The sequence below is a fragment of the Nansenia antarctica genome, assembly GCF_963989245.1.
Source record: "Nansenia antarctica genome assembly, chromosome: 9".
NCBI lineage: Eukaryota > Metazoa > Chordata > Actinopteri > Argentiniformes > Microstomatidae > Nansenia > Nansenia antarctica.
The window spans coordinates 25379469-25523647 of NC_137679.1; the positions used below are offsets into that span (position 1 = coordinate 25379469).

The 144179-nt window shown below is 43.0% G+C and overlaps 5 protein-coding genes across 5 annotated transcripts in view; 3 read left to right on the forward strand and 2 right to left on the reverse strand.

Moving 5' to 3' along the window:
• Positions 1-2536: 2536 nt before the first annotated feature.
• On the reverse strand, positions 2537-3710 carry fancf (FA complementation group F; the record flags this gene model as incomplete). The annotated part of the gene is made up of 1 exon (XM_080539659.1): positions 2537-3710. The coding sequence occupies one exon, from the start codon at positions 3708-3710 to the stop codon at positions 2685-2687; it is 1026 nt and encodes a 341-aa protein (XP_080395785.1). The 3' UTR covers positions 2537-2684.
• Positions 3711-4665: 955 nt separating this feature from the next.
• LOC308165236 (growth arrest-specific protein 2-like) lies at positions 4666-39748 on the forward strand. The gene is made up of 8 exons (XM_080539380.1): positions 4666-4784; positions 9958-10119; positions 16830-16960; positions 21527-21668; positions 23735-23798; positions 24013-24217; positions 24474-24581; positions 39255-39748. The coding sequence occupies exons 2-8, from the start codon at positions 9975-9977 to the stop codon at positions 39462-39464; spliced, it is 1005 nt and encodes a 334-aa protein (XP_080395506.1). The 5' UTR covers positions 4666-4784; positions 9958-9974; the 3' UTR covers positions 39465-39748.
• A 3027-nt stretch (positions 39749-42775) lies between these two features.
• svip (small VCP interacting protein) lies at positions 42776-70326 on the reverse strand. Its single transcript, XM_080539381.1, has 4 exons — positions 69884-70326; positions 69455-69505; positions 68426-68542; positions 42776-43870 (listed from the first exon to the last, which is right to left on the reverse strand). Exons 1-4 carry the CDS (start codon positions 69944-69946, stop codon positions 43856-43858), a joined length of 246 nt encoding a protein of 81 aa, XP_080395507.1. The 5' UTR covers positions 69947-70326; the 3' UTR covers positions 42776-43855.
• Positions 70327-82752: 12426 nt separating this feature from the next.
• ano3 (anoctamin 3) lies at positions 82753-119905 on the forward strand (the record flags this gene model as incomplete). The annotated part of the gene is made up of 25 exons (XM_080539379.1): positions 82753-82807; positions 103150-103371; positions 106391-106524; positions 106794-106940; positions 108208-108308; positions 108437-108481; positions 109165-109299; positions 110415-110521; positions 113078-113133; positions 113278-113399; positions 113633-113767; positions 113932-114028; positions 114198-114258; positions 115739-115821; positions 116036-116176; positions 116686-116850; positions 117003-117039; positions 117149-117260; positions 117583-117640; positions 118203-118300; positions 118430-118578; positions 118752-118904; positions 118986-119133; positions 119253-119451; positions 119723-119905. The coding sequence occupies exons 1-25, from the start codon at positions 82762-82764 to the stop codon at positions 119903-119905; spliced, it is 2934 nt and encodes a 977-aa protein (XP_080395505.1). The 5' UTR covers positions 82753-82761.
• Positions 119906-140381: 20476 nt separating this feature from the next.
• Positions 140382-144179, forward strand: part of terb1 (telomere repeat binding bouquet formation protein 1) — a gene marked incomplete at its 5' end in the record, with an annotated part of 14258 nt that continues 10460 nt past the window's right edge. Inside the window, 2 exons of the mRNA XM_080539660.1 lie at positions 140382-140412; positions 140506-140616. Of these exons, the coding sequence (XP_080395786.1) occupies positions 140382-140412; positions 140506-140616 (142 nt within the window). The remainder of the gene's footprint in view (positions 140413-140505; positions 140617-144179) is intronic.

The window sequence follows — 144179 nt, forward strand, 5'->3', positions numbered from 1 at the left end:
AGTCGTGTGTTCAGGTCTGTGAACACAAGGAAAGCCACCGGTCCTGATGGAATACCTGGGGTAGTGCTGAAAGCCTGTGCAATTCAGCTCGCACCTGTCTTCACAAAGATCTTCAATCTCTCCCTGAGTCAGGCATCCGTTCCACCTTGCCTCAAATCAGCCACAATAATCCCACTCCCCAAAACCCCAACCATAAATAACCTCAATGACTACAGACCTATTGCCCTAACACCAGTGGTCGCAAAGTGCTTCGAGAAACTCATATCTCACCACATCAAAGACCGCCTCCCCCCAGGCTTTGATCCTCACCAATTCGCTTACAGAGCAAACAGGTCTACTGACCATGCCATCTCTACAGCCCTCCACACTGCTCTGAGCCACCTAGAACACCCGGAGTCCTCGGTGAGGATGCTCTTTGTTGATTACAGTGCAGCTTTTAATACCATCATCCCCGATATCCTCGTGGACAAGCTAGCTGCCCTGGACTTCCCCCCCGCCACCTGTGCCTGGATCAAAGACTTCCTTTCCAACCGCCCACAGACAGTCAAGATGGGTCCACACAACTCCTCCACCCTCATGCTCAGCACCGGCTGTCCACAGGGCTGTGTTCTGAGCCCTCTCCTGTACTCCATCTACACCCATGACTGTACCCCCACCCACCCCACCAATGCAATAATTACATTTGCGGATGACACCACCTTGGTGGGGCTCATAACCGGAGGGGATGAGTCAGCCTACAGGGACGAGGTGCAGCGGCTGACAGAGTGGTGTGTCACAAACAACCTGACTCTCAACATCAAGAAGACCAAGGAAGTGGTCATGGACTTCAGAAAGGTAAAGCAGACCCTGCTCCACTCTACATCAACGGAGACATTGTGGAGAGAGTCCCCTCCTTTAAGTTCCTGGGAACCCACATCTCAGAAGACCTCACCTGGTCAGCCAACACCACAGCGGTGGTAAAGAAGGCCCAGCAGCGACTCCATTTCCTGAGAGTTCTCAAAAGAAACAGGGTGGAGGAGAAGCTGCTGGTAACCTTCTACCACTCCATTATTGAGAGTGTGCTGACATTCTCCATCACAGTATGGTACGCTGGCTGCAAAGTAGTGGACAAAAAGAGACTGCAGAGAGTGGTGAAGTCAGCGGAAAAAATAATCGGCTGTCCCCTGCCCTCCCTGGATGACGTGGCACGCTCTCTGTGCCTCTCCAGAGCAGGAAGAATTCTTAAAGACCACCTCCACCCTGGTCACCACCTGTTCAGCCTGATGCGCTCTGGAGTGAGGTACAGGAGCATAAAGGCTAGAACAAACAGGCTGTCCAACAGTTTCTATCCATGGGCCATCAGAACACTGAACAATAGACATAAGACATGTTCATAAATGTTTATCTTCAGGGGAAAAAGTGCAATAGAAATGTGCAATAACTCTATTCTAAGTGCCTATTTATATATATTTTTACAGTATTATAGTATTATATATGACCTCATGTCTTTTAGCTTGATTTATAGTTGTTTTTATTTTCTTAAGATTGTTGTCTTTATTTGCACTTGACACCACGGACCTCATTGTCTCTTAGCTTGTTTTATAGCATTTTCACTTTTTAATTGTCTAGTGTGTAATATTTGTGATATGTTATATGCGTATATGTTTGTGAATATGTGAATATGTTTTCTGTTTTCGCACCTTCAGAAGAACCACTACAATTTCATTGTATAGGCAACTGTACAACGACAATAAAGTCTATTCTATTCTATTCTAAACATACGTAATAAATAAAGGCATATAAAACAAAGACCTGATCACATGTTGAGACAGGTATCTCATCCAGAGCTAGACATTACGAGAAGCTAACAAGACCTATAGCCATAATTTCAGTGTTCCTGATCAAATCCAAAGTCGAAATTCCTGGTCAGAAGACCAAAAGCCAAATATTAAGCAATGAGTCAAGATCTTCTTTCCTCATGAGATGAAGAGATTTCTGCAGATCTCAGGAATCACCAAACACAGGATAACCTTGGAGTGGCTCTTCACCGCAGCTCTCCTGATTTGATAGTGAGATGAAATCTACGATGAGGCACGGGTCCTTGTGTCTCCAGGGACTCATTTGCGAGGTACACAACATTCAGTCTGGCCTTTACTTTAAATTTCATGCATAGAGCAGTCATGGGTTGCCTGGGCAACTTGCTACCATCTGCCAGATTCCTGCTGGCTGATTTGCAACTCCAATCCGATGTGCAGACAATGCGTCCAGAAGGAAACCAACCTTACGTACTTTAATAGTACAATTGTACTATGATATTAAAATGCATACAGAGGTGTACATAAATAAGTAATCTTTATTCTGATAGCTATAAAAAGTAGCAGATAGAAGCATTGTATATCCATTAACAATGGTCCATTAGGGAGTCATGTTACACAGTTAAGGTACACAAGAAATGTGTACCGTATGTATGATGAAGTCATTTCATATCAGGTAATAAAACAGCAAAAATGAAAAAAAAATATTGACAAAGATTTTAAGCATGAACTATGCACCGCTAAATATACGCAGACAAGAGTGATTGTCATAAGACAATAAGAGTAATTAGAGGGATCACAAATCTTCAATGGGGCGTCTGAGAGAACAAAAGGTATTGTGATTAACACTAACGCTGTGCTGAATGACATGTCATAGTGCACAAGAAACATTCACATGAGCTCAGAAAGGATGTCACTCCATATGCTTAGACCTCTGACATCAAAGTCCCCATCAGCAACCTTCAGTCCAGTCAGCTCTTTTTCTGTGTCCTCTTTCAGTGAGGGACATGTCTCAAGTAATGACCTAAAATGGTCGGTCAGTGTCTTGAATGACATCCTGTTGGCACATGCTTGAATCCATTCTCCTTCATTTAAGTCATACTCCATATGTGAAGCCCACTCTTTCAAAACACAACAATATGCCACTCTGAACTTCAAGGATTTCTGCGCAAGGTCTTTCATAAGTCCAGTGGGCAAGGTGGAACACATATGTTGCAGTAAGCAGTAGTTTCTTTCCAACCAGTCCATGAGGAAGTCCAGTGAAACTCCTGAAACACTGCTGTCATGGCAACTCGACATTATAACAGCTGCAATTACCTTGGAGAAGTTGTGCACTCCACCACTGGTTTGTAGGATGCTGTCCAAGAACTGCTCTGCAAGGTCCACCTTGCTGCTTGGCCGGAGCAGTGTGTCCAGTCGACTCATCAACATCATGCCCTGAACGTCAGCCTCAGGAGCACAAGTTGCAGCATTGCGTCTCAGGTTGATGGTACCAAGGACTGTGCATGCTGATTTGTACCCAATAAGCTCGGTGCAAAGGCCGGTGGCTTCCTTATCTCCCGCAGTCGTGCAATGACTGGAACTTTCAAAAAGTGTTTTGATTACAAGGCTCGGAACCGCGGGATTCTTCAATAATCCGGCGAGCAATAAATGTTGACATTGTGACAGGTCCAAGAACGTGATGTCTGTGTATCCTTGGAAAGTTGTTAGTAAGAGTTCATTTGTTGTCTGTAGTTGTTTTTCCAACATTTCACGGATAGCTGGATTTGCGTGAAACCTTGAGTAGAGGTGCTCGCAGTAACGAGCCCACTGAAAGGCTCTGTCAAGAGTTTGTTTATCCCACTGCTTTACCATGTCTGTCTGTGACACGGCGAGCAGATCTGCCATACTCTCCAGGTTTTTCAAAACTGCCTCCATGTGGCGCTCTCTCCTGTCATAAGATCACACAAAATCACACATAAGATCACCAGGTTGTAGTCACATGTTTTGTTTGGAAATATAAAATGTTAGCCTGTAATTACTTCACCTTCCGTTGTGGGTCCAAGAACGGTAATGATAGCTAGCTAGTTATTTACCCCAGTTCTCTCCTCAGACTCCTCTAGTCTCCCCCGAAGTTATTGAAGTCAACATCCGGGTATGGAGATTTTGCAACTTCAAAATAAAAGTCGTTGAACACTTAAACTAAAAAGTTACCTTCATGAGGTGATGAGGTGTATTGCCCCTCAAAAAGACCAATCAAGTTTCATGACAGTTTTGTTGCTCTTTTGGGGACGATGAGCAATCCTAACGTTTTAGGACAGATTTAATCAGGTGTTTCAGGCCCTCTTGGATTCGATATTGAACTATGGGATAAATGGATTTGAGTGGGCTGAAATTGTTGTAGATAATGCAGATGATATGAATAATAATAATAATAATTACAACAACAAAACAATAATACTCGTGATACTAATATTTCTAATAATAATAAATCATACACATATTAATTACATTTCAAATGCACGGATACGAGAACAATTGTTTCCTAGTCTAGTGTTAGAATGGATGCAGAAGCGACAGTAAAACACGTATAACATATGTATTAATTATATTGATCCGTGTCACTTTGTATCAGTTAATTGGCATGGACGATTGCAGTTAAAAACCATCAATAGCTGAGCCAACGCACTTTGACATCTCGACATTCTTGAATTTCTCATTGCCTACTGTTGAAATGTCAAATGCAAAGTGAGACGAGGAACGTAGACCCAACATGATCATTAAACTTCCGTCCCATAAGCGGTGCAGTAGGCTACCCTAGGTCCTTGCGTGTGCACACAGACATACTTTGAAAGACCTGCAATGCCCAAACTACCCTGGGCCACTGTTTTCGGGGACAGACCGTGAAGGTAGGTATAGTGGTGGTGAAAAGCATGAATATAGAAATCCCGGAGCACAGAGGACGCACGGAAAGACGGTCCGACTCCGTATTGAAAACTGGAATTGCAGAGGGTGAGTGGAAGATGCACGGGCTGTTGGGTTGTACGACTGAGTTCTGATGGATGCTCTATCGCTGCAATGTCTTATGTGATTTGTAAATCTACGTTGCCAGGCATAATCAACCAGAACCAAATGATTTGATGTGGAGTTGCTCCACTTACTCCACTTACTATACGTCTATTGTTTCAACTTAAAAAGAAATGTCAGAGTTGGGAAATAACTTGATCTACATAACAGTATAACCTTAGGCAGAGTGTTTCATAGAGTATTTCTTGAGAGATATTCTGTAAGAAAAGTGTGCACAGTGTGCTTACAAAAGAAGTCCATATTCACATGTATTTAAAAGTATACTTTAGAATGTGATTTCTGTCTGTCTTTTTTAAATGTACCTTTTTCTGCCAACAAGCTGCTTAGTCTGTCTACTTGTTTTACAATCACTTATCCAAACTTTAATTGAATGCATATGAACCACTTCAAATGCATTCTTTTATTATATGTTTTTAATTTCATGGGTTTAATGTGGGTGGTCATATGGTTTTCAGTTTTCAAAACATGTCAGACATTTTTCTTTTTAAATTGAATTGAATCCCATTTTCAGAAGGCTGAAGTTGATATTACAGATGTGGCTTCCTTTATTAGTAACACAAATAGAAACTGTAAATGAGGAGACAGCTTTGAAAAGTTATACAGTACACCCTACAGTTGTAAAAATGAAATGCATAATGTCATGAACACATGGACTGGCAAACATAAAAAAAAGTCTTAACCAATTAATTGTTCTTGTCATTACAAAAATAAATGCAATTATGCTAATATACGTTCACAAACCTAGCGACCTTCTACCGTGGACTAAGTTACTGTGGACTAAGTGGGCAAACTGTACTACAGAAAGGCATGGCATTCCATTTGATAGACAAACATCTATTCATTCTTAACTATTGAACACAGAGATACCATATTGGATTTCACATAGTTTAAAATGGTATACTATTGTTCTTAAACAGACAGTATTATTTATATTTTGACTATAATCTTAGACCTCAGCCAGTGACATCTTGTGTGACAACATGTCTAGAAATCAGCACAACCAACAGGCGCTTGAAGCCCCTTAGAAACAACATGGCCATTGACTTCTCAATAAACCTGGGATTGCTTTTCAATGTTATTGGAATATAAACTGTGATCCCTTGAAAGCTATGTCATGATGCAATCTCTCTGCCTCATGTATGGAATGTTTGAAGAGATCTGTCGAGGCCCATACTGGATTAAATGCTCTTGTTATGTTGTCTATCATGACATTTGATAAACAAACAAAAAATATCATTGTATATGCTAAAGATTATTTCACAGTCAACCCTCTATTTCATAAACATAAATAGTCTAAGAGAACCATTGAAATAAGTTGTGCCATACTTCTTCTTATTGAAGGAAACCTGAATATGTTTATGTTTATTGGTCAGTGTTCCTCTAGAACAGAGTGCATGCTGAATGTTGAGCCCAGCTGAAATTGACAGGTTAGCTTGCAGATCACAGATCAGTTTACTTTGGTGGAGGTGAGGGTTCGGGGGACAGAGAGAGTGTTTGTCTAATCATTCCAGATTCACATTGACAACTCTGTCCTGGAATCATCTGCAGCCAAGTGTGGCATGTTATGTCTGCATTATTCAGGGTCACAGCAAGGCCACCAGGGGCCTTATACTGTAGGAAACTTGGAAAACACACACTGTAGGTCTATGTTTGAATTATTTAGCTCAAGAATGTATTAAATTGGTTTCTCAACATGTAAAAGAGGAGAGTTTCATGTGTACTCACGTGCTATTGGTTGGTGGGCCAGCAGGGCATGGTTGTGTACCTTTCCCAGCAGCTGAGAGAGGTTAGGCCACAGCATAGTGATAGGTGCCAGGTGGTTTTGGTCGTGGTTTGTTCCCTAAGGACCATGGCCTGGGAAAGAGAGAGAGAGCTCTATGGGATCACAGTACAAAATGGATCTGAGAGCAGGGTGAAAAAAAAAGGGAAACATTTTCAGAGGGATAATAATGGCATATTATGTTCAGCCCTGGTTGCAGTGACAGACCCTTCTGTTGAGAGAGTTGAGAACGTTGCCCTCTGCCCTGCTCTGTCTGTCAGGCTTCCAACTAAGTGAATGTGGGAATGTAGCACCTGTGTGTCGTGGGTGTGGTCCAGTGTCTATGATGTGTGTATGGCTGTTGTTTTCAGTGAGATAAGATTACTGGTTTGCCATCAAGGTACTGGCTCCCAGTGTCCACCATGGTGTATAGGTTGTGGCATCTTATAAGTGGCATAGGTGTATACCGGTAGTTTGTGGTATATTATATAGGGTCTGGGGTTGAGGGGCAGGGTCATGGTCATGGTCCACAACAAAGGACACCTAACAATATAACTGTATGAGCTCTTTGTGCTCTAATCTCCTTCAACAAGTCTTGTGGTACACTCTTAGGAAAAAAGTGTTCTTCGACTGTCCCTGTTGGAGAACCTTTATGGGTTCTTTCGAAGGGTTCTTCCATATGGACAGCTTAAGAACCCTTTTCAGTTCTAGGTAGAACTTTTATTTTCTAGGAGTGTAGAAATGTTTAGCCTTCTCTGATTAAGGGATCAAGCATATACACGTATAACTACCCTATGTGAGCAATGGGCATGCTATGCTTTTTCAGTCATACCATGTGTGCTACTGTACCACCATATTTCAATAGCATCCTTGTTTGACATACTTGTTTGCTCAAGCCTCTCTTGCACTTTGTTTTGAATCATCCTGCTGCTCCTTACTTACAGGGGAAATGTACTGTACAGTATATCAAGATAAGCAAACAAGAGCCTGAGAGGGATGCCATATCAGGACACATCCAGTAGGAGATTCCCTAGCAGGGATAGTCTTCACAGTGAGCTATGTAAGGGATTGGTTCTTCCTTTTTTCTCTTCTGTCAAGTGAGAAAATACTTGCTGTTTAGTCAGATGGACAGGATAGTTGGGACGGGAAGGTAGAGATTAGAGCTAATACATTACAAGCTAATGCATGTCAGGAGGAGTGAAGCAGTGGAGGCTGGTGGAGGTAGAAATCAGAGGACGGGCTCATTGTAATGCATGGAATGGAATCAGGAATGGTATCAAACACCCAGGGCTGTTGAGAATGTTCCATGACATTAGGTACCCTGTAAACCACACCACAGTAAACTAGTAAACTAGGTGGACAATAGCACTCGGATTATCCTCACTGTTTTCTCCCTTTCAGTACACTCTCCCTTTTTGCTATTGTAGGGCAGAGGGGGACCAGAATACCAGGTAAAAGACATTTCAACAAACTTGCCCAGATTTGTTTATATTTAATATCTGAGAAACTCCCTCCTTAAACTTGATCTATCATCTGACACAAGAGTGCTCTTGGAATGGAATAAGGAATGGTATCAAACACATGTGTTTGATACCATCCCCCATTCTATTTTATGAATTACAATGAGCCTGTCCTCCGATTTCTACCTCCACCAGACTTCCCTGGAGTAAAGTGCTTCTCTTTCAGCATACAGACCTTCACATGTGCATTCCAGAGGCCTCAATGAAATTGTGAGAAACATAAATATTATACCTATTCTCCAATGATCTGTATCATTGGGAAAGTAAAAAAGTCTGCATTTAGGTCATGTGCTGAGAATGTGCTTTCCTATACAGGAATGTTGAAAATTGTTTTATAATATATTTTTGGCTACTGCTACTCTAAAAATAAAGCTGTTTAGAACACCTGCACAAAGGGTCTTCACAGTCATTCTAACCTCTGAGATAATACTACCCAAGGGAACAGTCCTAAGAATCTTTGTGACGTCACTATCTATTTGGGTTGTCTCCTCAGTATCTGTGTAGCGTTATGGTGTTTTGTTTTCACACCCTTACTAGGTCATGGTCACATGCTTCTGGGGAAATATTTCGCTCTGTGAAAATAAACTTTGTATGGAGCTGATGATGTTTTTCTTCTTACAGTCTTACATCTGGCGCCCAGTTGTACTATCTATTTTCTCAGCCTTTCTCAGTGGCAGGTCTCTTCATTTAACAACATTAGAGTGAAATGTTAACAACCCCCACATCAGCGAAGCCCAGGCAATGAATGGTTGGCAAAGAATAATATTGAGAAAGAAATATAGATAATGTTTCATTAAACCAAGGTATTTCCAGAACTGCCAAATATCCTACCGATTATTGGTGCCAAATATGGCTCCTCTGTGATGTGGGTTGACAGGAGTGGGAGGTGGTGGTGGTGGTGGTGGTGGTGGTGGTGGTGGTGGTGGTGAGGAGCAGTGATGGGGTGGACTAGGAAGGTGCTGTTTCAGATTTCACTGTAGATAACACAGTAATCATGCTCAACCCTCCTTTCTTGTCTGTTGGTGTGTTGGATAGAAGCCCTACTGTACTGTGTTGGCTGGTATGAAAAGGATCCTGTTCAGGGTGGGAGATGGGAATAAGAACTAGGCAGTCAGGGTTGCGGAGAATGTTCCTGAATGTCATTAGATGCCCTGTAAACCACACCACAGTAAACTAGAATTTGGCCAGATGGACAATAGCACTCTGATTATCCTCCCTATTCTGTCCTTCTCAGTACTCTCCCCCTTTCTGTTCTTGTAGAGCAGAGGGGGATCAGAACACCAGGTCAAAGACATTTCAACTACCTAGCCCAGAGTTGTTTATAATATAATATATTATTTGATATCTAAGAGATAAAACTTCATCTTTCATCTGACGCAGGAGTGCTCTTTGAAGATCCACATCAAAGGGTGAAATCAAATCTGACACTGAATAACAAGCCAGAGTCTCATGGTTTAGGATTTAACCTTTTCATTTTCGTGAGGATGCTAGGGAGGGATAGAATGAGTCAGGGGTTGAAGTGAAGACAGCCTGTTTCAAAATGAAGGCAGGCTTTTATTTGGATCAATGAGGGTCAAACAGGATGTTGATGAGATTCAGCAGAAGCTGCAGAGGTGAAAAGTATAATGAAAGAGGATGTTATGAGATTTTACTGTTATCATTGCTACCGGCTTAGTCAGGGCTAACAACTGCTTGGTCCTGCAATAGACCAACGTAGGCCTACTACACTATATGTGTGTGCGTGTTTGTGTGTGTGGGCGTGCATGTGTGTGTGTGTTTATTGTGATGCTGTTTGACATGTGCCTCCTTTCTTCCTTAGGCCACTGACAGGGAATCATGTGCAGCTCCCTGAGTCCCAAGCAGCCCATTGGCCCAGGCCTGACAGACATGCAGCAGTACAGCCAATGGCTGGCCAGCCGACATGAGGCCAGCCTACTGCCCATGAAGGAGGACCTAGCCCTATGGCTGACCAACATGTTAGGTAAGGTCGAAATGATTATCATAAAGGACATACAGTATAAGTTATTATGCTTCTTATGAATGCCTGTATTGTGTTAAGGTTAACCTGATTGTTGACCTAGTTCGGAAACTCGGAAAATCCTATGCAGAAAGTGGGTTGTAAACCCGTTTAAAATGAGTGATGCCTCGCAGAACACCAAACCAGTCAAATACCAAGGAGCAAGGAGCATAGCCAGCATAGCCAACATTTCTCTTCAAAATAGTCCTACCTGGTCGGAAAAGATTAACCACGTAACAGCAAGCAACCATTGTATGAGCATGTGTGGGGGGCGGGGGGGTTCTTGGAATGTAACATCCAATGACGTTGCAAGCACATTCTCCCATCGCTCCGTCCAATTCAATCCAAGCCAGATTGGCTAATCTAACCTCCAAAAGAGGTGTGAGAATAATGTGATTTGGAGATATAGCTATGCAAGACTATGGTAAGGTATGCCAAGTACAGTTCTTCAAACATTGTAAACATGTGTCAAAACCAGTCTGTTAGACTGCAGTTCAGTAATGGAAGTGCCTACAGTGGTTATGGAAGCAATAATGTTGCTCATTTGCACAGCCAAAGTAAAGTATATCCTATTAAAATGTTTACAGAGGTGGTGAGTTCAGGGGCCTCATTTATAAAAATGTACTTGAACGTCATCTTTAACTTGCACGTAAGCACATTGGTCGTCTAAATGGACGTAATATAAGAATTATTTATAAAACGGGCTGCGCTTGTTTAAAATTGTGTACGTCTGTCGTTCTATAAATACCAAATATACTTGAAATTGAACGCAGGTGAATGAGCTTTGTATTTATGCCCTGTCATAGCGGGATGCAGACACCAGTGACCACTCGGTGAGCTTGCCGTCTTTGAAAACGAGAATTGCATGCATTCAATTGGATGCAGAACTAGAGCGGGACGGGCGTGTGGGACTGCCATGTACCATGTCGGCCATATCATACCTCCATTTTATAGTGAAAAATATGATGATAAATACATGTGGGACGTATGTGGTCTTGACGAGGTATGATATGGCAGATGTGTGGTATGTGGTCTTGCGCGCCTGTCTCAACTCGTATTATGAGTGCTCACCATCACCAAGTGCGCTCGCCAACTAAAGCACTTGATTACCGTTGATATAAACATACCATACTAGTCCATCAGCACAGTATGGGAGAACTTGGTGATAAGCATAATACCAGTTGACTCAATTAGACATAATATATTATGCGCTCTGCGCTGCGGGCTACAGTGTTTTTTGAAGGATTTTCTGTATGCCCATTCTGTATACCCATTGTGTATGTCAAAATGCTGATATGGACCCATATGATCGTAAATAACCTTATACATATACAGAGGAATCCTGGGGAATCACAATGAATCTCGCCTTTATCACGCCTCAATTTAGAATGATTACACCCTACAATAGCCTAATGGCATATAAAGGAAGACTGAAATACAATCATCAGACAATCACATTAAAATTCACGGATCTGGTCCACCTTCTAACAGCACAAATAATGTATAAAGCAAATAACAACCTACTCCCTAGGAATATTCAAAAATTGTTTTTTGATAGAGATGGGAGTTATAATTTGAGGGGGGAGTTAAATGTAAAACATATTTATGTACGTACAACGTTAAAACGTTTTTGTATTTCTATATGTGGAGTGAAGCTGTGGAACGGATTGAGTGTGGAGCTAAAGCGGTGTCCAAGCATGACCCAGTTCAAAAAGCGGTATAAAAACATGGTTTTCACCAGGTACGAGGAGGAAGAAGGGCTTTGATAGTTGTTGTTTTCACAGATTATTTGTTTATTTACATGATCTGTTTTCTATTGTTGGTCAATATGTAAATATGTAAATAAATTTGATTTAATAAAAAAAAATATATATATATATTTATATTGAAGTCAACTGCTGATTATTAATTATTAATCTCTGTTTATTGGGGAAGGGGTAGGATTAAATAAGCTTATGCTTCTTCCTACTCCTTTTCGGACATAGAGTAAATAGTAAAGTAAGTATATAGCAGTGGAGGCTGGTGACTTCCAGAATTGAGGAGGCCAATTACTTTTCTGCTTGCTCGCTTCACTCGCGATGGAATGTTCCCTGTTCTTCTTATCTGTCTTTGTTAAAAATTATTAATTTGTGTTTGGCGGTACTGAAGGGATTGGGACACTCTCAGGATGGTGGATGAAGCAGCTTTTATTGCCTGCACAATGGGTCATCAAATAAACAAAACAATTGGCATGAATCTCTGGTCCGCCTGCAGCAGCTATTGTCCCTTCTGCTCAGGCTCACAACATTCACCACAACATACTACATACAATCAATGACATGTCAAAAGCACTCAAACACTATGTCAATCAGACACACAATATACAATTCAGAACAATACTTCATCCATTTCTAATATTTATCCTGCAGAACAGCACTCATACACGCGTGTGGCGAAAAAAGGTACTACACGTGGAATGCAACATGACGTTACTGACTAGCCATGCCCTAGCTCGCGAATGCTAGCAACACCACGAGTGGACTCTTACAAAATGCACCAAAACATAGAACTCAAACAACATATGTAATAAGTTACCTGCACAATGGGTCATGGTCCGCCTGCAGCAGCTATTGTCCCTTCTGTTCAGGCTCACAACATTCACCACAACATACTACATACAATTATTAATTATTAATATTAAAAATAAAACTGTTCAATAAATCCTAAATGTTGTCTACCTATTCGATGTATAAATCGCGCCAGAATCTCGCTGACTTCCGAGGTCATTTTAAGCAAAAGTATTTGGCCAAATGAGCTATTACTTTCAGGGATAATAGCCATGGGTGTTCTAGCGTGTCCTGCACTGAAGTGACTGGCGTTCATGTGATTGGACGAACAAAATGTCAATCTTTCAGCCCTGGACTCAATGCATGATGAGGCAAGGCCTCCTGTGCCCACCCATTTTCAGTGATTTGGCCAATCAAATATTGCCATGAGAAAAATTGCATTACATTGACTTCTATGAGAAACCACTTTCCGACAGGAGGCCTGGACTTTCCTCCTTCAATAGAAACGGATAGGGATTCTGGCCTGTAGGTGCTTTACAATTGCAATATTGGGTTTTAGCCATGGAAAAATTCAGATTTATGAACAAAACGGAAATAATATTAATATAATATAATATGTTAAATAAATAAATAAATAAAATAAATATAATTATTGCTTTTTTAAATCTCTCTCTCTTCTCTCAAATTATTGGGGAGGCCAGGCCTCCTCCACCTCTATGGAGGAGCCTCCACTGGTATATAGTGTTTTTTGTTTTGTTTAGTTTTTTCTTGTTTTTGTTTTGTTTTGTTTTTTGTTTTTCTTGTTTTTCTTGTTTTTCTTGTTTTTGTTTTGTCCTTTGTTGTTATAACTATTTCTCTCTACACATGTTCGAAATAAATGCTTTCATTAATTAATTAATTCATTCATTAATTCATTCATCAGTTCCCTTAAATCTTGAATTTAACTCATTTTCTCGGCTGTGTTGTTCGAGTGCGGCTCACATGCCTGTAATAACTCTGCATAACCAGTAGGTAATGTGCGTACGTCAAGTCAATACCTGACGTAGAGCTACGATCGTTTCCATGGTCAAATTGACTCACGTTGACATTTTATAAATCACTACTTTGACGTGGTTTTCAACGTACGCCACGGGTAAGATCAAATTTGATCCAAAGTACTTTCTATAAATGAGGCCCCTGGAGTGAGGTCCAGATGAGGTCTGGGGCCTCATTTATAAAAAAGTACTTGAACGTCATCTTTGACTTTCACGTAAGCACATTTTTCTAAACGGACATAAGCATTATTTATAAAACGGGCTGAGATGGTTTAAAGTTGCGTACGTGCTTCCTTCTATAAATACCAACGCAGGTAAAATGAACGCAGGTGAATGAGGCTTGTATTAACGCCCTGTGATAGCGGCTCAATTATAGCGGCTGAATTAAGACAAGTGCTATAATATAGGGTAGGTGTTCGTCTGGAAGTGGGAGAGGGCAGAGAAGGGTGGCTTCTCTGTAAGTTGCATTTGTAATGTTTGATCATGACAACTAACCAGGCACATGCTTATACTCAGTAGGCTACTCAAGTTGTAAAAGAAAATCAGGGGAGGTGGTGGATTTGATCATAAGAGGAACATTTTAGCATCCCCTCGTCAGTGACTTCAGTGTCAGTAACTTGGTAAAAATGTAATAGCATGTGTGCGTGCCCCCTCGCACCTTGAAATAGCAGTAATACCACGTTCATTGATAAAATGACATAAAGTATGGAAAGAGGGGGGCGATTTTGACTGTTTTTATTTCAGGGGGGATGCCATCCCCCCTCAACTCGAGTGCTGCTTATACTGTAATAATATAATGGTCTTATTCTTATCAGGTGGTCTTATTCTTACCGTATAGGGCTGCTCACTCCCTGACACCAGAGAAACTCCAGTATAATTTAGCGTGTGGCCGGGCAAGGTCCGTTGTGGAACGCACTAGGCATGTTGAAGGGGAGATAGACAGCTACGGAGGGATATAAAGGAAGACTGAAATACAATCATAAACATCAGTTCCTTTTAAATCTTGAATTAAACTCATTTTCTCGGCTGATAACAACATCGTTAATTTTATTACGAGCCACTTGCATGAATTACACTAGGCAGTGCGGCTCACATGCCTGTAATAACTCCGCATAACCAGTAGGTAATGTGCGTAAGCAAGTTGAATACTCGACGTTGAGCTACGATCGTTTCCACGGTCAAATTGACTCACGTTGAAATTGTATAAATCACTATGTTGACGTGGTTTTCTACGTACGACACGGGTAAGATCAAAAGATTAGATTAAAATCCTGATAATGTTTCTCATATCCTCAACTTCAATAGCTGTGTTTTTATTTGTTTTTAATTTTGTTTAATTTATAGGCCTTTAGATCCTCAAGGGACCTGCTTATTGATCTGAAGCACATTACAAACTGTTAATGAGCCTAGAATTGGGAGCATCTCCCCCACTTTAGAAACCAATCCTCTAATTTGAATAATGATTGTTGTTTAGCACCTTTAGTTACAATGCACAGTCAGTAGGACCAATTTCAGCTGTAGAATGGTGTGTTCGGGCAGCTACTGTACAATCAATCTTGGTATAGTGTATTAGGTAGAGGATTCTATTTCCATAAATGCATGGATGTGAGATCAGGGAGCTGCTTTGCATAATTGATTCTAATAATAGATCCTGCCTCTTGATTTTTGCATGAGTCTTATTCCAGGATGTGTTTTCAATTCGCATTTTACCTCTGATCTCACTCCCTATCACCCTATCTCACAATCTGTCCGTATCTGTTTGCACTGGAGAGCCAGCAGGCATGGCCTTGTGGTCTGGCAGGAGGAGGAGGATGAGAGGAGCTGAGGGAAACAGGAGCAACACACAATGTTTATCTAGTCTTGCGCAACCAGTTCATTTGCAAATACTCAGCTACTGATAGTGATATTTTCCGTCATGACTACAATACTGATCATTCATAACCACCAGGCAAATCATTTTACGACACATGAGAGTCCATGTGTAATTTGTATGATTCAATGGATAATTTACATGTCAGATATGTTTGTAAAGCAGCTATTTATTTAATGTATAATGAGTTTAAGGCACTTTGAAGGTTTGTTGTTGTACCATACTGTAGGTTATGTACTGTACTGATGGAGATTAACATGCAGAAGCACAGCTATTTTGGTGTAGGCACATTATGGTTGTAGATGAAGGATATTGTAGATGAAGCACAATGATTGATACTTAAAGTGTACAGTATAAGTATAAGCAGTTTTTTGAGAACCTTTGATTCTCCCTAAAGACTTAGCTATAACCTATACATTTGTGTAAATACTACTTACTCTCGTGTCCAGAGTAGGACTATAATGAAAGGGGGTGAGTGAAGCAGAAGAGAGTATGCATTTTCCTTTTCTGGTGAGAGGGAGGGATTGCATGAAAATAAGGCGGGAACTTAGTGGGTATTTCCGAAGCTCTCAATCTCTCTTCCTCTGGGCTCAATTACCACATTTGGAACTCATTAAACCTCTAACCCCCCCAGCCCTCTCCTCCCATTAGAAAAAGAAAAGAGATGAAAAAAATCTCTCTAGTTTCTTTCCACAGACACCCCCTGCCACCACCTCCTATTCCAGAATGATCTAACTGAGAAAGAATGGTCGTCTGGAAGCCAGTCAACTGGAAAGACCACATGTTGATCACTGTTCTATCTCTTCAAGTGTGTGGGATAATGAAGCATTACTGTGCAAAATCAGGTTGCCCCCGAGTTCTATCTGACTTTGCTCTGTGTTACTCTGCAGCATGCAATCTGGATTCTGTGTTTTCTCATTCACGTGCTGTTTACAAACAGCTGGCTGTTATAATCAAAACTCCCTAAACCAACACTGATATCATAACAATGATTCCAGTTCCATTCCAATTCCAATTGATGTACTTTGCATTTATAGTAGAAAACAGACTTGAGATTTTAGTGTAAGAAAGACTGTATTGTATTATTTGTGGTATGCATACTGTTTTATTACTAGTATGTATATTCATTGTACAATGGGACCTCTCTTCTCTTCTCTTTAATCTCTTTTTTCTCCTCTTCTCTTCTCTTCTCTCCTCTCCTCTCCTCTCCTGCTCACTGCACAGGCATGGAGATCACAGCTGAGAGCTTCATGGATCGTTTGGACAACGGCTTCCTGCTGTGCCAGCTGGCTGAGACACTGCAGGAGAAGTTCAGGCAGAACAATGGCGATCTGCCTGCCCTTGGCAATGGCAAGGTACTTGGAAACCTGCACTGCAAGACAGGCTAGTTTTAGCCCAGTGTCAATCATTATAAAAACAGAGGCAGAATAATGAGTAATACTACTATTAATACTATTTTGTATATTTTAACATTCTTTATTGTTATTATTGTTGTCCTCCATTCAATGCCACCACTGTAGTATATATTATATCTCATGGACTAACCATCATGTGGAATTTGGAATTCACCAGAAATGCCCAAAAAATGCAACACAACCCATGTATTTTGTATTGGTTGTAAAGTGCCTCAAATATCTCCACATCGACGGTCAGGAAATTGCTTTGAATGTGAACCATCCCCAAGGATTGTGTTCATATTTCCTTATCTATGAGGAATTTCACACTCTGACCAAATATTATGACTATATGTGACAGCTATGCAGATGATCTTACCATTCTAATACATGTTTGCCATGTTAAAGTGAGTATGAGTATCCCCCTTCAAAGATAATGTGGTGCAGTCTGTTCTTACAAAGAGATGAAAGGCTATTTGCTGCCCTTCACATGAAGACCAGTAAACATCTGAAAGCCTCTCTGCTGCCCTTCACATGAAGACCAGTAAACATCTGCGGAGCTACGGAGACTGCATGCCGGAGAAGGCGTCTTGTCTGCAACTGTTGGTACAAGCTTTCCCCCTACTGTGGCCCCAGATTTGAGTAGTGGCCACATGCTCCCTAAGGCTAGAGAATGTGAGAAGGTACTGTATAGCCTGTAAAATGCTGACCATGCTGTTTTATATGGACCAGGCTAATGACAGAAAAGGGTTGTTAACTTTGATTCCCAGACGCAATACGTCTAAGTCCGAAGTTTATGTTGTACATTTGAAATGTAGTGCTTGTGTTGGCCTTAGTCCAATCACAAAAGTAACTCTCAGTAACGTACCTGTCACTCAGTGGAGGCTGGTGGAGGTAGAAATCGGAGGACGGGCTCATTGTAATGCATGGAATGGAAGCACGAATGGTATTGCATTAAAATGCATTAAAATGAGCCCGTCCTCTGATTTCTACCTCCTCTAGCCTCCCCTGCTGTCACTATCCCCTCCATCACTGTAAGCAGCACATTCACTCCCTCCTGTTCTTATGAAACACATGTGGGTATGAATAGGATATATATATTATTTGTTTATGATACATGTCTGAAGCATCACAAGCAATTTGGGTGGAATCCTACACCTGCATAAGACAAATCATCACACAAATTTCCCATTGACATGATTGCAAAATGTATTCATTACATGTGCGGATCTCGAGTTAAGATTCCACTCTACATGAGCAGCCATGATTCCTTTCTCTTTTGCAACACTTACATATGTATATCTGCCAACCTCCTATCATGGACAATGTAATATGCCCCTGATAGTAGGTCTCATGTAAGTCTTCCATGAAGACCTAACACAATGGAGCCAAACGCTGATTAAAATAGTTTAGAGCTAACCAAAAACTATTTAGCAGGAAACAAAAGGCCTGCCTTTTATGTGTATGTGGTACTGGGCCATAGCTTGACTGATCAATAATATTCTGATTTACTGGGATTCCACTGTGCCACCTTTGGTTTGCCCTCATGCCTTCAATTTGATTACTGAGTGGGTTTGTCAGCAGTATCAATGACTCTATTTTGTTGGGAGCTCAGCAATTTTAGGGAGCAGGCAACAAATAGGGTGTACAGGCAAGGTCAGAAACTAATTATGGATCTCATCATGTTGTATCTTATAGGGGTATAGCTTGTCAGTGACAAGGCCGTTTCTAACATGAACTGAGTGTTGAGAGGGATATCGTCATTTGTTTTTATTCTGGAGGGCCTAAGGCTGTTACTGGGTTGAAGCAGAAGGGGAGCAATAGGCTCTTTTGTTGGCTCCTTAGCGAGCGTTCTCATCATCTCATTCATGTTTGCACGGAGGCATTAGTGAGCTGCTGATGGTGGGTCCCCTGATCCCAATGTGCGTATAGAAGCACAGATGTGTGGAAATCCATGAGGTCAATGGCCGGGGGGAGGGTTGCCAAAATAGTGGAGCCTATTGATCAATATTCTAGGAGACCATGTGAGAGGGAGAAAAGACATCTTCTCAATGCAGCCTTAAGAAACTCTCTGGGAAAGTTTTATGACATTGTTTTTGTTTATATGAGAAGAGAATAGGCTTCTCTGACATCTAACAAGTGATCAGCTGACCTTCCACTTCCTTTCAGCTCTCATGAAGCAGGTTCATTATGATGATACTGTATGTCATGAAAGATTCAACATGCTCTCAGTGCTTAACCCTTTACCGTCAACTATTGCTGAGGGCTTTTGAAATAACAAACACGCTAGTTTCTAGTCAGAACAGTTTTGAGTTGCTTTGAAGTCACAAGACCATATTTGGAGCAGTATATATACCCCTCAAAAAAAGTTCGGAAACGTTATTTTGGTTGATTATTCCTCCCCTTTAATAATGCCAATTGGTATTGTATTTTATATCGTTGGAAAGCCTGATTAGTCACCTTTACAACGAGGTACAACTTGTAAGGATCATGCATTCGTGGAATGAGCAACACAGCTAAACGTGTGGGTAGCAGCCCAAAAATATTTGCTAAAATCCCCTATATTCTTCTGTTGGTATTCACTCTCGTTTTGAGTTGCTTGGTGGATTGGATGATTGCACTCTCCCACAGTAATAAGGAAAAAACAACACATATTGGCCATTTTTACACTTTATAAATGTTACACTGTCAGGGACCTCAGCAGTGTGTGGAAGATCCATACGCAGTCACAACAGCTTGGTACCTCCTCCTCATGCTGGTCACCAGCCTGGTCACACACTGCTGTGGGACAACATCCCATTCCTCAACTAGGATTTGCCGCAAGTCAGCCAACATGGTTGCGTTGGTCACTCTGGCACATACAGCACGCCCAAGCTGATCCCACAAGTGTTCAATTGGGTTGAGGTCTGGACTCACGGCAGGCCATTCTACCCTCTCCACTCCCAAATTCTGGAGGTGCTCTGTGATGATCCTGGCTCTGTGGGGGCGAGCGTTGTCATCCTGGAGGATGGAGTTATGTCCCAGATTCTGGCCACAGAATATCATTCCTGTCAATTAAGTGCCATTCAGGTGCCAGTCACACACCTGTGAATACCAACAGAAGAATATTCCAGGGGATTTTGGCAAAAAAAAAAATGGCCCACAAAGTGAACATAGCTCATAGATAAACATGGATGACTGTTCTCCATATTATTGCCAAGTCCCTAGTTCAGCCCCTTATATTCTCTACAGTTTCCATTGTATCTTTATTCTTCAGTTTGTATCTCTCTCCTGCTCCTTGTGTCATCACTTAGGTGGTCTCATGCCTGTGTTGTAATGCAATTATGCAATTACTTCAGTAACAACTTCTAACAGTAAATGTAATTTGCATAGTTGTTACATGGTAATTCAGTAATTGCTCTGTAATTACAAAGTAAGTCAATTGAGTGTGTTTTGTAACAAAAGTTCTTAATTTCACTTATGTTATACCAGGAAACATTAAACCCCATGACTGTGATTAAAAACAATTAGAAAACATGTTTTAGTGCTTAATGACACTGTTACTACACCGGTATTAGAGCATAAGTGTTTCATTTGTTTTGATGCTGTTTTTTTTATGTAGCCTACTGTACACCTCAGTTGAGACCGTTTTGGGAGTACACAGGGCTTATTAAGTGCTTGAGTGAAGGATTTATTGAGTGATTGATATACTTTGTGACCATTATAGCTATAGTTCTTCTAGCAAAATGCTTCAAGATGCTTGCTTTTTTTTATAAAGCATTATTGGTTCCCATCCATTTAACTCTATCCTCCATTCCTGCAGTACAGTTCATATTTAGCCAGGTGAGAAGGTGGGTTTTGCAGGTAGCCACAGTGGCTTTGCTAGCACATGCCAATGCTAATGGTCGGCTAATAAGATATGTGGGTATTATTGTTGTCCAAGGAATGCAAGATAATGCTGCAATAGAAAAGACTCCAGAAAAGCCAGGAGAGCCTGGAAAGAAAGGAAAAATCCCCACAAAAGACTGCATTTTTCCAGCATGACCTCATTGCACCTTTCTCTTAGCTCAGACGCACACATCCTGTATAAAACCACAGTAAGGCGCATTAATCTTCCAGAACGGCCCGTGTGGGGGGCTGCTGCGCATAAGAGTGTCATTTGATCCCAAATCATAGCAGGCCTGGTGAAGTAGCTCTCCGTCTCTCCCCCGCCATCTACCATATTGATCTGTGAAAAAGGTCCTTGATCTGAGCTGAAACCAGAGCCTCAACAGATGGAGAAGAAATCCATGCAGATCCAGGGTAGATGGTTATGTGTTCTCATGGAAACGCTGGGGGTTGGGTTGGGGCACCCCAGATTGGTTAACAAGGCTGCCTTTTCTCTGGAATCACAAAGTACATCAGCTTCTGTTGGGCTGGAAGTACGTCATCTAGCTAAGGGGTTACTGATCGTTTTTTTTGCGATTGTGAAATATCCTTGCCAAACTGCTACAGCATTTGTGAAGTGCACACACTGATCTAATGATGATCTCTCCTCATCTCCACCAGGCCATACCCTGCAGGAGGATCCCATGTCGCGCCAGCGCTCCCTCTGGCTCCTTCTTTGCCAGGGACAACACAGCCAACTTCCTTGCTTGGTGTCGCCAGGTTGGAGTTGGAGACACCTGTTTGTTTGAGTCTGAGGGTTTGGGTGAGTGTCCATATGATACATACAGTATAGGCCTATGGTTTGTGCTCTGTGTTTGTTCTTTGTTGATTACTTAAGTTATACACAACAGAGTTAATTAATGAAGACATGGGAAAACTATACTGTATAATGAGAAGGTGATACTCATATCACAATAGTACTGCACCACCATTTAGCAGAGTGAAGGGCTGCTGGAGTGAAAGGAGGACATTTCCCAGATCACAGACAGTCAGGTTTCAGTTTCCTTGCATAAATATGGCCTTGTCTGGGTCTGGCTGCCACCACTACTGCCACGACGGAGGAGAGACCCAGATTGCTGGTGGGTTGCAGAGACACAAAAGCATATCTTTTAGCAGTCTGAATGGCCTGATTATGCTGGTTGGGGACTAGACACCCTGTACCTCACCACCACCACTGCATCTCCTCCACCCCCCTGTCCCAGAGGACTGAATCACTTACAGCTCAGACAGAGGCCAGCTCTCTGCTATCGGTGCTGCATCAGCTCCTGTTCTATTGTCGACACAATGCCCATTTGGACAGGTGCCTGCTCTTCTGGGACCATTGTGACAGCTTTGGTTTACCAGTTGACTCCAATATATGTGCATATTAAATAGTCGTATCGTGCACAAAATGTCCTGAGAAACACGGAGGGACTGTGTGGTGTGAGTAGTGAGAAAGTAGGGCAATGCTATGTAAATGTTTTACTCAGTATGCAGTAGGGATTTTTCGCTCCCTTTTAACATTGACATAGTATTGCAAGTTCTGCACTTTTGTCAGACTTAACATCATGACTCATGATCATATTTGCTTGAAATATGAAAGAAAATACCTACCAGGTATGTGCTATAAAGCTGATTTATATGAAAGTGTCAGCTGCAGAAGTACACAGAATTCTCATGTTTTCTTCTGCTTTCTGGCTTCTCACTGCTTTAAACCCCAGCCAGCTCTTTATGTTCAGCTGAGTTAATGAAGATACTTACTGTAGCTGTAAATAGTGTAAGCCTCATAATATTATATGGGCACTAACATTTTTGAAAATGTAGCCAAACTATGCCACTCAATAAAATAGCTCTTCTAATAAGAAAACGCAGGCTCATAAATCATGGTAAATTCAAATAAAACTTTATAACAGTATTTTGGTTTATTAAGTTATGAGAAGTCAGTGTTTTGAGCAAAGGCTATAGGTTAGAGAACCTTAACTCGTATTGAAATGAGCTGCACCTGGGAGACCCCCTATCAAAAAAAAAAAAGGGTAACTATTTTGTTCCCTATTTTCTCCCTCTCCCCTGTCATCCCTGTAATGGATTGAACTGTTCATCATCAGGTGTAACAACAACAGGTTTGCTGTCATGAGGTGGATATCTTCTCTTTAATGCATGGTGTGCTGTGTCACATGCCCATCCGTTATCCACCTTCACTGTGTAGTTATAGATTTAGTTAACATAGTCAAGTCTTTTGAATGAATGTTTTTTGACTTTCACAATGTTTAGTCACGCTCACGCATTGATTGTTTTGTTTAAAAAAGGTAAAGCGTAAAGAGTTAGATTTAATAGACTTTTAATATTCATATAAATTAAACAGAATTTGTTTTTTAAATTAACTTAAGTCTATTTAGTGAGTACTAAAAGATAACATTGTTCCTTGTTTGGTAAATTGCACATTGCTGTGGAGCAGTTGTCTGCTTAAATGCATGAAGCTGTTAAGAACCCACAATTTGGTTGTTCACCTCACGCCACCACACCAATATCAACACATTACCAAATCATCACACAAAAATAATGTCATTTTCTCTCATATCCATTGGCATGGAGGAAATCTTTATGTATGTTTTATTTTTTATTTTTAAAATAACTGATTACATTCCCTGGCAACTTGTTTAGCTACTGTTTAAAAAAAGAAGAAGATTAATGTCTTTTCACCCCTTAATTGTGGGCTAAATATCGATGTAGAATTTTCGGGAATTCCCTCAACATCAGTTTGATGTAGTTTCACTGTGATAATATTGCCACCCTATAATTGAGATGTACTAGCAGGTATAGATTTCTAGTCCTAAGATGTATCTCTCCTAGTTCTTCACAAAGAGCCGCGAGAAGTGTGCCTCTGTCTACTAGAATTGGGAAGGATAGCGTCTCGGTAAGGTGGAATATTTATGAAATCTATCATCTTATTGAATTTGATGCCTTGAATCTGAAAAGAAAGAATTTAAATCTATATTACAGTCCATATGTCTATTGTATAAGTCTTAAAATCCTTTGATTACATCCTTTGAGAAACCCATAGTGATCCTCCTTTTAGTAATGAAGATTTTCATATTTCCTCTTCTACTTTCCTCTGTCTTCCATGTTAGGTACAAAGTGGAGCCTCCAGGACTGATAAAGCTGGAGAAGGAGATTGAGCAAGAGGAGAGAGCACCTCTACCTCCACCCTCACCTATCTCCCCCTCCCCATCCCTCTCCCCCTCCCCCTCCCCCACCGCCTCTCCCAACCCCTCCCCCTCTCCTACCAAGTGCTCATCTAGCAAGAAGAGCACAGGAAAGCTGCTGGATGACGCTGTAAGTGTGCAGTACTACATCTCACAATATGAGGAGCACAATCCTATAATGACCACTGCAGCAAATACTACTGCCATCTATTTGTGTTACCACCACCAGCACCAGTACTACTACTCCTCTCTCCCTTTCCGAATAGAGCGTATGTACTGGGATCTGATTGCCCTCTGAGCTCCGATTTTTTGTTGTTGATGGTGTGTGTGTATGTGTGTGTGTGTGTGTGTGTGTGTGTATTTGTGTGTGTGTGTGTGTGTTTCAGGTAAAGCATATTGCTGAAGACCCTCCTTGCAAGTGTCCTAATAAGTTCTGTGTGGAGAGGCAGTCCCAAGGTCGATATCGTGTTGGGGAGAAGATGCTCTTCATCCGGGTTGGTCCAATACAACTTTCATGTTCCACATGGTTCCCTCCATCAAATGCCGTGTGTAATGAGGTGGAAATGGTGGAGTGATTTGGATTTTATATTTAAATTTTTGGCATTTAGCAGACGCCTTTATCTAAAGCGACTAAATACATTTGTCTAAAGCAACAAATACATTTGTCTAGTAAGTCAATCATCTATCCATCTCAATCATCTATCCCATCAGTCATCGTAAGAAAAAGTAATCTTTGCTAGGGCTAGGAGCCATTGGCAGTCATAATAAAGATTTTTATTTACAGTAGAGAAACTGTACAGGGGGGTAGACGGGATGAAGAGGTCTTAGGAGGGGTAGTTAAGGTCTAGCCTGAAGAGATGGTTCTTCAGTCTATGGCGGAGGATGGCTCGTTCCACCAGTGGGGCGCCAGGACAGTGAAAAGTTGTGACCGAGTAGTGCGACTGCTGCATCCACGTAGGGGCGGCGGTGCCAGTCAGCCAGCCGAGGTGGAAGAGTGGAGTGATTGGGCAGGTGTTTGGGGGCTGACCATTGCTTGCAAGTAGGGAGGGGCTGTTCCCTTTTCCGCTCTGTAGGTGAGCACCAGGGTCTTGAATCTGATGCGAGCTGCTACTGGGAGCCAGTGAAGGGTGTGAAGGAGGGGGCTGACATGAGAGAATTTGGGTAGATTGAGCACCAGACGGGCGGCAGCATTCTTGATGAGCTACAAAGGTCTGATCGCGGAGGCAGGGAGCCCGGCCAGAAATAATAATAATAATAATAATAACTTTAATCTATATATATTTATATATACCTTTCAGGGGACCCACGGTCGCTTAAAAAAGAAGTTGTGCGTTATAGTAGTCAAGGTGGGAGATCACAAGTGTCTAGACCAAGAGTTGTGCTGTTTCTCTGGTGAGGAATGGACGTATCCTTCTGATGTTGTAGAGGAAGAATCTACATGAGCGTGCTGTTTCTGTGATGTTTGCTGCACAGGATAAGTAGTTGTGAAGGATCACCCCAAGGTTCTTGGTTGTCTGGGAGGAGGTCACCGTATAATTATTTACTGTGATGGAGAAGTCTTGGAGAGGGCAGGCTTTCCCAGGGAGGAAGAGCAGCTCAGTCTTGTTAAGATTGAATTTGATGTGGTGGGCTGACATCCAAACAGAAATGTCTGCAAGACATGCAAAGACATGTGTTTCCACCTGTGAGTCAGAGGGAGGGGGGAAGAGAGGAAGAGTTGAGTGTCATCCACGCAGTGGTAGTAGAAACCATGTGAGGAAATTACCAAGCCAAGAGATTTGGTATAGAGGGAAAACAGTAAGGGCTCTAGGACGAAGGAATCGTAGAGAGTACATCGACCCTCTCCACGTCACCTGGCAAGAGCGATCAGCCAGGTAGAATGCAAACCAGGAGGGTGACGAGCCAGAGATGCCCAGTTCTGAGAGGATAGAGAAGGATGCTTTACTGTGCTGAATGGTCCAGAAGGATGAAAACAGAGGAGCGGGAGGAAGCTTTAATTACACTGCCTATGATGCCAACAAAGCAAACCCTCTGTGTCCTTGTTCAGGGATTTGATGTGTCAGGATTTTTGGCTGACCCACTTTTACCCACAGAGTTGTTTATTGACTTCTTCAGGTTGGGAGTTTTTTGAGGATTTCACCAACAATAAGGTTTCTCATCTCAGTGCTAACTGATATTCACACAGACCCAGTTACACTGCATAATGCAATCTTCTTATATATGGACTGCTGTGGGATGAAAGTCTTCCATTGTCTCTGGCGAGAGCTCCATTGCTGTGAGGTTTCATTTACTGGTAATGGTATTCCAGCAATGTCTGTCTCGCTGGCCAAGAGGCCAGTCCTGATGTGGCTCACCCACAACAATGGGATAACAGTTCTCAGGATTCCAATATGGCTTGATGACAAAATTATTTATGACTGTGATGGTTAACTGTATAGTCCCATGTTAATAGTGTAATAAAACGCACAATATCATATATCATATCATTACGAGCTGCACATATGCTCCCTCTAGGTTTCTTAAGCCTAGGTTTCTTAAGTACACTAAGGATTTGATCAGTCACCACCCAAAATGAATTTTCTTAATTAATAAGGTACCTTAAAATGGAGCAGGGGAGACTGGTGGTGGTAGTAATCGGAGGGCAGTTGCAATTGCAATGCTAGGAATGGAATGAGGAATACTGTAGTATCAAACATGTGTTGTTTGGTTTGTATAGAGAACACACATAAGGAGATCCCCCAATACTGTATAGCTGGATAGACTATAGACTGGAAGTATGAACATTTAGATTCTTATAAACTAAATAATTAAAGAAACTTAGGTTGGTTAGCAGCAGGGTGTGAAATTCTGAAATATTCAGGCAGAAGTTGTAGTGCATTTTGAGCTGGATTTTCCTTGCATTGGTATTGCCCTCTACTGATAGGTCATGGTAGCTGCAAAATAAGGTAGATATTGTATAGGCTTATTAGCGCAATTATAAGAACATACAAGTCATTAGACCTTTTTGTCTCATGATTTTCCTTTTTTACATAAGAAGAACAGAGACATTACCATCCAAGGTCTGATATGTGTTGTCCCTCTAGATTTTTCAAATTCTGGGAGAAATATCCAGCATTCTTCGACTGCCTTTTGTGTGACAGACAGCCTTCTTTTCATTCATACATGAGAGCATCAAGGACACTGACGCTGAATCTTGGATAAAGATATTTTTGTGCTGGCTTTTCATTAGAATCCCCAGAATGCCTCTGGTTGGAGTGTCTGATGCTGTCTGTTCTACATGTGCGAGACAGACAGATAATTCCAGCAGTTCAAAGACAGTATGAACCTCCATCTCTCTCTGGTTCTCAGCTAGCGAAAGAAAAGCTGTAATTAAAATTCCTCCAATAGCACCTCTATTTACTCTACATCTGTGAGACATATTTTTGGGAAAATTCTCAATGAGAGTAGAGGAATGGATATGTAGAGGAAGAATTCACTGTGAACAGATTTCAAAACAAAATGGTAAGAGGAATGAGAGCATAGACAACTGTGTGTCAAGGCGTGTACTGTGGCATGATTAAATATTGGCATTCACTTTCTGAGCATCTGTACAGCAGTATACCATCATGTCATTGGCCAGGGGTCCTAGGACAGAAATGGGACCACCATATCAGCTTTGTGACCTGACCCTAAATCTGAATTATAGAGGAATGAACAAGAGTAAAGGATAATCGTGAGAAGATCCCATGCAGTAAATTTGAACAATACAGTATGTAACCAAAAGCATTGGAGGTTATTCAGGCCACCATGGTCATCAGCAAAATAACATTGGAAGTGAAAACATGTCCTTCAAGAGGAAACCTGGGATGTTCTCTAATAATAGGAGTGTGTGTGTGTGTGTGTGTGTGTGTGTGTGTGTGTGTGTGTGTGTATAACCTGTTCCTTGTCCTTCCCAATCATAAGCTTTCTCTCGAGACAGAGATGACTGACCCTTCCCAGCTCCCAGAGTAAATTAGAGTGTTGTACCTCCAACAAGAGGGCTGAACCCTACCACACTGGCTGTCTGATACTATGAGTCAGCTCACCTTCCTTCTCCTGGGTACAGTAGCCATAGCTGGGCCCCTGTCTCATGGCACCATAGAGCATGACTGAAACCCACTCTCCACCAGAAGCCCATTATGTCCCCAGTCACAGAGCCCGGGGGCAATGTGCTGCTGATTGGAACACTGGCCTGCCAATGCTCCTCTGATTGATTCTTTTAAGAGGCTTATAAATGTTTGATGTTATTATGCTGCCGGAGGGAAGGGAAGCCTCATATCTGAGTATGAGAAAGGAAAGGACATGCTACACTCTATCTACCTCCAGTCTGATTTACTGTTAAGATAAGGATCTTAGAAATACCTATGGTAGTTTATTTGTCGCTGTCAATCTGTCCCTGTGTGATTGACTGGCCATTCAATCCAGTTATCGATGCTATCGGTCAATTCAGTGCTTTGCAACCCCTTATAGTGATTGTCACTGACAAGATGCTGTGAGGTTCTTATGGAGAGATGGATAACACTTGTGTTTTCTAACAGATCCTTTGACACATCTCTCTCTAGTGAGTCACTGCTAGTAAGCAGACTCTCTGCCTGTTTGGGTCAACTGCAGCTTCCTCTCAGTGAGGCTTGCGTTAGACATTTTCCCTCATTACTGCTTGAATTGAAATCTGGTGCTCAAATCATCATTAGCACATGGATATATCCATGCACACAGATGTCTGTCTTGTTGTTGCAATTAGTAAACTTGCTCAATAGTTAGATGGAATCAGAGGTAGGTTATGTAGGATATTTACCAGCCCCATATAGTGAAATTGATTAAGGCTACGAGCAAGCACAAACATATCAGTGTGTTTTTATCATCATGGTAATGGTAAGCTAATGATGGGGTGTGGCTCTGGTAAGTGGAGGAGGATGGGTGAGAATGTAGGATCTCTGGGGAATGCGTCTAAGCTGCCAGTGTGGGATAAATATGGCAGAGCTCTTTATTTCTTCAGCTATTTATTGGTTTTGGAGACGTTGCCATGGTATCCAACCCTTAGAAGGTAGCAGGTGAAAGCAGGCTAAAGCATATGTGGAGTTGTCATTTAAAAGGCGTGAATGAAATTGCCATTATATTGCTAAATAAAATGCAGCCCACTTCATATACGTATTCACGGTTAACCATAGCATGGTTTCCTAGTCTTGAGTGTGAAGAAAAGGGCATCATCAGTACCCTGTAATTCGAGAGATGATCGGTACACAATAGAAGAGTAATATCAGCTAAATATGATTTCTCTCTATGTGCTCTCTATGGCTGCTATGGCCCCATTTATTGAGCTGTCCCAGAGATCTGACACTGATCTGACGACAGTGGAGGCTGGTGGAGGTAGAGGAAATCAGAGGACGGGCTCATTGTAATGCATGGAATGGAATGAGGAAACGTATCAAACACTGATTTCTACCTCCACCAGTCTGTGGTGGCCAGTAGTGGCCTGCACTGGGGCCTCATTTATAGAAAGTACTTTGGATCAAATTTGATCTTACCCGTGGCGTACGTAGAAAACCACGTCAAAGTAGTGATTTATAAAATGTCAACGTGAGTCAATTTGACCGTGGAAACGATCGTAGCTCTACGTCAGGTATTGACTTGACGTACGCACATTACCTACTGGTTATGCAGAGTTATTACAGGCATGAGAGTCGCACTCGAACAACACAGTCGAGAGAATGAGTTAAATTCAAGATTTAAAGGGAACTGATGTTTATGATTGTATTTCAGTCTTCCTTTATATGCCATTAGGCTATTGTAGGGTGTAATCATTCTAAATTGAGGCGTGATAAAGGCGAGATTCATTGTGATTCCCCAGGATTCCTCTGTATTTAGCATTATAAGCCCTGTTATAAGGTTATTTACGATCATCAACATTTTGACATACACAATGGATCTAGATGGGCATACAGAAAATCCTTAAAAAAACACCATAGCCCGCAGCGCAGAGCGCATCATATATTATGTCTAATTGAGTCAACTGTATTAAACTTAGTACCAAGTTCTCCCATACTGTGCTGATGGACTAGTATAGTATGTTTATATCAAGGGTAATCAAGTGCTTTAGTTGGCGAGCGCACTTGGTGATGGTAAGCACTCGTAATATGAGTTGAGACAGGCGCGCGAGACAACACACCACACATCTGCCATATCATACTTCCGTCCCACAGGTATTTATCATCATATTTTTCAATATAAAACGGAGGTATGATATGGCATATATATGTTACGGTACATATGTACATGTACAGGGGCGGCGCTAGGGGGTGGCTACTGGGGCTCAAGCCCCGGAAGTTTTCTGAAAAGCCCCGAATGTTTTACTTAAATTTAAAAAAAAAAAAATAAATTATCTTGAGTAACGTGCAGTACCGGAGTCCAACAGAGAGGCAGCAGCTGCGCGACATTAGCCTGCCCTGCCCTGAAGAAGAAGTGATCTCAATCAGTGCCTGACTTGCAAAATTGTAAGGATGGATATCCCAAAGTTGTTTTCAACAAAACAAGCGCCAAGAACTGTTGCAGCAGCAGTATCAGCAGCAAGAATGACATCACCAGCAGTGATGACATAGATGATGTTTCAGGTTTGTGAATCTTATTAGAAAGGTGACTGACTCACTGACACTACTTTTCCGGTTTGCTGATGCTAGCTGGCTATCATAACATAACGTTATGTTATAATGAAAATGAAACATAGCAAGGTACTGTTACGGTACATGGTAAGAAATCAAACAAAGGATAATACTTATACAAATAAAGTGAATAACAGGCTGATAGTCTTTGATATCTGCACTCTGGTTGACTGAGTAACAAGTGAAAAAGAATGATGTAACGTTAATGTTACAGCTAGTAAACATGGAGTAACCACATTAAGTATGCCCTTATGGTAGTATGTATGTATACAGAACATGACTCAAATCTATCCTAAGATGTAACGCTAACTAACTAAGTTTGTTTAATGTCCCAGGGGGGATTTGATTTCACAGTACTATACACAGGCCAACAATACATGTAATATATCGTCATATAACACAGGACAAGACTCTAAATACAATATAAGTGGTGAGCACAGAGTCTGCCCTGATATACATACTGTAACATAACTAGCCTCAGCCCATCAATTATGTAATTCTATACAAATATAAATGATGGTGACTGACTGACAGGGGGAGCTACGTGTGCTGACCTCCCTCTGTGCCCAGAACCACCACAATTAGTTTGCTTCATTAAAGGGTGTGAATGTATATGTGTTCTCCAGTGCCTTTTGTCCGCTTTAAGGTGGTGGTAAGTTGAAGGTTGAAGGCAAAATTTTCTGGCGCGCTCCGCGCGCACATTACATTCTCCCTCTGGGCTAAGCCCCGGATCTCCTACGATCCTAAATCCGGTACATGGCAGTCCCGCGCGCCCGTCCCGCTCCAGTTCTGCATCCAATTGAATGCAATGATTCATGTAGATCTATAGACTCGTTTTCAAGACGGGAAGCTCACCGGGTGGTCACTGGTGTCTGCACCCCGCTATGACAGGGCGTAAGTACAAAGCTCATTCACCTGCGTTCAATTTGAAGTATTTTGGCATTTATCAATTTTAAACAAGCGCAGCCCGTTTTATAAATAATGGTTACGTCCGTTTAGAAAAATTTGCTTACGTGCAAGTCAAAGATGATGTTCAAGTACTTTTTTATAAATGAGGCCCCTGATCTGGCTCCAGCAGGGGCCTCATTTATAGAAAGTACTTAGATCAAATGTTGATCTTACCCGTGTCGTACGTAGAAAACCACGTCAAACGTAGTGATTTATACAATTCCAACGTGAGTCGATTTGACCGTGGAAACGATCCTAGCTCTACGTTGTGTATTGACCTTGCATACGCACATTACCTACTGGTTATGCAGAGTTATTACAGGCATGTGAGCCGTAGGCCTACTGCCTGTAGCCCAGTGGCGTAGCGGGGGGGCCGCAAGCGACGCACCGCGGGGGGGCCCCAGCCACTAGGGGGCCCCCTAACATTGGTTGCTAGCACCCCCTCTCATTGCTCTCACTTGTTTGTACCTTTTGCTAAGTCAAGCATTTAGAATGTAGAGTGCATATTACGAAATTTCGCAACGTCAATAATGCATCGGACAGTGTTTCCTCCAGGGTTTTTCACATTAGTGGCGGAGTGTTCTTTTTTCGCGCACGTAGCGTATGCAACACGCACTGGCGCTCAATACAAAGACGTAATTTCACCGAAAAATGTGCCCTGTTTACCAGTACCTCCGCCGTTCTGTTCGTGGTGATTTGGGAGGCAATCGATTATTTTTGCCCCGCGCATATTGCCCTGTAATTAGACCACGCGACCACAGCTCCGTTGTGTCTCTTATTGTGCAAATGTTCCCTGAATTTTAGCTGCATGTTTTTCCAGCATGTAAATCCGTTGTCAATAAAAATTCGACTCCCCTTCTTTCCCCCTGCCAATACTGTGTCGTTTGTGACATTTACCAATGTTTATGCTATCAATAGTTCGAAGCTAGCGTTAGATGCGAGGCTGCTCGGGAACATTATTTGTTTCACAAAATAGCCTGATTTAGTTGACCATGAACATCAGAGACTAGACTACATTACGAATGTTCATTTAAAATACTCTATAGTGAGCACTGGTATAAGAACATGAACCAGAGAACAGCAGTAAATGCAAGAACCCAAGGTCGTCGCTGATGATGTTGCATTTTCGATTAGGATACGCTTACGGGATTAAAGGGACGGGCGACGGGCGAAGAGAGAGGGAAGGGATTTCCAGAAATCCAAATGTCCCGCTAAATTCGGACCAATCACAAAACTGTTTTGCAAGCGCGTCGCCGACGAGGTTAATTGCAACATTGTAACATATTGTAACTTACTACATCCTAAATCGGAACGAAATGTAGGTCTGAAAGCGGCCTAAACTAGCTTCAATCTGATTTTTTTCTGTTCTCCGGTCATAAAGTGGACTGAATCAATTGGTGGCGGAGAAAATGTATTCGTGGCGGCCCGCCACGAATAAATGCATAGAGGAAACACTGTCGGACTCTAAAAAACGCACATTTTTTTAACCTCCGTTGCGAAAGGGCCCCCGCCGCCACCTTGCGGGGGGGCCTCGGGATTTTGCGGTACACCACTGCTGTAGCCTACTGCAGTGGCGGCTGGTGATAAAAATGTTGGGTGGGGCACAGGTTATGGGGGCATGCTCCACGGGGAAGAATATCAACTTTAAAATCTGGATTTTAGCATGAGAATATATACAGTATATAACTTGTATTAAAGGGCAAACTGCAAACACAACAAAAATATAATGTACAACAACTGACAAATCAACTGGAATAGTCTTTGTTAGCAGAGTAGACCTAATGTTAACAGAATGGACTTAAACCCTTTGTCTATCTGTGCAGCGGTAAGGTGAATAATTCTAGCAGCTCAAATGGATTGTACTGTCCAGACAGTTGTCTTGTTTAGCCATTCAACTAGGCATTATTTATTCAATGGAGAAAGACATGGAACACAATGCAATTGTGATAATAAATGTGTTCTTTGTTACTTTCAAACCCTGTGTCCCTCCACAGTTACACTACTTGAATATGAATTTTGCCCTTCGTTCCTTCAGGCCTGCAAATCTCTCAATGACTTTCTGGTTAAAGTCTGTCCTTTCAATCACCAGTGTCTTCTCCATTGACATCATGGCCAATGCCTTCAGCCTGTCCTCTGTCATGGTGTTCCGGAGAAAGGTTTTGATCCTTTTCAAGGTCGAGAAGCACCTCTCTGCCTCCGCCGTGGTTATGGCTGTGGTTATGAGGATCTTTAGGAGAGTGACAGTCTCTGAAAACACTTCTCCAAGAGGTCCACAGCACCACGACAGGCTATGAACTCCTCCTTGCTGTAGAGGAGATTGAGCTCGGTCTTCAGCTGGCTTCCACTGAGCATTGGGTAGGCCTTCAAGGTGCTGTTCAGTGCATCCTCCGGAAAGGCCCCCTTGTACTCTTCAAACCTGTCCCCCTGCAGCAAGGTGGCACTGACCAGGTGGTTTGTGAAGGAGAAGCGCTCCTTGGCGTGTCCAAGTATGGTATCACAGACCTACAGAGAGAAGAAGAATTTAAAAAAATAAAATAATAATATGTACCCTGTTCTTTTTTCATGCTAGTGTTTTGGGAGTTCTAGCATTCTAGCGTTGAAAGGTTAAAGGTCCCATATCCTTTGAAAACAGTTGATTGTTTTTGTACTCAGAGGGCTTATGCCAACACTGTGAAAATCAGAAATCTGTACCTATTACAGTATTTCCATAATTTCCTAATTCATATTTCTCCATATTTTAATAACGCAGGGTATTTGCAACATAGCAATTACCAGGAAGTGAATTCATATATAAAATAATATATGGGACCTTTAATGTTAAAACTATACTGAGCACAGTTCCCTCTCCAAAATGTCAAATATAGTACTTTTTTGTTTTTAATAGCTCCTTATTGTAAATGATGCCTCAGGATAAAAATTATTTTTAGTCACATTTCTCAAAATTGTGTGCCTTCATTTTATTTAAACGAAGGCCTCCGGTGTAACATGGACTGTGACTGATTCTACAACATCAACTCACCTCTGCTGCAATCCTTTCATGGTCCTCTAGACTGAGTGCCCGACGTCTCTTTGTTGGCTGAGACCCAGCGCTGCTTTGCTCAACCATGGCATGGAGAGAATTTCTGCGAGGACAAAGAATTAAAAATAAGAATAAAACAGAGATAAGACAGAAAGTGAATAATAATAATAATAGATTAGATTCAACTTTGTCATTGCACAGAGTACAGGTACTGAGACAACAAAATGCACACACACGTTAATAATAATCATAATAAAAATAATCATATTAGGAATACCCATACCTGATCTTTTGTATGTCCTGCTGGAACTGCTGGATGCACTACTGGATATGGACTGAATCTATCTTCTTCTTCTGCAGCTTGGCATAGAGGAAGTCCACATGTGGCATGATGTGGTGAAAAAGTTCCAGAAAGAACTTAAAATCCTGATTCTCCAGTAGCATAGCGAAGGCTCCTGCTTCTCTGACGGTGTTGGGGTCAAAGTTATCTGAGTCTCGTATGCGTTCAAAACAGTGAATGAGGTCCTCTCTGTGCTCAAACACCGTATTGATGGAACGGCTGTGAAAGTTCCATCTGACGTTGCTGGATGTTGGCAGTCGATGGGCCACTACTTCATCAAGAACAGCTGTCCTCTTGGGTGACTTGGAAAAAAAACTGGCAAATCCACTGAGGTCAGAAAATAAAATTCTCACTCTGGATATGCTAGAGGTGGCCTGTTGCATTATCAGGTTGAGCTGATGTGCATAGCAGTGGATGTAGTGAGCATTTGGGTACACATCTTGTATTCTCCTCTGAACACCTGAAATGGCACCCCTCATCACGCTGGCTCCATCATACGCCTGGCAGATGAGCTTCCCTTTCTGAGCATCAGGGAGGATGGCAGCAAGACGTTCTTTTAGTGCTGTGGCAATGGACTCGGCTGTAGCTGACTGCAAAGGGATGAACTCAAGAAATCTTTCTTGCACATTGTGTTTGTCATCAATGTAGCGCAGCACAAGCACAAGTTGGGTATTTGTGGCAATATCCATTGTCTCATCTGCCTGGATTGCTAAAAAATCACTGCTCTGGGCTTTTCTTGATGATGTGTTCCTTCACAACAAACAGCATACATTGCAGTAGCTCGTTCTGGACAATTTTTTAAGTTCCCTTGAATACAGTGGCATTCTCAAGGTGTTCTTACAACACTCCATCAAGGGAGGCCACAAAATTCACCAACCCACGGAATATTCCTGGATTAGCTGAGGTCTCACTCTCATCATGTCCACGCAAAGCCAACTCAAAGGCTCCACAAAATGTCACACAGTCTATAATTCTGGATAGGATGTGTCGATTTTTTCTCACCTCTTCGTTGTGCCTTCTAATGCCAATTCTGTAGCCTTCGTCTAGCTGTTCAGCAATGCTAAGCCTACCAAAAAAACTTAGCCTCATGCTATTTTCAATATGGCTGCGGCTACTCTGATGCCGTTTGCATTTATCTGAAAGATGTTTTAGGTCTTTTACCCCCGTCGTTGTCCACAACGCCTCGGTGCCGGCACTTTGAAAAAGCATACAGGGAAAGCAATAAAAGGCATTGCTAACACCACATCCAGTTAGCCAACTCCGTTTCTCATAAACCGTGCCAGTGAACGCCCGGTTGTAAACTCGTCCCCGATCTCTTGTTTGCTGATTAATTTGCAAATCGGGTTGTTCCGGTCCAAGCTCTTTAATCCGTTTCTGTTCTTGAATTGAACGCCTTGAAAATGGGTTTTCTTTAAGTGAGACAACCGAATTTTCTTTTAGTTCAGAAGCACTTCTCCCAGTAGAACATGCAGCAGCCTCCATTGTTTCACTTTCAAAGTGAGGCGCCAAAGTCACGTAACAGTAATGAGGTCTACAATTGGCTATGGGGAGTTGCCTCCCCCTCCTCCATCTGGACGATCAATTGGCTATGGCGGAGATCCCTCCCCCTCCATCCGGATATGATGTAATCTAGCATCAATATTTGCTCTCCGGGGCGCACTTTTCTGTGCCCCGGCCGGGAAATAGGAGACAGCCAATTGGAGCGCTGCTACAGCTCACGTGTAAGCCAAAAGTATTTGCAGTGCCATAGACAGCCATTCGGCCGGCGCCCCGACTCCTCCTGTATTTTCACAGTGAATTTTCCACACACACAGATACAATGTTTATTGTATTGGAGGATTTTTAATGAATGCTGATAGGCGCCGACAGAATATCAGCCGCATTTTATGAATAAACAATGTTTATTTTTTTAAAATCTTTTACAAAGTGGGGCTGTGTTGGAAGGTGGGGGCGGCGCCCTAGCGCCCTCTATTGGCCAGCCGCCACTGACTGTAATAATATAATGGTCTTATTCTTATCAGGGGCCTCATTTATAGAACGTGCTTAGATCAAATTTTGATCTTACCCGTGTCGTACGCAGAAATCCACGCCAACGTAGTGATTTATACAATTTCAACGTGAGTCGATTTGAACGTGGAAACGATCAAATCTCTACGTCGTGTTTTCGACTTGCGTACGCAAATCACCTACTGGTTATGCAGTTATTACAGCCATGTGAGACGCTCTGCCTACTGTCATTCATGCAAGTGGCTCGTAATAAAATTAACGATGTTGTTATCAGCTGAGAAAATTTGTTAAATTCAAGATTTAAAGGGAACTATTGTTTATGATTGTATTTCAGTCTTTCTTTATATCCCTCCGGAGCTGTCTATCTCTCTTCAACATGCCTATATATAAGCACTATAATAATTTAATATAATATAGGATATGATATATTATATAACACTATAGTGCGCTCCACAACGGACCTTGCCTGGCCACGCGCTAAATGATACTGGATTTCGAGTTCAATGAATGAATGGTCTTTATTGTCATTGATATAGTACAGGTACCATACAACGACATTTGGGAGGGGGGGCTCCCCTGGTGCTAGGAAAAAAAATACTAAAAACAAGAAGGGAAAAGAGCTGGTTTACATAAATAAAGGCTATGTACACTATCCACTATACTATACTATACAAATAAAACAATGTGCTGTACTCTTTGCTATGCTATAAATATCCTAACATTCCCTATCTCTGAACCTTATGTACCCGAGGGTTGTCATATTGCACATAGTGGTATTGCACATTCATTTAACGTGTCGCAGTTTGCAGGTTTGAAATGTTCACAGTTGTGTTTCAGTATTGCACTTGATTACAATCTAGTAGCTGCCATCAAATTGTCTAGATTGTCCAGGGCCTAGAACCTAGGTCTTTGCTGTGTTCAGGGCCTGAATGGCCCTGGGGTAGAAGCTGAGCTTCAGTCTATTTGTCCTTGCGGACATGGTCCTGAACCGCCTGCCCGAGGGCAGCCGAACAAAGTGTTCGTTCCCAGGGTGGGATGGGTCTCTGGAGATCTTGGAGGCCTTCCTGAGGCAGCGTGTGTTGTACAGCTCTTCCAGAGAGGGGAGGGGGGCGTCGATGATCTTCTGGGCCGATCTTACGACTCTCTGTAGCGCTTTCCTCTCTGCGGCTGTGCAGCTGGAGAACCACACGCAGATGCAGTAGGTGAGGATGCTCTCCACTGTGCAGCGGTAGAAGGTCACAAGCAGCTCCTGTTTGAGGTGGTATTTCCTGAGGACTCTCAGGAAGTAGAGCCGCTGTTGTGCCTTCTTGATGATGGCTGCTGTGTTGGTCTTCCAGGACAGGTCATCCTGTATGTGCACCCCCAGGAATCGGAGGGTTGAGACTCTCTCCACGCTCCCTCCATCGACGAGCAGGGGCTGGACCTCAGATTTTTTCCTCCTGAAGTCCACGATGATTTCCTGGGTCTTTGACTGGTTCAGCAGCAGGTTGTTAACCTTGCACAGCTTGCCCAGCTGCTCCACCTCATCCCTGTACGCCGCCTCGTCCCCCCCCGAGATGCAGCCCACCACGGTGGTGTCGTCTGCAAACTTTACGATGGAGTTGCTGGGGTGGACGGGGGTGAAGTCGTAGGTGTAGAGGTTGTAGAGGATGGGGCTTAGCACGCAGCCCTGGGGGGACCCAGTGCTGAGTCTGAGGGCTGTGGAGGTGTGGGAGCCCACCCGCACCCTCTGGGGGCGGTCAGACAGGAAGTCCTTGATCCATGCACAGATGGAGTGTGATAGTCCCAGGTTGAGTTGAGTCGGGATGAGGGGGAATGGCATCCCCCCTGAAATAAAAACAGTCCAAATCATCCCCCTTCTAAAACTGCTATCCCCCCTTTCCATCCCTTATGTCATTTTATCAATGAACGTGGTATTACTGCCCTCTCCCGCTTCCAATGTTATTACTACATTTGATCTAAGCACGTTCTATAAATGAGGCCCAAGGAAATTACATTTGCTCTACACATGCAGGTTAAAGTGTCAAGTAGCGAATACTACATACATACATATATATTTGTACAATATTTGATGTACTGATTGACATCAATGGACAGTTAACTTAATATTAAAACAGGTCTTTTTTTTTAACATTATGATGTTACTGAGTTTGTCTCTGTCCTCTATGTTGTCCTGTAGATGCTGCACAATAAGCATGTGATGGTGCGTGTTGGCGGAGGCTGGGAAACCTTCGAGAGCTACCTGCTGAAACACGACCCATGCCGCATGCTTCAGTTCTCCCGCGTGGAGGGCAAGACCTCCCCCATGGGCAATAAGTCTCCAAACATCAAGGACCTTACCCCTGACAGCTACCTGGTGGTGGCTGCCCACTACCGCAGCAAAAAGTAAAGACACTCATAAGTGTTTGATGAAAATACTGTAACCTATTGCCCTTGTATCTCTCTCTGTAGTTCATGTAAGCCCCAGCTGTAACACCAGGGGCCTCATTCATAAAAAAGTACTTGAACGTCATCTTTGACTTTCACGTAAGCACATTTTTCTAAACGGACGTAAGCATTATTTATAAAACGGGCTGAGATGGTTTAAAGTTGCGTACGTGCTTCCTTCTATAAATACCAAATATACTTGGAATTGAACGCAGGTGAATGAGGTTTGTATTAACGCCCTGTGATAGCGGCTCAATTATAGCGGCTGAATGAAGCCAAGTGCTATAATATAATATAATACAGACAGACAATACTGACAATATTATATACTGTCTGTATTATATTATATTATAGCACTTGGCTTCATTCAGCCGCTATTTGAGCCGCTATCACAGGGTGTTTATACTATATTATAGGGTAGGCGTGCGTCTGGAAGCGGGAGAGGGCAGTAATACCACGTTCATTGATAAAATGACATAAGGGATGGAAAGGGGGGATGGCAGTTTTAGACGGGGGGTGATTTGGACTGTTTTTATTTCAGGGGGGGGTGCCATTCCCCCTCATCCCCCTCAACTCGAAATCCAGTATCATTTAGCGCGTGGCCGGGCAAGGCATAGGCATGTTGAAGAGAGATAGACAGCTCCGTAGGGATATAAAGAAAGACTGAAATACAATCATAAACATCAGTTCCCTTTAAATCTTGAATTTAACTCATTTTCTCCGCAGATAACAACATCGTTAATTTTATTACGAGCCACTTAAACTTCGCATGAATTACAGTAGGCAACGTTTTTCCAGTGCGGCTCACACGCCTGTAATAACTCCGCATAACCAGTAGGTAATGTGCGTAAGCAAGTTGAATACTCGACGTCGAGCTACGATCGTTTCCATGATCAAATTGACTCACGTTGAAATTGTATGAATCACTACCCCAGGGGCCTCATTCATAAAACGTGCTTAGATCAAATTTTGATCTTACCCGTGTCGTACGTAGAAAACCACGTCAACGTAGTGATTCATACAATTTCAACGTGAGTCAATTTGATCGTGGAAACGATCGTAGCTCGACGTCGAGTATTCAACTTGCTTACGCACATTACCTACTGGTTATGCGGAGTTATTACAGGCTTGTGAGCCGCACTGGAAAAACGTTGCCTACTGTAATTAATGCGAAGTTTAAGTGGCTCGTAATAAAATTAACGATGTTGTTATCTGCGGAGAAAATGAGTTAAATTCAAGATTTAAAGGGAACTGATGTTTATGATTGTATTTCAGTCTTTCTTTATATCCCTCCGGAGCTGTCTATCTCTCTTCAACATGCCTATGCCTTACCCGGCCACGCGCTAAATGATACTGGATTTCGAGTTGAGTCGGGATGAGGGGGAATGGCACCCCCCCTGAAATAAAAACAGTCCAAATCACATCCGCCTTCTAAAACTGCCATCCCCCCTTTCCATTATGTCATTTTATCAATGAACGTGGTATTACTGCCCTCTCCCGCTTCCAGACGCACGCCTACCCTATAGTATTAACGCCCTGTGATAGCGGCTCAAATAGCGGCTGAATGAAGCCAAGTGCTATAATATAATATAATACAGACAGTATATAATATTGTCAGTATTGTCTGTCTGTATTATATTATATTATAGCACTTGGCTTCATTCAGCCGCTATAATTGAGCCGCTATCACAGGGCGTTAATACAAACCTCATTCACCTGCGTTCAATTCCAAGTATGTTTGGTATTTATAGAAGGAAGCACGTACGCAACTTTAAACCATCTCAGCCCGTTTTATGAATAATGCTCACGTCCGTTTAGAAAAATGTGCTTACGTGAAAGTCAAAGATGACGTTCAAGTACTTTTTTATGAATGAGGCCCCAGAGCTACATTACGGCAGCCGTCGGCAGCAGGCTTGTGTTATGGAGAATTGTATTTGCATTTCCAGCCTATGAGAATTTATACGATTATTTTTACAATCACTTTTAGCCTGGGATCAAGACTGGTATATTTGGTACAGTACTATAAGTGGGTTCTATATGATTTTGTGTGTTTTATTTAGATTTTGATTTAGTTTTGGTTGAATTGCTGACATGGATAGGCATAGGCCTGTGTGAATTGGATTTAAAATACATCGCCCAATTTCTTCAACAATCTGCTACATTTAAGAGAAACCAGTGTAAACATGTCCAAAGAAGCTTCATTCATTCATTCATTCACTCATCCTGTTAGAGAAAGTGCTTGAATATGAACCACTAATTGGTCATCATCATGTCAAGGAATCTGCGTTCATTTTATGCTTTATATACCAAAGAGTTTCACCAATTCCTCTTTGTTATGAAAATCAACCATTATGTGTGTTATTTACCTTATGTTCTACCTGAATAACAATACACCTAGCAATACTTAGGATGTTTACATATTGATTGTCGATTATTGATTTTATGTAATGTTTAATCTCAGAAAAGTGTTTTTGAATTATTTTTGGATTAGTAAGGCTCTATCCTGTTACGTGTTTGTTAAGGAACACTATCAACGTTATTGTGAAAGTTAGATTATTTCTTCTGTGAGGATTAAGAGATAATCAAATGTACAATATTTGCAATTCATGTAAATCAGTGTTAATACGTTTGACCCAGATAAAATATGTATCGTCTTGACTTGTGTTATTTGAGCCACTGCGTCTACCACACATATATTGTGTTCACTGTGAACTTATTGTGATCCATCACTGACCCCACGCGCCGATTTTCAGTACTGCCAATATCCACTCGTGTGTTTGTTTTGACGTTGTTGCAATTATGCAATAGATGTGTTTCACTGCTACCTAACTTCTCTCATGCCAACAGGATGAACCAGGAAGGCAGACTTTGGTAATAATGACTCGTCTGTTGAATGAAGTGTTTTAGTTCAGGAATAGTTTATGAATAGTGCTTCAGTTTTGCTACGCTGCTGAAAGTAATGCTTTGTGTAATCCCCAATCACAGGACAAGCTAATTCTCTGTTTAAGATGATGAGTAACAGTAGTGTAGATATTGTTTTGTAAAGGCATACAGGTTAGTCAGGTTACACACAACTGTACAGCACATAAGAGGTACTACTGCTATGACCTGAGGTAAGTCATCATGAGTGGTTCCTGGTGCTGTGTTCCCTACAATTCGATACAACATAATGGATGCAACTAACACATTTTTACTAAAACCCACTGATAAAATGAAAGCACAGAAGATTCAGAATACATTTTATTTCAATAATTGGCTTGACATCTTGCCCCTCAAAATGGCTGGAGCACTTGAAGCATTAGCGGGATTAAGTGAAGGGGGAAGGAGGAAAAGCACTCAAGTAAGCAAGGCAGGTTAAAGTCAATACTTCATCACAAGTACACACTTGCTAGTTCAGTCATTCTTTCCTTCCATTTCATTTTGAGTTCAGCTAAGTCCTCATTGTGGTTTAAAGGTAAGGCTAATGAACAATATCTCAAACCCATATATTACCATCACTGCACAAATGGAGTCCAACAGAGTGAACATTAATATTATTGCTGAAGAAACTTCTTGTCAATGCTATATTACCTGTTTTGAAATGAATAACAACCATGCAGCATTCACAGACCTTTTCTCTCCATCAGGTATTACACAATTACAATCTCAACCTCATTTAACTTAATAAATTGCAACATTTTTCATACATTAAAATCCAATAGTGTAACAAATAACTTATATTGCACAGTTACAAGAAAACCAAACACAAAAGAGAAATGTGAAGTGAATATACTGTAGTGTTTGAGTACAAATTCTAAAGCATGAGAATGTAAGTTATCTTTGCAGTGATGTACATAAGAAATGTGTCATTTGAATCATGGATTATTTTACAACCTTTTAGAGTATACATTTCAAACGAAAAATAGTAAGAAGTTGAGAACATTCCTCAAGTTATAGTCTGAAAAAATTACAAAAGCACCATGGTATAAAAGCTGCAGTGTTGACTGTCAAACGGCTTGTAGAGACAGCTGCAAGATGTCTGTTTATGGATGTTGGCGCACATTTCCTTCGTGAGTGTATGCTGCTCATTGCTGTATGCCACTCCTAGCTGTTCCAAAGATCCATTGACTTGTATATCTTGGCGTTAGGGAGGCATGTCCTGCAATTCACACTGGCAAATCTGTCCGTACCTTTCTTTCTGTTAAGGCATGGCAAAAACTATCCTATGCACTCGCCTCTGAAAAACTTGCATGTAAAAAAAGAACAGACAGCCAAAAGATCTACAGCTAAAAGTCAACGGGTAGCAATAGTCTTCATGTTCTTGGCTGAATCTCAGTGTGGACACAGACTTTCAGGATTTCTCCACCTTGATCTTTAGCCCACCTGCCACTACAAAGAGAAAAACAATGTTACAAAATAATTTAAACAGCAATTAGTTTTGACATCCTGTAACTTCTGTTTCATTCATTCAATGATAATAATAATAATAATACATTTTATTTATGGGCGCCTTTCAAGACTCTCAAGGACACCTTACAAGACAGTTTAAAACCACATATCAAAACATTAAAATCAACAAAGCAAAATTAGATAAAAACAGCTAAATCTGATATAACAACAAACAAAATACATGAGATCAAACCAAGTAAGCCATTGTGAAAAGGTGTGTTTTAAGACAGGATTTGAAAGTGGTGAGAGTGTCAATATTGCATAAGTTGGGTGGCAGAGAGTTCCAGAGGCGGGGAGCAGAGCGGCTGAAGGCTCTAGACCCCATAGTAGTTAGGCGGGCAGAAGGGATGACAAGTTGGTTGGCAGAGGAGGATCTGAGACTACGGGAGGGAGTGTGAGTAAGAAGGACTTCAGAGAGGTATGAGGGTGCTAGGTTATGGAGAGCCTTAAAGGTGAGAAGGAGAATCTTAAAGTGAATACAGAATTTGATGGGGAGCCAGTGAAGTTGTTGGAGAACTGGGGCCTCATTTATAGAACGTGCTTAGATCAAATTTTGATCTTACCCGTGTCGTACGTAGAAAACCACGTCAACGTAGTGATTTATACAATTTCAACGTGAGTCAATTTGACAGTGGAAACGATCGTAGCTCGACGTCGAGTATTCAACTTGCTTACGCACATTACCTACTGGTTATGCAGAGTTATTACAGGCATGTGAGCCGCACTGCCTAGTGTAATTCATGCAAGTGGCTCGTAATAAAATTAACGATGTTGTTATCAGCCGAGAAAATGAGTTTAATTCAAGATTTAAAAGGAACTGATGTTTATGATTGTATTTCAGTCTTCCTTTATATCCCTCCGTAGCTGTCTATCTCCCCTTCAACATGCCTAGTGCGTTCCACAACGGACCAATGCGCTAAATTATACTGGATTTTCTCCGGTGTCAGGGAGTGAGCAGCCATATAAGAATAAGACCACCTGATAAGAATAAGACCATTATATTATTACAGTATAAGCAGCACTCGAGTTGGGGGATGGCATCCCCCCTGAAATAAAAACAGTCAAAATCGCCCCCCTCTTTCCATACTTAATGTCATTTTATCAATGAACGTGGTATTACTGCTATTTCAAGGTGCGAGGGAGCACGCACACATGCAATGACATTTTTACCAAGTTACTGACACTGAAGTCACTGACACTGAGGGGATGCTAAAATTGTCCTCTTATGATAAAATCCACCACCTCCCCTGATTTTCTTTTACAACTTGAGTAGAGTATAAGCATGTGCCTGGTTAGTTGTCATGATCAAACGTTACAAATGCAATTTACAGAGAAGCCACCCTACTCTGCCCTCTCCCACTTCCAGACGAACGCCTACCCTATATTATAGCACTTGTCTTAATTCAGCCGCTATAATTGAGTCGCTATCACAGGGCGTTAATACAAGCCTCATTCACCTGTGTTCATTTTACCTGCGTTGGTATTTATAGAAGGAAGCACGTACGCAACTTTAAACCATCTCAGCCCGTTTTATAAATAATGCTTACGTCCGTTTAGAAAAATGTGCTTACGTGAAAGTCAAAGATGACGTTCAAGTACTTTTTTATAAATGAGGCCCCAGGGCATGGACAAGAATGGCGGTGCTGGAGGTACCGCATTATGGAGGTAATGATGCTTTAATAAACCAAACATACATTTGATTACTATTCCAAGTTCCTATTTTGTAGACTTAAACATACAGTACAATGTGAATACAGTCAAACATGCTGCTATAATAACAACAACATTTACATTTCTTATGTGATGATATCTTCAATCTAGAATTCTAAGTAGGCCTATTTTTATTTTATTTAACCTTTTTTGGCAGGGAGTCCCATTGAGATCAATACATTTTTAAATAAAATCACCAGAACGATAGTTATGGAGATAGACTCCAGTTCTATGAGTGGAGCGGAGCCCCATAGGGGAGCTCTGCTCCTATTGGTTTACCCGCTACCTAAAGTAGCCAATGACTGAATTTTCAATGCCTGCGCCCGCCTGGGGTGCTATATAAAGGGGCGTACTTCGCTCCATCATTCTCCCAAACATACAAACAGCCGGGTTTGAACGAGTCGAAGTGGGCCAGCAGCCCTATGGGGCTCCGCTCCACTCATAGAACTGGAGTCTATCTCCATAACTATCGTTCTATATCGTGGAGCTCCGCCCCATAGAGGAGCTCTGCTCCTATTGGTTTAGGCGGAGCGAGCGAGGCCAAATGTACCCCCACTGAGACTATTAATCCGAAAACAATCTCAGCGGCACCCGGACAGAATGAGGACAGAATGAGAAAAGGATGAGGAAGAAATATCACTTACCTAACCCTTACGTTGGGTTGTTGATCTAACAGAACATGTCCTGGAGGAGGGTCCCCTCCCCAGGCACATCCGTATTAATCCTGACAGCACTTGAATAGAATCCCCATGACCAGGGTAATCCAAGTGCCCTTCCCACAACATCAGTCATCAGCAAAACTGAGGACAGAGTGAGAAAGGATTGAGGAAGAATATCACTGACCTAACCCTTACGTGAGCACGTAGGGTTGATGATCTAACGGAACATGTCCTGGAGGAGGGTCCCTTCCCCAGGCACATCCGTATTCATCCTGACAGCACTTGAATAGAATCCCCATGACCAGGGTAATCCAAGTGCCTTCCCCACTACATCAGTCATCAGCAAAACTGAGGACAGAATGAGAAAAGGATGAGGAAGAAATATCCTCCAAGTAATACCGTATAGAAAGTGATGGCGACGACCAAGACGCCGCCACACATATCTCCTCCACTCCCACTCCCCTGAGAATGGCCACTGATGTGGCCATGCCCCTGGTGGAATGAGCCCGAATGCCAGTCGGCACGGGCTGCCCCTTCGAGGCTAATAGCCTCGCAAATCCAAAGGGACAGCCTCTGCTTCGAGAGTGGTGTCCCGGCTTTCTGTCCGCCATAGCAGATCAGAAGCCGGGGAGAAGATCTCAGTCCTGCCGTGCGCTTCACATATTGTGCCAACGAGCGCACCGGACAATACAATGTAAAACGCCTCTCCCTCTCTCCGTCGTGAGGAGGAGGAAAAAAAGGCGCTCAGAGCACAGCTCTGAACCCTAAACCCACGATTAACCGTAGGGATAAAAGCCGGGTTAGGGCGTAATACAGCTTTTGTTTCGTCATCAGATATGATCAAACAATCTGCCCGTGACGAGAGAGCGCACAAATCACTCACTCGCTCAGCCGTAGTCAAGGCGAGGAGTAGACTCGTCTTGAGAGACAATAAAACGCAACGACACAGTGACAATGGGTTCGAAAGGGGGCACGCACAGCGCCTCTAGCACAATCGACAGATCCCATTTTGGCATTAGAGTCCTATGAGGGCGTCTAAGCCTACACACTCCAGTCAAAAAACGCTTAACCAGCGAATGACTGAAAAACCAGTGTCGTTGTCGCAAAACCCTCATGACAAGCTGAGATGGCAGCCGCGTAAACTTTAATAGTTCCCGCCGCCAATCCCTTGTCAACAGCGACTGTAAGAAGCACAAGAACGTTTCGACCCGACAACAGACAGGGTCAACGTCCTGTCCCTCACACCACTGTGTAAAACTCGCCAGCGCGCCGCATATCCCTTTGCAGTGGATTGCGCGCGCACTCTGAATGGTCTGAATGACCGCGTCTGTCAGACCCCTGCGTTCTAACAATCCCTCTCAGTAACCAGGCCATGAGGGGCCCCCCCTCATAGGCGGCCCCTTCACCAAGCCTCCGGCTTGAGAGAGTGCATCTTGTCGATGAGGTATGGGCCATGGGCCCTCTACCAACATCTCCATCAGTTCCGGAAACCACGGGGCTCCGGGACGGTCCGGGGCTACAAGAATTAACTCTAGCCTCTCTGACCTCACTCGTGCCAACAGTGGGAGGATAGATGTCAGGGGTGGGAACGCGTATAACAGGACCCTCGGCCATGGGTGGTGTGCGAATGTATCGACTCCCAATGGCGGGTTGTCCTGTTCGCGCAGGGAGAACCAAAGGTGACACTGCGCATTCGTCCGTGACGCAAACAGAACCACTTCTGCTTGCCCGAAACGTGCCCAAATCAGCGACACAATGGAGGGTGCTAACCTCCAGTCGTCGTCCCTCGGGCCTCCCCGTGATAACAGATCTGCTCCTTCGTTGAGCAGACCTGGAATGTGGAGAGCTTTCAGCGAACTCAGGCGACTCCGCGCGCCATCCAGTAGCTCAGGTCGGTTTTGACCGATCTCTGTATTACAATCAACTTGCGACGGCGTCTCACTGGAACCAGTCGCAGTCGTGCGAACCGCCTCTGCAGTCTGCGCATGTGTAACAGGCCTAAGGGGACCACTACATGGGCTGCAGACATCAGTCCTAGTAAGGACATCCTTGACAGAGCGGTGATTGTATTTGTCACTCGACACACCCGGAGAGCTGACGTCAGTGTCGCTCTCCGTGGTGCCGATAAACTGGCCCTCATCTCGGCAGTATCCAACTGAATGCCTAGATAGGAAAACTGTTGAGCCGGCCACGGAGCACTCTCTGTCCAGTTTACAGCTAACCCCAGCTGAGTGAGGTGCTGCACCAGTGAGGTTGCGTCCCGAATGGCTCGACTTGGGCATTGGGCCAAGACCAGTAGGTCGTCGAGATATGCTAATATGCGTATCTCGTTTCGCCTCAGTGGTTCGAGTGCTGTCTGCACGCATTTGGAGAGAAAACGAGGAGCAAGCGCGTACCCGAAGGGCAGGCGCGTGTACTCGTAAACCTTCCCTTGGAAAGCAAAACGTAGGAATTTCCTGTGCCACTCTGTGATTGGCACACGAAATACGCGACCCTCAGGTATCTACGAAAGGGGCGTTTCGCCACTCTCTCGATGAGGACCCTGAAATCTAGTATGGGTCTCATGTCTCCCGAATTCTTTGGGACAAGGAAATACGGGGAGTACCATCTCATGTCCCACTGGTCCCTCGGAACCAATGTCACTGCGCCCTTTGTTAGGAGATTCGTAATCTCCTCCTGGAGCGCACGTGTCTTTATCGGGCAGGACAAAAAACAGTCTCTCTCACGCCCCTGAAGGGCGGAGGAGGCTGAATGAACTGTAGTGCATATCCCCTCCTCAATGTCCTGTCTAGCCAGCCCGACAGAATACCTGCCCCTTCTAGCCATTCTGTATAACGCAACGACAGCGGCTGGGCCGTCTGTTGTGGCGCAGTCGACAGAAAAAGCTTGCATTTCTGTATGACCCCAGCCGCCGCTGCCCACTGAGGAGGTGGCACAGCCCAAGGTGGGGTCATTTCGAAAGGGATGGGCTGCCGTCTGTAAAGAGTGTTTGTTATGTGTAACAATGCTCTTTATTGACACAGGTTTATTATGCCTGATAATCAAAGAACCGGCCGCACGCTCATGAGCTGGGCCAGGTCTTGATAGACATGGAGGGGTTTTTGATGTAAATAACGGTCCCTCTATACGGCTACATACAGGGGTGTTTAACCCGCTACGTGTCGTGATAGGGGGTAAGTCCGTTAGGCAGAGAGCTGGCCACACGCTGGTAAGCTGGGCCAGTCTCCGCTTTGTTTCTAACCGGTAGCGAGTCGACCACACTCTGACAAGGCAGGTCGATCTCTGCTCTGGCAGATAACGGTCCCTCTATACGGCTACAGACAGGGGTGTTTAACCCGCCTCGTGTCGTGATAGGGGTAAGTCCGCTAGGCAGAGAGCTGGCCACACGCCGGTAAGCTGGGCCAGTCTCCGCTTTGTTTCTAACCGGTAGCGATTCGACCACACTCTGACAAGGCAGGTGGGTCTCCGCTCTGGTAGATACCATGGAAAATCCTCCTTAGGGATGGTTTGCCGTCTGTAAAGAGTGTTTGTTTTGAGTAACAATGCCCTTTATCGACGTAGGTTTATTATGCCTGATAACCAAAAAACCGGCCGCACGCTCATGAGCTGGGCCAGGTCTTGATAGACATGGAGGAGTTTCTGATGTAATAACGGTCCCTCCATACGGCTACAGACAGGGGTGTTTAACCCCCTTTGTGTCGTGATAGGGGTAAGTCTGTTAGGCAGAGAGCTGGCCACACGCTGGTAAGCTGGGCCAGTCTCCGCTTTGTTTCTAACCGGTAGCGATTGGACCACGCCCTGACAAGGCAGGTGGGTCTCCGCTCCGGTAGATAACATGGGAAAAATCTCCTTTACTGAAAAAGTAAGGTGGGGATTTTCCTTCTTTTGCCTCTTTATGAGGTAGCAGCCATGAAGAGGAAAACCGGTGGTGGGGTCATTACCGGCCCCTCCGCCAGTGAAACCGGGCCACGCTGCCGTGGGGGGCCGTAGCGGGCCCTCCCAGTGGTCAGCGGCGGGGGCTGGGGATGCCGAGTGGGGCATGGCTCCGTCGTTTAGAGGTAGAGCCAGTGCCGCATCACGCCGAAACCTCCGTTTCGCAGTCGTTGACGGTCTATTCGTCACCACGGCGGAAGAAGAAGAGGTGGAGCTTGCTCAGAAGCTCCGCCTCCGCTGCAGACAGACCGTTGGGTCGGTCTGTGGTGATTTTCGCAATGGCGGCGTTAAACACTGCGATGTTATTCGCCGCTGCCGCCGCCTGCGCACCGAGATGGGGCGGCGAGGGCGGGGAGCTCGTGAGCCTCTACCTGCCGCTCGCTCTCATCAGAGCTTTCTGATTCTGACACCGGCACCGACCACTCAGCTGGGTGAGGGCGGCGTGATGTCAGGGCCGGCTGAGCGGGCGGGACCATCCCTACTTGGGGAGGTGCCTGCCCAGAACGCCGTTCTTGCTTGTCCTCCGCTGCTAGAAAATCGCAGCGGCAGGTGTCCCGGAGGAACTTCTTCGTGGTCGGCGGCGGACGATCCATCGCTGAAGGGAAAAGTGTCCTCCGCTGAAAAGTGTCCTCCGCTGCTTGGAAGTCGCAGCGACAGGCGTCCCGGAGGAACTTCTCCATAGGGGGCGGACGATCCATCTTGAAGGGAAAAGTCTGGCGGGTCCTCCAGTCTTAGTAGTCGTCCTTCTCAGTCTTCAGATATAAACCCGTGCTGAACTTTTTGGGAGAATGATGGAGCGAAGTACGCCCCTTTATATAGCACCCCAGGCGGGCGCAGGCATTGAAAAATTCAGTCATTGGCTACTTTAGGTAGCGTGTAAACCAATAGGAGCAGAGCTCCCCTATGGGGCGGAGCTCCACGATATAGAACAACCAATCCAGTGGAGGCCCGAGGAATCATGGATAATCATGAGCTTATGCAGTAGGGCTTTGAAAGATCAAAAGGGAGTAATGGTGCGGGACTTAAACAAGGTCCAGCCAACCTTTTGGTAAAGGATGCAATGATAACTATTAAAGCTATCACCTGTGATAAAGTGAAGGGTGCTATGATAAATGGCATCCAATTTGCGTGTCCGGGGGGGGGGTGGCCGGGATGGGGGAGATGGCTAGGGGTAGGGGAGGCTGTAGGCATGGGAGAACAGGTAGGTTTTGAGGTGGGATTTAAAAGTGAGGAGTGAGGGTGAGTCTCTGAGTGGTTGAGGGAGAGAGTTCCAGAGGCGGGGTGCAGCTCGTGAAAAGGCACGGTGACCGAAGCCTTTGAGTTTTGAGGGTGGGACAGTGAGGGGAACAATGGATGAGGATCGGAGGGTACGGGTAGGGCGGTGGGGGAGAAGGAGGTCAGTCAGGTAAGGGGGGGACAGGCTATGGAGGGCTTTGTATGTGAGGTAACATTAGTCCGCCAGTAGTCTCGCATAACCAGACCTATCTCCACACTTCGGTTCGCACTGTGCCGCGCTGGAGAATAATACAAGATTTTGCGCGTGTGTGGGCGCGCGACGCGAGAGAGTTTTTGCCGGGTGAGATGTCTGCAGATGGAAAGTAAGAAAGTTGAAACGTTAGCAAATATAATTGCTGAGTGTTCTGACAGAGAAAGTTGGTTAAAATTGGTCGTTATTATTGTGACTAGAAAGTGTGTGAGCTAAAGATCTAACTGGATGCACTTTATTATTTTACTTAAAGTAGACACTATTTCTTATTCTGCTAGAATTGGGCTTTATGGTAATACCATAATGGCATATTTACAGTACATGGACAGTGCATTGGAAATATAGAATGTTTTTTATATCAATGTATACCTCTTATTAGATTATAAACACTGGTTGTTATGTTTGCCTTTTGGTTGACAGCAAAAGAGGGAGAGAGGAGGAGAGAGAGGGAGAGAAGGAGAGAGAGCAGGATAGTAGTTATACTCGGCACTTTTCTTTGATCTCGATTCCCTTTGATCTTTTTTATGAGGGGGGGTCATAAAACATAAGATCTTTTACAGAAGGGGGGGTTTATTTACCCCCCGCGTTGTGGTTTTATTAACCCTCGCCATTTGTTCAGAACACACAGGTGTTTAGGAAGGGGGGGGGTGGGCCAAAACGAAAGTTGACGCAGGTGTTAGTTGACACACACGCACACACACACACACAGGGTTACCCTAACCCTAACCCTTAATTAGGAAGGGGGTGGTTGCTCCAAATGACTGGCAAGGGTTGAAATGTGTTTAAATAACGAATATTGTTGTTAGAAAGAGACTTAGGGTTAGAAATGAAATTAGAGGAAAAGGTGCCGAGTGGGAGCGAACTCTCTCTCCGGTCGATACAATATATAATAACATATAATACTCACATTATCATGTCCTTTCGGGCTTTCATGTGGACAGTGGATGTCATACTGTCTCCCCCCCCAAAAAAAACTGCTCCTAAACAAACAAAACGTGTACATCTATGTATATCTATCTGATATACATCTTGATCTTTTGTACGCACACTCTTAAGAGAGTGAACGGGGGTTTCGTATCAGCAGTCAGATATGCGTTCAGACAGCCTCTGTTGATAGACAGACACATCGAGTTGCTTTTCCTGCCTCTCTGCTACTCCCACCACTCTCTCTGAAGCGTCATTCTGACAGCAAGAGACAACAGGCTAGGGTAGACTACTGTTGGGTAATCTTGGTTACCAGAATGGTCCTAGAGATTGCGTCGACATCGACTGCGCAAAATGGGGAACATGTACAATCCTGTCAAACTTTGCCAAAAGGACATCCCCGCAAAAACACATCTAGAATGACAGGTTTGATCAACCTGAATGTGATACCTTCCAACCAGCTGCATCCCAAAATACACTGCATCCCAAAATTGCCATTGTAAATTACAGATAGACCTGTTAGAACATCAGTTGTCTTTTAGCGGACCTCTTGGACACCCCTAAACACGGGGGTTTGGAAGTAGTTATACCAATAGTAGTTATACCAATAGTAGTGACTACCCCATCCCTGACATATTACTTTTTCAGCTATCGCCAACATTCACAATGTTATTAACATGTTTATAGAAATAGACTGTCAATTGTAGTAATGGCAACAATTGTAATAATTATAATTACAAGAGAACCACAATGAATGAATCAAATTAATCAAAGTAATCGCATTATTTCCAGATTGTAAGCTTTCAAATGATGTGTCATACATAGACATCGGGAAAAAATGTAAGACAACATGAGTATTTGAAACTTGTTAACCCTGAAAACTAAATCCTGACGCACGGCTTACAAGATTTGTAGATGTTGCTTGACAGAAGAGACGCACCGGTAAGCTGGTAAAATTCATCATCGCGTCTTTTTGAGAACGCACTAACTGTACCCAAATGCTTGGACGCACTGCCGAGTCCTGGCGAACGGGTGAACTTATAATACAGGGCAGGTATTATAAGCCTACTGTGAGTAGGCTACTCGGAATTCACTATTCTAGCCTATTTGTTCGGTTGTCAACCGATTGTCAAGTCAAAAGGTAAACAGAGCTGTATCATTTTACGCACGAAAATAAATCCTTAGCCTACCTCACTCAATGAGCGACATTTGAGACACCAGGTGCCCCAGCTGCCCCAGGTGCCCCAGCTGTCCCAGCTGCCCCAGGTGCCCCAGCTGTCCCAGCTGCCCCAGGTGCCCCAGGTGCCCCAGCTGCCCCAGGTGCCCCAGCTGCCCCAGGTGCCCCAGCTGTCTCAGGAGACACTTTTCAGGAACCAGGGTTAGTATCGAATTGTTAAAATCTATAGAGCTTGGTTACATAGTCACCAGGGTAGACGAAGTATGGCATTTTGCTCAAAAGAGTGATGACTTGTTTGCAGGATATGTAAAAAAATTCTTGCAATATAAGCAGGAAGCCAGTGGTTACCCTGAACATGTTGTGTCAGATGTCGACAAGCAAGCCTATGAGGATAATTATTACGCCAAGGAAGGGATAAGACTCAATCCTACCAAAATAGTTTTAAATCAGGCCAGACGATCTATCAACAAACTACTCCTAAACAGCTTGTGGGGTAGATTCTCCATGAGAGAGAATCTCCCCAACACTGAATTGTTGAAGGATCCTGAAGATTTTGCTAGATACATATTTTCAGCCGATGTGGACTTGAAATACTTTGCATTCATATCTGACACAGTTGCATTGGTCCAGTGGGCTCATGCTGACGGGGATTTATGGAATACAAAGGATATCAATGTCTTTCTAGGAGCTTTCACAACTGCCCATGCTAGGCTTGAGTTGTATGATCTGATGTATAAACTGGATGACAGACTTTTGTATAGTGACACGGATTCTGTGATCTTTGTAACAAAGCCAGGTGATTGGGTCCCTCCACTAGGCCCATACTTGGGGGATTTAACTGACGAGATAGGGGGCGCGACCATATTGTGGAGTTTTGGTCAGGGGGGCCTAAAACATATGGTTATCGAACTTTAAAGGGTGTTACATGTATGAAAGCTAAAGGTATTACCCTGAACGCTGACAATTCTAAAGTTGTTAAACTAGACACTCTGGTGGAGCTCGTTGATCATTTCGTAGCCGACAGGAACAGCACAAGTCATGTGTTGGCCCGCACTGAAAATATTGTACGTGTTAAGAAATCTTTCACATTGAAGAACACAACCTTTGTCAAGAGGTTTAGAATAGTCTACAACAAAAGGGTTTTAATGCAAGACTACACAACCTTACCGTATGGTTTTTGAATCATGTCCGATTTTGTCAATAGTGATTTTGATTTTAGACTACAGCATCCGTTCAGCTTGCTGTTGTCGGGCCCTTCTAAAGGCCCTTGCACACCAACGCGTTTTTTATGCGCGTTTTTTACGTCCGTTAAAAAAATAAATTAGAACTCATGTTGTGTCAACCACGCTTGCACACCAATCCGTAATTATTCGTCCGTCCAAAAAAAAAACGCAACAGGTTCGATTTTCTGCGTTTTCGCGTCCGTCAAAAGCGTTTTGAGAGTAGTTTTTTTTTTGTTTTTTTACTCTGGCCAACTCTGGCCACCGTACGAATGTACACTGAGGTAAACAGTGAGAGACATCTCTGAGGTAAATAGTGAGAGACACACATCTCTGAGGTAAATAGTGAGAGACACACATCTCTGAGGTAAAGTAAAGTGAGACTAGATAAGAGAAAGAGAAGCTAATCCTACTTGTGTCAGAGCACAAAGCTCTTTATGAAAAACAGAGTCGTGATTACAAAGATTCAGAATATAAAGACAGAATATGGCAGAGTATTGGAGAGCAGACTGGAATCAGGAATGGTATGTATTGATTACGAAAGATTAGACTAGTGGTCATTATTCGTTTTTATTTTTTTATTTTTAAATCATGTTCGAAATAAAAGATTCATTCATTCATTCATTCGTAGAGGTAAACCTGGAAACGATCTGGATAATTCCTCAGATCTTTTATTAGCAGCCCCGAGTTCTGAGGATGGGGTGGATCCAATATTTCCTTTTCCTTTTCCTATTTTCAAGAAGTGAGAGGAGCACAAAATCATCCTCACTGCTTGAAGACTCCATGTTGCGTATTGCGAAAGGGTTAGGAGAGGAGAGGAGAGTAGGCGTGTCAACAGACCCTGAAAGTTCGCAACGTAAAAAAACGCAACGGACTCCGCAACGGACCGGTGTGCAAGGTCTCTGTGCGTAACGTTTTTTTTCGGATGACGGATTAAAAATACGCAGGCGTAAACGCACGCATTGGTGTGCAAAGGCCTTAACTCGGGTAAAACCTATTTTGTTAAGGATCTGTTAACTAATGCAGAGTTTTTACTCTGGCATCACATTGAAAATATTGTATACATATATGCTTGCTGGCAACCGTTATATGATGATTTGTTAAAGATTAGGGATATCAATTTTGTCGAGGGGATTCCCGAAAGACTAGACAATGATGAAATCCTGCCGGTGTCCAAGAATAATTTGTTAATCATTGACGACGTCATGAATGACGCCAGTAATAGCCTCGAAGTTGAGAAGGTTTTTACCCAGTATGTTCACCATAGAAATCTCAGTGTTTTATATCTAGTACAGAATTTGTTTTTCCAAATCAAATCAAATCAAATCAAATTTTATTTGTATAGCGCATTTCTTACAAGATGCAACTCAATGCGCTTCACACAATGAAAATGTTCAGTCAATCAGTCAATCAATCAATCAATACTGACAGAGCCGCGAGCAGGCAAAAGTAAAAAACCTGTATACTATGTAGCCAGGAAAAATTCCCTTGCAGCCCTCTACCAATTCCCTTGCAGCCCTCTACCAATCCAGGGTAAAACCAGTAGGACAATTAGCTTGAACACAAACTATTTAGTGTTATTTTAAAAAAAACGTGATAATAATCAAATCTCTGTATTGGCTAGACAAATGTATCCTGGTAATACTAAATATTTTATGGAGTCATTTAAAGATGCTACAGAAGCCCCTTATGGGTATTTGTTGGTTGATTATAAAGCTAAAACGCCAGAGGCCTATCGTCTCAGAACAGCTTTATGCTCCACTTATCAGGTTGTGTACAAACAGAGGAAGAGGAGTGGCTGAAATGTCTGCTAGATTAGAACGTCATTTATCGCTACTACAACTGTTGATGAAATCTAAGCCCGGGGGAAATACGGGCTATTTTAAAGAATGCTTCAAAAGATCTAATTCAGGCATTGTGTGAAGTCGCATTGAACGTGCTGTGTGGTACTATTCCTCTATCAAAGACACAATTTAAAAGACTGTCAAAGGTTAAGTCTAATCTGAAAATCATAGCTGACAAAAAGATTCCTATATCGAGAAAAAAGAGGGTTATCAATCAAGAGGGAGGATTTTTATTACCACTTTTAAGCATAGCTGTACCATTTATCACTAGCTTGCTGTCGAGACAGGGTTGAAGCGACATACTACAAGTGTGTACAAACAACCTACTAGTCATTATGGAGAAAATGTATTTGGTGCCGCAAAGAGATGTGGACAAATTACGTGTTGGAGGTCCAACGACTATCAGACAGAGTGCTGAAAATAACATTGATGATTTGATGAGAACCATTTTGAATAGAAACGATTTAACTCCACATGACAAAGCACAGCATTACGCTGTGTTACTACAGAGATATTTAACATTGGTCAGACAGGGGGATAGTGATGTCAATACTTTAAAACTAATTGTGCCAAACAGCTCAACACACAGCCAGTGGTGTCTACATCTTTTGCTACAGATAACACAGCTTTAGACGTCTTAAATAATTTACCCCTGAGGAGCAAGAAGAATGCCCAACATATTTTGGTCAAGATGTATAAATCAAGGGTATTAGAGTGGAACGAATCTGGGGAACTTGTGTTGAAAGGGGCAGTCGTGACCGGTTCACACATTTTAGATATTGTTAAACTAGCGACCATTAGTCAAGCACCTAAAACAAGCGCCAGACCCCACGGTTGGGATGAGTTTGTGCAGGGTTTTTCAGTTTTAAACATACCGCTTTCTACAATACCCAATAGACATGTCAAAGACGAGATTAGTGATGTTAAACATTCTAAAACAAATGTTGATGCTGCCATTGGTGCTGTTAAAACCCCTTCTAGGCGCAGTCTCGCTCTGGCCCCTAAATTCTTAGAGTATGAGGCTTCAGGAACAACGGCCTCTGACAGCCGATCTCGGCGCAAGTCTAAATCAAGGCCAGAATCTCATAGAGACTTGTTGTGGCATGATTGGAGCTAGATTTGTTATTTTAATTTCATTTATTTACTTATTTTTGTTTTAACATTTTTAACCCTTGTTAACATTGTGAATGTATTTCTGCTACAACCAACTTGTATACAATGTTTGTATTTTTTATTTTTATTGTGAATGACTGTGAATGACTATGTTATTGTTTGACTAAAACCCCTTGCTTGACTAAATAAAAATGATTGTAATGATACATGAACTCTGATAATTTATTTGACCAACATTTTATTGCCTTGCACAATCTTACACAATTGTCTGAACATGTTGAACACAACTAAACACATTATGAACACACACACACGGTTGCAACTTTTTCACAAAACGTGTTACCATTGTGTCATTTTTAAACAGATTAGAAGAATATTTAGATATCAACATATCATAGGTGATGCCTCTACACATGTGATTTAAGAAGTAGATACAGTGTTCACCACATGTGACCGCTGTGACATCCTGAACTTGTTTGTCTGAGAAATGTATCTCGTCACATGACATGTTTAAAAAGTCATAAATCGATTTAGGAAATCTTGAATGATTTTCAAAGCATTTCCAAAACTGTCAAAAAAACACCCAACTCTCTCCAATGATATACTGTATAAACTGCCAGCCAATGCTCTCCAGGCTGGTCAGAGGGGTGTGTGTTAATTATCATAGCACTAGGTCTTATTTGTAGAGGTTGCTGGGGCAGTTTATCACAAGCCAAAACACCTAGAAAATGGGTGTTTGCTGATATTGTATCCATGATGGCTGTCAGTTCCACAGTATTCATGATGCTTAATAGTAATCAACTAAAACCTGTCTGCGATGGGACACTTCAATCATACTATCATATACCGCATAAATTATTAGATTGATGGTATTAGGCAGCGGGTTCCTGAAACGTGTCTCCAGGCGTATGTTACCACTCTTGATCAATGATAGATGCTGACTATTATCCTCGTCAGGTGTCAGATTAAATGCATAAAGAGTGTACCCATTCAGGAAATCCTTACGATCAATGGCCATAGCACTGTTCTTTAAATGTCTCCCTGTTGATAACACCAGTTGATAGAATTCACGAGTCACGCAACCATTAGGGAAGTCCGGTTGTATTGGTTTGGTGGGGAACTGGACACCGTCAACATATATTGCCAGATATTCTAGATTATAATTCTTAAAATTGAATGGGTTCTTGCCATAGTCGCCCGTAAAAGAGTCATTATCAACCATCGCTACCACCACAGACTTGGGTAGGGTTCCTAGAAACAGATTTTCATGGTTTGACACTCTTGAGCCCGCTGGAATGGAAACATTCTTAAGGGTGACACGGTCCAGGGGGTATTTGGCAGTGTTCGTTAGCAGTGTCTGTGCATGTCCTAAGCGTACGGCCGGTGACAATGAAACTTTCTTGACAAATAAGGACGCAGAGATAAGATTCACTTTGTACAACTCATTGTCCGCAGCATCACGCATCAGACAGAATGCATCCTTTGCTCTAGTCATACGGATTTTAATATCAACACCGTTCAGCATTAACTTTTCCTGAAAAAACATGTCACTGTGTATGGGGGCCATGAGCTCCACCGTGCCACTCAGAGCTGTGTATCTCTGTCTGGCTGTTAAACCAGCATTAGCCCCGTCTACAGCGTTTAACACATCCATGTGTCTAGCTGTATCCTTGTAAAAAAGCCCTGTAGAGAATGATGACTTTAATGTCTCCATGTCGTAATTTAGCAAGCATTCTATAAGACAGCGGTAGGGATACGTGTTGCTGCTCTGTGAAATTAGTCGATCGCCTAGTGATATGTCAACCTGTGAAAATATTGTAGCTCCAGGATAGTTGATCAGTCCTACTTTAGCGTTCGCACCTATGGCGGCCCCATCTGCTTTAACAATTTGCAGTCGTGTAAACAGCATGGTATTGTTTAAATCAATGTAATCGCCGCCTGATCCAGCTATATAAAACTCCAATGGCCCTGTGGGAGTTATCGCCGATATAGGTGGAATTTCAACATATGTCGATTTCTCTATAGCTGTCTGTGTTAACGGTATCGTAAAAAGATCTAATTCAGATTTGATGCACTCCCCACTTAGACTATGTAGCAACGCCATCTTTAGAATATGTAGTTTGCTCCTCCGTCGAGTGTTCTGACCTGTCGCCTGTGTTCACTTTTAACAACTGCCCTCACACTCCTTGTAACAGCCTTTTTCCTCTTCTTTGGACGGGAACCTGGAGGCCCTTGCGGCACCGCCCTGCGCTTGGCTGCTCTCTTACGCTTCATCACAACCAACCCAGAACCATCCTGTCTACCCCCTGCTCTGGACATTACTTTTGCGATCACGTCTGACGCTATACTCTTTGCAGAATTCTTGAGGTGTGGTTTGGCTATGTTGAACCCCTGTTTGAATAACGGAGCTGCGAATCTGAATAAACCTCGAAATATACCCCCTAAACCAGCTCCATGCATCACAACACTCCCTGAAAACCCCGGTATACCATTACCAGCCTGTGCTTTGTAATAATCTATGTACCGATTGGGGCTAGGGTCGAAATTGCTGTAAAGGGCCATGGTGTAGCAGTAGTGGCGCTAGTCTTTTAGACGTCTTACACTCTAGCCTTCACTCTTCTGAAATGAAGCTTTGCAACAACTTTGCCGTATTTAAAAGGCACACACGCGTTCTGATCTGTCTTGACCTCTATAACGATATCTGTGATGTGTTCTTTTGTTACAGGCACATAGTGGGCCCTGTCGTAGGTGATTGTAACAATCTCTTGATCCTTTCCTGTCATATGTACACATCTCAATAACTGGACGTAGTGATCCCCAACGATTTGGTGATTAATTATATCCGTGTAAACATATAGAGTGTAGAATCCTCCATAAATATCTGCAGGGCGGTGTGCATATATCTTGGTCTGGTTCAAATCTAAAACTTCTTCAGCCAATACATTCTTACCCATAGAACCTCTAGTCGAATCCAACACTCCATATTCCCCATCATTAATACCATCCGTGTATAATCCTAGTATTAGAGCTAATCTCCCTCTGAATTTTATAGTGTATAAATCCTCCACAATCATGAACACCTTGTGTTTTATGGAGCAATAACCGAATATGATGTTGTGTGGTTCTAACACTCTGTCAATCTCTGCTACAAGCTCTGACATCTTTGAGTAGAAACCTTCACGTATCTGTAACGTCAGTCGCAATGACCTGTTATCTGTTAACTCTAAAAAAGTGTCTTCAACTGTAAATGTCTGCCATGTTCTAGGGTATTGGAATTCTATTAATCCCACTTGCCATTCGCCTTTTAGTATTAAAGGTTTAGAAATATGTGTCCTATAGTTCGAAATCTTGTTTTCGGGATATACCTTCTGAGAGGCATTGCAAGGTAATGTCATGTAAAACTCTTCACTCTCAGCCATGACTCTACAGAACACCTTCACACACTATGTGTTATGAGCTCTCTCGACTGAAACCCCACACCCTTTTATATATTGGTGACGTCGCATTCACGAACCCACGAATTGAACTTCGGGGGCCAGCCGAGCCACTTGACCATTACCATGCACACGACCCTCTGCTTCTTTCTACGTAACACCTTCTCGACCTTAAACGCCTTGTCGCGTAAAACTTCGTAACACCTTCTCGACCTTAAACTCGGCCTCATAAAACGACCCGTCGATAAATTCACCGTCATAATCTTTCAATTTGTAAACAGGTGGTATCCTAGCTATCCTTTTTTCTATTGTAAAAAACTCTCGGGTGAATGTCTCTTCATAAGCCTTTTCAAAAAACCCTCGCATTTTAGACACCCTCACTGTGTCCCCCAAATTATATTTAAAAACAGGATTTTGAGTTACGAATGTCATCCCCCCATACAACGTTTTAAAAACCAATGTTTCGTTTTCGGTACAAACGTCGATAGGCCTCATTTTAATAGAACGATGGTACGATGTATTGTATGAGCCCACCAGGAAAGCCTCGGGGCCGGATGGCGTCCTGGGACGGGTGCTGAGAGACTGCGCCGACCAGCTGGCTGGGGTTTTCACCAACATCTTTAACCAGTCCCTGTCCCAGGCCACCGTCCCACCCTGCCTGAAAACCTCAACTATCATCCCAGTCCCGAAGAAAAGCACGGTGAGCTGCCTAAACGACTACCGCCCGGTGGCACTCACACCAATCATCATGAAGTGCTTCAAGAAACTAGTCCGGGCCCACATACTCACACGCCTCCCGCCCAACCTGGATCCATACCAGTTCGCCTACAGAGCCCACAGGTCCACAGAGGACGCCATAGCGACGACTCTCCACGCCACTCTATCCCACCTGGAGAGGGGAAACAGCTACGCGAGACTGCTCTTCGTGGACTTCAGCTCCGCCTTTAACACCATCCTTCCAGACAGGCTAGTGACCAAACTACTAGACCTGGGTCTATCACACTCTATATGTGCGTGGATCAAGGACTTCCTGACCGACCGCCCCCAGAGGGTGCGGGTGGGCCCCCACACCTCCACAGCCCTCAGCCTCAGCACTGGGTCACCCCAGGGCTGCGTGCTAAGCCCCATCCTCTACAACCTCTACACCCACGACTTCACCCCCATCCACCCCAGCAACTACATCGTAAAGTTTGCAGACGACACCACCGTGGTGGGATGTATCTCGGGGGGGGACGAGGCGGCGTACAGGGATGAGGTACAGCAATTGAGCAAGCTGTGCAAGGTTAACAACCTGCTGCTAAACAAGTCAAAGACCCAGGAATTCATCGTAGACTTCAGGAGGAAAAAGTCTGAGATCCAGCCCCTGCTCATCGACGGAGAGAGCGTGGAGATAGTCTCAACCCTCCGATTCCTGGGACACAACATGCGGGATGACCTGGCCTGGAAGGACAACACTAAAGGCACCATCAAGAGGGCACAACAGCGGCTATACACCCTGAGATGCCTCAGGAAACAACACAACAAGCAGGAGATACTGGTGGCCTTCTACCACGGCGCAGTGGAGAGCATCCTCACCTTCGGCATCTCCAACTGGTTCCACAGCTGCACAACAGCGGAGAGAAACGAGCTACAGAGAGTCGTGAGAACAGCACAGAAGATCACCGGCGCCCCCCTCCCCTCTCTGGAGGAGCTGTACAAAACACGCTGTCTCAGGAGGGCCTCCAAGATCTCCAAGGACCCGACCCACCCTGGGCACGAACACGTTGTCAAGCTGCCCTCGAACAGGAGGTACAGGACCCCGGCCGCTAAGACAAACAGACTGAAGAACAGCTTCTACCACAGGGCCGTCAAGGCCCTGAACACAGAAAAGGCCTAAGTTCTGGGCCCAGGACAGTCCGGACGGATTGTATGGCAGCTAGTGCTGAGGCACAAACATGTACATTTTCAAGCCTGCAAACTGTGACACTTTCAAATAATGTGAAAAAAAATTTTTGGGGCAATATGACAACCCTAGTTGACTATCTGTGCAGTATAGTACAGTGGATTGTGTACATAGCCTTTATTGATGTAAACCAGCTCCTTACCTTCTTGTGATTTTATGCATCTATGCTCTTTCTAAAATGTGTTTTCTTTTTCCTTTCCTAAACACCAGGGGAGCCACCCCTCCTAAATTTCGTTGTTTGGTACCTGTACTGTAGCAATGACAAATAAAGTCCATTCCATTCCATTCCATTCCAAATCCTGCAGAACATCTATGTATCTTTTAGAATTAGCATAGGTCAAAAACCTCCACATTCGACCCTTAATAGTTCTGTTAAAACGCTCCACCACACTAGCCTTCAACTCACTCGACGTAGCATAATGGTGTATATCATACTTGTTTGTTAATTTGTGAAATGTTGAGTTGAAAAACTCAGCCCCCTTGTCTGTTTGTAATTTCAGAGGGCTTGTTCCACATTCCAAAATATTTGTAAAACCTTGGGCGACAGCCCCAGCAGTCTTATTCTTTAATGGAATGCACCAGGCAAACTTGCTAAATACATCGATACATGTCAGTATAAATCTGACTCCGTCATTATCGTTTGCATATAACGCCATATCGACCAAATCAGCCTGATATTGTCTATCCTACTATCCTTTCCATAGGCTAACACCTTATTCCTCGGGAAAATAGTTCGTGTAGGCTTGTGTAATGAATAAGTGTCCTCCCCACATAACCACTCTGTTGCTTCATCACTCTTTAAAACCAATCCTGTAGCTTCACGGACACCACGTTTTAATCGAGATTCTCCCCCAAAACACCCCGTAGAAGTAGGGTCGTAATATGTATCCTTCATACTGGTCCCCATGGTCTGTATGTACATCTATCACAACTCAGCACACTTAATGAAAAGAGTTGTGTTTTGTCCCAACGTTTTTATTTCAACAGAGAGCATAGCCACACTTATTTACAATCACACTGCATCTAGGAACTGTAGAAAAAACACACAAGTTGCGATGTCGTCGTTAACCAAGAACCCAGCTAGATCGTCGACGACCTCTGTGACATTGACACATTCATTTTTAGACAGTCTTAACACACAAACATCTGTCACATAGGTACAAAGCCCCGCAATACGCCCCACATTGTTACATTTGCCATAAGATTTTAACAATTTTGTAACTAGCAAACCACAAGGTGTTGAGTCACAAAGCTCCACCATCCGCTCCCACTCGTCACATTTTCCTCTCATTTCAGCCATGGTTTTTTTAAGTTTAGAAAGTCTCTTTCTAACAACAATATTCGTTGGATCATCTGTGATGACACAGCATAGTAACATTGATAAATCAAACTTCATGCTCTGCGCATCATAGGTCTTCAGATAGCTCATTAAACAACCCCCCATTGTGTCTGTCAGATGTTATCTCTCCAGAGGTCTAATGCGTCTCTGACGCTTTTATCACAGTCTGGATTAATAAGACATTCGCACATCTGTTGCAATTGCGCACATATGAATTTCACTAACTCCAGCTCAAATAGTATGGACTCCACAACTCCACGTACCACTAGGGGGTCGACATGCAAATCGTGCTCTTTCAGGACATGTTGCAGAACGCTGTCCATCGAGCCATCTTCATTCGATCGGTGTAGGCCTAAACGATCTCGTATGTATCCAATGTTCATCTCGTAATAGTACGCACATGGTTCATATAAACAGGCATGATGTTTCTGGCTGGGGTGGTTAATTTCACAACCATAACAGTTTTTTGCTACTTTTGCTCCAACGATATTCTCCAATATACGACAAACAGTAGCCTTGATAAGTCTGTAACCCAGAGCTGTCACACTGCTGGAGAGCTTCGGACCTCCCGAAAGATCCACCAGCGTCTCCCACTCGGCTCCCGTGGCGAAGTCGTCCATGATCACTGGTTGTGGCTCTAAACTCTCTTTAGAGCTTGCAGGGTTGGAGAGTACAAACAATCCATTCAATCCGCTGGCTTCACTCACACCGGCTTCTTCAGTTATAAAATGATCTGGTACTCCACAATCGACGTCCATCGCACACTCATCGAAAAGTGCAAACAATCCATTCGATCCTCTGGCTTCACCCACACCGGATTCTTTAGTTATAAAACGTTCTGGAACTTCACAACCGTCGTCCACCTCACACTCTTCGAAATAATGCTCTAAATGCTCAGGGACAGTCCTTACAGATAACGTCCTATAAACCTTACTGATTGTTGCGCCTAGTCCTTTCAAGAAAGATAACTGACCCCTAACACAAAATGTATTTAAACACATTTCAACCCTTGCCAGTCATTTGGGGCAACCCCTCCTAACACCTACGTCAACATTCGTTTTGGCCCACCCCTCCGTTTGGGGGGTGTTCTGAACAAATGGCTGGGGTGAATAAAACCACAACGCGGGGGCAAATAAGCCCCCTCCCTTCTGTAAAATATCTTATGTTTTATGACCCCCCCTCATTAAAAAAGCAGGATTCATTTGATTCATTCATTGTGGTTCTCTTGTAATTATAATTATTACAATTGTTGCCATTACTACAATTGACAGTCTATTTCTATAAACATGTTAATAACATTGTGAATGTTGGCGATAGCTGAAAAAGTAATATGCCAGGGATGGGGTAGTCACTACTATTGGTATAACTACTATTGGTATAACGAATCAATCTACGACTTCCAAACCCCGTGTTTAGGGGTGTCCAAGAGGTCCACTAAAAGACAACTGATGTTCTAACAGGTCTATCTGTAATTTACAATGGCAATTTTGGGATGCAGTGTATTTTGGGATGCAGCTGGTTGGAAGGTATCACATTCAGGTTGATCAAACCTGTCATTCTAGATGTGTTTTTGCGGGGATGTCCTTTTGGCAAAGTTTGACAGGATTGTACACGTTCCCCATTTTACGCAGTCGATGTCGACGCAATCTCTAGGTCCATTCTGGTAACCAAGATTGCCCAACAGTAGTCTACCCTAGCCTGTTGTCTCTTGCTGTCAGAATGACGCTTCAGAGAGAGGGGTGGGAGTAGCAGAGAGGCAGGAAAAGCAACTCGATGTGTCTGTCTATCAACAGAGGCTGTCTGAACGCATATCTGACTGCTGATACGAAACCCCCGTTCACTCTCTTAAGAGTGTGCGTACAAAAGATCAAGATGTATATCAGATAGATATACATAGATGTACACGTTTTGTTTGTTTAGGAGCAGTTTTTTTGGGGGGGAGACAGTATGACATCCACTGTCCACATGAAAGCCCGAAAGGACATGATAATGTGAGTATTATATGTTATTATATATTGTATCGACCGGAGAGAGAGTTCGCTCCCACTCGGCACCTTTTCTTCTAATTTCATTTCTAACCCTAAGTCTCTTTCTAACAACAATATTCGTTATTTAAACACATTTCACCCCTTGCCAGTCATTTGGGGCAACCACCCCCTTCCTAATTAAGGGTTAGGGTTAGAGTAACCCTGTGTGTGTGTGTGTGTGTGTGTGCGTGTGTGTCAACTAACACCGGCGTCAACTATCGTTTTGGCCCACCCCCCCTTCCTAAACACCTGCGTGTTCTGAACAAATGGCACGGGTTAATAAAACCACAACGCGGGGGGTAAATAAACCCCCCCTTCTGTAAAAGATCTTATGTTTTATGACCCCCCTCATAAAAAAGATCAAAGGGAATCGAGATCAAAGAAAAGTGCCGAGTATAACTACTCAGGATGGTGTCGGCACACCAGAGAGAGAGACAGCAAGAACCAGGTGAGAAAGTGGACAGGTAGTCAAGACCACATAAGTAAGTAGCCTTGAGAACCGATGGTTCTCGAGCCTAATGGCCCATAAGGCAGGAGCCTATCTCCTACACCCCCTGGACATGACGCTGGCCACCCCCCCCCAAGGCAGCAAACCTAGGGGAAACACTGATCTTGTTTTATTTATGATATCGTATCGTGACTAGGGTTGGGTACCGAAAATCGGTACCGGAAGGCCCTAATAATGAAGCGTTCTAAAGTGTGGCTGCATTTCACCCGACTCGACGAAAACAACGTGAACGTTTGAAGTGCTCAAAATGCTTAAAATCATTCGCGTGTAAAGCAGGCAACACATCTAACTTGATGAAACACCTGGCAACGCACGGGATAAAGTCATAGTAGACCGTGGAACTTTCCGAACTGTGTCGGCAGCGTAGATGGAAAACACGTGAACATCAAGGCACCGCCGCACGCCGGCAGCGACTACTTCAACTACAAGGGTGCCCACTCCATTGTCCTGATGGCTACCTGCGACGCCAGATATCGGTTTACCATGGTGGATGTCGGGGGATACGGGCGGGAAAGTGACGGAGGCATCTTCAGGGAGAGCAGATTCGGTTCTATGCTACTAGTCATAGACTAGTCATAGTCAAGAGAGGTGTCGTATTTTGCCAGAGAAGGCAAATATGCTGATCTTTTTGCAAAAGAATTGCTGAGGTGGGAGTTTTATTTTTATTTATTTTTATTTGAGTGTATATTTAACTGTAATATTATATATATAAAACTTAAAAATCAAAAGTACCGAATTAAGTACTGTTTCGGTACCGGTACCGTTTTTAAAGTATCGGTTAGGTACCGGTACCGGATAAAACCCAAACGATACCCAACCCTAATCGTGACTGTATCGTATTGTGAGTTGAGTGTATCGTCCCATCGCTAGTTACTGTACATGATGAATAGGCCTACATCCTAATGTTGGCCTATATCCAAGGTCTAAATAAGTAGATAATGGTCAACCGTATTGAATGCCTTGGTGAGATCTATAAATGAGGCAGCACAATGTTTTTTTTTCTGATTTAGGAAACAACCATAGCAGCCTGCTATGTCCAGGTCTAAAGAAAGATTGGTGCACATTTAGAATAGAATGTGGAGATAAAAAAGTTTCTTAGCTGTGGTTATAGAAACCCTCACATTCTTTGATGTGGCAATGAGACATTGTGCCATCTATGTTCAATATTAAAGGACTAACCTTCAGCCCACCACCACCACCAGAGCTAGATGTAGTTATCGCCTGTTTCTCCATCTCCTCCTGTTTCTTCTTCTTTCGCTCAACCGCTTCTGGGTTCTTGACACCCCTATAGTTTGTCTGAGGAGATATTGGGGGAGTAAAAATGGCAGGAATATATATGGAATATCTCATTCAAAACTTGCTTACAACAAACATAGTACTTACTTACTACAACCATAGTATCATGTTGTGTTTTTAAACTTCATTGATACTGAATGACAAAATCTAGAACTGCTGGTCTAACTGAAAAGAGCAGCCAGCTGTCAAAGATGTGAGCAGAAGGATGTTGCTGCCCTTTACAGTCATGTGTTCAGCTGATAAAGGCATGCTGGGAATGTGTGCTTTTCCATGATGAGGCAAAGAGGGGGAATTGTTCAAGTTCAAGTGCAGAGCATTGTGTGAGCAAAGCATAGAAATGGCTAAATCTATCACATAGGCTAATGACAAATCAGTGGGTTAATGTATGCTCCAAAGTGTGCATCATAATTGAGAGGTGGGTGGAACGACAGCCAATCTAAGCTCGCTAGATAATTCTCCACATACTTACCTTGATGCTTTTGTAGTTGGACATGTTTTATGTGGAGACAAATGGCTTTGACTGAGGAATTTCTGTGTAACAGTAAAAATACCCACCACCATCCTATGAGGAGCATCTAAAAGTATGATTGGCCTTGCAACAAAGGTACAAATACTTAAGATTTGTGTTCTTGATTCTAGGGAGTAGAGTTGGTAAGTCAGCAAAGCAACCATTTTATGGACGCTCTTGAATTATATTCTATTAACGAGGGAGTCGTTGAGATTCGATTGAGTTGCCATACACTATTGTTCTGCCAGGGCTAGTGTTGGTGAAGACTTGGTAGAGTCAAGCAATATCACATCATGAATCACGTGTGCCAATGCTTGGCTTGACTGCTTGGCGTAGCTTACACCTACACTAGCCCTCACTGGGTAAATTGGCCGCCCATGAGCTAGAGAAATCAAGTCACCTACCTCTTTCTGTCTCTTCTCTGCAGCCTCAGCTAATTGCCGCCGCCTTGTTTCCTGAGAAGTAAAATAGTGAGTGACTACTACTAGGCGTATGGATGGTTCATGCTCCATATCCATATCTGCCATCCATCCTGGGCTTATAAATGAGTGGGAGTGAGTCCATTGTAACTGTCATATAAGGAGTAACAAGTTGGTGAAAATGTTTCCCAAATTGCATTAACATGGTCACGGTCCATTTATCAAAAGTGGTTATCCCACTGCAGGTGGTTCTATACGTTTAGGCTACCAACACTCCACCCCATACAATAATGATGGTAAATTCAAGAGTTCTATCTTCAACTTTCAGGCAAATGTGGTGGTATCAACATAATTGCCTACTTGACAACGGCAAAGAAATGTATTGCCAAGCTTGCAATCCTTAGCTCGACTTACTGGGTCTGGAGTCACCACAACCTCGTCTGCAGCTCCTCCAAGGCACGGTAAGCACATTCCCATACTTGGGTATTCAAGCAAAAATAATGTAAACAATGTCTAATGTCAGTCAGTCTTGAATTTTAGTAAAGCTACTCGCTAGCTCGTTACTCCAATTCAGCCAGTGACGCTATTTTCCTACAATTAAAGCCTTTTATCACTTGCTAATATAAAATTACAATAAAATAAAACTCACGCGAAGCTAGCTACTTTGCTACCTAGATAGGCGAACTGGCTACAAGCTATGCTACTAGTACTAGTACTAGACAGCGTGACAGCTGACCAAACTAACTAAATATTCACCCAGACTAACCTCTTCAAAAGTCGCGTCATTGAGAAAATGTTCACTGGACGCTAGTAAAATGAAATGTCCTTCTTGTTTAGCTGGTTAACTTAGCTATACTAGGTTGGTTGCTGTGTAACGAACTTGCTCCTATCCAAACACATAAACTGACCATGTTCAGGAGGGAAATATAGCTACTCTTTGCTCACAGATTAGATCAGATGCACAGAGACTGGAAGCCAATGCATTACGCTTGTGCGAAGAAAAACATTGCTACGTTTCGCTCTTGAACACAGCTTTTGTGTAGTCCTCGCAGGGGAGGGCCATAGAAATATAATGTTTATCTATGCTACTAGGTTTTCTCGCTCGTGGTTCAACAGAAATGTTAGACATACTCATATTGCTTGCATAATATGACATTCATTCGGAGTGAAAATGACTAACCCATGGTCATTTTCATCACCATCTTTGGTCACTGCTCGTAAGTTATGGCGAGCCAGTGTTATCCATTCTATTCATTTGTATTTCTATACACAGTTAGTACCTTGCTGACTAGCTACGCAGTGCTACCCTGTGGCGGGGAGTGGAAAATTAGTATCAACACTTTTGTATTGCGTATGGTGCTTGGGGATGGGTGCCTGGGTGTAATGTGATTAAGCGTTTTTAACAATATTAGCCTACCAAATACGATGGTACTCGAAATACCCACACAAATAAAAGCAACTGATGTTTGGGGTCTTTTGATATATAGACACTGGAGAGCTAGATAATCATAATCACTGTCATCACAGAACAATTAGCTGAGGTCAAATGAAGCAAACTATTTAGCCTGTTTAGCACAATAGGCTAATGGCATTAGAGCCAAAACAACGGCTTCAATGACTTCACAGGAAGATAATGCACTGTTTTCCACTATAATCAATACAATCAATATAATTGTATTGTAATCTCATGTTTACCCAATTGGGTTTTAAACCACACCCATGAATCCCATTCGTGCAGAACATGTCAGGCCAATGCGTCAGTGACGAGATGTCCACTTTTAACTTAAGACAGTTGTCTATCCGTGGCTTGAGTTCATTTGCAGTGTAGTAATCATTAAGCATCGCAAAACAGTCTCCTCGAAGTGTAGGCTACGCGCTATGGAAGTCTATGTCCAGTGCCATACAATCGTCCTCGATGGACACACTATCAGCTCAAGTTCCAGGGAATTGCATTCTGCTCCCAGCTGTAAGGAATACGAGCAACAGAAAACATCTGAGGGTTTATCATCTGGTAGGCTATGTTTGTGATTTAATTGGCATGCGAATTATCATTGGTTATAAGAAAAGTTATTTTTATTCTACAGACATTATTATATTATATTTATATTATATTCCCCCATCCCGAACATAAAAATGACTTGTTATTTATGTTTATTTTTAATTTAATCTTTAATATTATGATATTAGTTTGTTATGTTTATTCCCATTTATTTGAAATATTTGAAATGTATCAAACAAATTTTACTAGCACGTTTGAAATAGTTTTTAGCAAATAACTAGGAAATTGTTCAAGTTGGCTATAATTTACCTGACATTTATAGCATAGTGTCTATTTGGCTGTCTATTGAATGGTTGATTTCAGAATATAATGCAGGCCTACTGTAATGTATTGACAGCCAATGGATTATGCATAATGTTAATTTATATTTATATTAAATCATAATCAAGCAGTAACTTTTGTTTTACCATTACTTACAGTAGGCTATAATATTTGAGGTGGTGTAGATCAATATCAACACAATCTGAAGAGACTTCCTACGTATGTTGTAAGGGTAAATGTCCAACTTGCTTAAAGAGGCAATCTGAAATTGGTATGTAAATTTTTTTTACCGTTTAAATTAATTATATATAACCATTGATTATTGAAGAATAGCCTATAACTTATATTGCTTTATATATGCTTCACATGCTTAGTTGAACTGTGTTACCCCTTCATACGGTAACCCAAAATATATTAGTTTTACTCCATTGTTTCTAAACAATGTCATTCTAAATAAACACTGTACAGCTTTAAAACATTGTTAAAGCTACCATTTTGGTAATTCAGTCCTGCATCCATAGCTTCGTCTTTGAATTTCAGAGGATTTTTCCAGCCCCATCCCTCACATGTTTAAGTGGTGGTTAGAATGCTTTGTTATTGTTTAACTCCTCACTCCCAGATTGCCCCTTTATATGGTGAATATCTGAGAAAACACAGACCCATTTTGAACATAATAATAACAATCATAATAATCATAATAATCATAATCATAATGATGCATTTATTTTGTATAATACTATTCTCAGTACTAAATTCATACCATGTCCATCTACCCCAACCCCACCCTGTCCGTTTCTAACATTTACTACACTATAAATGGTCATGACAATGACTCTGGACTGCTAGGGTGATTAAAACATGCACCATCTCTCCAAAAACATTTGGGAGAATATACTACACAAGAAATGTATGGTTCAATGAAAATTGAAATGCTACTACCGGTACTTGGATGTTTTTTTTTTACAACAGCATTTAAATGTCCATTTCTAGTGAACTTACAATTGAAGCAAAGTACAAGGCTAAGGGGGGGGACCTTGCAGAGGAGCAGTTACTCTGGTACAGTCTAATCAGTCTTAGGGCCATTGATACTGTACTGTATTTTGCTATTTTTACTTTTATTACATTTTTGGCATTTAGCAGATATCTTTATCCAATGAAACTTACAACAAATACATTTGTCTAAGTAAGTGAATCATCTATGCATCAATAAAAAGTAATCTATGTTAGGGCCAGGGGCCATTGGCAGTCATAATGAATGAATGTTTTTATTTGCCATGTAATCAACTTGTCAGTCAATTGATTTTTTGCTCTTGGCACAGGGTCAGCCATTGTCAACATGCCTGGAGCAATCATCTTCATAATCTTCATCTTCATAATGCTAAAAGAAGGAATAATAATAATAAGTATTATTATTATTATTATTATGATTCTTAATAATGTTTTTTTGTTGTAAATTATTTCATTATTTACAGCAGAGAAAGGGGGTTAGAAGAGGGGAGTCTACAGGGAGTCTACAGGGGAAGATAGGTAGTGTCTCTGCAGTCCTGACAGCAATGGGAAGCTCTTTCCACCAGCTGGCTGCCAGGCAGTGAAAAGCTGTGACCTGTTGAATGCAGCAGACAGGTCCAGGAGAATGAGAACAGAGAAGAGAGAGGAAGCTCGAGCAGAGTGGAAGGCCTCTGTGACAGCAAGGAGAGCAGTCTCAATGCCCAGTCTTAAAGCCGGATTGGTGAGGGTCAAGGAGGTTGTTCTGAAGGAGATAGTGGGACTGTTTGTTAGTTACAGCTCGGGTTTTAGATAAGAAGGAGAGAAGGGATACCGGTAGTTGTGGACAGTAAACCGGTCAAGAGTTGGTTTCCTGAGAAGAGGCTTGACTCTGACTCAGCTGAAGGCAGCCGGGACAGATCGTGTGGATAGAGAGGAATTGATTACGGTGGTAAGGAAAGGAAGGAAGTCTTTGGAAATGGATTGGAAAATGGGGAAGGGGATAGGATCGAGAGGGCAGGTATCATCAGGGGAGAGGGGGGAAAGAGCTGATAGCAATATTGGTGGAGGGAGGGGTGGTAGCAATATTGGTGAGAGGTGGAGAGAAGGAGCTGCTAATGTCATCAACTTTCTTTTCAAAGTAGGTGACAAAGTCATCTGCCGATAGGGAAGAGGGTGGAGTAGTGTGGAAAATGTGGAGAACAATTTCCTTGGGTAGGAAGCTTTAGCAGCTGATGCAGAGGAGGTGTAGTTGAGGAGGAGAGAGAGATAAGGGTATAGGGCAGGGAGGCTGGTTTTCCTCCATTTCCTCTAAGCTGGCCGGAGCCCTATTCTACAAGCTTGCAGGGTATCAGGGAGCCAAGGAGGAGAGGATTGTGCTGGCCTCAAGGTCAGTGTACAGAGAGAGTCGAAGGATGAGGAAAGAGTGGACAGGAGGGTGGAAGAGGCTGCATCAGTGGATAGAAGGGAGAAGGATTCAACAGAGGTTATAATAATTATATGTTATAGCCTAATAATAATAATACCTCTATTTGTATAGCTTTTTTAAACAAGGTTGCAAAGTGCTAATGAAAGGTGTCGTCATTCTAGCACGACCCACGTTGCTTGAACTGCCTTTGTTACAAGTTATCAGACAGATCAGTGTGGATGGACAATGACAAGACAATGGTGTGACTGAATGTGGATATTCAATTAATCAACAATTTTAGCGTTAGCGTTTTTTTCAAACAGCCAGAGTTACCCAACGTAAGATCACGAGATAAAACCTGACACTGAACCTACACTAACTACTAGCCAGGAGAAAGCTTATAGTTTATCATATTTTTGTTCACTTTCATTACTTACTTTTTACTTATTGTGAGGAATACTCCTCATCCTGCTGCTTCTCCTACTGGCCACACCATTGGCCTCCACAGACTCCCTTTATTATTTTCTTGTCCATCTCTTTTAGTTAATTGTCCTCACCTGTGTCACCTGTGTCTTGTTAATTGTGCAGCATATAAGCCTGGCGTTTGCTACACATCCATTGTTCCACCATGAACTTACGTTCCTGTATGTACCTGTCCTGTGCTACCTTGCTAATCTAAGTAAAGTCAACGTTTTGGTTATCGCAACTTTGAATCCTGCCTCCTTCCTGCACTTGGTTCCACCCTAAACTACCTCTTACAGCACAATGGAACCAAACATGGATCCAGCAGAAAAGTATGCGCCGCTCTGGCAGAAATAGACCAAGTGCGCGCCGCTCTGACTATTGAATCAGCCACGGTCGGTAGGCATGAACAACTTCTCAATCACAAGTCATTGACAACGTGCAAGCTCCCACTATGGCCATTCAGCCGATCCAGGGTCAGGCAGCATCAGCTACAAACCCACCACCACCTGTGCATCCCGAGGCTGTTACCCGAAGCAGAGACGACTGCCAGCCCCTAACATTAACGGTCATTTGGGTGAGTATCAAGGGTTTCTGACAGTGTTCTATAGCTTTTGAATTACAAGCTGCCAGGTTCACTTCTGATCGCACTAAATCACACTCCTGTTGCCACGGCTGTCTGGGACCAGCAGACATCCTTATGCTTCAGCTACCGCCTACTCACAGAGGAGATGAGGAGGTAACAAGGTTCATGGAGTGTGCCATCTAGTTTCGCACCCTCGCGGCCGACAGTGGCTGGAACCCTGAGGCACTTATCACCACTGTCTTCCAGTTCTGGTGTCATGTTGGCAGCCTCTCTCTTGAGGGAGGAGCAACTCCATTCTCTTGGGGTATTCATGGACTCCGGCGCGGTTGGCAATCTTATGGATGTTGGCTTGGCCAAACAACTGAAGAATCCCCTGGCTAGTCTTGACCATCTTGTCACCATTACTGCTCTTGATGGTAGACCTGTGGATTCCTGTTCTCCCCGGGGTGGAGTCTTCTCCCTCTCTGTTTCTATCATTGGGAGGGGGGGCACGTCCCCCTTTACCTCTATGCCCTTGGCGCTTCACCCCAAAAATAAGTCAACGCTGTTTTTCATCACCCACTACAAGCTTGTTGACATGGTAGAGTCTCTGTGTAGATCAATCGATATCAAGTTAAACCAAAGATGTATACTCTAAGTCCTTGGTTAAACTTATTATCAAAATAATGATGGCTTTGCATCAATAGATGGCGGGAAAACTTGCTAAAAGCGTACCTTCAAAGTACAGCATTAACTTTGGTTTCGCTTGGTCAGTTAAGGTAAAACAAAACCATCCAACTTTTCATGTACACATTAAGGGACACCAGTCCAAGAAACTATTATCTTAATGACGTTAAGTGGAGAATGGAAATGTGTGTTTCAAATTCAAGTCAAGTAGACATATGTTTTAATAAATAATCAATGTGCCAGGAAGCTCAAAGGAAGTACCTGCTTGCTAATCGATTAGGCTAATGTACTGTCTCTACTGTATGCACTCATTTACAATGTTTGGGCCCATATTCTGTGATGACTATAGCACTAATTGCTCTGCCATGATGGACAGACATTATGTCATCCAGGGGTGGTTATGCAATCTCTTCTGCTTCCATTTGAAAATTACTTTATTTCATATAATTTCTTTATTTTCTTAGTGGAGATTATAAACCCCTTAGGGTATCATTATATTTGGCAAAAACATTGAGCTGAATGAAATCCTCATTTGCATCACCAATAGACACTGCTGAATTTTCTATTGTATTATGCCACCTACACTACAGTACTACAGAGTACCTAAGGCTTCACTTTAAACAAAGCAGGCATCATAAACAGATTTGGACCACACATCATGTGTTTGAAAGGTCACATTTGGATGCATCAAAATCACAGGATGCAGAAAACACCCTACTGTGTGACATCTGGGTATTCAACCAGCTCTGTTCTCACTTGGGTGGTTTCTGGATCATACACCCAGAGGCAATAGCTTGACATTTTCAAGTATTTGATAGGGGGGGAAGGAAAATAGACCAGCTCAAAGCAGAAATCAATGCAGTTTACATTTTATTAGGGTCTGTGGCATGGAGAGAAATGGCACGATTTGACCATCCAGCTATAATGATTTTGACTCTTAATTCTCCACATGTACATTCAAACTGCTGTAGATGCCTAAAAACAAACGTATTCCGATGTTTTGCCAAGTACAGTTTTGGAGTGGTTATAAGATATGATGTTGGCTAATTGGTTTAACTGTCTACTGCTAAATATTTTAACAGTGGGAAAGATGCTATACTTATTTATTCATGTGTGAAATAAAAGGTTGGATTGGAAGCCAAATTAAACCAGCGCTCCATATTGTCCTCCAGTAGTGTCAGGTATCACAGAGGGTAGAGGAATTCTAGAGAGGTGTTAAAAATGTATGTGTCCAGCAACATGAGAGGGGTGAGGACATAGTCTCTAGCCAACCGTACCAGCTAATGTGGTACAGTACTTCTGGTAAAAATGAATCAAGCTTTTGAGAAGTTCAAGAAGGTTGAAGAAAATCTTCTGGAGAGGGTCTACTACACACAGACACCCTTCCAACAAATCATGGTTTATGCTAGGTGGGGTTTAGAACTAATTGGAGGAATCCTGCGTGTATGTCCCTACTGTTCCTCTATAAGCCAATTGTTGAGCAGACAGTTAGCCGGGAGCATACCTATATGTGATTTGTGGTAGGCAATGAATGTGATTTGAAGGCGAATAGGCCCTCTCTGAGGGGACCTCTAGTCCTCAATAACAATTATCACAACAGAATGATCAGTTTTGTTAAGGAAATGTGACGATCAATTTGACATTGGTATGTGTGGATCCTCTTCTGCAGGGTCATGTCCTCAGAAGAGTCATCTCTCCCAGCCCCTGCTGGAGCAGCAGGACCTGGAGCCATGCTCGTCCAGGAGAAGCAGCCGTGTCCCTTCCAAGCCCTGCATGAGCCACTCAGCGTCCTGGAGCTCCTCCCTAGACACCAGCCCTCACACTGGAACCTCAGAGACAGAGACAGAGCAGGACTCTGGTAAGTTAATCAAAAAACTAATCTCTAGCACAATTCCATTGTTTTTACTCAAAGCAATTCTAAATCATGCTTTGTTCACCTGGAAAACACTGGACCACCCTAATTACCAATTGTAACAGGATCTGGTGAAAAAGTAGGGCAAGGTCATTTTTCATCTTTTTCCAGATTATGAAAGTGCAGATTATACTTCAATGAGGTGTGACTTCACTGAGGTGTCATCCATTGAAATCTGAAAATAGTTGAAGAAGATGCTATTTGAATATCGGTACACCTCAAACCAAATACCGGAGAATCTCACTGACTCTGAATCAAAACACACACAAAACAGCTGCTGATAGCTATCAGCTAAGAAGGTACATCGCTATGAACATCTAACTGCATGTTTAGCACATCACAACATGCTGATAGAACATCAACAAGCTAAAAACACATACAGTAACTACACATAAGTAGATGATCACACAGTCCTTGCTTTTGCACACATCCTAAAACGTATGTTTGTTTACAAGCCATGTATCACTTGCCCTGCCTACGGCAGACGATACAGTGAATCCAATTCACAAAAAAGTATTTAGCAATCCTAAAGCTGTTGTTTGTTATGAGTGGGCTCTTCAACACTTCAACTTTTGTAACATGCAAAAAAAATTAAAACCTTTTTTTCTTTTTGGTCATTTGCACGACTTGAGAATTGCCGACATGCGGACCTTTTCACCAGACCATGTCACAATTGGTCTCACTCAACCTCAATTGGCAAAACACTTCAATCATGTGTCAGAGCATAAAAGAAGTCTCAGGTGACCTCTACTGTGTTGGGGAAGAAAATGGAGCAGCATGGCGAACAAAGAGGAAGAGTGAGAGCAAGAAGAGGAGGGGGAAGAGGAAGAGGAAGGCGAGCCAATATGTCTAATGAAATCCGCTCAACTTTGGTTGACCATGTACTCAATCATAGCCTAACAATGCCCGAAGCTGGGCAGCCAGTCCAGCCGAATTTGAGCCACTTCATGGTAGCCTCAGTTATCCGAGCATTTAGAGATCAGAATAGGTAAGTAACCACTTCAGTAGTCTTCTATATTCTACAGTAATTATAGTAATGTAACTTTATGGTTTCTATGGATATCTACACTGCTTAGAGAAATGTATAGTGTAGTGTTGTTTTGTCTTACATTTATGAAATATGTGTAGCTGTATATACTTTTCAGGCAATGGAGGAGGTGTCTGACGACATCCACACAGACGCATGCCGGGATTGGATCCACCATGACAGGCGCTTTTTCCCCCACTGCTTGGCCAAGGAGAACATCGCAGGCGATGTAGATGAGATTTGCTTTGTTACGTTCTTGTATTTGTGAACTGATTTCATCATTACAACCCCAGAAAGACAGTCTAAGTGAGTTTTCCAAAATAGGTAACATTTGTGTATTCTCAGAACTCTAACAATGTTGCAGTATCAACAATGAGTTTACAGTATAACTCTCGGAAGCTGGATTGTGAGTTTAGCCCAATTGGAGTTCATTGGATATACAAATGTGCATTGTATCCTAATCTAATACAATGATTGCAATGTTTATATGATATATTCACAGTATTGAATTACAATATGGCAACAGTCTTTATACTGTATGGACCATAACATTGCAACCTATTTTGAGACAAAAAAAACAACCTAAACTTTAAAAAAGGAAACAATTTCTACACAATTTTATACATTTGAATATGTAACATGGCCTCATGAAGCCAAAACATATATAAACACTATTTTGATGGTAGTGTTTTTAGCACACTAGTGTTTAATTGATGCTCTGTACGATATATTCATATGATACCTGTGTGTATTGCTTTGGTGAAGAAAAAAAAACTGTTTTTGAATTTTTACAAAATGGTTAACTCTTTTCAGTTTTGAGTTTAGAGTTTTGAGAAATTGAGCAATGGTTTCAGGAAACATGTTTTAAACGATTGGAAAAAACTGTAATGCTGTTTCATAGCCAGATGGTTCTGTGACGTGAGTGCTAATGAGTCCATCATATACAGTGCCTACCACTGCCACCACCACATCAGAGGCCATTGTCTAGTCTGCAGATCATTTGAGGTCAACACAGTTGACAAATATGAGTCATCAACTGTAGCCTCCTGTTTGATCCCTGTCTAAAAGGGAATTTGTGAGAATCTGTCAAGCTCAGTGTTTCTGCGAGCCGGTAAAATAACCATATCAGCAATTTGTACTATTGCTGCTGAGTACAAGAGGGAGAGGCATCTATAGTAATGCATTTAGACGTCCTGATAGTCTCCATGATTCCGGTTCCACTTTGAGTAGAAAATGTACGCTCACCAAACACTTTATTAAGAACACTATTCTAATAAGGGTAGGGCCTCGCTTTGCTCTCAAAACAGCCTTAATTCTTTGTGGCATTGATTCTACAAGATGTTGGAAACATTACTTTGAGATTCTGGTCCATGATGACATGATTGCATCATGCAATTGATTTTTCAGGTGCATTTTCAAGCTGTGAATCTCCCGTTCTACCACATCCCAAAGGTGTTCTATTGGATTCAGATCCGGTGACTGGGAAGGCCACTGAAGAACACTGAACTCATTGTCATGTTCATGAAACCAGTTTGAGATGACTTTTGCTTTGTGATGTGGTGCATTATCATGCTGGGAAGTAGCCATTAGAAGATGGGTACATTGTGATCATGAAGGGATGCACATGGTCAGAAACAATACTCAAATATGCTGTAGCATTCAAGCGATTATTGATTGGTATTAATGGGCCTAAAGTGTGCCAAAAAACATTCCCCACACCATTACACCACCTAACCTAAATGATTGAGAAGGTTCCTAATTCCTAATGAAATGTTCAGTGAGTGTACTCAAACACACCACAGTGAAGAAATCAATTTCCTGGAATTAAGTGGAGACACGTTTAGGTCTGTTATTTCTACATAATTTGTTATTTTTCAAACAGACGCACACATTTAAAAAAAATATTTTCCCCTCAATGCAATAGGCAATCTGTTTGAGTTTCCTTTCTGTATGGCTGTGCCTGCCAGTATTCAGACATTTATTGCAACATTTGCAGAGGCACTGCATTATCCTATTACCTCCTAGACCAAATATCAGCATTATGTGTAAATCATTTTAGTTACATGGGTGGTAATGCTGTTTCCTACCTCTTCTATAGCTAACAGTTATCGATTACGCGTTTGCCAATGTACATGCTGCTTGCAAGATGTACTTCATGTGTTATTTATATAATATCTGAAACCCGACTATTAAATAGTTAATGACTGTGAACTGTTTACCCAGATGCTTGGGGTAATGCGTCATTATCTTCACCACCAACGGAGGTGAATGTTCATCATATTGACCACAGGGTGGCAGCATACCTTCTCCGAAAATGTAGTTTCCACTGCGAAGCAGTGTTCTGACCTAGATCAGTAAATTAACCGACAGGAATGGAAATACAATTTTAATGGGAGTAACCTTTAAGAGCTATTTTTTATTTAATTATGGATGTATTGACCTAGAAGCCGAGACACATTTGTGTTGCAGTGTGAAATCTACCAAGGAGTTGGCATGCGCAACATTTCCCACCAGTACTCCATAAATATCAAGACGGTGGGAAGAGGAGAAGCCTGCTGAGTTGTGAGGAAGCAGATGGTATTTCTGTTTCTGACATACTAGAGGCCACTGTCTAAATCACAGACACTGAAAGACAAATATAGGCAACGATGTATAGACTTGAATGGAGTCAATGTATAGTTTGACCTGTTCACAAACAGTCAAGTGACATTGCAGGTAAAATCTCCAATGTCAACGGGACTGTAGAGATTAGATTTGACGTCTTTATAACGATGATTAACAGCAATAACACAGTTCTAATTGGAGGCGCCCGTTGACATTTATCAATACCTTTCAGACAGAGCACTGGTTACATTGCCTCTACAAAAATAATGTGTATTTCAGTCATACTCTATGCATAAACAGAAAGAAAGAAAAAATCATGATAGCAAATATAATGGCCTTTTTCATAGGACTTTCTTAGGATTATTTCATAATGGACATTGTATAACATTGTTTGAACTGGAAACTCAACAGGAATCCAATAGGACCATGCAAAGTCTCTATAAGAACAGTTACAAAGCAGTTCCTCCCTCAGTGCAGAGACTTGGTTCCATATAAACAAAGCAGTTTCTTCCTCAGTTCCTCACTCTATCCTCTCACTTCTCTGGCTGACCCTGGGGTTCTGTGTTTGTCCCTGTGGAAGAACCCTTTTGGTACCCTTTTGGGGTTTGAACCTAAATTAGTTCTACATGGAATCCAAAAGGTTCTGCCACAGGGCCAAATCATTCTTTCATTTTAGGTAGGCTTAGCAACTAGTTAATAGCCTACTCCCAGGTAGCCTACTGTCAGCCAAGGCAGACCGCTATGAATAATATGATCTTGTGCCAAGATTTGTACCAATTATGGAAGGAACATAAGGAGAATTGTTGGTCTGAACCCAGTTTATTTGTCCCAACTTGTAAAACTTAGATTCATTATTCCAAATGTAGGCCTACTACCCTACAATCTCAATCAGTTAGACTCTTGGTTGAAATGGTTGAATGTGATTCTGCGCAATATAGACTAGGAGGCAGACAACAGCGCAATGCATAATCGATAGGATGGCTGTCTCGTCCCTGTAGAGTGAATCGCCTTATAACGCTAACCATTTGCGCCTTGTCTTAAGTCGCGCAGGCAATAATTCTGTTCCTCTGACTGTCAGTAAAGGGGTGGAGGGTCCATCGCTGGACCTCCCCTACAGTACGTTACCATGACAACAGCCATGGATGGGAGAGCATGCGGAGCTTAGACAGGTGTTGGGGTTTGCGCATCGCGTTAGAGATCGTTGGACATGATGGGAACTGCAAGAACACCTACGCAATCCCACCGTAGTTTCCCATGTATTCGGCAATATTACTTATCGAAATACGGAATATAATTTTCAGTGGAAATCAATCAAACGCCAAAATGGTGCATCACTCGGGGTCTATTCAGTCCTTCAAGCAGCAAAAAGGTTAGTAGTTACGATTCGGTCTCTTTCGCTTTGTCCAATCATTTTACTGATATGTATGTTAAAGTGCACCTTGTTTACTAGTTTGCAAATTCTGTTTTGGAATGAGCGTGCGTGCACCATACGCTATCGTTGAAGGGTCGTCTTGGAACTGTGACGCAGAGTTGATGCTGTTGTCTCTCCCCGGATGAAGGTGTATTTTAAGGAATACTTTAGCGTAGACTATTATCTGCCTTGATTACTCACTGAACGAGTGCAATTACATTTGATGAACAATAATATATAATAGCGGATTATTTAGACAAAGGCGACAAGCAATGAAATAAGTAGCCTACCCACTTGCACACAATGTTAATCAGATCTATACAATCGTTTACATTTTAAGTTAAACAAAATGGTTTGAATTCAATTTTAAACAAAATAAAGCGTTATTAGCTGAACATGTCAGCTAAATCTGAGAATCAGTGCAAATTGCTGTGGTTCATCAATTAATGTAAAAAGGACCCACTCAAAACAAATCCAGTCTGATGAACATCACACACCATTCAAACGATCATTGGTACAAGTTAAGAAAAGTACAAGCTATTTGATACAATTATTTTGACTTTTGCAGGTCGATTTTGTCCAGTGATGTACATGCTGTTTTTGTTAGGCTAAATCTGATTGTTTCTAAGAAAAGCTTTACCTCCTTTCCTCAGTATTGAAAACAATGTGGGTTAGCCCTAATCAATAACATAGTAGGCCACCTTGTAAAGGTTAAGTGGTTGTCTTTGCATGATAACACAATGTGAAAATAGCACCACCCAGGCTGTCTGCACCAGAGGTAATTGAATAGGAGAGTAGGCCTATGAGTAATCTATGGAAAACTGAGGTAATATGAGAGACAGCATCTAAATCCTAATTAGCACGTCATGTTAAGCCAGTAACATATGCATTTAGAATTTCATGTTTTAGAGTGGAATCTTTCAAAACGTCCTTGATATAGTGTGTATTGTTCACAGTACTGTACAGTACATGGTGGCTTGTATAGTACATAGGCCTACAGTGTTTACATGTTATTTTATTTCCGCTCTTGTGGTACTCCTTTTGTAGTGCTCATGTGTGCAGTGTCCTGTGGAAGCAGAGTTAGATTTACTAGCTGCTCTTTCACAACAAGCCTTGTTGAAAATTCAATTATTGCAGTATTTGGCACATTTGGCCCTTTCCGCGAGGGTAATGCACACAGTAATAAATATTTATTGCGGCATTCATTGGCTTCTTTCACTCTAGACAGATTTTCACGGCTGCCTAATATTGATTGTGGAATGTATGCTCAGCTTTTTAAAGAACATTAGCACTAACCTACTACTCTAATGATACTAATGTATCCGAAGGCCATAGTATTTAAACCAGAAAATTCTGTGTTTATCCTTTGTGATGAAAGCTGGTGACAGGTGTTCCTTGATTGGGAGTAATGAGTTCTCTGGCTGGGTTAATCTAGCCGAGAGGACATAGTGCTGATGATGGCCAATTGAAACACTGTTAGCTTGACTGAGACCTGCATGATGCCGGATACTGTTACTACATCAGTACAGTAGTATTCCCCTTGCACTACATATTTTATTGGACGTTTTTGGCATGAATATTGATTTGATTACACATTTATACACAAGCACAGTGTACACAAGCAAAAAAAAAAAGCACAAGATGGTGCCCGGCGTGGCAGCTGTGTTTTGCGTTCCTGACAAACAAAACTCCGCTCCCCAGCATTGTACTAGCCAACGTTCAATCACTGGACAACAAGCTGTGCTAGCTAATGGCAAGGATCTCCTACCAACGAGAGACAAGGGACTGTAACATGTTTGACGGAGACCTGGCTTTCATCGGATGTTCCCGACCACGCCATCCTACCCCCGGGGTTTACTGCCAACCGCGCGGATAGAGCAACTGAACCTTCCGGGAAAAGCAAAGGAGGAGGGGTATGCTTCATGATTAACAATGCTTGGTGTGAGGGGCCGACGATGGACTGTTAGCTGCTACAGTTAGCTACTCGTGCGTGCTGCACTCCTTAGTTTAGAATACCAAAAATCCACAGGACTCCGATGTAAAAAGATATCAAAGGTTTTATTCCAATTTCCACAGGTAAGATCTCCTTTACAATGAGCAAGATTGTGATTTCCTAAACTATGTTTTGCAACTACGACTACGGTCAAAAAACTATATGCTTCCAGTCTCAAATCCAATCACCGACACACTGCCTAGAACAATCTAGAAAGTTCAACGTAAAGAGGTCTGACGTTCTTAAAGAGACAGCAGCCCCAATATTTAACATGGGCTCTGAAGGCTAAACCAAAGGGGTTTCCTATGCTGATACAAATCATATATCAAAACATTGTTTCTACATTATACTTATTAACATTTCCAATGTAGAATTTATCCAAAACTATAAATGCAAAATCATAAACCTCATCCAAAGTAATTGGCTCCTACATACCGGCCCCTAATTCATTGTCCTTTTAACCTAGATAAGAGACAATTATCAACAACTAAAAAACACAAGGAGCCCAAAAAATAAATCTTCTTCTTCTGTTTCCACCGCTGAATTACCATACCTGGTGCCAGAGGTCATCAATACATAGCACACCGTAGGAGGACAGTCTTTACCACCGCCTCATGCAGCCTCTTGAAGAAGACATACTTTGGTGATAGGTCTACATAAAGTGCTTGTCTTTGTCTTGATGCGGACCTGGCGTACTAGACCGTACTTGTCAGGGACCGCCTCGATTACCTTGCCCAGGACCCATGAGTTGCGTGGAGCGGTGTCGTTGACAATCAAGACGATATCTCCTTCAGCAAAGCTGCGCGACACACGTGTCCACTTCTGGCTCTCTTGTAGCTGAGGTAGATACTCTCGGGTCCATCGTTTCCAGAATATGTCCGACATATACTGAACCTGTTTCCATCTCCTGCGGGCATAGAGATCTCCCTTCATGAAGAGACCTGGTGGCAGGGATGGCTTGGACTGGAGAAGCAAGAGATGATTGGGGGTAAGCGCTTCCAGGTCGTTTGGGTCACTGGAAGCCTTGGTAATTGGTCGACTGTTGATGATGGCTTCCGCCTCACACAAGACAGTGTGCAGGCCTTCCTCATCCAAGGTCTGCAACTTTAAGGTGGTGCTGAGAATCTTCCTGACCGACCTGATCATCCGTTCCCAGACTCCGCCATGGTGAGAACCAGTAGGGGGGTTGAACATCCACTGGATTCCCCTCTGACGTAGAGTGTCCTCAATCTTAGAGCCATTCCACTCTTCTATAGCTCTCTTCAGCTCACGCTCAGCTCCAACGAAGTTTGTCCCGTTATCTGAACGGAGGATTCTCACCTGGCCTCTTCTCGCTAGGAAGCGACGGAGAGCATCAATGAAAGAGTCCGTATCCAAAGACGACGCCACCTCAATGTGGACTGCACGGATAGCCAGGCAGGTAAAGATAACACCCCACCTCTTCACAATGCTTCTGCCACGTTTAACTTCAAACGGACCGAAGTAGTCGGTGTTGGTGAATGGGGGTTCATCTGGCAGGACCCTGTCCTGAGGCAAATTAGCCATCTGTTGTTGCCCAGCGGCACCATACGAGCGTCGACAGGTTACACACTTGGAAAGAACTCTTCTTATAGCTGCGTGAACACCAGGGATCCAATACTTGAGTCGCAGTTTGGACAGCATATGGTTGCGACCACTGTGACCCAAGTTCTGGTGGATATTTCTGAGAATAAGTTCTGCCACATGGAGGTCCTTAGACAGGATGGCAGGGTGTTTAACCTCTTCCGGCATCGCTGCTCTGCAGAGTCTTCCACCTACTCTGAGGACTCCATCCTGAAGTATGGGTTTGAGCTTGCAGAGATGACTAGTAGTCTTCACGCCATCGCCTTTCTGAAGCGCGGTGATCTCTTCTGAGAATTTCCGCCGCTGACTGAAGCGAATGATCTCAAGCTCTGCTTCCTTTAGGTTCTCCACAGTGAGGTTGGTCTTCGCAAGGCCTGCCTTGAAGATCATCATCTGCTTCTGAGCCTCAGACTGTGTGAGAGAAGTGCGCATCTCCTTCCTCTTGCGACACAGACACAGCAGAGTGTTTCTCAGCTTGAGGATCCAACCTACCGCCTTCCTGAGGCGCATCCAGGAAGAGAAGTACTCGAGGAACTGCTGCACTGTATCCAACTGTTCTTCAGCTGTAGTGGCGCTGACCACGGTGTTCCTTACCTCTGGGTCCTCCGTGGTTAGGTCCCCAGGGTTGTCTGGATTCTTTGGCCACTCCTCCATAGGTTTGGTGAGAAAGTCCGGCCCCTGTATCCAAGTCTCGTTGCGCAGGAATGACTCCACGTTCAGTCCCCTTGACGCGTGGTCAGCAGGGTTCTTTGTGGTATTCACATATCGCCACTGTCTTACTTCGGACAACTTCAAGATGGTCTCCACTCGATTTGCTACGAAGGTGCGGAATCTACTGGTTCTATTTCCGATGTATTTGAGCACAGTAGTGCTGTCTGACCAAAACACAGACTCCTCGAGCTGAAGTTGCAGTTCTGATCTCAGAGTTCTGTCCATGCGCGCTGCCATGGTAGCTGCTGATAGCTCCATGCGTGGGATGGTAATCGGCTTGAGTGGAGCAACTCTGGCCTTTGCCATGACAAAGGCTCCATGAAGCTCGTTGTCATTGCTCTTCTGTAGCAAATAACTCACTGTTCCATAGCCCTCTTGACTAGCATCTGCAAAGTGATGCAGTTGGCTGAATGTTGTCTCGCCAAAGCCTTTAGGCTTGAAACACGAGCCACTCCGAAGTCTTCCAACAGGTGAAGGTCGCTCACCCAGTTGGACCATTGTTGTGCTAGATGATCAGGAATGACATCGTCCCAACCTAGCTTCAGTCTACAGAGTTCTTGTAGAATCTTCTTTGCCATCAGGACCACCGGCGCTAGGATACCCAACGGATCGTAGATTGAGCCAACTACAGAGAGAATGCCTCTTCTCGTGGATGTTCTGTCTTGTACGACGATCTTAAACTTGAAGTCGTCAGATTCGGTACACCATCGGACTCCCAACGCTCGCTCAAAAGGGAGCTTGTCCAGGTCCAAATCTAGGTCTCTAACTTCTTGGACGCGTTCTTCTGCAGGAATGGCTGACAGCACGGCCCGGCTGTTGCTCACCCATTTTGTGAGCCGAAATCCTCCCGAACTAAGGATAGCTCTCAAGTCGTGGTACAAGGAAACAGCTTCTTCCTCTGAGCTAACTGACTTGAGGCAGTCATCGACGTAGCAGTTGTGCAGCACGGTTTCGACCCCTTTGGCGCCGTACTGGTCTCTGCTGTCTTCTGCACACTTCCGAAGGGCAAAGCTGGCACAACTTGGAGTTGAGGTGGCTCCAAATATGTGCACCGTCATCCTGTACTCCACCAATTCTTGGCTGGTGTCACCGGAAGGCCACCAGAGAAACCGGAGAAGGTCGGCATCCTCCATCGGCACCCTAACCTGGTGGAACATAGCTTCCACATCCGCCATGATAGCCACCTCCTCTTGTCTGAACCTGGTGATGACACCGAGCAGAGTACTAGTTAGATCCGGCCCCTGTAGCAGGTGGTTGTTCAATGTGGTACCCTGGAACGACGCTCCACAATCGAACACCACTCGGATCTTCTTCTTCTTAGTATGGTACACACCATGGTGTGGCAAGTACCAAACCTTCCCGTCGCTGCGGCTGAGCTCGTCCTTGGGAACCTTTACTGCGTAGCCTTTGGTTATCCAATCATCCACGAACACCGTGTAATCAGCTCGAAACTCAGGATTCCTCATGAACCTCCTCTTCAAGTTGAGAGCTCGCTGTTCAGCTACTCTTCTGTTGTTTGGCATCTTGACTGTGTGCTCTTTAGTGGTAGACTAATGCTGTAGTGTCCCTCTGTGAGCCTAGCAGACTGTGAGACCATCTCCAGAAACTGGATGTCATCCCTCGTTATCTCCAGTTTGTCGTCTTGACCCTCTGGAAAGTCATTCTTGAACTGTTGACTCCAAAGCTCATCCAGCATTGCCACTGATAAGTGGTTGGATGTGACCTGTATGAGTCCACTTGTGGTTCCGTGGCCATGGTCTTCCCGGAGGGGACCGTTGACAATCCAGCCCAGTCGTGTTTTCACCGCGTACGGCCCTTCATCTTGGCTGGATATAACCTGCCATGGTTCCATAGCCTTGGGTACGTTAGTCCCAATGAGAAGGCCTATCTCCGCTTGAATCTCCGGGATCCGTACTTGACTGAGATGGGGCCACTTATCCACCTCCTCTTGTAGTGGGATGTTCTGTTTACGTGCTGGGATAGCCTTCTGAGAGAAGATGTTGGGCAGCTCCAGGAAGTCATTACTATCCAAGCTACAGATCTCTAAGCCGGATACCACTTGGCTGCTTATGATCCTCTCTCCCCCCATGGTCTTTAGCAGGATGTTTGTGTTCCTGCCTGTGAGGTTAAGTGCCGACATTAACTTCTCAGTGCAGAATGTGGCATTGCTGCCTGGGTCGAGGAAAGCGTAGGTAGCCAACACCTTGTTGCCCTTCTTACCTTTGATCTGGACCGGAACGATCGCCAAGATGGTCTCAGTGTTGCCGGCCCCAGTGGCTCTGCAGGTTCTCGTCTCTGCTTTGATGCATCCGCTGACCACCGAATGATCTTCGCCCCCATCCGATGGCTCGCTCTTGTGTACATCATCCGGTGACTCGCCCTCGTGCTTAGCTTCAATAGATGTAGCCTTGTTCTTCATATGCAAAACCGTAGGGTGTGTCAGCTGGCAGTCTTGGCAGTTTAGCCTTTCCTTGCAGTCCCTGCTTATTTGTCCTTGTTTAAGACAGCCGAAGCACAGACCCTTATTCTTAAAAAAGTCTATCTTCTCCTTGTGAAGAGACCTCCTCATCTTCTCGCAGTGCTCCATGGCGTGCCGTTCTCCTTGACAGAAGATACAAGGTTTCGAAAAAGCACAGAGTATGTCCCTCTTGGCCCTTGTCTCTGTTGAGTTCCCTACCACTGTAGCAGCAGTGGTAAAGCTTCCTCGACCGCCACTCTTTCTGGTCGACCTCTCATCATTGTGAGCTCTAGCTTGGCTCCTGACTCCATCTGCTATGTTCCCGAACAGGGGATCCAAGGCTTCTTCAGCTTGCTTGTTTACAAAACCTGCGAGGTCATGAAACTTGGCTCTACGCTGCTCCTTATCCATGATACCATAGGCTTTGCCTCTCCACCGTTCCCTCAGCTTGTACGGAAGCTTGGCAATGATAGCACGCATGTTGGTTGCGCTGTCGAGCTCCTCCATGTACTCCCCGTCTGCCATAGCATTGAGGCATCCAGTGAGATAGAGGCCAAAGGAGCGAAGCGCCTCTCCATCGTCAGACTTAATAGTGGGCCAGTTCAGTGCCTTGTCGACGTATGCCACCGAGATCTGGTATCCGTTTCCAAAATGTTCTTTCAAGAGCCTCTTCGCCTCACGATAGCCACGTTCTGGTTCCATGTGAAGACAACTTCGTATCAGCTCTCTGGGTTGTCCATCCGTGTACTGCTCCATGAAGTACAGCCGGTCTCTATCACTATCTGTCTTGTCCTCCACTCCATGTTCGAAGGCCCTGATGAATAGCTTGTATTCCATAGGGTCTCCTCTGAACATCTGAATCTTCCGAGGAGGCAGAGTAGTGAGGTTTTGTTGTTTCACTAGGAACTCCATGATGGCCTTTGTGGACCCGATAGTCTCTTGTTCTAGCTGCTTAGCTTTAACAGGTGCACTGTGGTTGCTAATGCTAGCATGTTCCGTCTTCGGTAATACAGCATGAGAAAGAGTAGGCATAGCCTGCTCGAGAACTTCGAAGGGCTTAGCTGCCTCGATGTAAGAATTCATTCCATCCGCACTAGGGGCTCTATATGGGATGTGAAGACCCTCAAACTCGTCTATTAATTTTAGCTTAGCATCTGAGGCTGCTAAGGCAGTCTGTAACTCAAATTCTTCTCTCTGTGTCTTTAGCTGTATCATTATCTTAGCTTCCTGCTCCTCATACACTTGTTTTTGTTTCAGAGCAGATGCTTGGACTTGCAGGACAGCTCTCTCTAATTTAGCTCTCAGGCGAGCTGTTGATGCAGATGACGATGCTTTAGAATGCACTGAGGATGACGCTCTAGACTAGACCCTTGCTTTCGTGAGACCACAACAGATACACTATCTGAAGGCTCCACCTCTTCATTTTGCTTCTTAGCCTCAGCAATACGCAGATGAACCTCTTTCATCCATGCTTCAGCCCTTTCGGCGAAGTGGTGGAACATGTCAGCCTTGGGCGTGAACCATCCATCCTGGTCCTTATCCATCTCCTCATCTGATATCTCCTTAAGTGACACCTTAACAGAGGTGTTAAGCTCACAAAACTCTCCAAAGAGCTTATTGAAATTAACTATCAACGTTGTCTGGACAACTTGCAGATTACTATCATCTCCTTCTTGCATTAGCTGACCTATCTGGTTCATTTGACCAGTTAGCTGACCTAGCTTAGCCTTCCTCTGGTTCATCAAACGAGTCAGCCTTTCCTGAGCGGCCTTAGCTGTAACTTTAATCATTCTACCCTCAGCCGTCGAGGTGGGATCTGTTCCCTGCATATTGACTTTATGAATATTGCAAGACAGTCCTAGACATTTATTGCAGGCTTGAATTCCTTCCACAAATGACCACACTGGGCTTCACATGTAGGCTAGCTACCGTACTCACGCGCGATGTCCATGACCATGTGCTGGTAGAATCTTAGCAATCGCCCCGCGGTGGTGTAGCGGTCTACGCACTGGCCGCTAGTGCATGCTGCCCACCGGGGCCGGGGTTCGTATCCCGGCTCGCCAGATCCAGAATATGGCCGAGGCACACGGGAAGCGGCATATTGGCCGGCCGCTTCCGAGGGAGGGTATAGGAGTATTTCTGGACTAGGATCCGTCGCGCAACACCGCCCCCTGGGGTGCCGGAATAACGGTACTGGGCTCGAGGAGCCAGTCAGCCTAGTCTGCCTGGCGCCCTCCTCTGGGACTGCCGGCCACGGGGTCGGGCGGCGGATCCAATGCAATAGGCAGGGGATAATTGGATGCTAAGTTGGGTTAAATTGGCTACCAAATTGGGTGAAAAAGGGATAAAATCTGAAAAAACAAAATTTAAAAAAAAAAAGAATCTTAGCAATCTTCATAAGGGTAAGATCAAAATTTGATCTAAGTACTTTCTATAAATGAGGCCCCAGGCCTCTTCTGGAGCCTAGGGCCCACTGTAGTCAATTGACTATCTTCCCTTTGCTCACCCCTTGTATATGGACTACAGCCACCCTAAGCTCAAGCCACCTTACTACTGTGAACTCTATTATCACTAGCGGCACCGCTAGTGCAACCTGTCTTGCCTTACCTGCACTAATGCCACCTTATATTGTACTATACCTATTGTTTTTGGTCTCTTATGTCCTGTACTACTGACACTTTTATCTTGAATGATGCTTGATTTATTATGCCTATGTCTTGTGCTGCAATGCAATGTCAGGATAATAATAATTTTACCCTGTTACACTTGTAATGTGACGTAACAAATCAACTTGAAACTTGGAAACAGTGGTAGTCTGCAGTGGTTTAGCATGTTACAATTATGAATAAAGCAGGAAATTGGAGGCATATAACAATATAATAATATCATAAATGCAGCAATCAAAGTCTAGGAGAGTAGGCCAGCCAATAAAGATGGTGTGGGAGGGTGTGCCCCCGTCCAATCAGGTAATTTCTTGATAATTTGTTTGTCTATTTAGCGGACCATTTTTTGGCTCGTGAGCACTTGTGAGAACTCGTGGCTGAAATTATGCAAAAGATCTGTAGAGCGTCATCAAATTCTCCCCTGCTGTTCCACAGATATTAATCATTGGTCAATAAGGTAAGTGTAGTCTGGGTTAAGTGCAAACTTTGTATAAGTTCAGTGAAGGTTTCTGGTTCAGCTCTTTCAATCACTTCTAAACCACAGCATTTAGTAGGGGCCAGTATGGATTTGACAGTTGTATGATTCTGTCTACCAACTCTGACAAAAGCTTTCTCTAAGTATCTTGTTTTTCATTCAGAGCCGTATCAGCAGGATATTTCATATTTGCAAACCCACTTATGAAAGGAAAAATCTCAAATGTTATTTGCCTCCAGAAAAACAGGAAACATGAAAGCATCAAAAGTAGTATACCAAGAGAAAAATTGTGTGTGCGTGTGTGTGTGTGCGCGAGTGCGTGCGTGCGTGCGAAAGCAAGAACCTTTTGATTGCACAACACCCCCTCAAACACAGACATGCCACCTGTCCTCTTATGCAATCAGACAGATGGTTTGATAGATATAGACATCAATTGAGAGGCAGATAAGTCTGCTTTATAAAAACATATGACTATAACAGCAAATGACTATAACATTTATATCAAATTAAAACAGCAGCCTACCTGTACACAGACTACATAATGTGTTCAGGGAGAGTCATACATACTATGACCTAATAGTTTTAAAATGTTAGCCCATCGATCTAAAACTATTTGAAAATCTGAGTTGGTTAGCAGTGGTAAAGCCTGCAAAAATATTTAAGAAAACAAGGTGTTTTGTGTGTGTTAATTTGTGTGCGTTTATAGGCCGAGACCAAAGTTAGGAGAAGGCAGGCAGTGGCTGTGCTAGTGAACCCAGAGTTTAGTGGGTTTACCTCACAATTATGTTTGCCGCACAAACTACATATAGTTGATTGTGACACAGTGACACAAGGTATTTGTAAATGACCAATGTCCTCATGGTTCTGAATATGAGGTGGACCATTTACTGGGGTAGTAACATTTCATACACAGTCCCAGTTTAATTTTGAACACATGGACTTAGGAGAGGCTTTACAGAAAATCCCTTGACGTACTGTAGTGAAAATCACAAGCAATCAGGGGGCATAAGAAGGTCGTACTGTATGGTGCAGATGGAAGAGCGAGTCAGACAGAGAGATTAAAAGAGAGGGAGGGCCAGAAAAAGATGTTTAATCTCCTTCAATTATGCAATGGGAACTCCTGCCAGGATTGTTTAATACTGTCCTGAACCATGGTAAAAGTGCCATCTGCTCTGAGGTGTGTGTGGGTGCGTGTGCGTGTGTTTACGTTTAGAACGCCACAGACACCATGGAACAGGCAGGTGCACCCAGCCCAGGGACCCCACCCCTGGAGGGTCATTTACATTTACATTTAAGTTTTGGGAATTTATTTATATTACACACTTTATCCAAAGTGACTTGGTCAAATGTGACACGGTCTGCGTGTCGGCAATTCTCAAGTTGCGCAAAAAAAAGAAATGTGTTTTCCGGTTATTTTCATGTTACGAAAGTTAAAGTGTTGAAGAGCCTACTCAATATAACAAACAACAGTTTTAGGATCACTAACTACTTATAATTAGTGAATGGGATTCACTGTATCGTCTGCCATCCTGCTTTGTAAGCTACTTGGTTAGTGAAAATGTTTTGGGTGATAAAAATTAGGACGTAACCCTAAAGGCCAATGCACACGGCGGACAACATTCGATTGCAATGCACAAGGCGTGCGATGCGATTTTGTCGCACCACAAAATTCGATTTTCAACTCACACCATTGAAGTCTATGAGAAAATCTCATCCCAATGCACACGGCGTGCGATGCGATTTTGTTGCACCACAACATTCCATTCTCAATTGTTACTTTATTGTTACGTAGTCGGACCAGGCAGGCTGATTACAATAGGCTCTACCAATATTGCTTGCCTTGCTTCCACAATTTCTACAAGATACAACTGGACATATTGTAATAAAATATGTGGGTCCCCTGATTTAGGGGTATTGGTAAAATGTCAGGAGAGGGAGCGTACAAAACACACAGCCAGAAAGGTGTATTATAAAAGCCACTTTATTATTATGGGCGATGATCAGGCGGACATAGATTCGGAGGACGGCATAGTTCAATAAGTTAGACCTGGTTTCCCTAATTACCATTACAAACAGTGTACAAAAAAGGCACGCTCTATTGGAGCCACAGCACGCTCATAAAGCCACACATAGAAGCACGCTCATATCGAGCCACAGCATAACCATACGGGCCGACACGAGGCCATAGGACACCACACAACTCCACTACAAGGGGCGGTCAGCAAGACCGGGTGCTCACCACTACACGGCACACTAAAATATGCAAATTGGCTTAGGCTACTCAAGTCCAACATCTAGCTATTCGCCCCTAGGACTCAACTTCCACAACTGACCATGCATCTCAATTAATCATCATAAATATACAGTAGTACAAATTCATCTCATTCAAATAATCATAGGCCTATAAATAAGACAAACATTGGACATATTGGCTGAATAGTAAATAATTAAAAGGGCACGTAACTCGCCGGGTATTTGAGACCCCCCCGTGGGGTCTGAGCGGTGCACTGCGTCCAACCGATGAGGCTCAATAGGTAAGAGTCCGTCTGGCTGACCATCGGTGGCGCAGGAACAGAGGAAGTGTGACGGCGGGCCAACACTTCCCAATAGACGGCTGTAGCTGGGTGACACTCCTAGTGGACGCCCCGGTTCCGACTATCTTACTAGGCCTAAACAATAAAGCCCACTGACTGGCTAGCTCTTCCGTGCCGGCGGCCCTAACCAGCCGCAAACACACCACCCCCCAGGATGAGTGTTAGTCCCGTAGCATGAAATGGGTTCTATAACTGGGGTCGTATAGCTCCCTATGGCACTGAATAAACGTTATCAGCTTTTCGTCATCCATTTTTACATACACGTAGCCTACGTAGAGTAGAGTAAATATTAATTTTGGGTTGCCAGATGTCCGGTTTTCAGTGGACAGTGTCTTTACAACATGTGTATAATTTGGCTGGTCATTCAGTCGTGCTAGATTAGAAATCTGGCAACCCCGTGCAGCCAAAAACTATATTGTAGATGAGTAAACTAATATAATATATATCGTATAGTATATATTATAAGTATAAATAATGTTACTTGTTCAAAGATTTACGATAGCCTTCAACCTTCAGCACGTCATAGAAACACACAGTCAAGAAACAAAATATGTTTACATGTCTCTGATTCCTTTTCTGTTTCACCCTATCCTGCCTTGCAAAGTTACACATTGTTTTGGAGAGTTAAAAATATGTTTTAAAATAGGTCATTGATGTCGTCATGCAATTAGCGAAAAGACGAGAAATTGCTAATGACAGCTGTGCCACGGATTAGTGAATGATGTGCCTGGCACACTGAAAAGAAGATGAGGTTTACCGAATGGCATCCATTATCCGTTGTGTCCAGTATGTATTTGAAATATATGATATGAAAATGAAATGATAATGTTATATACGTCATAAACCCTTCATGTACCGTAGGTGTATGTACTGTATCAGACCTTTTGGGTCAGACCTTCACCCTTTAACTTCTCTTCAAAAAAGGAGACAGTCAAAAATGTATGCTCCAGTCTCTCTCCCCGTTATGAGTGACTCAATTAATTTAGATAGACCAGTTGAAGTTTTTCCAATTGTCCCATTGTGATGCAATAATCCGTCGCACCACAAAATTAGACAAAATTTGACAGTGCGACAAAATCGGCCGCCGTGTGCTTTGTCCCATTCAAAACGAATGGAATCGAATTTTCGCGGCACGCCGTGTGCATTGGGATGAGATTTTCTCATAGACTTCAATGGTGTGAGTTGAAAATCGAATTTTGTGGTGCGACAAAATCGCACGCCGTGTGCATTGGCCTTAAGACTGTGATCATCCAATTATGTGTAGATATGTGTTTTTAGCATGTTGATGTTCTATCAGCATGTTGTGATGTGCTAAACATGCAGTTAGATGTTCATAGCGATGTACCTTCTTAGCTGCTAGTTAGCTACCAACACGATGGTAGCAACCATTGGTTTGAGGTGTACCAACATTCAAATGAGCATATCCTCTTCTATTCCACATAATTATCATAATCTGTAAAAAACAGAAAAATGACCTTGCCCTACTTAGAGACGTTTTCACCAAACCCTGTGACAAATATATTTGTCTAAGTAAGTGAATCATCTATCCATCAGTCATCGCAAGAACAATCTCTGCTCAGGCCAGCTGCTGCCATTGGCAGTCATAATGCTAGAAGTTTTTTACAGTAGAGAAACTGTACAGGGGGGATGGAGAGGTTTCAGGAGGGACAGTTAAGCCTGAAGAGATGGGTCTTCAGTCTGAGGCGAAAGATCGGGAGTGACTCTGCAGTCCTGACAGCAGTGGGAAGCTCGTTCCACCAGTGGAGTGTCAGGACAGTGAAAAGCCGTGACCGGGTAGCGTTACTGCTGCATCCCCATAGACGCGGTGGTGCCAGTCGGCTAGCAGAGGTGGAAGGGTGGAGTGAACGGGCAGGTGTTTGGGGGCTGACCATTGCTTGCATGTAGGAAGGAGCTGTTCCCTTTGATGCCCGGTTGGCAAGTACCAGGGTCTTGAATCTGATGCGAGCTGCTACCGGGAGCCAGTGAAGGGTGTGAAGGAGAGGTGTGACATGGGAGAATTTGGGGAGATTGAACACCAGACGCACTAGACTCAGAATCTGCAGGAGCATGCTGTCGCTGTGATGTTCGCCGCACACAATGTGATCACTAAAATGTTCTCATTCTGACTTGTGCACCATAATGTGATAGTGCCTCCAAATTTGATCCTCTAGTTGTTTTAACTCTTTAGATCAGAAGGCATGATACTTTTAATATTAATAATATATATATATATATATATATATATTAGTTATTATAAGAACTTTCATTATTTCAACTTATTTCACAGCTCAATGTATCCAATAAATTCAGATCAGGTCAAGATAAGAATGTGTGGGCTCTAATCCCACTATTGCTTATCCACATGAGGCCCTTGGTGAAGACATCCTTGGACCCCATGCAGTAATCTACCTGCTACACAGAGCTCACTCCCATTAGATAAGGCTGGCAGCACTGTGAGGGTCATGTTCTTTGACTTCTCCAGTGCATTTAACACCATACAGCCCTTATTACTTGCAGATAAACTGCTGAGGATGCAAGTGGACTCTGCCATTGTTTCCTGGATTACAAACTACCTGACCAACAGGCCATAGTTTGTACGGCTGCAGGGATGTGTGTCGGACTGGGTGGTGAGCAGCACTGGTTCAGTTCTGGCTTCCTTCCTGTTACGACCCCCTAGATGGTCTAGGGATTAGGGGGGGTAACAATTAAATAAACCGGGGGGACAAGAATGAGAGGAGAAACGGAAATATAAAATAAACAAGATTTATTGTAGAATATAACAAAAACTGGTTTCCGTGAAACTCTCGAACTTAGAACTACTCTATAAAACAAAGAGCTAATTCATCTATAATATTAATAATAAAGAATAAACTATCTAACTGGCCAAGTGGTAGACAACTACCAGACATCAAATACAAATAAGACTAAAGTGACACAAACATAAGATTAACAAACACAACCTACAAAGCTACACAATACAAAACTACAGCTGTACTAACTAAACCAACACAAAACAAGCATCAAGTTGTAGTCTGGCCCACTGGCACCATCACTGTGTCTCTCCCAGGCTTTTATCCTCCCTCCACCCTTAATTGAGGATTGAGCACACCTCAGCCGTCGCCATGGCCGCAGGCAGGAGGAAGGACAATCACCTGGGAGAGAACACAATAAACAAACAAAACACAGAACGACACACACTACGGACGTAACACTTCCTCTTCACCCTCTATAACCCTCAGACTTCAGGCACACCACAGTGGTGGACTTAAGGAGGACTAGGGTCCCCCTGTCTCCTGTTTCTATCCAGGGAGCGGATGTGGAGATCCAGAACTACAAATTGCAAGGGGGTGCACCTGGACAATAAACTGGACTGGACTGGTAACACAGATTTTCTGTACAAGAGGGGCCAGAGCCAACTTGTTTTCCTGAGGAGGCTCAGTTCCTTTGGCATGTGCAGGACTCTGCTAAACATGTTCTACCAGTCAGTGGCCAACGCAATGCTGTACTCGGTGGTATGCTGGGGGGGGGGCAACATCAAGGAAGGTGACACCAAAAGGCTGAAAAAGCTTATTAAAAAAAACATGGTTCTGTCCTCGGTGTCACTCTGGACACTCTGTAGCTAATAGGAGGATGAGAACCAAACTCGTGGCCATCATGGACAATTCCTCCCATCCCCTTCATGTCACTGTGGCAGAGCAGAGAAGCTCCTTTAGCAAGGACTCCTCTAGACTGTAACAACCATGTTGCACTAAGGAGCGCTATAGGAGATATGTTCTGCCTGCCGCAATAAGACTGTACTATTCTTCCTACAGCTGGCTCGATCGGGGTGATCTATCTATTTATCTATCTATCCAGGCCGGGCCCTAGGACTTTTGTGGCCTTTTGTGGCCTTTTGTTTTATTGTGGACCCCCCCCTCCTCCCCTATGGTTTGTTGACCAGTTTTGAATTGACATTTTGAATTGGTAGCTTGCACTAAATTGATGCCAAAAGTGTGTGGCCCCCTCTAGCGGTTGTGTCCCTAAACAACCACATAGACTAAAACTACTGGCCCTGTATCTACCTATCTATCTATCTACTGTACTGTACTGTACTGTACCTGTACCTTAGAGGTTCTACTTTAGTGAAATTGTTTAGATTTCTAAACAATTATTTAATCCCATCTTCAGATTTAGTTTAGCATTGAGCATTTAGCTCTCTGATGACCTGAGAATGCTCTCTGTAAACCTTACAATGTGTTCTTTGATATTGTGCCAAGCTGGGAGGATAAAACACACATTAATTGCTCAGAAAACGGTTCTCCAGGAGAAGCTCCAGGCTTCACCTCAGTCCTGCTTCAGAGTGCATAATATAATCTTGTGAACGCAGCACAGCATTTTTTCTTTTGACCTGTTTGTGTGTCTCTTCGTTGTTTCCCTAAGCTCTGCGGCAGCCCCCCCTTCCCCTCATATGCGCCGTTTCAGGGGAGGTGTCTGTTTCCCATAAACATATCCTGAAGGGAGTGTTCCTCTCTGAGAGCTGTGGCGCTGTGGGCCAGGGGCTGAGCACAGATGAATAATTTAAGTTAAGGTACAAGAGAACATGGCGGCATTATGGGAGAATCCACTCACCGGAATTCTCGCGTCCACTTGTTCTCTGTGACATCCTCTTAGGAAAAACACAAGTTCTCAAATAGATTCTGACTTGGCCTTTAAAAGAAGGCTCTGTAGGGAAACATCATGTGTCAGGGAAACTCATCAAGTTTCATAGGATTTGACTTCTGTTTCGACTGTTTTGGCCACGTTGCTTTCATGTCTTTTATAATGGTGTCAGATTTTATACAGTATTTGTTCTTGAAATATACTGTATAATATAAGTATTATATTCAAATAATCAAACTCAGAATCTTCACGCTGAAAGCGGGACATTATTAATACTGACTCGCAATCAGACAACACTGTGTTTTAAACTTACGCTTTTTGCTTTTTACTTCAGACAGTAAATTAGGCCACACACAAGAGCAGTACAAGACTGACTGTCTGGCTAACAAAAACCTACACCCCATCCTATTGTATATATATTTGTTTTTTGCAAACACACACACACAAACAAATACACAAATAAAATCGTTTTAATCTCACACAAGACCCTGGTGGGCAACCAGCCCAGGAAAGATCCAAATCCTGTATTATGACCTTCCCTGAAGCTCAGCCAGTGTGTGTGTGTGTGTGTGTGTGTGTGTGTGTGTGTGTGTGTGTGTGTGTGTGTGTGTGTGTGTGTGTCTGTGCAAGCAAGCCTGTTGTTTTGTTTTGGATCTCTGTCATGCTGATGTGTTGGCTGTAAAATATTGAGGATTTTTTCCAAACCAGCACACATAGCAATCTCTCACATTTTTCTCTGTCGCCTTCTCTCCTTTTACTCCTTCTCTTGTTATCTTCCTTTTCTTTTCATCTTTGGTTTCCACTCCCTCACCAGATACTCAAACACCCTCTGACCAACCCATCACCTCCTCCACAAACTGCTGTGCACACACACACACACACACACACACACTCACACACACACACACACACACACACACACACACACACAGGATTAACTTTCTCCTGATAAACCAGCTTTCGCCAGCCCTCCAGCCCACAGAGAGATTAAAAGCTGGATTGCACATCAGATTAACTATTTTTATATGTATATACAGCATACTTATAGAATTAATTGTCTTTAAAATGAAATGCACAGCTGGACTGCTGGTGGGACATTTTATACATGAAAGATTCAAATGAAATGTTTTTGGCTGGGATGTTAAATATGGAGAATTATATATATTTCTTCAGATCATTCTAGAATTTCCATGGAAGCAATTTCACACAATACCAACCCCATTTAATTCTAAGGACTATTTAAAACTGCAGTAGTCATTTGGGATCATCAAGCCATGCCCCCAAAGGCCCATTAGCCTGCTGCTTCTATGAAGGGGACTTAGGCATGCTGAGGCAGGCTCTAGTCTGTTGGGATCATAGGCTACCTTTGGTAATTATTTTCTCCTTGCTTCAGAAGAGGATTGTGTGTATTGACTGCCATAATGGAGAGAAAGATATGTCCTACATTTGAAAATGTCTATTAAATAAGAAAGCCAGTCTACTGTAATAGTAGAAATATGGCACTCAGGGAACTGGCTTTTATAATTATAATAATAATAACTTTTATTTGTATAGCGCTTTTCCTGCAAACGTTGCAGCTCAGATAGATGTATCACCTAGTCCTAAGGTTTGTTGTAGCCCAATTGTGGAAAGTAACCCAAATTGTTTCTAAATAAACGGACCATGAAAGTAGGATTTAGTCATATCAATGCAAATGCTGTTTCAAACCATGTGTAACAATATTTAAACAGTGTATAACAAATTGTACACAATAGTCTCGTAGTTATTTGGCAGTCTGTGGCATGCTGGCAGCTTCATTTTGGTTAAAACTGGAGTGATTCAGCCTTTGGAAGCAAAGTGATGCTCATGTACAGATGGTGTTGATAAGCTAAGCTTTGCTGTCAAACCGAACACAAATTAACAAATGAACACATATGCGCAAACGCAGCAATCAGGTTATTGGATTCCAATGTACACAGCATTATATTTGGTTTCAATGTGTGTATACACATTTTCTCCCTCTCCTCTCTGGAACAGAAGGCGTGAGAGGAGTCTTTATGGCACACAATCCCCTCAGTTTTTCAGTTTCTCCATTATTTATGGTGATGCCTTTAGTACAACCTTCATTAATTTCATATCTCTCAGACTGCAGAGGAAATAAACAGCATGATTAGTGGATCCCCTGGGTCTGCTAGCTTACAACTTTAAATGGATCTCTTCTTCACCCAACAGCCCAGGGAAACCCCAGTGAAATCAATGCCGAGAGAGAGAGAGAGAGAGAGAGAGAGAGAGAGAGAGAGAGAGAGAGAGAGAGAGAGAGAGAGAGAGAGAGAGAGAGAGAGAGAGAGAGAAGACGAGAGAGAGAGAGAGAGAGAGAGAGAGAGAGAGAGAGAGAGAGAGAGAGAGAGAGAGAGAGAGAGAGAGAGAGAGAGAGAGAGAGAGAGAGAGAGAGAGAGAGAGAGAGAGAGAGAGAGAGAGAGAGAGAGAGAGAGAGAGAGAGAGAGAGAGAGAGAGAGAGAGAGAGAGAGAGAGAGAGAGAGAGAGAGAGAGAGAGAGAGAGAGAGAGAGAGAGAGAGAGAGAGAGAGAGGTCACTGAGAGAATTCCTCATTGGTGGTGAGGAGGCACGTCCTCTTGGTTGAAATTAAACTAAAAAATGAAAAGGAGAAAGCACATTCATGAATAGGCGTGTCAGGAAAAAAGGCTGGGTCGGTGTCAAGGTCAGATGTGATGACGTGGGCCTTTTATTATGTTTATAATACTGTAGCTATTGAACTTCATCTTTACAATTTTTAATTAGCATTATCTTGTAATGTACACTGCAGGAACTGAGGGTCAATCACCACCTCATTAATTTCTCTGTTACATCACAGTATATCAAAACAAGCTTGCATTTGACTGCTGGTAACATCCAACAGTATTGTACACTAGAGTGTGTAGCTCATTGACCAGGTACAACACTACTACCAGAAGCTGCCACATTCCCAAGGGTGTCATCACTTTCCCTGGATAGTGGAAAGTGATCTGATTTAATGGGAGGGTAGTACAGTAGATAATGCTGATGTTCATGCACTCCCACATGAGCTACGACATTATTACTGTCATGGAAAACCTTGCCAGGATGACCTCCTGAGTGATTGGAGAGATTCCTCACTCCCACTTACAATTTGTCCCCTCTCTGTCCTGCAGGCATGCACACGAGCATCAGCGAGATCTTGAAGGAGAAGACCCTGAAGCCGTCCCGCCGCAGCCTGCCGTGCCTGGCCCAAAGTCAGACACACCCACAGAACCTCAACAGCTTCCTGTCCGTGCCTCTCAGTCCAGAGCCCAAGCCCCAGGGCCAGACCCTAACCCACAGCATCAGCACCTCCTGTTCCCTTATCGCCTCCCACATAGGTTCGTATTCAGTCAGTCAGGCAGTCAGTCAGTCATCTAGTCATCCAGACAGTCAATCAGTCAGTCGGTCATCTAGTCATTCAGGCAGTTAGTCAGTCAGTCAGCCAGTAATCTAGTCATCCAGGTAGTCAGTCAGTCAGTCAGTCAGTCAGACTGTCATACAGTAGATAGATTGATAGATATAGGTACTCTATTGATCCCAGAGGGGAAATGAAGGATCCCCAAGGGGTCATCTAGTCATATAGTCAGTCAGTCAGTCTGTGTCTGTCTGTGTCAGTCATTTCTCCTTTGGGACTGTCATTACTCATTACCATGAGTACGCATTTCCATGCTCAAGTCAACAGATATACGCATCTTGGCATTGATTTGAGGTGTCTTCATGGTCCTCTCCCTCTCTCTACAATATATTATGAGAGTTTCTACTGTATAACAGAATATGTCACTGATAAGTCATTATCTTTCAGTAATGTACATCATACATAATTAATTTATGAAGATGATAATCGGTTCTGTTTTCTCCATTATTGGCAGACAACTCTATTGAGCACTCTGTGTGGTAGTAATGAAATCCACTATGTTAAATGTGTCTTCATAGTGGCTTTGACATTTAAGCTTACAGTATACATTGTATTGAATTGAAAGGATTATTACAGCTTCAGGAGGTTCAGACATAATTGTGTAAAGCAGTGGCTTTTTTAAACGCTCCCACAGAGAGAGAGGCTGCCTGTGAGGATGTGAGGAAATAGGGAGAGCAACATTCATCACGCTATGGATTTATAAAATGGCACAGCCTGAGGGGCAGGAGAAATCGCTCACCCTGCATAATGATGGATTTAGCTTGACTTTAGCAGTATGAGATTCAAAGGCCATTCACAGATTAGCACCGCTCAAACTTGTATAAGGAGGATCTATCCATCAGGACAAGTGCAGGCTGGCTGTACAATCTGTTCTGGATGAATCCTAGTTAACAATTTTAATCTCTGTCTCCAATAAATGCCAAGAATCTATCGACTATCACTGCATTGTAACAGGCAGCACTCCTCAGAAGAAGAGCATATTGATGTATTTTCAGAAACATCAATTATGTTAGAATCAATCTCTTGTGTGTCATATTTAATTTCAGTATAGTATGAATTATAACTGTATGTTTTCATACTCTTCACACTGATGATGATACAGTAATACTGCAAGCATGAAGCAACAAGCTACTGTACAGTAGGATTGACTTTCAACAGCCTCTGTAGGGAGATGATCCAAGTTAATGACTCTTCATTCTCTCCTGATCCCAGAAGCAACAGAGAATAAAATAGCTCTCCTCTGCAAAACCTTGCTGGATTAAAGAATACTGATAAAACCAGCTATCTCATTCTGGAAGTCAGAGGGAAAATTATTTAGATTCGAACTTCATTGACCACGCTTCCATAATAGTAGCTAGTGTGGATTCAAAGAGGTGAAACCGACCTTCCTTTAGCCTCAACGTTTGATTTCAGCACAGATTTATTTGAAAGAAGTCTTAAGTACCGTATTTTCCGGACTATAAGTCGCACCCGAGTATAAGTCGCAGCAGGCCAAAAATGGGTCATGAAGAGGAAAAAACCACATATAAGTCGCACTGGACTATAAGTCGCATGGTTCAAGGGAACGGGCTTGGCGGAATCAGCGGGGAAAGAAAACCCTGTTGAGCTTGACTCTAGTCTGGCACTGTGAAGAGACATGGGAGGATTTGTAAGCCCAGGAAGGACATAATTCACGTTAAAACTTCTTCTGAAAGGTTAGAAATACTTAAATTATCGAGTGTAAAGCCAGGGCTAGCTAACGCGTTGCTAACGAAGGTTAGCAAAATGGCGTCGCGGGAGCAAGCAAACAGGATGGAACAGCCTCTGAAAGGTAATAAATGACTTTAATATCGTGTATAACGTTCATAATAGCGTGTATAACGTTCATAATATAGTGCTTAATGTCCACATTGTCGAGTGTAACGACTATTTATCGTGTATAAGGCCATGACAAAGATAGCTTGGTGAAAAACGGAAGTAGTTAGGATGAAGGGCGGCCTACAAACAATGCAACATTGAACAGCCTCTGAAAGGTAATAAATGACTTTAATATCGTGTATAACGTTCATAATATCGTGTATAAGGTCCATAATATCATGTTTAATGTCCACATTGTCGAGTATAATGGCTATTCTATCGCGTATGTGGCGCTAGCGGAAGTAGTAAAATAGCCTCGCGGGGGTAACTTAGCAACATAGAACAGTCTCTGGAAGGAATAAATGACTTTAATATCGTTTATAACGTCCATAACATTGTGTATAAGGTCCATAACATCATGTTTAATGTCCACATTGTCGTGTTTAATGTCCACATTGTCGAGTATAATGGCTATTCTATCGTGTATGAGGCGCTAGCGGAAGTTACTCCTTGGTTCATGTCAGTCAGAGATTACCGTATGTCAGTTCATGTCAGTCAGAGATTATGAATTATTGATATATAAGTCGCACCTGACTATAAGTCGCAGGACCAGCCAAAGTATGAAAAAAACCGCGACTTATAGTCCGGAAAATACGGTACCTCATATATAGGGCCCCAATTTGATTCAGCAAATAGTGCTGGGCAGGCCCAAAATACTTAACAATTCTGAATACTACTGTAGCTTGAAACATGGTTTTGAGAAGCAATTATTGAACTGTAATCAGGTTTTTCTAAAAAGTCTGAAAATGCATTGCATATCATGGAAACACTAGATGCAGTATTGAAAACTCCCATTGGATTATTTGTCATTGTGTCTATTAGATATATTTAGGTAAAGATGGACGACTTTGTCCCAATCTGACACATTATGCAAAACGGGGCCCTACGTAGATAGTTTCAGAAGGTTACAGTTTGATTGACACAAATGAGACCCTGGCATGGGGTTGATTCAAACCAAAAATACTAATGTACAGTACAGGTTACATAAGTTACTATAAGGCCTGTCCTGACTTCCCCACCACAGTGCTGACCTCTGATTCCTCTGTGTCTGTCTTTAGCAGTAACTGTCAAGGACCATTATGTGGAAGAATCCGAAACAAGTACATACGAGACCAGGACAGATGAGTCACTTCTGATACAGAGGCCTATCACCCGTGCAAAATTAGACTCCCGCTCAGATTCACAAGCCACAAATTCGCCACGCACAAAATCACAGCGCACAAATTCAATTAAGGTATAGTACCAAACCCACACACCCCCACCTGCATTAACCAGAATGACACCAATCTTTAACAAATCTTTGAAACTGCTTTGAAACTGTACCTCTGACAACTATCATGCATAAGGGAAGTCATTTTCTGTTCAACACATCTAGGGGTGCCATTTAAAATCAATATGCATGTGTGGTTGCTACTAACTGAGTTACTGATGAAAACCTCAGAGGCTAAATCCGTATTTCCTCAGGTAAATAACACGTCTGGGCTTTCGTTCCGAGATGGGAAGAAGCGCATTGACTACATCCTGGTCTATAAGAAATCCAGTCCCCAGGTGGAGAAGAGGTGCACCTTTGAAAGGAACCTACGTGCTGAGGGACTGATGCTGGAGAAGGAGGTAATAATAATAATAATATATGCCATTTAGCTGACACTTTTATCCAAAGCAACTTACATTGGCTAGCCTAAACTCTTCACACTCAGATGTAAATGCATTTGCATCTGGAGTTTTCACAAGCGATTTAAAATGGCAAACTATGTATATTGTAAATGTTGGTGGTTTACTAAAGATTTTTTATTTAAAGTGGATCATAAAGCCCTAGATACAGCTATCTTATTTACTACCAAATTTGGGCACCCCTAGTCAAAATGCCTTGTACAATTAATATCTAAGTGAAAAGAAGCAAACCTAACCTCTAAATGGTACAAAGTTAAACATGACACATTTCATCACATTTAAATCAAGATTAATTTAAATGTTTTACTTTTTACAGTTTCAAAATAATAAAACAAGGAAAAAGGCCTTGTGCAAAAGTTTGGGAACCCTGTCAGCTAGTACTTTGTAACTCCTCCTCAGGCAACTATAACAGCTTACAAATGCTTCCTGTAGCCAGCTAAGAGTCTTTCAATTGTTGTTTTGGGAATTGTTCCCCATTCTTCCTGGCAGAACATCTCTAGCTCAGAAATATTCTTTGGCCTTCTTGCATGTACGGCATGTTTGAGATCTCTCCACAGATTTTCAATAATATTCAAGTCTGGGGACTGTGATGGCCATTCCAAAACCTTCACCTTTCCTGGAGGTACTTCATGGTTGATTTTGAGGTATGCTTTGGGTCATTGTCTTGCTGGAATACCCAACCTCTCTTCAACTTCAATGTCTGGACTGACCTTCGAACATTAGCCTCTAGATCTAGAATATTTGGTGGAATCCATTCTTCCTTCCACCCGCACAATATCCTCAGCTGCTACGCAACCCCAAAGCATAATGGATCCACCTCCATGCTTAACAGTTAGCAAGGTGTTCTTCTCTACTAATGCTTCACCCTTTTTTCTCCAAACATACCTTCTTTGGCTATGGCCAAAAAGTTAGTTTTAAAAAATGAAAAATGAAAATAAAAGAAACATTGCTTTAAAATGTGGAGAAAGGTGTCATGTTTAACTTTAGCATTTAGTGTTCAGGTTTGCTTTCAATCACTTGGAGATTAATTGTAACAGACATTTAAACCAGGGGTGCCCACATTTTTGCAGTGAGCCTGTCCTCCGATTTCTACTCCCACTAGCCTCCACAAAGTAGCGTGACATGAGAACCATATTCTCAAACATAGTTTTTTAGATAGCTTGTGCCATTGCGCTCTGACTAACTGGCTGTTTTGTACCCTGAAAAGCCCTCTTTGACCAACAACGACATCATGTTTGTGAAGATTCATGCCCCTTGGGATACACTTTGCAAATACGCAGAGCAAATGAACATCCGGATGCCATTCAGGTAACTGTGATTAGTGAAGAAAGTCTGGGCTTGAGGTAATGATGGGACTTAGAGGGATGACTTGGTGCTTGACTAGTAATTTAAATGGATTGATTTAAGAATGGAAATGTTTTTCTTTTCATTTTTAGAAAAAAATGCTATTTTACGGATCGGAAGAGCAAAGCTATGGGCAGGTAAGTCGATTTTACAGCATGACATGATACTGTGGGCTCAGTCAAACCCTGCTGACTGCTTGAGCTGTCCTAATGAAATACATGAGCAGCACAGCTGGAGTTCCTCTCTCATGTAACATGAGCTTGCCTGTTTTTTAAGATGGAGTCCTCCATCTCAAGGGGGGGCAGAAGAGAGTAAACTATCTAAACTAGTAAACTATATTTGATCATGAAGGGTGACAGCCACGGTCACACTGGCGCTGTGCTCTGCCCCACTGAGCGTCTTAATTAGTTCAAGATTAATCCAGCTATCAAACTTGGCTCTGTGGACAAATGGTGGATTTGAGCTTTTAAGCTCAATAAGTCACCCTGAAAAGGGTTTCTGCAAAACAAACAAGTGATGATAATACAGTCTAGAAAGGGAGGGTTTAGACAGACAATTATAATAATAAATATGTTATAGTTTATGTGTACAGTAAACACATCTAAACAGCAATGTAGTCATTGTTTTATTGTGTATTTGATGGATAATAAAACATCTCTTACACTACAAAGCAAATAATTGTGACTGCCAATGCAGTCGTCTATTGAGCATTATAACAATAAATTGCAAAACGCCTGAGATGATCAAAAAGATCAATGAAAATAATCTCACAAATAATCCCTGCAATGTATCCTGTCTCGTTTACTCTCTCTCCGTGCAGTAGGTTTCATCACCGATGGTGTCAGATAAAGAGCTGGCTCCCCAGGAACCCCATGAAGCTAGACAAAGAGGCCCTGCCAGACCTGGAGGAGACCGACTGCTACACAGCCCCCTTCAGCAGAGCACGGATGCACCAGTGAGTCACTCACACTGCACACACTGTGAAATCACTCTCAGACTCAATGTTAACAAAGGATCTCAATTTGTGTTCCTATCTTCAACATAACAACATACAGCAGCTGACTCTGAACTGACAATCCCTCTTCCCCAAATCATGGCTGTCTCTGTGCAATCTGGGATTCAAACAACAACAAAGCGGTCTCCCTGACACTTTTTTGGGTAAACAGCTGAGGGATGGGGCTGGAGAAATGTAACCACTCAAATTCATAGTATGAGCAATGGGTGCAAGGACTGACAATCCATGAGACCAAAATGTTAACCATGTGTTTAAGCTATACAGTGTTTGTTTACAATTACATCATTTACAAACTATGGCGTAAAACAAGCTGTGCCCTGTGTAAGTTATGGGACATTTCTCATCTTTTGCAAGCATTTCTCGTCTTTTGGCGGTAACCCTAAAAAAAAAAAAGGATTTCAAATCAAACAAATAAAAAAAGTGTTGTAATTTCTGATTGGTGAAACCAATAAGGACACACATATCATCAAATACAAGTAGAGCCAAAAGAAGGAAAACATGCTTCATTGTCCCATTACTTACACAGGGCACTGTATTTTGGCGTCTTAAGACAGTTGAACTATGCTCATCGGGCATTTAAACAGGCATTTATATGTTATATTCTTCAAGAATCAATGGCTATATATCATTAATTAAAAGTCCAAAACTGGATATACTAATCCCAGATTGCCCATTTAAAGCAGTTCACTGATGGAAGTCAATAATTTAGTCCCCCTCTTTTTTATTCTTATTCTATCGTGTTGTTTCATCTCTCAGTCAACCTGAGTGGTTTGACTTTTTATTTCCCTTTAAGATTATTTATCGGTTATAATATTTCAAAATGAACACATTGTTGTTCCTAGAAAACTTTAGGCTACACTATAGTTTTGAAAGAAATTATATTTACTCTCTTGTGATGCATCATCTTTAGACAAGGTAATTGCACCAGACTGAGTTTTAAATTAACTGCCCTGCTATATCAGTATTGGTAAGGATAGAGTGTCTAGACTATATATCTAGATACAGGCTGGCTGCTTTTTAAAATAGTAAGATGGTTCTTATTATTTTCTCCTCAGCTTTACTATCAACAACAGACACACCTTCTTCTCCAACTCCACCAGAAGCAGGATAGTCCACCATGTTCTACAGCGCACCAAGTATGAGGACAGCAAGTCTAAGATGGGTACGAAGCTGTGCTGGCTTTGACTGTCCCTGGTCAGCCCTCACAAACAACACACTACTTTCTTTGGGAGAGGTGGGGGAGGGAGTTTCTCTATGTATATTGAATTCCCCCTATTGCTGTTTAGCATTGCAATGCCTTAAGTAGACTCAATATTCATTGAACAAAATGTATTATTTATTGTGCACATTTGAACTAACTTTGAATGATAACAACATTGGCCACCCCATCAATCAGTTCATCAGCTTAATCCAATAATACAACATGATGAGTCATGCAGTTATCATTCTACATAATACTGTATATAGTAATATATATGTAAAGTGGTAGTGAGGCAAAGCAGTGACACAGAACAACATATGAATTGTCTTATTTTTGTCTTTCCTCTGTTTTGCTTAATAACTTCTCTTTAACTCTCGTCATTTATGTCTGTCTGTTGTCATATCGCTGTACAAAATCATTTGGAGACTTTTAGAGATCATTGGGGAAGGAGATAATCATTTAAAAAAAAAAAAAATTGTGGCTTTAGTTTCGATCATTATTTTTACCTCAGCAGTGGGAATTACAAATGTGGTACTGACTGATTAAAATGTGAGCCCTCATTGTTGGTGCTCTCCCAATCATGGCTGATCCTCCCTCTCCTTCTGGATGTTGTTGTCTGGCCACTCTCCGACTCCACTGTCCTCTCTCTCTCTTTCCCCCGCTCCTGAACTGTCCATCCCGTTAATTCCTCTGGTCTGTCGGTCTCTCGACATGTTTTGCTGATTAAAGTTTGGCCTCGGAGGACTTTTAATACATGACCCCCCTCTACTTGCCAACAAGTGACAAATCCTGAATAATAACAATGATTATAAAATCTGTTCTGCCAACAGAGTGACAAACCTTCCTCAAATCCCTTTCACTCCATGCACATGACCTCTCTACCTACTTCAATCAGAGGATGACTTTATCATCGGCACTTGTGTGCTGAGATGTGGAGGGATGAAATACCACATGATCTATAGATGCTATAATAGCTCTAGGATTATCAGTCAAAGTCCTGCAACAAGGGGAAAATTACAATGTGTTCACCAGAACATGTACCTACCCTGTAAGAACCCCCCCCCCCCCTCATATTACTGAATGTACCATTTATACAGAGACGTGTTTTATATTATGCAAGGAAGAGTAGGCATACATACTGCATGGCCTTCTCTACATCTGAATAATTGACCTGTCACTTATGCTTTATCATGTTCATCCCCACCATTTGAGATATAACGTATCTATTTATATGTATATACATCAGGGGAGGCTGGTGGAGGTAGAAATCTGAGGACGGACTTATACATTCCATGCATTACAATGAGCCCATCCTCCAATTTCTACCTCCACCAGCCTCCACTGACACAGTATGCATACTATGATATGGAGATAGGAATGGAGATTCATAGGATATAGAACATCTTCCCTCCTCCCTCTCTCCATGACATCTCTTGTTTTTGTCAGATCTCTCTATCAGCAGCTCATTTAATGCACACTTCCATCCGGAGACTCCCAACTCCCCACAGTAGGAAGGCCCCACATTGTATGCAGCATTTCTGTGTAGAGCATCTTTGCTAGTTACTGTACATGTCCTCCATTTTTCAACAGCTCCTCCGCTTTGTTGTCTCTGTCTGCTTAATTATTATGGTCAACATGACCGGATCTTGATTGCCCAGTCTGTGAGCTCCTGGGAAGGTGCGTATCTGTGTCGTGGCACTGGGCAGAGACTCAGTAGAACCTGTGTACCTATGTACATGGACTGTACTGTAAAAGTGTTGACTTCCTTGTTGTCTTGACTAGAATTCAGTTCAGATGTTGTTTTACTATACAGTGGTACACATTAGCACACATTGATATCTCCCAATTGAAAATGATATGCATAAGGTTTTGTTATGAGTTTTGCTTTGAGTAAAACAAACACAAAAGTGTGTGTAGTGTGTTGACCTGTGTTTTAGTTTGTGCTGTGTCGATCAGTGTGATGATGATGTCTGTCTGTAGTCTCCATGGTTTTTCCTCTGTCCGCTGCGTAATTTCATTCACTAATACAGTACTAATGTAGTTTTACAAAGAGGATTGACACCTCATGGCTAAAATGAGTGCAGTCTCCTGTAGCTACGATACGCAGTGACATACCCATAGCTAAGATATGGATGTAATTATGATTAGCTTATGATGAGACAATATCTGTCAGACAACCCTGCGTCAATGGTGCTACAGTCACCAACCAAGCTTCGTCCGACAGAAATAGAAGACGATTATCCTGCGCAGTCAGATAATGAAAGTTTCATCATCACAGGGATATAATACCATGAAACTAGCTCACTGAGCTCTGTTACATAACACAACATTATAATCACTGTGGAACTGTGGAATAGATTTGAATAGATTCCTCACTGGGGGTTTCTGTCTATTATGGTGATTGTGTCTATCTATGAATTTTGAGTCTGGGAAAAGGAATAGAAGTTTTAATTATAAGTTCATATTGAGTCCTCGTTCTTCATTGTAAAGTTTGACAGCCTTTTCTTCTTCCTCCAGGTATCAATAGGCTATTGGGCAATGGGACGTATGAGGCTGCATTCCCTCCACATGAGGTAACAACATTGCAATAAAGAACTGTATTTTTTTTTTAAATTAGATGATCATTTAAAAAAATATATTGTTATAGACTGTGGTATTCTGTTACTACTCTCTTCCAGTAATGTGAATTGTCTGGTGTTTCCTGGCTTATCTTTCAGGGCGGTTATAAAAGCAGACATCCCATTAAGACCCATGGTGCCCAAAACCATAGGCACCTGCTATATGAGAGATGGGCTCGCTGGGGGATCTGGTACAAATACCAGCCTCTGGATCTCATCAGGTAATGAGCAGTCTGGAATTAGCCCTCTGGCTGTGCAGACACTGCCATTTATCAGAACACATTATGCCTAAGACCAAAATTGCTGGCCGCATTAATTTGTTACTACTCAGGAATTATGTCAGAATGAAATACACCTAGTTTGAAGTAGGTCCAATGTTAAAATGGAACCTGCCATGTCGGTGAGTTGTTGCTAATTTATTTTGTCTGCCGGACTCTCCTGCCTCTCCTGCCAGGAGGTACTTTGGGGAGAAGATTGGCCTGTACTTTGCTTGGCTGGGCTGGTACACTGGCATGCTGATCCCTGCCGCCCTGGTTGGCCTTTTTGTCTTCCTCTATGGTCTCTTTACCATGGACTCAAGCCAAGTCAGGTATGTCCACACCTTCACCAGAGCTTTGATTAGATCTTCTAACCATGAATTTTCCTTGGATTTGACTACTAGATCTACAGTTTCAATTTCAATGTAATGTTGGTTTTATTAAACATAAAGCTCAGTCATAGATCTAAAGCCTTATTTCTATGTTATCTGTTTAGTAGAGAGATCTGCGAGGCCAACACTACGATCATGTGTCCAATGTGTGAGGAGAACTGTGACCCGTGGAAACTGAGTGATAGTTGTGTCTATGCAAAGGTCAGTAAAACCAAGTGAAATGGAAAAACTCAGTTTTGAGTGCTAGCACTTTTCAGCAATGTAATCAGTAAGGCCCTGAGTTTCACTACACATTTTAAGAAAAAATTATTAGTTTTTTTAAAATGTCTTCTGTTAGATGTTTTTTTTTGTCTTCATTGTGCTTCTGTAGGTGACCTATCTCTTTGACAATGGTGGGACTGTGTTCTTCGCTATCTTCATGGCTATATGGGGTAGGTTGAGACTGTTTTCTTGTCCTGTCGCCCAGCCTCCTCTGTGCTAGTTAGAAGATGTTGTGTTTGAAGAACAAATTAAGGAATGTTTAGGCCCCTTTTGCTTTGCTGAAACAGACTGCATTAAATAGCAACTCAATAACTTCAGTCGTGACTCAACTGGCCAGTAGATCATACAATTGTGTGGTCTTAACATAATACAAACAGAAGGGGAGATTTAATCTATTTATAGAATAATTAATCCTTTCTGTGCTGCACACAGCTCCAAACTAGGAGGACTTATTCACCCGAGAATTCACTGTAGCTCGAGAGTAAGATACAGGCAAAAAAAAAAAAAAAAAGATTAAGACGAAAGATTTGAAGATATAAATCTGTGTCAGACTGCATTGAGTTAATTTGTTCAGGTTAGCCCTGGCCAATTCAGTGTAAGTGCAATTAGCAGTGTAATGAAACACTTTCCAGGGGAGAGAAGCCAGTGTGCTGCTCCTACCACCCTACAGTAATCACACTGCTGTCACCTAACCACAATCAACTGCTGTGAGAATGCAGCAAAGCGCTGATGTGCTGGTTTTACCGCTGCCTGGTCGTTGGGAAGTGTATTGTACTTGGCCTGGATCTGTCTATCAGCCAGGCTGGTTAATTATCACCCCAGTTCAGTGAGGAGGGCTTGGCCATTGTTGCTGCTGTGTTTGGGCTCAATGAGGGCCATAGGGAAGCCAGCGAGCCAGGGGAGGTCCAGTCAGGCTCTGCAACTTGGTGCCAGTGGAAATCAGTCCAGCACCTGCATATCTGGCAATGTACTATTGAAGAGTCAGTGGCAGCTCTGCACTACTGAGTGCACTCTGGAAAACCAGTGTTCTGTCTAAGAGACAGAACATAGGTATCTAAAAGGGCTGCTTCTCTCTCTCTCCCTCTCTCTCTCTTTCTTTCTTTCTTTAAACAAAAGTGGGTCAAGCAAAAGTGGGTCAAACTTCAACAACTTAAAGAGCAGTCAAAGTTGTAGAGGGACTCCAATTATGCTGGGACTTAAAAATACATTTGGCAGAAAATACATTCACATTATTTTGCATTGGTGTGTACCAATTGTTTCTGTATTTCAAGATATAAGTTGTATTGCCATGACTTTACTGTAGTTACCCAAACGATATGTGCAGGACCACTAATAAACACTATCCACCAGTGGAGGCTCGTGGAGGTAGAGATCGAAGAACAGGCTCAGTGTAATGCATGGGACGGAATTAGGAATGGTAACACGATGCCACTCCTCATTCCGTTCCATGTGTTACAATGAGCCCATCCTCCGATTTCTGCCTCCACCAGCCTCTCCTGCTATCCACCATCTGTATTGAGGGATATTGTGTGTTGGTACAGCGCTGTGCTTTCTCAGTAGGGTTTCTAAGGTCAGGAAGTCTCAGTGGAGTAGATCAATATCATGAGTACTTATCCATATCCCCATTCCTGTGGGACTCTCTCCTTGTAGCCACTGTGTTCCTAGAGTTCTGGAAAAGGAGGAGAGCAGAGCTGACTTATGACTGGGATCTCATTGATTGGGAGGAGGAAGAGGTGAGCTGGAAATATCCCAGTCTTGATATGGTATCATCACTGCCATGTAATATTCAGCTATTTCCTTATATGTTTCTTATGATATGACGAAGGTGGGGTATAGACCTTCCAGGTTAAAAGTTGATGTAAAGGTTGATTCTTGGTTGAAATAAGTGGAGACACACAGAGATATAGATTGTAGTTGATATTGATATGTCTGATGTTTGTGTACCAGGAGGAGTTGAGACCCCAGTTTGAGGCTAAGTACTCCAGGGTGGAGAGAGTGAACCCCATCTCTGGCAAGCCGGAGCCCTTCCAGCCCTTCACAGACAAACTCAGCAGGCTGATGGTCTCTGTGTCAGGAATATTCTTCATGGTATGTCTATTTATATCATGAATATCCAGGATGTCTGGTTTCATGCTCTGACTGTGTACACAAACTGTGTACATTGGCCTACTTTTTGAATGCCCTTTTTTTTAACATGCCTTTTGAATGTATAATGTGTCTAGTAGTTGTCTAGCTAACCTGGTTGTCTATCTCCCCCTTGTGGATAAGAACTGAAATGCAGAAGGCACTTCTTGGAAATAGTGACATTGCCTCAGTTGCCCATTCCTCTGTTCATCTCCACTGTTCATCACTCAACAACAGCATGGGAAGTGTATGGAGGCAGTCAAATGAATCTGTATCATTTATTGATTGTTTACTAGGAATTTCTCTAATCTGTATTGTGTAGTTTATCCCACAAAGCATCACATACCAGAAACTGACAACCCCCTGCACTTTCGTTATTTATTTATTTATTCATCTACAGTAAGTATTTATGCAATCCATATATTTCGCTCTCTCCCACACCTCTCTCTCTCTCCCTCTCTGTCTGTGTGCAGATCTCTCTGGTTTTGACAGCTGTGTTTGCGGTGGTGGTTTTCCGTCTCATCGCCATGGAGAAGTTTGCATCTCTAAACTGGGATTTTGTGAAGAAGAACTGGCAGTTTGCCACTTCAGGCACCGGTGTCTGTATCAACTTCATGATTATCATGTCTCTGAATGTGGTGGGTGTCTGGTCGGACGTCATCTCATACACATCCATATTTTAGTCCAGCAAATTGCATAAACCTTAATCAGAGCACAGTTATGAAATACCCATAGTAAGATGATGGGGTTTTTGTGTGCATAACTTGGTCATTGCTATTCCTTCCCCCAGGTGTACGAAAAAGTGGCTTATCTGCTCACAAATTTGGGTGAGCATTACCTCCACACTGTAAACATATTTTATTTCATCATCTCATGCTTGAAAGATACATGCCAACCCCCCCCCCCCCCCCCCCCCCCCCCTTCTCCTCTATTCAGAACACCCACGGACAGAGTCAGAATGGGAGAACAGCTTTGCTCTGAAGATGTTCCTCTTCCAGTTTGTTAATTTGAATAGCTCCACGTTCTACATCGCTTTCTTCCTTGGAAGGTTAGTGATGTACTGTAAACATCAGAGTTCATGTTGCCATTAACAGGGTGTTTTATGGACCCTGGCACAGAAATTCTATTGGATTGGAGTCCAGCACCCCTCCATGTTTTCCTCAGCGGTTTTTCCCCTTCGCTCCGATACCATGATCCAATTATCAATTATATTTTATGATTTCAAATAAGCCAGTGGGGTGTAACATTATGAAAATTGTTTAACTGTGAGTTTATTTCAAACTACGACCATTGTGCAGAGTTTCTGATCTTCCCCCTCTCAGAAGTATTACTGCTCTGATAATTGATAACATTAATCTCAACCTGTGCAGGTTTGCTGGCAGGCCTGGAAAATATAATAAACTCTTCAATAGATGGAGACTTGAGGAGGTGAGTACAATTATACAGTAAGATTATTATTTAAACATTGTTGGTTATTGCCTCTTATTTGAGAGGAGATTGTATCTTCTTCTAGCACGACGACTGCCAATGGCCCCAGGCCTGAGCATAGATTACTTTTTCCTGCTATGACTAGTGGATAGATGATTCACTTACTTAGTCAAATGTATTGAATGTAAGTCACTTTGGAATAAGGCTTCTGCTAAATGCCAAAAATGTAAATGTAAATGTATGCATTAGAGAAATCCAACAATACCATTATTATTATTATTATTATTATTATTATTATTATTATTATTATTATTATTATTATGGTGATGATTACTCAGAAATTGCAAGTTAATGTGAAACATTAATCGTACTCGTAATTAATATAATTTTCGATAATCCTTATTCTCCATACAGACATGTAGAATAGTTCATGATTTTGAGCTCTCATGTTGTCTCATGCTCTCGCGTGTATACTCCTTTAAGTAGAGTGTATACTAAAAAGTATACTCCTTTAAGTAAAATTATCTTAACAGATCTAACAGTTTTTGCTTATTTCATTCAGTGCCACCCAAGTGGTTGTCTGATTGATCTGTGCCTGCAAATGGGAGTCATCATGGTCCTGAAACAGATCTGGAATAACTTCATGGAGTTGGGTTATCCGTAAGTATCTTGTCATTGCAGAAAAACATCAAATCCTTTTCGGTGTGTTCAGTTTAGTGCTCCTGCAGAAATAATTCCTCAGAAATAATTGGCTTGAGTTGACAGTTTCACATTCTGCTGCATTTTCAGTTTGCTGCAGAACTGGTGGTCTCGTAGGAAGATGAAGAAAGGAGGAGGACCGAATGTAGAGAATAAAATGCAGCTTCCGCAGTGGGACAAAGACTGGAATCTGCAACCTATGAATGCTCATGGTCTGGTGGACGAGTACCTAGAAATGGGTAAGATAAATGATACATTTACCAGTTCTAGAACGTTTACTTTGTGATGATTTTATATTAAATCAAGAAAACTTGGTTCCACTCAAACGGTGGTTTGTGTCTGGTTTCAGTTCTCTTCTGAGACCAACTACAATCTGTTACAAACCATCCATAAGCCTTCCCTCTTCTCTCAGTTCTCCAGTTCGGCTTCACCACCATCTTTGTGGCGGCGTTCCCCCTTGCTCCTCTCCTGGCTCTGCTCAACAATATCATAGAGATCCGTCTAGACGCCTACAAGTTTGTCACTCAGTGGAGGAGACCCATGCCTGCACGAGCCACCGACATTGGTCAGTTCTTACGCCTCAGATAAGTCTTGTGAAATGTGCACATGTAGTGAATGTGCTGACCAGCCTCTCTTTCATTGACAGGCATCTGGTATGGAATACTGGAGGGAATCGGAGTGCTGGCCGTCATCACCAACGCCTTCGTCATCGCCATCACCTCCGATTACATCCCCCGCTTTGTCTTCGCATTCAAATATGGTCCCTGCGAGGACAAGGGCTACCGTCATGAAAAGTGCGTACTGTAAATCCCTCCTCATCTCTGTTCATTAGACCACATCTGAACAGCTGAACAGCATGAACAAGTGCAGCTTGAGTTATTTCCTGGTTTTGAGCCCCATGTCCTCCCCTCAGGTGCTTGCAAGGCTACATGAACAGCAGCCTATCTTGGTTCGACATGGGAAAGGTCAGGAATACCAGTGATGACATCCAAGCCAGATACTGCAGGTACAGAGACTACAGATCACCTCCCTGGAGCTCAGTGCCCTATGACTTCACCCTGCAGTTCTGGCACGTTCTGGCCGCCAGACTCGCCTTCATCATCGTCTTTGAGGTCAGTTGCATTCAGTATACTCTCTGTCTTTGGAGCTTTGAGCTTTCTTTGAGCATAGTAATGCAATGTCCTGCACACAGACTGTGATGAAGCAGCTTCAGAGTGGTTCTCCACAAGAATTTGGAAACACACTCATATTTCATTTATAAAGTGTTTACATTTATATATAACGATTGCACACAAATGCACAACTAAACAGTGAAATATAAGAATAGAGTAAACTATACAATACAGTACTGGCAGTTCATGGGATGTTTCATTGCCCCCATAGCACCTGGTGTTTGGCATCAAGTCATTCATAGCGTACCTGATCCCGGACATGCCCAAAGGCCTGTGTGACCGCATGCGGCGGGAGAAGTACCTCATGCAGGAGATGATGTACGAAGCTGAACTGGAGCACCTGCAGAAAGAGAGGAAGAAGAATGGCAGGCGTTACCACCACGAGTGGCCTTAGCTTTACCCCCTTACAGTACCTCCTCCACACACACTCACATACACCTATACACACCCAACACATACTTACAGTACCTCCTCCACACACCCAACACATACGCAGCCCTCAGATCACATGCATCTGTCTGCATATCTACGTTAGCTTGGGGAGGCTAGCTTTACTGAATTGACTCTATACACCAAAGAGGCCCTCTTCTGCCACCAGACCTGAGGCCCTCCTACCATCCTCCCTTGTCCCTGTCCTTGTCTCTGTCCCTCTCCATGTCCCTCCTGTTCTATGTCCAGAGTGTCGGTGCTTATTCTTTGCTCAAACCCCTCCCCCTTCCCCTGCCCCCTTCAGCTTCATCCAGCAGGATGCCCTTGGTCCTGTGAGTTGTCATGGCTTTGAAGGGGAGACCTGTGCAATTGTAATGTTTACTATGCAGATCAAGGGCTGCAGATCACCACTGCTCTCTTCCCACTCTCATAGCACTCTCTCTCTCCATGTGGCAGCTAGCACCCTGCTATAACAGTCTTGAACAGCACAGCTCGAAACATGGCTGTGTTTGTCTTCCATGGACATCAGCATAGCCACTGGCCTGTGTGACTGTACGCTATTGTGGCATTTAGTGATTCTTGTTGCAAAAGTGATTTTGGTGATGTGGCTACCAAAAATAATGGACAATGTTTATGCAAACTGACTGTAAATTGCCCTGAAAGCATGCTGATTTATCTTTGCATTGGTTCATTCGTCAACAGTTGAAAACCACATATCTCTGCATGGTAGTTTTATTTTGCAATGACAAAGCCTGTGTCTTGATGCCTGGTCTACATATGTTTTACTGGTTTTATTCAGTGTGGGCTGTATGCTGGACATCATAAATACTACTACTGCTGAGCTTGGTTGTGTCCTGAGTTGGGTCAATTGTGAATTTTATGTGATTTGAATGTGCCTATAGTTTTGCAAACTACAAATGTGTTACCAACATCACGTGTGCCTGTTTGTTTTGCACATGCTTTAGTAAGTTCAAGAAAAGCAAATTTCCCTAATGTGATCCACAGTAAACTCTAAACTGACCCACACTGACATTGAAATAATTAACATTACCACCTCCGACAATATGAGTCCTATCATGCACAATTTATGCATTCAAGTACAATGGCAAATCTGTTCTTCTGTGTACAGAATCTGTTTCTCATTAGCTTCTAGAAGCACAGAATGTGGGGGAAACTGTGTTTGATTAGGAATGTCTGTGGCTGGGATGTTCTGCCTATAACAGAACATCCAGTGCCTATATTCCATACCCACAAAGTTATTAAAACCTTTTTAGTTTGGGTAGTGGAGTTCAAATGTTGAATATAAAGTTATTTATTTTTTCAACATATACTGTATAAGAAGTATCACCAGTTAAATGTGTAGCCATGACACTGCCTTTAATTGTGGTGTATTCAGATGTATTGGATCTGGATTCACAGCTGCATGTTTAGCCCTGAGAGAGCTCAGGAAAACAAACCAGGAAGCAGATAGACATTACATCTGCAAAGTTAGGCTAAGATCACATTCACTTTTCTAACATGTTGTTGTAGATATCCAATCACACATTCATGTTGGCATTGATTTGTTTTAGAGACATACAGAATAGGAGGAGTTTTGGATGGTTTATTACTTTAGTCTATATTTAGGCTGTTTTTTCCTTATTTACTAGTCTTCTGTTCTTCTGAATTTGACTTACTTGACAAGAGGCCTCTACCACCGATATTCAATCACGTTTAGCAATTTTGCAACTGAACTTTAGGATTAACTACTCCATTGCACAATATTATTTTTGAGGTAACAGAAGTCATATAAGTTGGGAGAAAAGGGGGTAGCACTAGCAGGACAAATTCTGTTACTTCACTTGTTTTACTACTATTGTGTAAAATGTCATTTTTGTTTTTTAGTAATTATTTCTCATTCTCTGTTAATTTTGTTCTGTATATAGTTTTCTAATGTTATATGTGTAATATGTTTGCAGAGATTATGAATGCAACCAGCATGTGTTCACCTCTCTGTCAAGGCAATGTAACTTCCGCTTTCCTCAGGTGTCCTCTGAATGTTTACTGGTGATTCACTTTTTATCACATTCTTAGATGCAATCAACGGTATTCTGATTTCGAAGATGAATATTATTACAACTCTAGCCATAGCCAGTTTGTTATGATCACTGCTAAGCCAGGCGACTCTATTAGGACTGTGGTTAGTGCACTCGTTTTGGTAGCAGGAGACCTGAGTTTAATTCCCACTAGAGTCACACACTAAAGCCCCCATTTGCTACACTGGTGTTAGAAGTGTGATGGCAGCAGTGAGGCCATTCGGAGAGGAGTGTCCTTATAAGGGACTTGAGACAGTGAAGCATTGGGACACGTTCTCCCAAGCAGAGGACCTAGCATAATGACCCAAGTTCTAGTCAGTGTATCACAAGCACTGTTTAGCGAGTTGACTCTATTAGATTTAGAACTATGGTTAGTGCACTCGCATTTGGTTTGGTAGACTGGTGTTCTATTATAACTAGAGTACCCTAGTACCCTATACCCCCCATTCACTACAATATTTTTGCACTCAGCATTTGCATGACTGTGACTCAAGTCATACGACTTTGCACCTTAAAAGCATGTATTTTTTCTTGCATCAAATGCACTCTTCTGCACATAAAGAGAACCAGACTGTATCAGACTTGACATTATAATCCTCATATAAGAGATGAAGATATGCATTATGTCCATGTGTTTCATATTTAATTTAATTTAATTTTGACATTTCGCTATTTTTAGAATACATCATACGTCAACTTGTATTCAGTATACACCATTATTTGCTCAATATTTCTTTGTAGATTTCTCAGACAGATACAAGACAAAATATTTAAAAGATAGACTTTTAAATCCTGAGGTTCGAAACGGAATGCTTAAGCTCAGCAAACATCTTACCTGTGATGTGACCTTTGGGAATCTATGCATGTTGTAACCTATGACCACAGTGTTCATCTTGAACAGTGTCAGAAGCTGATATCAATTTATTTGTACACTTTTATTGTTGAGTATGCATGGCTTTATACAGGTTAACTCAATGATAGTGTCTTTAGCAATTGTTAAGCAGGTGGATTGTTGATAAATATTATGTACCAGATTTCTTTCAAAATACTTGTGAAACACATTTAGTTTCATGGTGTTTTATATGTCATTGCTTAGAGCTTTTCCCAAATAGTGGGTCAGAAATCCTCCTGGGTTAAAGCTTCAGCCCAGAATCTGGCAATAAATAATGTACTATTTAAGTTTGGAATCTCTAAATCATACAGCGTAGCAAAATAGATTTACGTTCAACAGGCTGTAATGTTGTTTGCAGTGATGGAAGATTGACTGCATGTGTCAAGTACACATTTATATGAAAGGATTATTATATATATTTTTTTTAAATAACTAGGTGAACCTGATCTATTTAACCTTGGTTATTTAATTAATTCATACATTTTAGTTAATTAATACTATTAATAATATCCCCAAAGAGATTTAATTGGTATAGGATACCCCAATTCTTTTCACCTTTCACAAGAGAGTTCAATCCACAGAGTCGGTGCTGTCTTGTAGGTAATGGCAGGCTATGGTATTGTATGTACAGTAATAATGACACATCCTTGCACATCCATGAGAATAGTTGGACAGGAGAGGAGACAGATGAAGCCGGTTAGTCCTATTCCTCTGATAGATAGGAGACAGAAGAAGCCGGTTAGTCCTATTCCATTGTGGAGTTGTGCTTGTGCAACTGCAGGGATGTTTGAGGAGGAAGCACAGTAGACCATAGATTTTACTATAGAATGTCATCAGTTGTGACATGAGATGTATCAATAATGGACATTGTTTACTTCATCCCTGTTTACATGTAAAAACATTCAGAAATGTACAAAAAAGAAAGGATGTAACATAAACAAATTTGAATATCACTCTTTTCCGTAATAAATCATGGATTGTATCTTTTAAATCAAATGTTTAGAGTGTTCTTTTTATTTAAGTGACTGGCATATTAGACATAATAATGTTCACACACCACTCATATTACTCATATTAAGATGTTTGGAAAGGTTAAATAAAGACAAGACTCCTGCACACTGGATCTGTTAATTAAAATAAATAAAATAACATAATTACTTACACAATGTTTTCGGCAATATTCTTAATCAAATCTATTTATTTTGTCAAATGATTGTCAGTGTGCAAGAGTTTTCTTTTTCCAAATACAAATCTGTTTGTCTTTCAGAGACCTATACTGTACATGTTGCAATGCTATTAAAACGTATTTAAATATACAGTAAATCCAACATTGGATTTTACTTGCAGGTTGTAACTGTTTCTTGTATGTGGTCCTTTTCTTCTAACTCCTTTTCTGCTGGTATCCTCATAGTCACAAGGTTCTGACCGCTCTAAATCCTAGTAGACAAAAGAGATGTGCTGTTTGTATTGTATTCTAGTAATGTCAGTTTCTGTATAAGCCTCTCACCTAAGTTACACACAGGTCATAATGGTTTCACATCCTTACTCCTGGTTAAATTAAAGAGAGGTATCACATCCTTACTTCTATTAAAGAGAGGTATCACATCCTTACTCCTATTAAAGAGAGTTAGCACATTCTTACTCCTTTTAAAAGAGTGTTAGCACATCCTATTAAAGAGAGGTAGCACTTTAGGCTCTGAGAATGTTGTGGTTTCACTTGGGTAGCACAGTATGAGAGCACTGACTACTTAACAACATTTCATTTAAGACATTTTCATTAAATGTTTTTTTATATCTCACACAGCTCTACATAAACTCAATGATTGGCAGGCATTTTCTGCAGCTCTATAAAGCAACTTGCATCAATAAGTGGTTTTGGCCATTGATGAAACAGTCGCAGTTAAATTCATATCCATCAAACATTTACAGGCATATGATGACACAGACTGTGTTCAAACCACAAAACCCATAAATCTGCATTTTAGCCCACTTTCTCTGCTATACAGACAGCAAGCACTGATTCCTGGTCTCTATGACCATGTCCAATTGAGTAATGTCATTCACTAGGTGCAGACATACAATACCCGTCAGGAAGGTAATCACCAGGCCTGCTATAATAGTGGCCGTAAATCCAACAACAGGACTGTAGTATAAATAGGACATGGAAGACAAGGGGCCTCATTTATAGAAAGTACTTTGGATCAAATTTGATCTTACCCGTGTCGTACGTAGAAAACCACGTCAACGTAGTGATTTATACAATTTCAACGTGAGTCGATTTGACCGTGGAAATGATCGTAGCTCAACATCAGTTATTGACTTTACGTACGCACATTACCTACTGGTTATGCAGAGTTATTACAGGCATGTGAGCCGCACTGCCTATACTGTAATTCATGCGAAGTGAATGTGGCTCGTAATAAAATTAACAATGTTGTTATCAGCCAAGAGTTTAATTCAAGATTTAAAGGGAACTGATGTTTATGATTGTATTTCAGTCTTTCTTTACATCCCTCATGCCTAGTGCGTTCCACAACAGACCTTGCCCGGCCACGCACTAAATTATACTGGATTATTCTTTTCACCTTGTTACACCCACCATATAGGTCCCTAGCATAAGAATGACAGTTGAGAATGTACTTTAAATAGAAAATAGTTTTATTACATTAGTTCACAATCCAGGCCCACATTGACCTCTCTCCAAAGAACCTCAGTTATTGTTACCAGGGCAGGGGTTATATTCACTGCACACCATAGGCTACAGCTACACACTGTAGAAAAGGGTTGTTCACTGCACACACCCGTAGGGAAATACTTTGACACTCTGGGTGAACAAGTTTACACACGTGATAGGATTCACTGCAATCATTTATAAATATAGCACACTCAAACCTGCCCTGATGGTCGAACTGGGATTAACCCGGTGAAGTGGCAATGGTGGGGGAAAAGCGGATTTAAATAACAAATAAACAAACAAACAAACAAAAAAGAAAAACTAGTCCGCCCCGCTACCGGCACACTTGCCCAGGCGGACTAGATAAGAACATAAACTATAACCAAACAAAACGTCTCACGGCAAGAGCAGCTGGCCGCACTGATGCTCTGGAGCAGGGGTAGGCAACCTTTTTGATATGAAGTGCCATTTTTTAATTTTCTTGTTAGTCAGTGTGCCAACCACAATATCAACATTAATTATGACTCGACATCAAACCAAACCAAACAGACCAACAGATCTGCAATTTTATTCCACAACATGAACAACAATTTTCAGCAAAGAGCTATGTATGCAAAGCCATGTATGCTAAATAAACCTAAAAATGTAACTAACTGAAACTTGAACAAAATTACCAACATAACATCTAAGACAACTAAACTTTGTGATGCGTAGCACAACTTTAAGCAAATTGGAGCGCTCAATTTCTACCAAAGTTGCTAACTGCGCTCCCTATGGTTATCATTTTAATAAGTAGGCCTAACTGGAGGGTGATTATACAAGGGTCTTACTTGTATGAATTATAATTTATATTTATAGAATTATTTGGTTGTTACTTACATTTTATTCTTTTATTCCAACCACAACAAACATATATATTTTTTGGGTTGCAAAGAGCTATGTATGCAAAGCCATGTAAACAGTCCTAACAATCAATGTCGTGATCCCTGGCCCTGTTTTCCTTTGCTCAACTCCATTATCTGGGGGTGGTACTTGGTCACTTTAAGTTGCACACAATTAATGCAACCGCTCCCCTCTGTTTCCCGACCATGGCAGGGGCACCATCTGTTGTCACTGCAAAAATCCTGCTAATGTCAATCCCTCGCTCCACAAAATGCTCGATAAGAACTTTAGCGATGTCCTCACCTTTTGTTGTTTCTGGCATTGGTTTTAGGCAGCAGAGCTCCTCCCTTACAGCAGAATCACAGTATCTTGCTATGACAGCCAGACGTGGCATGTCATTCACATCTACGCTCTCATCAAGTGCGAGGCTAAACACCGTCGCATCTTTCAAACCAGCGGTCTGCTGCGCTTTCACGTTTTCTGCCATTTCTCCTATTCTTCGTTCCACACTTCTGTCTGACACTGGGATGTCTTTTATTCTTGATTTTATTGTGTCTTTGTTTGATAAGCCTTCAAACAAAACATCTGAGCTACAGAGGAAAGCCTCCTTAATATATTCTCCATCAGTGAATGTCTTTCCACGTTCCGCAATGCAATGAGCAATGCGAAAGCTTGCTTCAGTTGCGTGATTTTTAGCAGTGGCAAATGCTTTAAAGGTACTGGCCTGCTTCCCATACCTTGACACAGCACGTCTTATTGATTCGGCCTTGTCTGCTTCATCCTTGAACGACTTGAGTTATATTGATACAAGTATCGAATCGAATTCAGAATTTTACTTAGAAAATTGGCGCCAGAATACGGCTCTCGTGGAGTGGATGAGAGACTAGGGCTGGATTCATAAATTCGCCCTGAGAGCGCCGGAGCGTCCCCGAGACTGCCTCTAGTCCAGTCATGTCAAAGTCAAATACACAGGGGGCCAACATTTAAAAATGGTACAAGTGGAGGGCCGGGCTGGTTCAATGTTTATTAAAACTCGCAATTATTGCACATATTGAACCAATACCAATAACACAGCCTATATTGCACTTAACATTAATCATTACATTAAATTAAGTAAAACATAAATAAAATCAGTTGCAATATTTTCTCAAGGCTCTTTCAGTAATAAATTGAAAACGTATGTTTTTTTTATTTTATTTTTTACAGGTAAACAGCTAAATGTAATTTTCATTCAAAGCTCAATGGAAAGATAAATGCAAAAATGAAACAGCATGCATTAAAAACAAATCAGTGTGCTGCTCCGATCCTCACCAATGTCTTCTATAATAAAATTAGAAAAGTTAGTGCAAACTTGCAAAAGTGCAAAACAGTTGCATTAATTTCTTAGGCAACATGTCCCTGGGTCCATTCAACTGGAGAAAAAATAATAATAATTCCCTTCAAAGAAATATCAAGTCCAAGTCCTTTCTGCTCACTTTGTCTGAGGCTGAGCCCGATACTTGGTGTCTCATCTTGAGTACAAGTTCATTAATGTTTGGGGTCAGGCTCTGAGCTGAGGAAATCCTCAGGATTGAGTTCAGATGTTCATCACTAAGACGACTCCTATGTGATGTTTTGTTTAGTTTCATCAACGAAAACAGTTGTTCACAGTATGTGCTGCCAAACATAGACGGCGTGCGAGCAACTTGGGTGCGCAGGCGCAGCTCAGGCATTGTGTCGGGGATGAAACGAGCAAACTCAGCAGCGCCACGGACTCATATTTTGCCTTCAATGTGTCATTACACTGGAGCTCAATCAGCGCCATTTGGAGATTTGCTGGTGCACTTTCCACGTCAACTGCAAATGGATTGCTGAGCAGTTGAAGCCTGCTTTTTTGGGCTTCAAAGTCGGAAAATCTCCGCCTGAATTCGGCAGCAAGTATGCCGAGTTTGTCAGCAAACTGTACTCGGGAACACTCGGGAATTGACGGCGATGTTTCGGCCTCCACTGTGACTGTGCTGCTGCTGCTCATGACGAGTACTGAAGTGAAGAGAAGACGCGGGGTCGCGCTCGCTCGCGGGCACTCGGTACGCGCCAATGCATCTTGGGACTTGTAGTATTATGGTGCTGCGGGCACATAATACTGCGGGCCGGTTTTAATAGTAATTAAATATCATCCCGCGGGCAAGAGAGAACTCATTCACGGGCCTGATCCTACTTGGTCCCATTGTGACATTGAACCCAGTGTGCGCGAATTTACGAACGCGGCCAACATAAAAAAAATAAAAAAAACATTCTCCCATTCTCGCACTTATTGATTAGCTGTCGCGTGCCACTGTTTAAGCTGTCGCGTGCCACTGCTGGCACGCGTGCCATAGGTTGCCGACCCCTGCTCTGGAGGAAACACAAATGAACAATCTTAGAACACTATTACCGACATATTCAAATACATAATGATTCAAGTTAAATGACGAATACTTTAAAATACCTGGTACGTCGATGGCAGCGTCCTACCAGCCGCCTTCAACCCAGCAGGGAAGTAGGTGACCTGTAATACATCACACAATCAATATTACATACAATCAAAGCAATAATATAAAACGCTACGCACAGAAAATAGCCATAGGCAGCGGCCTACCTCTTGATCTCTACCTGTCAGCATTGAGTAAGGTGTGCAACTACCTCACCTCCGACCTGATCACACGGCTGCGCTCTGGCGTTCCCCCTAAGGTGAGCCCTATGTGCTTTCCTTTGGGCACCTCCCCTTTTCCTATTGGCGCCACCCGCCACATATCTCCCCCTCCAAATGAATCGGCGCCCCGACAATGTACTGATAAAAAAATACAGTGGGGAAAACTCTCAAATGAGGAAAAGAACACTATACATTATCTGATCCATCAACATCCGGTGTTATGGATTTTGGAAGTCGAAAAAGATTACTGTGTTTGCCTGCAGTAATTCTAGTAGACTTTCGGGGGCCCTCAACTACCACTGGGGACCCTGGTGTTTCTATCTCCTCCTCTTCTCCTTCACCCACCTCAGCCTCTGGGCAAAACTCAGATTCTGACTCCTCACTATGAGATTCAAATGTCAACGCTTCTGTGAGTTTAAAATCTGTTTCAGCATGGTCTCCTATGTCCCCCTGCTCTTCTCCTGTATCGTGGCCTGTATCCGACCTCAGCCCACCCACAGGCATACCTCTCAACTCAGTCCGATGGACTTGCCGTATTGGCTTATCCTGGACTGCTGGAGTGATAGAGTAGACAACACCGCGTTCTGGGGGACACTGTACCACCCGGTAAGGGGTCGATTGCCAGACGTCCTGGATCTTGTTCCGGCCCCTCACCCCATGGTTCCGGACATACACAAGGTCTCCCTCACTTAAGGATGGGTCTCTCACTTGCTCCTCCTGTCTCTCGTCTCTGCACTGTCTCCTTGCAGCCAACCGCTGTCGTACATGACTGTATGCTTCCTCAAGTGACTCCTGATGCTCTTGCACCCAGTCTTCCTGGCCCTGCTCAGACTCCTCTACCTCCCCCCCTAGCAAAAAATCTATAGGCAGCCGGGGCTCTCGGCCAAACATTAAAAAGTAGGGAGTCATGCCAGTGGACTGATGCACTGTGGTGTTGTATGCATAGGTCACCTGCGGGAGGTGCCGTGGCCAATATCTCTTCTGATCTGGGGGCAGTGTGCGCAGCAAATCATGCAGTGTACGGTTGAACCACTCACACTGACCATTACCCTGTGGATGGTATGGGGTAGTACGAGACTTGCGAATCTTATAGACCTTACATAACTGTCGGACCAAATTACTCTCAAAATGTCTTCCCTGGTCTGAATGGATACGCTCAGGGGGGCCAAATAAATGAAACCAGTGTTTCACCAAAACATCAGCTACGGTACTGGCCCGCTGATCCTTGGTGGGAATGGCCTGGGTGTACTTGAAAACACGTCTGTTAAGACCAACACATTTTCTCTTCCATTTGAAGCTGGCTCCAACACAGTAAAATCTATTGCCAGGACTTCATGTGGCCGAGAAGCATGTAAACTGGCCATAAAAGGTTTGATTGTCGGCTGTACAGCTTTAGCCAAAACACATCTCCCACACTGTTGACACCATTTCTCGACCTCTTTATACATGTTGGGCCAGTAGCACCGGGAACGCACTAATTGCTAAGTACGTTCCACCCCCTGATGCCCATGATTATCAAGTAGCTGAGTATCTTTCTGTAAACACTGTGGCAGAACAAGCTGGTAAGTCTCCTTACCACCATCAGGAGAGTTGAACTGACGGTACAGCACTTTCCCTTCCTCCCTTAGGCGTCCCCATTGACGTGCAAGCTCCTTGGTAGCACAACCAAATCTCTCCCTCTCCTTTGAATCAGGTGGCCTGGCTTTTCTCCAACAGGCCAACAGTGGTCCAATAACTGGGTCTTGGGCTTGCAACATGGCTAGGCTCTCTTTGGAACAACCTGGGAGGACAGAAATGTCAGATTGAATCACAAAGGGCACTCCCTTGCAGACATTCTCCTCCTCTGAGGCCTCAGCTGCACTGGCCTCCCTGTACTGGCGAGACCAGGCATCTGCATTACCATTACAAGCCCCCGGGCGATATTTTAAGGTAAGGTTGAAAGGAGCCAGCTCGCCTGCCCATCGTTGCTCTACTGCTCCAAGTTTTGCTGTGTCTAGGTGGGTAAGTGGGTTGTTGTCTGTAAAAACAGTGCAAGACCCGCCTAACAAATACCCTCTGAACTTCTCGGATACTGCCCACTTAAGAGCAAGGAATTCTAATTTCATAGAGCTATAATTTTGCATGTTCTTTTCCGTAGGCTTGAGTGCCCTACTAGCATAAGCAACAGGCCTGAGCTTCCCTCCATGTTCTTGACAAAGTACTGCTCCCAAACCTGCATGACTAGCATCAATTTCCAACACAAATGGCTTATGAAAATCTGCATAGGCCAACACTGGTGCAGAGACCAGCGCTTTCTTTAACTGGCCAAACATCTCCTCACACTCTACTGTCCAGACTGGAGCCAGTGGCTTCCTGGGGGTCTTACCCTTTTTTATACCTGGGGACAGTTGTGCTGCCGCATTGTGCAAGGGAGCAGCCAACTTTGCAAACCCAGCTATGAAGCGCCTATAATAACTGGCAAACCCCAGAAAAGATTTGTGCTCAGCCAAATTAGTGGGGGTCCTCCAATCTTTAACGATAGCGACCTTGTCGGGATCTGTTGCAACTCCCTCAGCCGATACTACATGGCCCAGATATTTCACTTGTCTCTGAAAGAAGTGGCACTTTGAAAATGTTGCCTTGAGCCCCTGCTTCTGCAGCAGAGCGAAAACCTCCTCCAACCTCTCCAGGTGCTGCTGGATAGAGGAAGAAAACACAATCACGTCATCTAGGTACAGTAAAACAGATTGATAACGGCAATCTCCAAACATGCGCTCCATAAGGCGCTGAAAAGTGCTAGGGGCATTGCACAATCCAAATGGCATTCTATTAAACTCGAATAATCCAAATGGAGTACAGAATGCTGTCTTTGCCTTGTCCTTTTCAGCAACCTCAACTTGGTTGTAGCCACTGGCTAAATCCAAAGTGGAGAACCATTGAGCTCCTACAAGTCCATCTACAGTAGTGACTCTTCAATCCGTGGCAAAGGGAACGCATCTTTCCTGGTTTTAGCATTCAGGCGACGATAGTCTACACACAATCTGTTTCCACCATCTTTTTTCTGCACCATTACGATGGGTGATGCATACAGACTGCTACTCTCTCTGATTATTTGGCTGTCCAACAGTTGTTTTATATGGGCTCTCACCATGTCATACTGAGAAGGGATGATGCGACGGTATGGCAGACGGACAGGAGTATCATCTAGCAGGGGGATCTCATGCTGACTCAAATTAGTGCAACCTAAATCAGATTCATCCTTTGCAAACAGGGAGTTATATTTACTAAGCAAAGCTGCCGCTTGTTGTTGCTCGGATGCCTCTAGTCCCTCAAAAGGAGGCATTTCCCAGTCCCCCCCCCCCCCCCCCTCTAGTCTCAGCTCCCGAAAGGAACACCGATGCTGTACACTCGTTGCTACTAACATCCCTGCAAAACTCAACATGAGGAGTGGAAGTAGGTGACCTCTTGATCTTGATAAGAATAAGACCATTATATTATTACAGTATAAGCAGCACTCAAGTTGAGGGGGGATGGCATCTCCCCTGAAATAAAAACGGTCAAAATCATTGATAAAGTGACATAAAGTATGGAAAGAGGGGATGGCCGTTTTAGAAGGCGGACGATTTTGACTGTTTTTATTTCAGGGGGGATGCCATCCCCTCTCTCCCCCCTCAACTCGAGTCCTTATACTGTAATAATATAATGGTCTTATTCTTATCAGGTGACATTGAAAACATGGCTGCGAACTCCCTTTGCGAACTCCCAGACACCGGAGAAAATCCAGTATAATTTAGCGCGTGGGCGGGCAGCGTCCTAACGATTCCCAACCAAGTTGGGCGCTCCGCCATGCCCCCAGCGGGCTCGACGCACGCGCAGCGGGCTCGACTCCCAGCGGGCTCGCCCCCAGCGGGCTCGACTGCGAAACGGCATACATTTTGCCGGACTGCATACATTTTCGCGCACTGCGTGGCTATTTTAAACATTACCGTTTCAATCAACCACGTAATATGTCACTGTCAGATATTTATTCACCAGAACTAGTAAAACAGAGGTAGAGGACAACAGAGGGGCCAGAAAAGTGAGCTGTAAAAAAATATTCCCTGACCTCTCTTAACGAGACGAGCGATAAGTTACATTAAATTACAATATCAGAGCATAAAAACATCACAGGAGAGACATGGCAAATGTGCGTCCATGAGTCTGAGTCCATCCCACCAGCTAAGCAGTTTTTGAGTCGATTAAAGTTTTATTTATTTCAGTTGTTCTGCCTATGTATCCTCTTGAGGATAAAACATGTGAGATCAGGTTTTGTATAGATTTGTAAAAATGAACATTAGAACCTGAAATGAACTGATTGAAAAGAACCGATTGATATGAACTGATTGAAAAGGGCCTATTGATATGAACAGATTGAAGTGAACAGATTGACAATAGCAGGCCTATTAAATACAATGGCAGTCAAAACTGTCCTTTTGAGCCGTCTTTGGGTCTTCAATATATACAAAGGGGGTAGAGGAGCACCAAAATATTATGAATGAAAAAACCTTTATTGTCGCCAATGGGGAAATTTTGTTGTCAAACAGCTTAGTAGGGCAGACAGAAAACATTCAATAAATAATGTGTGAAGGCGTTTCATCAGTGGGGAGCATATCGCGATGAGAGGAGCTCCAGCAGAGGAAGTGGTCATCCTGGCACACACTTCTCCACACTTGGTGTTGTACTCCACCACCTGTCGTTCCAGAGCTTCCAGCATAGAAGGGCCTTGCTGTGCACCATACTCTCCCCTGCACACCTTTTGGAAGAGTCTGAACAAAAAAATGTTAGCCAATAAAGTAATAATATGCATGCTGTATACCGTTTCAAACTATACATCCCACTCCACTGCTCATATGTGTTCAAATGTGTGACACATACACAACCATCATCAACATAGTATTATACAGTCTCAACCCCAATCATGTGAGGGGTCTTTTGACAATACATACATAATAACTACAATATGATCTTAAAAAAAAGGTGCACCTTTGGACAAACTGGAGGTCTGGGCAGATCTCTCTGTTCGCTGAGGCATGGACATATCTCACGCCATACTGCATTTGCAGGTCGTGCTTCAACACACAAAGTGCTGATGTGGGAGAGTGGCCGATTTCAAAAAGCCTCGTCAGGCTCTCAATTGATGCCTTCCCCACATCTCTGTGCCCAAGGGCCTCGGCCACAAACAGGTTGTGGTTGTGGGTGTTCTTTACCCTGACTTCCAATGGGAAGTCAGGCATGTGTCTGTCCTTGCAGCTGTTGACAGAATCATATCAACATTATGTTAAGTTTGAGCCAGTGAATGAGGGAATCAGTGGATTGGTGAGGTAACAAGGAGGATGTGGATGAGTTGAAATACTTGGTGTCAACAATCCAAAGTAATGGAGAGCGTAAAATAGAGGTGTAGAAGATAGTGCAAGCTGGGTGGAGTGGGTGGAGAAGTGTCTTAAGAATGATTTGTGACAGAATGCTACCAGAATTCTACCACCAATAGTGAAAAGGAAAGTTTACACGTGGTGGCATTGTCTGACAAATAACTAAACAAGAGGCAGAGCTTGGTTTTGGACATGGCAGATAGGAGACAAGCTGGTAGGGGTAAGGATGCTGGAGATAGAGCTGAAGGAAAAGGCGGAGGCCTAAAAGAAGGTATATGGTGTGGTGAGGGTGGACCTGCAGATGGTTGGAGTGAGAGAAGCTGATACATGACAGTTTAAAATGGAAAAAAATACTCTGCTAACGAGGATGTTAAGTTCAAGCCAAGGATGAATATAACAACATGATTATCAGCGTACAGTAGACCTGCATACATCTCTCAACTCACCGGCTAATCCGCCGCCTTAGAGGCTGGCACTGTTTCAGGGTGAGAGACATTGTGGCTGGACAGCATGTGTTTTTAGATGAAGGTCTCGAATTGGCCGTCATAGACCTCACATCAACATGGTGCTGACACTTGTAGTCCACCTAAACAAAACATTATATTCACTATATAAACGTAAAGTGGAAGGAGTTGAGAACCTATGTGAATGCCATCCGCCTGATACGTGACTGTTTGGAGCAGGCACAAGACATTTTAACTGTTACCCTGAAAAGAACGCGCTTTGCCAGACATGGAATGGTTCTTTGGACCCTCCATGTTACCCCGGAGTGTTTTGCTGCCTTCACCCACTCCTTTGCCTCGGCAGTCTTGCATCGACATCTTGCAGCGAGGCATCGACATCTTGCAGCGAGGAAAGAGATGCGCAGCCTTCAATTGAGGATATTCCTCCACGTTTTCCCCGACATCTGAGCACACACTGACCTGAGTGCGCGCAGCCTGGGGGGCGGAGCCCGCTGGGCGTGGCGGAGCCAATCGTTAGGACGCAGCCCGCTGGGGGCGTGGCGGAGCGCCCAACTTGGTTGGGAATCGTTAGGGGGCGCCCCCTACGGCCCTTCCCACTTCTAGTCTCCCGGCAGCAGAGAGGCTTGTTTTTGTCCCCAGGGATAGGAAGTGTCCCCTCTTTAGGGGGAGGACAGGGATAGGGCTGAGTGAATGGATAGAAGAGGTGCAGGCATGCATGAGGGCCCGGCATTTGTCGCAGTCTGACCAGGCGTTTTTCCTGTTTGACCATCTCGAGGGCGAAGCCCGAAATGAGATCAAGTATCGCTCTAGTGCGGAGAGGGGGGATCCAGAGCAGATACTTGCCATTTTGCAGGAGCTGTATGGGTGCTCTGAGTCGTATGTTGCTTTGCAGGAGGCATTCTTCTCGAGGAGGCAGCATGAGGGGGGAACTCTTCAGGAGTTCTCCCTTGCTTTGATGGGTCTCATGGCGAAAGTTGAGCTACGTGCGCCGGTCCGCATGACAAATGCTGAAATGTTGCTTAGGGATCAATTTGTGGAGAAGAGGGGTGGTGTGGGTTTAAAGACCCTCTCCCTGGTAGTCTGGACCAGAGGGGTGGTGTGTGTTTAAAGACCCTCTCCCTGGTAGTCTGGAGCAGAAGAGGGGTGGTGTGGGTTTAAAGACCCTCTCCCTGGTAGTCTGGAGCAGAAGAGGGGTGGTGTGTGTTTAAAGACCCTCTCCCTGGTAGTCTGGAGCAGAAGAGGGGTGGTGTGGGTTTAAAGACCCTCTCCCTGGTAGTCTGGACCAGAGGGGTGGTGTGTGTTTAAAGACCCTCTCCCTCGTAGTCTGGAGCAGAAGAGGGGTGGTGTGGGTTTAAAGACCCTCTCCCTGGTAGTCTGGAGCAGAAGAGGGGTGGTGTGTGTTTAAAGACCCTCTCCCTGGTAGTCTGGAGCAGAAGAGGGGTGGTGTGGGTTTAAGACCCTCTCCCTGGTAGTCTGGACCAGAGGGGTGGTGTGTGTTTAAAGACCCTCTCCCTGGTAGTCTGGAGCAGAAGAGGGGTGGTGTGTGTTTAAAGACCCTCTCCCTGGTAGTTCCAGTTCTCGTCAAGAAACCACACGTAGGACCACACGGTCAACGGCTGGCCACCACTCTAACGTTTACCATCTCCCGAGGCCAGTCCCAGACGTTGGGGCTGTTAATGTCCCGGCGTCGATGTCCAACGCTGTTTCTGCCCTGTTTAGACCATGGTCCTAGCTTGTGCAGTCTGCCTCGATCTGTCCATCGTCGGGGCGATGATGCAAGCAGGGGGGGTAGAATGTAGCAGTATAGAAATATATATTTCTATGTGCTGGTAGCCAATCACTGAGGCGAGCTAGGGTATAAGAGGCACTCCTCCCCCTTGGCTCAGTCTCTGCGCTCTCACCTGATCCTTCCGCTTCCGGGGCGGTGGTGACGTCTTTGGCAGAGGGACTGCGGGTTCCTGGCGCCTCTCGTTCGGTGCGAGTGCTCCGAGTCGTATGTTGCTCCGCAGGAGGCATTCTTCTCGCGGAGGCAGCATGAGGGGGAAACTCTTCAGGAGTTCTCCCTGGCTTTGATGGGTCTCGTAGCTGTAGCGGTGCCTCTTCCATCCTCCCTAGATGTGTCCGTTCGCTGCTAACTGGTTGTGTTGTTAGCCGGTCAAGCCTCCCCCGCTACAAGCAAGCAACTTCCTGCTCCACGACGCGGAGCACTGCCGCTTTGTCTCACCGCATCTCGCATTTTAGCTCTGTAAATTACTTGTTTAGAAACACACTGGTCACAACACACACATCGTATATTAAAACATGGTCTGAAGTTTGAGTTTTATGTCTGGAATCTGCATTCCATGCACTTCGGTTGCTGTGACGTTGTTTGTTTGTTTTCATCTCCATGTCTTGTTGTAAATGCTGTGCTGTTTCCTACTGAGTGAAACGAACCTGTGTGCCCTTGTTGAATTCCCTGGGTGAAACTCCCAGGGTGGCGTTGTCTGGCAACTTTATTATTTAGTTGAGTAGTCCCACCATAGCCCATCTTTCCACATTTAGTTTATAATTTTTCGTGGACAATCCCCATTAATTAACTGTGCAGTAAATAGAGCAGCTTTAGCCTACATGGCCAGCTGTAGTCTCCGGCAAGTTGTCAGTAGGCATAGGCTATATTAGAGAAGAAACTCATGTGTCCCCTTTTCAGCTACAATCTGTCATACTGCTAGGGGCCTTCTCTCCAAATATGGTCGGGCAGTCAGAGCTGTGTTCTGTGAACCACAACACTAGTGGAACTCCGCCCAACTACCTTGAATGAATATGAATGAATGGTCTTTATTGTCATTGATATAGTACAGGTACCAAACAACGACATTTGGGAGAGGGGGCTCCCCTGGTGCTAGGAAAAAAAAACTAAAAACAAGAAGGGAAAAGAGCTGGTTTACATAAATAAAGGCTATGTACACTATCCACTACACTATACTATACAAATAAAACACTGTGCTGTACTCTATGCTATGCTGCAAACACTGTGCTGTACTCTATGCTATCTCTGAACCTTATGTACCCGAGGGTTGTCATATTGCACATAGTGTTATTGCACATTCATAGTGTCGCAGTTTGCAGGTTTGAAATGTTCACAGTTGTGTTTCAGTATTGCACTTGATTTCAATCTAGTAGCTGCCATCAAATTGTCTAGAATGTCCAGGGCCTAGAACCTAGGTCTTTGTGCTGTGTTCAGGGCCTGAATGGCCCTGGGGTAGAAGCTGAGCTTCAGTCTGTTTGTCCTTGCGAACATGGTCCTGAACCGCCTGTCCGAGGGCAGCCGAGCGTGTGTTCGTACCCAGGGTGGGATGGGTCTCTGGAGATCTTGGAGGCCTTCCTGAGGCAGCGTGTGTTGTACAGCTCTTCCAGAGAGGGGAGGGGGGCGCCGGTGATCTTCTGGGCCGATCTCACGACTCTCTGTAGCGCATTCCTCTCTGCGGCTGTGCAGCTGGAGAACCACACGCAGATGCAGTAGGTGAGGATGCTCTCCACTGCGCAGCGGTAGAAGGTCACAATCTCCTGTCCGATGTGGTTTTTCCGATGTGGTTTTTCCTGAGGACTCTCAGGAAGTAGAGCCGCTGTTGTGCCTTCTTGATGATGGCTGCTGTGTTGATCTTCCAGGACAGGTCATCCTGTATGTGCACCCCCAGGAATCGGAGGATTGAGACTCTCTCCACGCTCCCTCCATCGACGAGCAGGGGCTGGACCTCAGATTTTTTTCCTCCTGAAGTCCACGATGATTTCCTGGGTCTTTGACTGGTTCAGCAGAAGGTTGTTAACCTTGCACAGCTTGCCCAGCTGCTCCACCTCATCCCTGTACGCCGCATCGTCCCCCCCCGAGATGCAGCCCACCACGGTGGTGTCGTCTGCAAACTTTACGATGGAGTTGCTGGGGTGGACGGGGGTGAAGTCGTAGGTGTAGAGGTTGTAGAGGATGGGGCTTAGCACATTGGGTGTATGGACATTAAGATTTCCTAAAAATAAAAGTGCCAACGATAAATTAGTTTAAGCATTTAGAAATAGTAAATATGCATAATGGAACCATACAAATAAACATGTATTATTTTTTATTTTTAAGGGTTTATAATTATCCTAAGGTACACCCAAGGTAGTTGGGCGGAGTTCCACTAGTGTTGTGGTTCATAGAACACAGCTCTGACTGCCCGAATTACCCCGATGCTGGACTGTATAAGGCACATATCATGGACTCCACCCAAAGATTGATATTGCACAAAAAGTTGATATTATCTACTCAGCAACACTTCTAGAAATAGTGGATCAAGTTAGTTTCACATTTGAAGACGTTTGGAAATTATTTCAGGACCTTGGACATATTATGTTTTAAGAATAAAATAATCCATTAACATTTTGTATGACAGCTCAATGAGCTCATGGTTGAAACTCGCTTGATTCATATTGTATAAGTGTTGCTGAGTAGGCTACAGCCTATCCGCTTGTTAAGTCGTGACGTGTTTCCGGGGCCAAAGTTGGCTGAGGCGCTGTCTTCGAAATGGAGAAATAATAATAATAATAATAAATTATATTTATATAGCGCTTTTCCGAGGCTCAAATACCCTGACAATATGGAGACAACGGGAAAGTGCCGTGTCCCTTGTTGAATGAATAGATCCGAGTCTAAAAAACGATTAAACTGTCATTCTACCTCTGTAGTTCAGAGGTACTCTGGTGCGGAGAATTTCTGGTTTGAACCCGGAAATGGCTAAACGTCACTTTTGACGTCAGACTTAACAAGCGGATAGTGTCTAGCTGAAAAAGTGGTCTCGCACTAAAACTATTAACTATCGCCATCTACTGGGCGGTTTATGTATAGCCTGTCACTACCACACCACAGTACTACTCGAACATCTGGACTGTTGTGAAGAAAATCTCTATAACCCTGTCAGATGTTATAATTTAACTTGAATGCTAAAGCTAAAGCTAGCTAATTAATTATCTGGTGATAAAACTGTTGTAACGTAGCTAATGATACTTGATCCCTAATACTGCAGTGCTAGCGGGAGATGTGATGCACTCTGCACTCTGTGGTGTTTGGAGTTCTCACGTGCACAAGCAACGTCAATGAGAGAATCACGTGACTTTTTGATCGACATCAACGATGACAAAGACATCAAGAGGTTGATGACAGACAGGTTTTGGTGACAACTTTGTCGGAGTGTATGAACTGTATGTATGGAGTGTATTAGCTGTATCCAAAATCACTACAGCTGTTGTCTGATGATCTTTAGAGATTGTTTTGTTGTCACGTTTGTTTTACGATAACCCTTGTTTAGCCTGATGGAAATTAATAAGCTAAGCCAGCTAGCTAGCCACTTATCTACTCTAGCTGGGAAGCATATCCATTGACTTGGGAAATGGATGTTACCTACATAAACAAACATAATGGTGAGTATCACCGTCACCGCGATGTCTGTATACTGTTCAATACAACTGTTGTTTTCCCCTCCAATGATTTCCATATTTGCTTGTGTCTTGCAGCGACAAAAACTGATCTGAATTTGTTGCTTGAGTGTCTGAAGTACCAAATGAAATGTCCTGATTCGCAGAAAGAAGCTCTGCTCACCATCTACTCAATCTGTCAACAGCGAGGTCTGTACGCAAATACACATACATACACACACACTTAGACAGATTTAGATGGTGCCAGCCTTGATTTAAGGCTGGCACCTTTAATAACCGATATGAGAACAGATATAATTTCACAGTTGATAACCTGTAGTTCATGCACACCTGAAGGTAAGAAAGGCTATGTAGTGAGCAAATAATGATGATTTAATATTCCATAGTGATCTCACCAAATCTAACTTACATCACTATTGTTAACACAACAAAGAGAACACTTCTGACTTCAAATGTTGAAATAATTTAAGCCTCTTTCACACATAGTTCCCTGTAACTTCAATGGAATCCCAAGCTGTGCCGTCCAGCTATTTTCGCCGTTCACTCATGAGTCAAATGCTGGTAGATTCGCGTCTTGCTCCCTTTAACCCTCCGGTTGTGTTCATGTTTGCCCCCCCATCCTTGGTGTTCCCGGTCTAATTAGACCGGTCTGATTAACTGCTTCATATCTTAAAAACGACATGGTCAAATTTGCTAAATTTGGTACCTGGTGAAAGCTGAGACCTGTGAGATGTTAAAAAATGTACATAGATATGACCAAATTACTGTAATGTGACAGTAGAAATTGAATATTTCATTTCCGTTTTTGAGAATTTCAAATAAGAAGGCCAGTTACACCCTGAAACTCTATATATCTCTGCCAAACAACACATTGGATCAGTTCTTCAACATCTCAACATATACTGTGCAAAATTTGATGAGACATAAACAATGTAGACTATTGGTTAACCTGAATAACTGCAATATAGAAAGAATAGACACTGAACATGTATTCCAAAATGAACATTTATTGTAAAACAAATTCACAGAACATCAGAATGAATAGTCGTGTGTGTGTGTGTGTGTGTGTGTGTGTGTGTGTGTGTGTGTTTGCTTGCAGAAGCAAGAAAGCCAGGACATATACTATACCATTGCCCAATCATAGCTGTTACTGTAGTGTTGCATGTGCATATAATTCTATTTTGATGATTGGGTTGAGAGAGGAGGTACACCACAAGAACGGTGGTCAGGGTCAAGGTCTCTCTGCCTGTGTGTGTGTGTTCACCCACAGGAGTGGCATTTTGCAATCAGGTCAGAGTGTGCCTTGCAAACGTAGGCATCACATTTGTAGCATGTAAGGCTTGTTTTATTGTCTCTAGGGGCACATCTTTGCCTTTTCTGCCCCTGTCCTTGCTGGGGGGCAGCGGCTGGGGCAGCGGCTGGGGCTTGCTGACTCCTAACCAGACTGGCAGAGGCTGGTGTGCGGGGAAGGTGCTGGCGCCTTTGAATTAGAGGAGTAACTAATGCTTTCCCGAGCTCTGCCAGGAAGAGTCTCCTCTTGAAACTCTTCCCCCGATTCCACACTGGGTCGATCGCCATCCATATGCGTTACACGCAGACACATCCAGGATGTTGTGGAACACTGCCACTGGCCAACGGGCTGTCATTCGCTGGCAGGTGTACATGCCAGTAAGCTGCAATGAAAGAAAAAATAAATAAGAGGTTGGAAATAATATTGAATCTGTCGTACACAAAAATGCATTGTTTCACATGAATGAAAGTAAAATAAAATGCATGATAGATGAAAATATACATTACCTTATCAAGGCAGTCCACACCTCCTTTGTTGCTGTTGTAGTCCAGGATGATCTGGGGCTTCCTGTCCTCTGTGGTGCTGACAGCAGTGTCTTTGTGTACCGTGCTCATCAGGATGACATTTTTATTCTTCTTGGGAACATAGGACACAAGACAGTGTGTGGCAGTGAAAGCAAATTTTGATGAGAGTATCTCTCTCCCTCTGGTTGACACCAGCGCAGGGGGAAGTTCAGGCTTGTTCTTCCTCACTGTCCCCACCATGGTGAGCTTGCGTTTCAACAGCTCCTGACCAAGCGCATATGAGGTGAAAAAGTTATCACATGTGATATTATGCCCCTTGAGACCGGCTGTCATGTCCAGCACAACACGCATGCTCTGGTTTTTTTCTGGCCTTCCATCAACAGGTTTTCCCGTGTAGAGTGTAGACCTGCATATTCCAGGCATAGCTGCTCCTGGCATCACATGCTGCCCAGATCTTGATTCCATACTTGCCTGGTTTGCTTGGGATGTACTGCTTGAAGGGACAGCGACCTCTGAAACAGACCAGGCGCTCGTCAACTGTCACCTCAGGGCCTGGATTGTACATCATTGGTAGGCGCTCCACCCACCTGTCCCAAACGTTCCTGATGGCAGCCAGTTTGTCATTTCGCCAGCGGGCAGGTCTTGTATCTCTGTTATCAAATCGGATAACTCTCGACAGGACATGAAACTGCTGTAATGACATAGTGGACCGGAATATAGGCCTCCCGGACTCCGCATCCCACAGACTCTTTGTAGCCTCATTGTTTGACCGATAGACTCCTGCTAGAATCAACAGACCTATGTAGGCTTGAAGGTCTACCTGGTCCAGTGCTCTCCATGTGTCCCCAAACACACGCCTCCCCTCCAGGTTTGTCATTCTATCTGAATTTTTTTCTTGGTCTTCCAGATCTTGCCTTGACTTCAATTGTTCCATTTATTTTCAATTTTCTGATGATGTTTCTGACATTGGAAATGGGTAGTTTGAAACATTGCAATAGTTTTTTGTAGCCTTCTCCTTGATGGTGGAAGTGAACTACCTTGATTCTGACATCCTTGGACAACTCTAGAGGAACCCATGGTTTTTAACACCAGACACAACAGCCACCGCAGTTGGATACTTTAGAAGGCATGGAGTTACTTCAGAATATATAGTTCAACCCTGGAATTATATTCACCTGACTCATTGAAGCCCTAACGAGTAAATCACCTTGGTCTGCCGCTTAGTAATCATCTTCTCAAAAGGTAACAAGGAATAATCCAAAAGGGTTCCCAAACTTTTGCACAGGGCCCTTTTCATCAAAAACTCACTCAATTTGCAGAAAGGTTTAATGTTTAACTTTGTAGCATTTAGTGTTCAGGTTTACTTTCAATCACTTGGAGATTAATTGTAACAGACATTTAAAACAGGCTGCAACCTGCCATTTGTTCTGGACCTGATCCACTCCAGGACCAGTAAGAGAGCAGGAAAGGTATCATCGCTGATCCCTCCCACCCCGGTCACCACCTCTTCCAAAGTCTCCCATCTGGAGAAAGATTCCGGTCCTCGTGCCACCTGTACAGTTTCTTCCCCATGGCAGTGGGCCTCACAAACAAGCTTCCTGCCTCTCATTGACTCTGGGACTTCCCCACACACTCACACAAACACACACACAAACACACACACACACGCACACGCACACGCACACGCACACGCACACACACACACACATACAACTTACAATGTAATTACATTAGTTTTACATACGCTTATATTGTGTTGTTTATTACATTGTTGTTGTTGTTGTTATTATATTGTTGTTTGTATCTTTATGTCCTATGCACCAACCACACCAAGTAAATTTCCTGTATGTGCGAATATACTTGGCAATAAAAAGAATTCTGATTCTGATTCTGATATGGCACATGTGACGATCAATCAGCCCAACTTCTATCTGGTA

Bases quoted from the DNA above. Each gene is read 5' to 3' on its own strand.
- LOC308165236 (XM_080539380.1), top strand. From the start codon at position 9,975: ATGTGCAGCTCCCTGAGTCCCAAGCAGCCCATTGGCCCAGGCCTGACA. The intron at 23,799-24,012 runs GTAAGGTGGAAT...CTTCCATGTTAG, and splicing joins TTGGGAAGGATAGCGTCTCG to GTACAAAGTGGAGCCTCCAG. The intron at 24,218-24,473 runs GTAAGTGTGCAG...TGTGTGTTTCAG, and splicing joins GAAAGCTGCTGGATGACGCT to GTAAAGCATATTGCTGAAGA.
- svip (XM_080539381.1), bottom strand. From the start codon at position 69,946: ATGGGAATGTGCTTACCGTGCCTTGGAGGAGCTGCAGACGAGGTTGTG. The intron at 69,506-69,883 runs GTAAGTCGAGCT...TTTACTTCTCAG, and splicing joins TTGTGGTGACTCCAGACCCA to GAAACAAGGCGGCGGCAATT. The intron at 68,543-69,454 runs GTAGGTGACTTG...ATATCTCCTCAG, and splicing joins CAGAGAAGAGACAGAAAGAG to ACAAACTATAGGGGTGTCAA.